The 144179-nt window shown below is 47.4% G+C and overlaps 2 protein-coding genes across 2 annotated transcripts; one reads left to right on the top strand and one right to left on the bottom strand.

Annotated features, from left to right (window-relative positions):
• The first annotated feature begins 17142 nt into the window (after positions 1-17142).
• On the top strand, positions 17143-79551 carry LOC120846793 (5'-nucleotidase-like). The gene is made up of 9 exons (XM_040218670.1): positions 17143-17382; positions 21768-21905; positions 35760-35985; positions 54582-54770; positions 54834-55034; positions 57998-58258; positions 78421-78573; positions 78720-78911; positions 79439-79551. Exons 1-9 carry the CDS (start codon positions 17143-17145, stop codon positions 79549-79551), a joined length of 1713 nt encoding a protein of 570 aa, XP_040074604.1.
• A 45026-nt stretch (positions 79552-124577) lies between these two features.
• Positions 124578-125345, bottom strand: LOC120846794. Its single transcript, XM_040218671.1, has one exon. It carries the CDS (start codon positions 125343-125345, stop codon positions 124578-124580), a length of 768 nt encoding a protein of 255 aa, XP_040074605.1.
• Positions 125346-144179: the final 18834 nt, after the last annotated feature.

Consider the following 144179-nt stretch of genomic DNA (forward strand, 5'->3'; position numbering starts at 1 on the left):
CATTTTAGCGTGGTGAAAGCATTTAATTTGTACTTTATTTTGGTTCGTCAAAATTTTACCAATTAACCGGTTAAAACAATAATCGCTATTAAATCATTAATCAATTAATCGAGAGTTAAATTTATCAATTGACCAGCCCTAAAATATTTTAGTGTCGATTAATGAGAAATGGTGGATTGTGTTATAATGATTGGAATGTACATTTTGAATGAAATTTCGTATAAAACCGGGCATCAGTTTTACGCGTGCTTAATGTAGCACGTTTAGGTTTTAATGATAGAATACTGGTCAAGATCGTTTTAAGGATACAAGAAGAAAAGAAAATGAGTGGAGACTACGGAAGTCTTGCATTTGTCCTACACTGATAATATTATAGTAGAGGAAAAGACTTCGCGTCGAGGAAAGGTGCTCAAGGTTTGCAATATGACGAACTATTTTCTTTTCTTATATTGGATTTAGTTGTGATTGCCCATGCTAAACTACAGTAAGTAATAAGTCAAATATAGTGCGTGGTAAATTCCTAGCTTTTTGGTTGTTAAAAGTAACCGTCGCCACGGGATAAAACAGCCGTAATGGCAGAAAGTTGTCTGCAAATATTACCAATATGGGCTTCCCAAGTCAAGTGTGTAGAAAAAGTATTACAGCAAGATTTTATGTTCATTCATAAGTTGTATTTCTTGATCGTCATACTTGAGAATATGATGAGAATTAACTATCTCGGTTTTCGCCCGGAAAAGCACACCTTTGGTTTTTTTGTGGGATACCTCGCATTATTCTTTTTGTGGGATTAATCGCAAAAGGGTTACTTTTAATATCCTGCAGTGCAAGTTTGTTTAGCGTTAATAAGGCCATTTCAGGTAATATACACATTGTAAAGCGGAATCGTGCATTAACAATATTATTTTAACAGCAAAAAAGTCGGATATGCGATTGAAAATTTACTTTTCTAATCCTTTAGAAATATCTGATATCGGTCTAAAGTTAACTGCGTCATTTCTGTCACCGGCTTTAAAATATCACAGTCACTTTTCTTCTTTTCATATTATCTGGGAATACGCCGGGCTTAAGATTTAAATTAAATATGAGTTACTCATGCAGCGATAAATTGTAAGTCATATTTAACTGGCTTTATTTGTATATTATCAATGTCTAAGGCTTTAGTGTTGTTAATATTCATGAAAGTCCTGAACACTTCTCATTTGTTGTGGGTTCTAAAAAAAGGCTATCAAAGGACATTTTGAGAGGTAACACGACAAACAGAAATTGATTTGACGGTACAGTATTGTTTGTGAAATGACTGCCGAAATTGTCAGCGAGCGCCATTTTTCATATTTCATGACACCTAACATTACATTTTTGGCTGACGTGTCTTTTCGATGAGGGCCCAGGACATCGTTGATCAGTTTCCATATGACGTGGGGATTTTTTCGTCTGATCTAAAAAAAAGTAATTGCGTATAATATCTTTTTAGCAGTTCTAAGTTCAAGTTGTTTTATAAAAAGAAAAACATGGTTATTTGTTTTTATGATTGCATACGAAAAAAAAAAGAATGATTGAGCTTATTTTTGATTTCTATTATTTTTATGTGTAGAGCCATGAGCCAGGGTATTGATTGTTTTTCTCCGATTAAACTCTGAAAGTTGCCCGACGTATTTTTAACGCAACAGTGTTAAGGTGGTCGTGTCGCAGAAAAGCCGGCGTCGGCGGGACCAGAAAATCCCGATTGGTCAATCGGGTCATGACGTCACGTCCACATGACCTCGCGCGAGAATTTAAAACAACCCATTACGCACACGTCAAACGTGACGTCACGCGTGGAAGGAAAGTGATTAAAACGTGACATGTAGTCGAATTAAAGGTCGCCGCATGTCTCAAATGATTTCAATTTATAAAGCAATTAATTTTCCTTAAAAAAGTGAAAAAAATTAGGCTTGATTTTATTTCACGACAATTCGGTTGAGAGCCACACGCACTACTGACTATTCCACGCAGGCATGCTTGCGTGGCTTTCGCATTCCACTCTTAAAGGCGAAGCTTAAGCGCCCTCGTATAACCTTGTGTGAGCAGAAATTTAGAGTGTGCAATATCTAGATCAGGAATGTCAAATAAAAAAATACCAGTTGCGTGGGCTACTGTAATCTTTGGTGGCTTCCGAAGCCTTATCGGATATGCACTGTACGGTAACTGGCTTGTCTGAACGATTAATTATTTTTATTTTCACTTAAGTCAAACATAAAAACAGGCAATGATCGCTGATATGTGATGTGACAGTGCCAGCCTGAGATATCAGAGTTTGAGTATTTGTAATCAGTAGATCAATACATGAACAAGTAGTCAGCGTAACGCGAGTCGGTGACTTGATCAGATTCATGAAACCGACGGAGTGGCGGGCGCTTATGAGTTCTTAGGTAATGGCAGTGTCTTCTAAGATGTATATTTTAAAATCGCCATTACAAACGAGGCGAATTATCTCTACGGACATATCCCAAATACAGTTCAAAGAAATTTATAAATTGGTAGACATTCCCTTTAGGAAGCCTCTATAGACCATTCCATTTAGCGCTCTCTGGGCGGCACCATTTTGTTCGACGGCAGCGCCCTCTCCACACATCCGGGAAGTTCAGCGGGTTCGGCGGGGTAAAATGAGAGAGAGGGCACGCGCCCGACTCCGCTAGCAGACGACAAACCGGGAAGTTGCCGTTCTCCATCTTTGGGCTGTATCGGCGGGCACTACCGAACATCGCACTCTCGCTCGTGGCTGCCGTTGTGAAGCGGTTCGCGTTCTTAGAATAGTTGTGGCTACTCCAAAATCAGCCTATAGCTATCTGTTGTTCTATTTTGCTAAATGATCAGCTAGCATATATTTTTTCCGTGACTTAAATAGCAGTTGAGTCAGCCGGCAGTACTACCCTCAACTACTGCTTGTATTGCGGCACGAGAGCACGTTTTATTTATTATTTCAGACTTCCACTCAAGGTCGCTAAAGGCCTACACCAGTACAAACTTTTTTATAGTAAAAAAGGTACAGCAACCGGATTTACTTTTCGCCAAAGAGACCGGCCAATCTGACGCAGTTTTCACTATATATTTTTTTATTTGCACGCAGGTAACAGCGCAATTGAACCCTGTGAGTCTTTTTATCTAGCATAATATTACACCACAACTCGCAAACCAAAATCTAGGCATCTGTGCTTGAAAGTTCCAAAATGACGCGATTTTGAACAGAGTTTGCACGCCAGCCGGACGCCAGCTACAGCCCACTCGGCGGAGCGGACGACATCCGGGGTGAGAGGGGAAGTGCATTTTTTTCTTTTACCCTCTCTGCTATGACCCTAATGGAACGGTGTATACTACCGATGTGACTTCGGAGTTGTTTTTCAGCATTTGTATTTTATAATCATCAGTTACTTCGCAAAATTCAGGATTCATGCCATATCTGCAATTATTTTTACCGTAAATGGCAAAGCCGCCCCCTCGCCTGTTCTCCCGGTTAACACAATAATTTATGTACCCAAAAGGTTAGTCATAGTGCTATTATATTTAAACCATGTCTCGGTCACCACTTAAAGCTCGAAAGAAAAGTAAATTGGTTTAGAAAATATGTTTTCTTATCGCATTTCTTTTAGTAGCGGAACGAGCGTTAGGGTGCAGAACAAAGCTACGTGGCTGGCAGGCTAGCCTAAGGTGAGAGGGCTGCACGGAATCGTGGTATTCTATGGCGTCAAACATACTTCCTTAAAAAATATAAAACGGGCAATACAAAAATAGCCTAATCAAACTGAAAGAGTAGACACAGGGACGGACAGAACAGCACATCTCTCCATCCCGTTCCATACTAGACTAGCTTGCCTTTATTTTGCAAAAAGTCGTCCACACATGTCATCTTCAAAAGATATGTTTGTTTTTTTCAGTCTTGCGGGCAAAACGTCACCGTTGCGCTCCCAAGCACACTTCCAGTTGGATTATTTGTCTTGGCTACAGATATTTCTAGCAATGTGTTTAAAGTGGAGACGTGTTCGTTCACGAAAACTAGAGTCCGAGACTTCATGCCAACGTCATCGCAAGTGATGTGCCGTGTCTTGGCATGCTCTAGGAAATCATCCCGCTCGGTTTTGCGCATCCATTGAACATCAACGTTCTTGGGAACAGACGATTGGTGGCGAACTTCGATATCGGTTTCCAGTTTGGGCACGTCAATGGCCACTCCCACGTTTTACACACTTTCTAGAACGCTTTCATTTTGCCGGGGGAGTCCTTTAATTTTGATGTTCCGGTTGTAGCTGGAATGTTCGCAATATACAAGCCGAATTTCACATTCTCTGGCTCCCTGATGTAGGTGCTTGCATTCTGAACGAAGTTCATTATTGTCTGCTTTAAGCTCCCTATTTTCCTTCATTACGGTGCTCAGTTGATCCCTCATACCTTCAAACGTCTTGATAGCCCATACCTGCTTTCACTTCCTCTGGTTCTTTGCGCAACTCCATTTCACTCAAGCTTTTCATATTTTCCGCGTTCCTGCCTTATGTCCCACTTAATGTCTTCACACGGTTTTGACGTTTCTTTAGCCATTTTTTCACTCGGGGTTTTATGGACACGCTCTGTTTGAGACTCAAAATACAAGAAGCAAAAAGCACACGCTATGAACGCAAAACACTTCTCGTTGTGTTAGACAGGAAAAAAAAGAGATATTACAAACTTTTTTTTTCAATTATTTGGAAAGCAGATGGCAACAGTGCTAGCTTGTGTCCCGGCGGACTGCTGCCGAACTGCGTTAAACTTTGCTCCGCGTCCTTCTTTTATAAGCCCAGATCGTAGAGGGCGCCGACTGATAGCGCTTCTTGAGTTGATGACGTGGCAATGACTTGGTAGGCCACCGGTGACAGACAGCGAAAACGTGGCGATCAAGATTGCTGCAAAGAAGATGGTGAAAATGTTAGCTTGTGTCACGTAATATTTCGACTGTGATCATATTTCGTGTGACTAAACGATACCAATCGTTTATTTTGGTTTCGTATTCAACCGGTGTTGCCCTTTATTATTTATATATGTTATACAGCCGAACCTCCCTCACTCCTGGCCTATTCGCGATAACGCAGGCCCGCGGACAGCAATCTCACGGTTCTGGCCGTCGATAACTCGTCCTAATCTTTTTTAGTGGTCACCGTACCAAGTACAGCCATATTATGGAAGTCAGAGAATGGCATTGGTAAGCTTGGACTCCGTGCAAATTCTAGCGAATGATTGTTTAACTTCTTCGTCATTACGTTGCTACATGTAGTACCTAGCATTTTAAACAATTGCCCATTGTTGAAAAAAAAAAACATTATTTATAAGATAAAAAAAAAGAAAAACGTTGAAGATCAGGTCACTGGGATCTTACCATAAATAAACAAGATCAATGTTTCATATTGCCATTTTCTCGTTGACCTACCCCGGCCTACACTCGACTGCGAAGATAGTCCAACAAGGCACAACCAGTGTTCGCCAGGGAAAGAAACAATTGCGCAGCATGTATCCGCTTACGTTGATATACGCAGTGAGCGCAGCTCTGCGAGATTTGATCCAACATCAATGACGATTCTTGCGCAGGTCCGCAATTAGAAAATATCACGTCGCTGCGTTATTCGTCGTCAGTGGAAACGTTCCAGTTTTATAATAAAATCCGCTAAACGATGAGAAAAGTCTTTGCCTAAACGATGCTGGAGCGGCGAGAAATGATTAATATTGTCAGCCACCTTTTTTTTTAAAGTCCCACGATCAATAAAATGCAGCATTAGGGAGCGATTGTTTCAATTGCTTAGAAGGCAATAAACGGTAGTTTCAGAAGTAAAAAAGCGCTGCGTAACCGAGATTTCGGGTCCGCGTAAAACAATCCCCTAGTGCACGAAATTAGTCCTCTGTCCTCCATTGGGGTGTGCCAGATGCTCGTTTAGCACTTAAAACCCCTAGATCTGAATTCACTTTTGGTCAAGATAGGAGGGGGCTCCAAGAAAAGTAGAAGGTGTTTGATGGCCTTAAGCACTTGGTGACTGTTACAAGCGTAAATAGACCGTAAAGCCAGCAGGACGTCGCTGGTTGAACAGAAACATGGCAACGTTCCTTTCAATTCTGGGTCGGTGGAAGAAGTTTTTTAATGTCTCGTGATGGTGATTGCGGTAGGGGACAACTACCGCTAGGGAGTTTGACAGTGCTACTAGCAAGATAAAGGTTGTGACAACTCTCTCCCCCCAAAACATTTCAAGCCTAAAAAAAAACAAAAAAAAAAAAACTTAGGGGAGTAGCGCTGCACTAATCTTCTGGCCCGTGCGCTACGTCGCAGCTGCTGTGTGCTGCTGGTTGTGGCAAGGGTAGTGGTACTGTTGGTCAAGAGTTTGTAAAAACTGGCAGCTGCTTCAACTGGCATCTCAGCAAAGGGATTATGCAGAACTGTAACTGGATCAGCAGTTTGGATGGTGCCCCTGTTTGTGGTTCTGGCTGATCTGTGGCAGTCTCGGGCTAAAGTTGCTCGGTGATTGCTGCGGTTGTCTTCGTCTGTCTGGGCCGCAGGCAGGAGGTGGCAGGACGTGGCCGGCAGGACGTGGCCGCAGGCTGGACAGAAACATGAGAACCTTCCTTTCGCTTCTGGGCCTAAAGAAGAAGCATTTTAATGTCTCGTGATGGTGATCGCAGTAGCGGACTACTGCCGCTAGGGATCTGGCAGCATTACTAGCCAGATGAAGATTGTGACAGTGACTTCGTTATATTTGGTGACTCCTTTTAAGAAGGAGGTTCCACTTTTCAGTATTTTTATGGGATGCATCACCAGTGGGAATAGGAGAAGTGTTATCACATCGAGGTAACCAGGATCGCGAGATACTTATGGATTACGTCCCATGAACACTAAACAAAACCGAAAGAAACATGTGTTTAGCTTGATCTTAATTAAGAAACGCTGTCTATTGACCTCTTCAAAAATCGCCTTCTGAGCGCTGCCATCTTCTTCTGTTGGGCTGTGGAACGCATTCCGAGCATGGCCTGTTGCTCTGTAATGCGATATATCAGACGCCGTGCACAGGTCTATAGCTGAATGACTCAGGATTTTCCACCCCTTGATTAAGCACTAGAAAGACATTATAGACATTTTCATCACTGTTCGCCGGGCGAAAAATGCTGAGTCACTGCGCTGTGGACGCATTCGTGGCGTCTGATATGCCGCATTACAGAATAACAGCGCATGCTCAGAATGCCCAGCAGACAGCCCAGCAGATAAAGATGGCAGCGCCCAGAAAGCGATTTTTGCAAAGGGGTATGGGAAGTATTGAACTTTCCAGCTTTATCACCTAGGCAAAGAAGGCTGAGTCACTAGGCTGTGAACGCATGCGCGGCTTCTCATATTTCGCTCAGAAGGCGTTCCACAGCCGTACAGACAAAGATGGCAGCGCCCAGAAAGCGAATCTTTGAAATATTTATTCGCTAACGGCCACATCTGCTTGCGCTGCTGCTGAGCTCGTGCTGTCGGCAAACGGCGCAGTTCTTTTGCAACGGGCACTCCGCGCCATCAATATTGCAGTTCTTAGCAGGCTGTCAATGTGAGCTTGTTCTGAGCATAAGCTCTAAACATTGCTCTCAAGTATGGCGTCCAATTAACACCTGCCATACTGTTTGATGTTCGACATTGTCATTTATGCCTTTGTCAAAGAACGTTTTCTATTGTAATGGATGAGAAATGTCTGCTGGGCATTTTCAAACACCAGAAACCAGATTCCTTTCGGTCTTTCACCGCGAACGCTGCTATGACCTAGGCCGCGTTTCGAACTCGTTACTTGGGGATCCGTAAGGCGGTACTGTTGTCTCGAAGTCTCCGAGGCCCGCCCCATGTCGACCCGTTATCTAACAAGCTGTGAAATACTTCCGCTGCGTTCGATTGTCGATTTAGAAACCGATGACAAAAATCTACCAAACCCAGACCTACATATTATATATATATTTTTTTTTGTGAGCGTGGGCGTTTGGAGAATGGTTTTTTTTTTCCTGGCTGGTGTAGATGCCCTAGCTGTCACCCTGATGACAAAAAAACAACAAAAAAACAACTTTAAATTGTACAGTAAAACCAGCACTTGGAGGTGTATGCACGGAGTTCTGCCTTGTACACCCGCATCAGGACTTCGCATGTCCTTCTGCAGTATCGCTGGTAAACAAGATGTGATCTAGGCAGACTGCAACCCGCGGGAGACCAGCCAGCCCAGTGCTCATGGTTCCCTGAAAATCCCTGGAGCAGCAGAGATGTCGCAGTGCAACCTAACTGGAAACTGATTATCTCAGAACCCGCAATAATTTGCCAATCCACAAAGTTCCGTAACGTAGCTGCCATCTCTTTCGGAATCGTATTAATGCCACTTGGAATAGACGCAGCTTGCATGCTGTTCTGATGCCCTAAGGATCACGCGGTTCTTGACGGCATCGACGATGGTCTTCCAGTCCACATTCGGCAGCCGAAGCGGCTTGACGAGGGTTAAAATCAATAGTAGGTCTCTTGGCGACCGCAGCTCAGCAATGGTGCTTTTTTGTCGACGCCAGATATCGGTTTGTTTGCTGAACAAAATAATTCACCTCAATCTACGTATTCTTCCCATAAGGAGCACTGCCAAGCTCAAACTGATGGATTCGAGCATTAAACGCGGTGCGAAAGAGCCGAAAGCGTGCAAGCACCGCATGATAAATAGCGGCCAGTCTCGTAATAAATTGTCGCCACTTTTCTGCGGAATCCCGTGGGTGCCAACTACAAATTTGTTTCGCGCCTTAAATATAGCTGCAAACTTTTTCTTGTTTGTGGTAAATTTGTTTTATGACTTACTTATGCTTCCCGGCTGTTTAAATGTAATGTTTTTTTTTTTTTCATTTGCATGTGTCCTTTAAGAAAAGCTGCGGCGGCCCAACAAAGATAGGTCAAACGTACACCAAGAATTCACATAAAGGCGTCGGACGTTGAATGACATTAATGTTTGTATAGGCCTTCCTAACGCAACGCAAGAAAAGCCAAAGGTCCCTATCAAGCGAAAAACATTAAGTTGCGAGAAACCGTTGAAGGCCGGTCGGCACGAAGGCAGGATGAATTCTGCGTCAATCGGTTTTGTGAGGATTATGAAGGTAAGTTGAGAGTTTCGAGTATTTGATTATCGTAAGCCGTAGCATTTGAAAATTGTATTTTTTCGTTGTGGTAATCCAGGGAACTAGATAATTTTGTTCATGCATTGTGCTTGAGTAATGATTTACTGTTTGATTATAGAAGCTTGGGGAGGTTCCAGATGCGTTACAGGCTCAACGCAGTCATGCACCCCGCGTGTTTACCGATATTAATTGGACAGTTCTCAATATACTCATGACACGTGGCGTCTTGAGATCACGCGAGAGGCTATGCTTTGTCATTTGAGAGCCAGCTTGGCACACTGACGATCGCGTGCTACCGTAGGTTTCGTTTGCCAGAATCCTACTCGCGCTCAGCTGCGTGACATTGCCGTGCGCACGGACGAACAAGCAACGCTCGGTCACTGAATTCTAAAAGACTCGCGTTTATTCTTAGTCGGGGCTTAACATTTATCATTTCGTCCGAGTTTCTTTTTCTCGAAGGTGCCTGTTCCTTCCAGCCCTGAGCGCGCCACACTCGAAGCTTCTTTGCCGAATTTTCGAGATAGTCACGCACACTCGATAAGGAGCTGCGCGGGGCCTTGTCCAGTCAGTCTCGCTCTCGCTTGCTGTTATGCCGCTAAATCGCCGCACGCCTTTCCTGCTGTCTCGACGCTCGTCCTTTATTTCGTTTGGCACAAGTTCGCCGATTAAACCTTTATTTTCAGTTCACTGTTCGTCCTCTCGTCACTTTCATTCGTGACAACGTTTTACACTACGTCTTCAAGGTTAGGACAGCTTCGACAGCAATGCGTTCCCTCACTGCTTCGAGAGCGCATGTCTTCGCCTTGCTTTTCACTTACACGCGATGTCGTGCAAAAATATTTCATGCGCTCACACAAGTTACTTCGGCAGTGTTTACCTGTTATGTCCTATCAGAACGAGTTCGAACGATATGATTGAAATAGTGCACCATCCGAATAATAGAAAAAAACAATGGGTTTGAGTCAGGTAAAAGCTCGATACATTGAATGCTACAGTCCGATAATAAAATCAGTTTTCACTGTCATATAGTCTCAGCTAATTTAGCACCAAAAATGCTTAAAATATTACTTGTTCGGGCAATACGCGAAAAGCGAGAAAAACTAATATCTTACTATAAGTCTGTGTCGTGCAGAATTACGATGGTCGTAGCTGCCGTCTTGTTATGTGTACATGCCGCTTCTTGTGTGACGCAGTCTGTGTGGCCGCTGTGCTTGGGTATATATTGTGATGGAAATAGACCCTTCACAGTTTTTTTTCGTGGAGTCAATAGCATCAGTCTCACTATCTTATCGGCCGCTTGCCGACGAATATATTGTTACGAAGATGTGCGGCCGGCAGCAAATGACAACGACGCGTCCACTCAATGAGATAAAAAGGATTTTAAGGAAGCCGGGTCGTGCGCGCGGAGCCTGGCGCGTGATGGTCGGGTACGCTACTGCCCCGGTGTCGTCGCCTTCGTCACACTTCCCCCTCCTTTAAAGAGGACGACCCGGCCGATGAATGAAGAAAACACGAGAGAAAACTGAAAAAAAAAACACACACGCACACATAGACATAGACGACAAGGTAAAAGACACATGAATAGATGAATGATTGCTCCCGGCCGCGTAGAATAAAATGTTAATGAACCTGCAGCCTCTCTCCACAGCATTACCGACCTCTGTGCCAGCCACAACCCCGCAACGTCACGATCCGGGCTAGAGAATTCATCTTACCACTACCAACACAAACGGGGCCGGGGACAAGGCAGGGGATCATAATCTCGCGTTCGTCTCTCGATTTTGCCCATAGCTCATCTTGTTCATGGCACTCTTCATAAAAATTATCGTGGCTCATATTCTTCAAAACTGTCTCGCAGTCACTTCGTCATTTCAGGCAGTTCACGGGGCGGGGGCTGTGCGGCGGGGCTATGGTCCGGCGCTCAGTCGGCTGGGATGGAGGACTGCTGCAACCAAGGTCCGGAGTGATAATGACGAAGAACGAAGGATGATGTACCCCGCACCCCCACCAAATGTTGCGAAGATGTGCGGCCGGCAGCAAATGACAATGACGCGTCCACTCAATGAAATAGAAAGGCATCGTCGCCTTCGTCACACTTCCAAGCAGATCGACCGGACCGGCCCTTCGCCCTTTTCTTTGATCCTGCTTTGCAGTTCTTTGAAATTGCGCGGGGCACGAGAGAGCGCCAGGTGCAAGCCCCATGCAGAGCCGAAAAGACCGAGGCGCGCTGTCAAGCGCGAACAATCGAGGTGTTTGTTAACTGTGGCAATATGATGTCAGAAGTCGGAGCAAAACTCGTGAAAATGTCATGGAGAAGCAGTGATGGAACCATTAAAGCCACCCTACACTTTCCTTCTGTTCGGAAATGTTCAGAAGAACTGGACTCTTTTTTATTAAAAAAATAGTTCGAGTTGTTCCTGTAAGCTACGCAGCCCGTGAAGCCAAGAACAGAAGCTGCATAAGCCGCTACGCTACTGACCATCGCCGGCGAGAAAGCCATCAAGGTTTTAAACAACTTCACGTTTACCGAAAATGAAGACAAGGAGGACTACCAGACTATGGTCAGAAAGTTCGAAGATGACTGCGTGGAGGAGCCGAGCGGGGTGTAAAGAACAGTACATCTTTCGAACTCGGGCGCATGCGGATGCTGAGCCGGTTGAACAGTTCATCCGCGACCCAAGACGAAAAGCCAGGTACTGCAACTTGTCGAAACTCACCGGCTCGATGATTCTTGACCAAGTCGTATACGAAACCCACAAAAGAATATTAAGGGAAAAATTGCTGACAGTGAAACGCTTGACTCTACAAAGAGCAGAGGAAACCTGCAAGGCCGCTGAAGTTGTGAAGAAACAATTGGAAGCGGTATGTATAGATAACAACACGGCAGCTATGACCATCATGATTCAGCACAATATTTTCCGCTTTCTTTAGATCAACGGAAATTTAATTAACATATATTATTAACATATAAGCCACAGATGACGCTCAAGTACATTGCTAAATATTTTGTTCAAAGTTAGTTCCGTGGCCCAGACGCCGGTGAACCGCCTTCGCTCGAGTGGATCTTCTTGGCGCCTGAGGCGTCGCGCTGGCAGTGCCTGGAGACATTTCGGCGTTCCGGTCGTCACTGACGTCACTTCTCCCGCCATTTATGTAGACATAGACTTCGCTTTCGGCAGGTGACTCTTCGTTGAAGGCCTTTAATGTCGCTAGAAGATACTGGCAATTCCGCCGTAGTATTCTTCCTTTCTTTTTTGTCACTTTGTAAGCTCTGGGAGTGGCAGTTCCAATCAGCTCAGCCTTTCGTGCCCAGGCCTGACTTCTCACTCGGACAGCTTGTCCAGGTTGCCGCGAGGAATCTCAGTATCGTGTCTCTAATTTACCAAACAATTGTTGGGTTAATTAGGGAAATGATGCTGGTAGATTGGCTGTCAGCTGGCACCATTCGGCCTAAATTGCGTAGCAAGTGCTCTAGTCAGGCTTTCCTTCTGGTTGTTAGGTTTTCATGAGGAAAACTTTGTGCATAAACTGTCTAAGACTTTCCTAATTTATACTTCGCTGTTGATTTTTGGTTTGTACGTGAAAAATTTGGCTTGAATCTGGCACTGTGGCAATTATATGGCGAGCCAGAGAAAACGCACTGAAACGCCAAGAAAAACTATTTCGGCAATAACTAGTGCTTTATACCTAAACTTTATTAGGCCCAATTTAAGTCCCTAGGACCGTCAAGCCTGCGCCAAGTTAAGCGTTCCCCTGGCGAAGCTACCAGGGTGGTGTAGCGGTTTTCGTCGGAAGGGATATGACTTAATTGGAATTCTTGGGGAGGGATAGGACCTGTTTCAAAATTACCTAACAGGCAAAATTCAAGTGATAAGATTGAGCTGTAAATAGAGCAAGCTAATTGAATTTAAACCAGGATTATAATAATATACAGTACTTGGTCTACTACACTTTATTTTAAATGTAGTTAAAGTTATCCAATTAAAACTATAAAGTAAACAAGTTGCAGATGATACAGTAATTGTATATGTATAGAGCAATTATCAAGTGGTCATAGCCGCAGTACACCAAGATACTTGCAAACTTTTAAATTGGTACTGAAATGTTGAAATAAGTGTAGACGTCCCAGAAACCCCAAAAGAATAATTTAAATTTCTAAGAAAAATATTACCTGTCGAACTACCTCAAAACGCACAAAAGAGATTGCTACAATTGCTTACAAAGACACTGACACCCCCGAAAAAAAATATTTTTGTTTTGATTGTCGATTTAATGCGCTGGCAGCGCACAACCCAAACAATATTCTACTGTAATCACGTATATCTTTAATAAAAAAAAAAAAAGAACAACTGCGTGAAGACGAAACATGAGCACGGAAGCTCAAGGCTGGAAGTAACGTGGCTACACGAAACCGCGCCTTTTTTCTCCTCTTCTCCGCCGAGTGCCGCAGGCGACAAATCGCGCGCACCGTTTAATGAGCGCTTGTTCCGCTGGATGTTCTGGACTTGAAGATCCACTGGTCTGTACCAAAAACGACAGTTCCGAGAGGTAGAGGCCCCTCGTTCGTCGCAATGTTGCTCCGTTTTACGCCGTCATCGTGTCGTCCAGACCGCGGTACGTGGCCATATTGAGAGTGACGTGGACACAAGCATCCTCTGAACTGTGCAACATTTTTCTTTTTTCAATCAACATATTTGCAGTTTTTGGAGGCCACACTAGTGGGGATCGTAATATTTTCCATTTTTAAAATTGAATGCTTGGTTTAGATGACCCAGGACTTTGCGTATATTTGGTAGACATAGTTTGAACGCTACGTGGCCATGAAAAAAAGAGTGAGAGCGACTGAAACCGACCAATTCTGGACCGGCTGTTTTCGGGCGAAACAAAAGCGGGATTTGAGTCGCAAATTATGTTCTGTGTAGTTGGGCTCTTATAGGTGATGCCTTCGGCGAGCATAAACACCCTGTCATTGTCTCTTTAAGAACGACATTAAAATTAGTAGATAACTTCAGATATCTAGGAATGTAGATTGGCAAATATCTTGGGAAATATTCGCATCAAGCTGCTTTGCAGAAAAAAAAGTTTTAGTATGCATCACATTCAGGACCGTATTCGTAGTTCAGTACTTAAACTTATCTATAAATTATTAGGAAAATATACCCTATATAACGTATAGAAATCTGCGGACACTGCGCCCAGTATTTACAACAAAAATGAAATCTACTCTCTAAGAAATGCCTGCGTGCCTACTTACCCACACAACACAAGAAGAGCCATTCTCTGCGATCTACGAAACCAGCTCAGTGAATGATGATGCAGAACATCTGTTGAGACCTCAAAATTAAGTATGCGCTGTGGCATTACGCCATGCAAGAATTTCGCTTTGCATTGATTTATGCCAAAGCAACTTAGGTAGAAAAGAAAGAATGCGGAGATACTACAAAAAATTAATGTACAAAATATGATTATATAACATGCTAATTTTACGAAACAAGAATGATGGTAATGAGGGTAAAAGTGATTTAAGAAAGCAAAGTGTAGTGTTTTAGGGTTTGACTAAAATTATTTGAAAATCGAAGTTCATGGGGGAGGCAGTTTTTAGCACTCAGAAAAGGCCCAAGGAAGTCATTGCCCGCTGACAATTTTAACTGTACAGTGCAAATCTCGTGGGCACCGAAAATAGGGTGGTGTGGTAGAAATTAGTGATCAATATTTTTCTCGTCCGTTTTCATAATTGATACACAGAATTGAGGTCTCACGAACAATATTTCAGAAGCCGCCATTCACAACTACTGTGCTTGGAAGGTGTCTTCGACTCGTGTGTTTACCGCGCCCAAAGAAGTGCTCCATCGATTTTCACCTGATGTCGTCATACAAGTGTGATGGCGTCGCCGGCCGTGATTCTGACGGTGTCACAGAAGCGGGGGTTAATGAGGCAAATGCCTCTTCGCATGGGCGTACCAAACGGCAGGGGGGGGCAAGGGGGGCGCTTGCCCCCCCCCCCCCCCTCCAGTTCTCAGAATGGGGGGCGAGGCATGTGTTTTGCCCCTCCCCCCCCTGAAACAGCCGCACTGGGCAAGGCAAGCACTGTCCGTCGGCGTCCAAGAGTTACCACGGGCACCTCCCCCCAACCTTGGGGGGGGGGGGGAGGGCGTGGGGTCTGGTTAGCCCCCCCCCCCCCTCAAAGACAAGTTGGTACGCCACTGCCTCTTCGGCTGCAGCTCGCTCTCCAGTCTACAGTCCAGGGGAGCTCCCTCAGCTAGGAGTTGAGAAGCCGCGGCGCCAACACCGACACTCGCGTTCTCTGTTTTTTTTCTTTAACTTATAAGCCCCAACGCTAAAACAGCGTCTAGAGATCTGAGGGCCTCAAGTAATAGGAAGAAGTCTTGTCTTGTTTCGGTCTTTCATGACTTTTAAGTTATTCAGCACAACAAGATGGAGTGGCGTTTCCCTCTTGCTTCCTAGCTTGCTCTGGAATAGAAGACTGCCGGAGACCGTTATCCTGGATAATGGGATGGTGCACGAATCAGTTTTGCAAGCTGTTTTTGAAGATAAATTCTGGAAAGCTTTGCGAAGCTGTTTGGAGCCTGTGACGCCCATTTACTTTGCCATATGGATCATTACATAATTGAAATGTTTATGTTATTTTTGTTGTACACTGATTATATTCGTTATATTGTTTACATGCTTTATATGATACCCCCATCTATGTATTCCTTCTGCGGGTTCTTTAGTAGTGATCAAATAAATAAATATGCAAATAAATGGCACGGACTCTGACCAAGCCTCGCCGTTGGACGTCCCTGAAATTCTGCATTCCACAAAAATAAAAGTGATCAGGAGGTTGTCGGCAAGCACTTTGACACGCGAAGAAGAGGTTCGAGTAACAGATATTATCAGCAGGAGCGAAGTTTTTTTTTGCGATCCATCTATGTGAATACAAACTTGATATGCCCAAAATACAAATATAAGCATTTGGATTAAGCTGATATTGCGGAGAGATTTGACTTGATCTCCCAGCAAGCGGAAAACCTTTCGCTTAACTTAGGAAAATTGCTCTCAAATGGCGCAGAATATAGGACATCTCTAATTTTTGGTCGAATGAAGCACTCTGAGAGTATGCATGTGTAACCGTTCACCTGGTGGCAATGACCCTGTACTAATCAACCATTCGCATCACTGGCGTGTCAGCTTTTGCACATTCCCCCGTCGTCTGCCACTTGTGAATGGAGCTAGTCTCGATTTGAAGACGTACATAATAAACTGAGCGTACCAGCTCACGTGTGAACGTGTGCGCAGATTTGTGAACGTGCACTGGAACCTCAACCTGAAGAAAACTTTGAGCTAGTTAAATGTCATTTAACTGTCTAGCAAAACCAGCTAAGACTAACCTACTGCTTTAGAGGCAGTGTTGCATGTACCCAAAGAGGTATCGTTCTTTTGTCAAGGTGTACGTTCTTTTATGATTAAAGTTGTAACATGCTGTCGCTTTCAAAGTAATTTTTGAAGGTCGTGGTAAGCCAATAAATGTGCTGAATTGTACCATACTCCAATTAGTTTTTTTTCCAAAAGATTTATTAAAAATATATTCTTAGGGTCTTTCGGTTTTTGGGAAATAATGTTTTAGGGTGTTTCAGTCTTTGGGCATTAATAATTGCAACATCCGACAGTAAGCCGTTCCGGCTTCCGTGGCGTCATTTATTGCCACTTCGGGACTACTTTTAGATGCAAGGTCGGAATAGGACGCTAAAAAGACCAGTCGGAGATGTTTTGAAGGCACCGTAAATAAATTAATGCAAACGTGTCCTTTGTCCGTTCGCTTCCTCATATAATTGAGCAAGAGGATGCAGATACTGGAGTTATGCTTACTGATCATATGTAATTGCAAGTGCCCGGCTTCTTGATATAACCACCTCCTCCAATATACTGCGAAATAGATCATTTTTTTAAGAGTTGCTTTCTAGGATATCACAAACTCTTTCCCTTGTTTTCTCTATGCAGGAGGCTGCTGAGAAGCTTGCCGTTCTAAAGAAATGGCGGTTGTTCGCAATTCTCCTGGCGTGGAATGTGAGCGTGACGTTAGGCTCGGACAACGAGCCATTTGAACTTACGATTCTGCACACAAACGACGTTCACTCGCACATTGAAGAGACCAACAAGCATGGGGGACAATGCTCGGAGAAGCAAAAGAATGAATCAAAATGTGTTGGTGGAGTCGCAAGGATTGTGGCAAAGGTATGGCTCTATCCAGCCATGTGCGTCACTTTTTTCAGGAGCGGGTTACTCTGATCTAGTATTTTTGTTCTTTAACGAAGTAACGACGTAGTTAGTTCTTTCTAGAAACGTGTCCCGTCTTTTTATTGCATTTTGATAAAGTATCATGTAATGGTACTTAGTTTGTTCTGAAATTTTATTGAATATGAAATCTTTACTCGTGACACCGAAGACACGATGCACGCCGGTTTTTGCTCCTCCTCTGTGCAAAACAACATACCGCCGATAAATGCTTTGAGGAGCCTCAACAAACGAAAGTCACTCGGTGCTAGGTCCTTTGAAAATGGCGGATCCGAACACCCACAAAACGTACAGACGACGTTTTTCAATCATGGCGGGTGCCGTATGAGATCGCGCATTGTGGTTCTGCGGCAACACACCAGAGGTCAACGAACCACTGCGTTTTGACCTCATAGCAAACTTGAAGTTGTAGGACGAAAGCGCCAAAGAAACAGGGACGAATACGAAGACAAAGATGTGGCATACTCCCAACTAAAGGTTTATTTTAAAAAAACACACACACACACATACATTTAATATTGCCTATTTCGCTGCTCGCATAGAAAGAGACGCTCTTTATCTCTCCGGTGTGTTGACAGGGAACTAACACACGTGCCCTATCCTTGCTGCCTAATGCACAATGCCTTAGAAACTTATCGGGCGGTTTTGTCTTCGTAACTGGCGAGAATTGTTCTTCTTAGTTCAGGGTTGAATAGGCACCTATCGCAGTGCACTGCCATAGTGCCCGATGGGGGCTGTCTTAATGACCATGCCTGTTCTCTTGCCCTCTCTTTAATACATATACCCGTGTGCCCGACATATGATTTTCCACAGCTCATGGGAATGTCGTACACCACAGATACGGCAAAGTCTACGAACCGCTTGTGTCCTCCTTGTGGCACAGCTTGGCACATATTGTTTATTTATATTTGAACATATACTAAACCGATTATTTGTTGCAGAAAGGAATAGCAGCACCTCAAAGTATGATGCCATATCTTTTTTTCAATTGTGGAACAGATTATGAATTATAATGCAATTAAATGCAAAGGTACAAGCGAGCGGGACAAGAATGACGAAAGTCATTCTTGTCCAGCTTGCTTGCACCTTTGCATTTAATTGCATTATAATTATAACCTTAAAATTGCAAGCTCCACCCTTGTTGGTGTTCGACTGGTGGCAGCGGATAAAACCCGTTTGCTCTACTGACGTCTGACCCCTGGTTAGCTCAGTTGGTAGAGCGCTCCACTTGTAATGGAGAGGTCCCGGGTTCGATACCCGGACCAGGCGGATTTTTTCGGTCGCTCACCAGTCACCTAGCTGTGTTTGGAGATTTATGTTTGTCCTTTGTCCCCCTTGTTCCCCTTCTGCAGGGATTACTTTCGTCATTCGAGATTATGAATGTACGGGATTATCGCCGGTCTCGTTTTTTCCTAGCTAGAGCCATTGTGTCCTCTCTTTTTTCAGCTTAGAAACAAGGGTATCCGCTACCTCGCCTAAAAAAACTGATCGGCGTATCCTCCTCGCTTAAGACAGTTCACCTGCCCCCAAAAGCTCTCTTCCGCGACATGGTGGCAAGACTCTGCCAGCGAGGCACTCATTAGGCACGATACTCTGCCCCTTTTTACAAGTTTAGAATGAGCAGAAGTGAACAGCTGGACCCCTTTCTTTGTTCGCGGTTGAAAATTCCAGCCCACATTGTCACTTCTGAGGTAAAGGCTTAAATTTAAAAGCTGCAGCCTTGCCGTTGTCATGGTTTTATGAGTGAACGCCATGTGAATTAGAGGGGGTACAGTTTGTACATCTTTGTTTATTACTATGTCAACTTTAACAGACTTCGCATCGAGCACCAAGTTATCTTCTACATAACAACAAATTGTGAAGTTCCCCATCCGTACAATGTCCATTGCTTATTGCCTTATAATACTGAGCTAAAAAAATATCGTAGTTTACAGGCGCCTTAGATTAGCCGATACAAATCCCTCACCTTTGAGCGTAAAAACTATCCCTAGAATACACGAAGGTAGATTTGAGATAGCACTCAAGCAGCTCGATGAAGAATTCCTCACCTACAGCGCTTGAATTTCTAAGCTGATATTATCATTTTATTCAATGAACTTTCTCACCGCTGGGTAAAGCTTATCATGCTGAGTGGAATGAAAAAAGGTCCTCCACGTCCATAAAAAAAGCCTCTGCCGAAGTCCTGTTGCTCGTCACCAGACGATCAATGAATGCCTCTGAATTCCTCGAAAAATGGGTCGTGCAAATCAAGACCCGAAAACTTCCTACTTAGGAAATCCCCCCTTAGGAACTCCTCCCTTTTTTCTACCACGTATCTTTCTGTTACTGTTGTCCTAAACGGGCAGTTTTCTTTGTGGGTCTTGGCACAACAAAACACACCTATGGTGAGTTTTTTGGCAGCTTGTATCTTCACAAGCTGGCTGAGCTGCAGGCTATCACATTCGGCCTTGGCCGACGCCTTGACTTCGCTGAGAGAGATCTTGTGCATTTGTTTGGAGTTTTTGATGATGGCAGTGTGGGACCTTTCACAAAGGAGCCCCTCTGGAAGGACTACGAATCCCTTCCTCTTATCAGCCGTGAGGAGCTTGAGTTGATGTTGTTTTGACCGCGAGGGTTCTCGCCAGGCAGAGCTTCGCGATGGGTATTGAAGTGGGCAGGAGGCTGAACTTCGGTCCAAGTTCGAGGACATCGGTAATTTTCCTGGGGGCCTGCACTCTTCCCAAGACGAGAACCTTATTGGGAGACGGTACACTTGCTTTTTCTTCTTTGGCAAAGAAACTCTTAGTTGTGCCCACATGAACTCCAGGGTTTGGCAAGCCAGTCGCAGATCTTCCTTGTACGCCTTCCCAGCTTCTCTTGCAAAAAGACTTGTTTGGGATCCCAAATACTGATACAGTCTCGGTTCCTTTCCACTTGCTTCTACACTTTCGATCTAAAAATTTCCAAATCCGTTTTGCATGTCCGGGTAAGGCAAGAAGCCTCTAAAGACATTCGGATGATAGTTTCCCCGACGGATGCCATGGGAGTGGTGCCGATCCCGGCAATCTGAGGTCGCAGTAAGAGTGACATCCGAGTCCCCTGATATGGATTATTCTTAGTACACGCAAAAGAACCCGTTGCAGAAGGAATAAAATGTATTCAGATTGAAAGATGGGCTAGTTCATACATCGTTGGACGGAAGTGCCGAAGAAAAATGGGACAAAGAAATAGACAAAGAAGTGGCGTACTCACAACTTAAGTTGTGAGTCCACCACGAAGTTGAAGCGGTTCTCGTGCAGTCCACAATGCAATGTTCTGCTGACGTTGAACACCTTTCAAATCAAATGTATGACCATTAGTACTTATGATCGCAGAAGGCGGTGAACATAAACTTGCCGTACGACGGAACCATTCGGAACTTTATTGAAATCTTGGTGACGAAGTATGCAGCCGCTCTTTTCATGCGGGCTTTATATCTGGCGGTGCATAGCTGATTCAAGAGTCGTCCCCTGTAACAATGCGTGAAAACAGATCTCCCTCAGCTTCATAGCGTTGGAGCAGCGTCTCGCACTCATCCACATGGCGCTCCCTAATCTTTGGCGTAATGTTGCTTGGCACGCACCTGGCGGATACTTCATGGCACTGCAGAATATCGAGAATGATGACATGCACCTATCACTTCTGATGTTTGATTTTTTTTGTAATTTTATTGATGGTGACAAGCCACTTGTCATGCAAAAGTAATCGAACGTATGGTACTGAATGAGCCGTCATCGAAGTGTTAGCCCTGCCGGAGCGAGACGTGCCAGTAGGTTGGGAGTTTCTTGCGCTAGTCGCGCACCTGTCGAAGTGGCGTAAGGGCGTAACTACAGTGCTTCTATATTTTGCGATGGATATCCGTAGGTTTTTCGCTCTCTGTACCCGCAAATTGGATTACTGAGCGCTGCTTCTCTCTCGTGCATGATCTCAAGGGGGCGTTCATTTTGACAGTTCTATTCTTACGTAATACTCTCTAGCAGGCCACTGGGCCGGAGTGCACAGCTTGAGAAGTTTATTGAAAAAATTGTGATTAAAATGAAGCAAATAAAAAAATTTAATTTTGAAACCATCGTTTTTGAATTTTTTTTTATTTTTTAAACATTTGTTTATTCTATCAAACCAATCGCCGTTGATGGCATTGTTTCACGTAAAGTGTGTTTGTCTTACTTAACGGATTATTTTGAACGAGTTTTGACAATCTTCGCTGAAAAACCCGGTATACAACAAATAAAAAAAAAGTCTTCTCATCGCCATAGTTTATCACTGAAGCTGGGTTAATCTGGAGCATTTTGTTAATCTGTCTACAGGTAAAACAACTCAAGGAGAAACACCCCGGTGCCTTGTTCATGAACTCAGGAGATTTCTACCAGGGCACTGCCTACTATACAATTCTGAAGAACGAAATGGTTTCTACAATAATGGCGGCCATGAACTACAGTTACGTGGTAAGTAAAGATGAGTGTAGCAAGTATATTTTCATTCAAGAGCCAAAAAGGATCGCGTTAAGAAATAAAAAAAATATACATTTTAATTCTTGCACATCTCAAATTAGCCTTGCAAAAGATTGTGTGTCAGCCGTTTTTTGCGTTCGCTTACAGTAATATATATATATATATATATTAAAAATTAAATTTGTTTGTTTTTCTCAATTAAGAGATTAAAAGCCGCAAGCATGATATTACCTCGTGCAGCGCAACGCAATACTGTATGTAGTGAGTCTGTCTTGACTCAGGCATGAATTGTTAAGAGTTGAGAGGAATATATCACAGCAATTATGATGGCATTACTAGATTAATTGTCTTAATTGCCCGCAGCATGCCTATTTGTGCGTTTACTCCACAATCGATGCTTAAGTATCACGCAAACTTTGGACCTTAAATAGAAATTAAGACAGTACAATAAGTATTTCTTTGGACCATAATGAATATTTTTGTACGTATTCTTTGGTTTCGTACTCCGGCCTATCGGTTTTCTATCCCCTTCTTGACGCATATTATATGAACGATATCAGTCGAAAAAAGCAGCTAGATATTATCTTTTCTCTCCTTTGACATTAATGCATTTCTCAACTTTTTTAAACATTAGACGATGCAGTGCTCGCCTATTCATTCATATTTTTGAACGTTTATTTATATATGAGCGTAAAACGATTACAATGTTGGGTATTAACGTCTTCACACTTTAGCAATACATTTATTCGTGCTTTATCTTTGTTATGCAGAACTATGTTTGCATTTAGAATAATAAATACAATATTTTAGAATATGTCCCACGTTTGGTCTCATAATAAAGTGTGGTGATATAGCTATGCATTATCTAAACATTAAGGAATGTATGAAATCAGTAAGACAACACTCGAAAATCGCATCTGCTTTATGCATTTTATTTTTTGATGAGGTTATAAAAATACAATCGCACAATAGGAATGTGTAAGTTTTGTAGCTTGTTTTTACAAAGCCGTCAAAGCTATACAAATGCTATCTGTTAAGGTGAGTTATACAGAAAATGACGCATGATATCGGGGGCTAATCGTCACCATAGGAATAAGTAAAGCAACTTTGTTAGTTAAGTGTGTAAATGAAACTAAACGTAACGTACCAACCAAGAGGATAGAAACTTGCTGGACGTCATTAAAAAGCACTGAGTCAAATATTTTCAGAAAGATTTTGATAAAGCTCGTGGAGAAGCATGGCGGTTCTCTTACGTTGTCACCGGTGCAGCAGTTGCAATGCTTGTGCTTGTTTCACAACTGCTAACTTTTGAAACCACCGCGTTTCTCACGTGTTCCACATTGTTTATATTTCACCTATTAAGATTTTGTTTTTTTCAATGATGCTAAGCATAATTTTAAATGAAATCATATTTATTTTCAATGTCTAGAAAGTTATTTAACATATTGCGGGTAATTATCAGACATGCCGACGATCCGAACCCTACATCAGGTAGCACGCCAGAGAAACACCCAACTGGGGCAAACGTGTGGCAAATCTGAGGGCCTAACTTGGTCCCAGATATGCTTTGTTCTATGGCGCTTATCAGTGCCAAAGTATATTTCTGAAGTGTAGCCCTAGTTGGGCAATACCAGGGCATGCCAAAGTTTGGCTTTTCTCGGGTCCGCCACGGGAGTGCCAAAGTAAGTGCCATAAGTGAGCCATAACTGTGAAAGTAAGCCCTAATTTTGAGATTTCGTACATGCCAACATTTCACTTTCCTCTGGCCTGCCACAGGAGTGCCTAAGTAAGTGTCATAATTCAGTCATAACTGCCAAAGTAAATATTAATTTAGGAATTCGGGGCGTGCCGAAATTTGGCTTTTCTCTGTCTAGCTACTGGAGTGCCGAAAATGTGCCAAAAGTGACTAAGAAAGCCGAGAGGCTTACCGAAGTTTGGCATTTTTCTGGTGTGCTACAAAACTGCCCTTCCACGCGCTCGAGAATGAAATTAAATTAAATAATCATTTGAAACACGACGGTCAGATGTCATCATCTCCGTTTCCATGCAATACGGCCATACATGGCAGTGTCGTGCCAGTATTTTCGCGCCGTCGTTCCGCCACCGGCCTAGTATTGGCGCAGTATCGTGCGAATAACACATGAACAAACAAAATTGTCTTTGATCGCTCCCAGAAGTTGATTAAACCACTATAATTCCATACAGCTTATTCTCGACACATTTTCAAAAGTCGAACTTCTCTGCAAAACGAAAAGAAAATTATTAAAAATAATCGACAAGGCTTTCATGCCTAGCGAAATTCGTAAATCAAACAAGATTAACTAAGGGGATTAAGATAAAGCAGGACTACTATCAGAAGCATGCTTGAAGTGTACTTACTAATAAAAGAGCAATATAATACCATGTAATTTCTAATGGATGGATAATCTGGCTCAGGCAGCGCAGAGCAACACAAACAAAAGATCGAGAAAGAAGGAGGTCTCCCATATTTAGCGAAAGTCTAGCTGTCGCCGAAGAGCAGTCTTTTTATGGAACCAAGTCTAACAAACACAGCACGCTTCAATGGACTGCAACGAAGAAAGCGGCCATTACCGAAAAGTTGGCACGAACGTATTTCGGCTGTTTACGACGAAAAACGGCGACCGCGACCGCAAAAAAAGCTACAGAACACTGAGTTGTCCATTTCGGAAACCGAACCTACGTGGCCCCTTTGCTATCTCCATAACTTGGCAGGCGGCGAAGACTGGGGCCCCAGTGATCATATCAGCGCGTCAGAGCGAGTCCCATGACAAATGTTCGTCCAAGCGTTTTTCCCTACGCGTCCTACGGAGAGAAGTCATGCGTTTCCCTCCAACCTTCTGATTGTTTAAAGCGGTCGTCACGCTCATTCATAACCACATGGAGGAGCACAATCAGGTGGGGAGTCTTAACAAAAGGCGAGGTCGTAGGGAGTTGTAGTTTGGGGGGGGGGGGGGGGGAGGGCGTGAAAGATTGTGAGAGCAAGAAGTGCCGGGCTGGTGTTGTCAAATGCTTCAAGTGAGCACTAAAAGACACAGTCTCGACTCTCCACCAGGATTTTACCTAAAACAGCTGTGCACTGAAATGTACCCCCTAGTGTGAAGCGGGCGCGGTACTGCAAAGCTACGGCCGCTTCTGCTCTTGCTATCGTCAGGCTTTGACAGTTGGGTGATTTCAGATAAGATCGACCAAAGGATGGCTAGTCGACATTTTCAAATCAACTGATGTTTTTATATGTTATTGTCTAGTGTCTGGTATGAACGAATCCAAACTTAGTTTTGACTAGAAAAAATACTTGGGGACAGGAAAAATCGTAATGCATGAGGTGGTGGACAGTTGCATTAACGCGCACTGATGGAGGGGGCACGTTTGAGAGTGAATAACTAAAGCGATAACATCAGGAGAACTCTAATACGTTTTAGGCGCAAACTATGGGTATAGCTTGCTTGTAATACAAAGTAATCATATTTATTTAAAATTTATTTATTTTTCTAAAAATTGACAAACATGCCTGCTCGAACGAGAAATGGCAAACTTTGGAGGTCTGTATCTCATGAAATAATTTAATCATTATGATATAATTTGCAGATATTATTCTACTAATATATAGCTAATATTTAAAAAATAACTAAGGTATCTGTGTGATACAATAGTTAGGATATATTTAGTCAAACATGGAAAAAAAATCAAAAAAAGAAAAATTCCGATGCAAATAAAAAAAAAAAACACCACCCTCGATTTTTTTTAAAATTTAGGTAACCTGTTATACTCTATTTCGGCATTCATTTCCATTAAAAACATGTTGCATCATTTTATTGAGAAAGAAGATACAACTCCCCAAAGTAGGGTCCTTTTTCAAAGCCTACACTTAGCAGTGTTTTATACAAGAACTGACTCTGAGTTCCAGTTTCATGAAACCAACACACATCTTTTATATATTTTTATTCAGATGAGGCCAATGATAACTAAAGAAATCGTTCACACACTTAAATTAAGGAGAAACTACTGTGTACAAAGAGGTATCATATTACGGACTAGTGATCCGAGAAAAGATCATGCAGCCATCGGCCACTAGGAACTTTGTTTACTTTATTCTCCTGCGACACTATATGCTATTCCCTCTTCCGCTCTACCTTCATCTCTCTCTCTCTCTCTCTCTCATATATATCCCTGATATATATCCAGAACAAAAACATGTTCAAGCATTCTCTTTCTGCGTGGTAGTGTTCTGTGGCTAGCAAAAATCATTTCCTCGCTAAGCTCACGATTATGGCAAAATAGTTGCCGGAAACCGCAGACGACACTCGTCGCTAGTTCTGGCAAAACGGCCGATACAATCTTTTTTTCGCATTTCCCCGCTCGCTGTCAAGGACAAGGGGGTTCGCTTCAACCAGCAAAACATGGCCGCCGACGCCTGTTTACTGAGCAGTCATGCCTGTCGCCATCTCACTCGCTGGCGTCACGGGCGATAATATCAGGCACAAAGGGGCACACCAACCGGCAGCATTATCCCCAAATACTCGAGCCTCGCGTAAATACATAGAGTGTAAACGCTGTCGCCATGTTATCGTAGTAAGACCGCCCCCACACCCCCCCCTCCCCCAACGGGGGACTGCAGTACGCGACGGCGTACGAACACAACGGCGACGATATCGACATCGCGGGCTCCGAATTTTCCCATAGTTCTACTCCACGGGCATTTCTCGAAACGCTTGATATTGTGTACGCCCGCCTGGAAGGATTTCAGGCGCGTAGTTAAGATAAGGGGGTTCTCCGCGGCAAAAGAAAGCAATTTCACAAAAGCTTAAAAGCGGCGGCGACGCGTGTGCGGTGAACGCTTGTAGTTTTGGTGTAGACAGGGTGTTTGTGTTCTCGTTGTTGACACCAGCCGGCGATAAGGCACTGCAGGCGGTAGCTCAGTACAGCAAGGGCTAATCCGAGTGACCATCAACGTAACCCCACCGCCAACCCCTCGCGAACCGGTCGCCGACATGGCTCAGGCTGTGTCATGAACCACGTGGTAGAAGCTCGGGTGCTTTCATATCAGCTCGTGGAGGGACGACAGTGCGATTCCGGAAAGTCTTTTTCGAAGGCCGCTGACCACAATTTTTTGTCTGGAGACTTTCCCTCTTTCTTCCTTTGACGTGGATCAAGCTTTGCCGACAGCCTCAGTTGTGACCTCTCTTTTCAAATGTACGTTTGCAGTGAGTGAGCTCCTCAGCCTCGGACTTGTCACTTGTGCACCCAGTAGTTCTTTCACTTGGCAATTATATGCCATCAGTTGGGGTTTAATTTCTATTATTTATGTATACATTATGAAGACGTCCTGGAGCTCCGAACGAGTGTTTTGTGCAGATTACTTTTGCAAACACAAAAAGACTATACCAAAGCAGCGGAATTTTCGAAGTGTTGGCGAGTTGGACCTAAACTCGTTGAAGCAAATTCTTCCGCCTGACTGTTCCTCCAAAGTGAGTGCGACGGACTACCTGTGCTACCATTGCTTCATGCACATCACTAAGGAGATCTCGATGCGAAGCTCAGAGCAGTGCCCTGACATATTTGTGCCAGCTGAAGAAGCAATTGAAGATCTAAATCGCAGCATACTACCTACAGATGTGTCGCCGCTGAGACAACCAAGCGTCGTAAGAAGTCGGGACAGGCCTGCCTATGTCAAGAGAAAGCAGACAGAACTGGAGCAGGTTGCTGTCAAGAATATACGCTCAAGGCTACGTATTGCGTACGACAGGGACGCACCATCGGGGTCGTCCGAACCAACATGCTCCACATGCACTGAGTGGGTGGACAACTTTCGGCAGGCCTTTGAAACCGCCACCTCTCTCCGGGAACGTTGTCAACTGCTTACACTCCTGCCGTCAACACTGACGAAGAATGAGGTTCAAAAGATGATTCCACAGGCCTCAATGTACCTCATCAGTAAATCCCGAAAACTCAAGGAAAAGCATGGCGTGTGGTATGAGCCGGATCCTTACACGAGGTGCAAGGTGAGCCCTGAGAACCTGTCTGCTGCCCTAGAGTACTTCACGAATGACGAGCTACAATGTTCGCGCCAAAGTCCCAACCAGAAGGACGTCATCTCTGTCATGCTCAACGGAGAGAAAACGTTCGTGCCAAAGCGCTTCATGACACGCTCAATACGAGAGGCCTTCCGTATATACAAAGACAAGCATCCCGATTCCGGCGTTGGGCTAACGAAATTTTATTCGTTGCGCCCTAGATGGGTCCAATATATTCCACACCAGGAAGTGTGCGTTTGTGTGCGCTGCGCCAAATATTATCTTTGTATTGCCGCTCTAGAGAACGTTACAGGCTCAACATTCAACACTGGTGAAATGAACTCGGCATTTCTGTGCGACCCAGCAACAGAACTGTGCCTTCAAGGAGACTGTGATCACTGCCCAAAAGGCCAGTTTCTTACACTCCAGGAACTTGATATCCCGGAGGATGAAGAGATTGTGCTTGCAACATGGGAGTCCGGCGACCTTGTGAAAAACACTTTAGAACCTGAGACTTTCCTAAAAGTCATCCAAGTGACGGTTGGAAGTTGGGTACTTCACAACCATATCCGGCAAACGCAAGGTAAAGCGATCTACGATGAAAAACAGTGCATGCAACGCGGGGGCATTGTCTTTCATTTTGACCTTGCTGAAAACTGGACCATCGTGCTTCCTGACGAAGTGCAAGCATATCACTGGAAAAAAAAAAGTTTCGATATTTACATGTGTAGTGACGACAAGAAAATCTACAAACAGCTTTGCCATCATCAGTGAGGACCTGTGTCACGACGCCGCTCACGCTTGCTTGGCTCTAGAAAAAGTGAAGGAGTGGGTTGAAGACAACGTTGCGGTATACTCGTACGTGACGTACGTAAGTGACGGCGCCGCCAGTCATTTCAAGAATCGCTACCAGCTTCACCAATTTGCAAAGGGCGATTGCCCACAAGCCCAGTGGTTATTTTCTGCATCTGGACATGGGAAAAATGCATGTGACGGAGTTGGCGGACTCGTGAAGCACCAGGCCACGCTGAACAACCTGAGAGAACGTTCAGTAAGCGCAATTCAGACGGCCAGGACAATGGTGAGCGTTCTATCAAAGAAACTGAAAGGCGTGCATCTTGTATATCTGGACGAAAATGAGGTTGTTCGGTATCGTGAGCAAAAAAAAGAAGAGTGGCTGACGGTGCGCGCCTTCCCTGGCATTCAGTCTTGGCACGCGCGGCGGCTCAGCAAGTTATCAACAGAAGGGACCTGTGACGTATATGTAGCACGGACAGTCGGATCTGCTTGGAAGCAACTTTATTAAATGGGTACAGCGAGAAAAACCTTAGCGTAAAGTGCCGAATTTGATTTCCCAAGGACTGCTCATTTTGAATGCAGGGACATCTTATTTATCACATTTTTCTTCACGGGGTATTTAACCTACTGTTTTTGTTGGTGGTTACTAATAATTTTTATCTGTTCACTATAAAAAAATCCCAAAATGTTATCCTCGAGCAGGATAAAATATATCGGCTTGCCACGATTCATTCATACACCGAGAGCATCGAAGCTGCTCCAGTTAGGCACTATGGCATCCGTCACCTGAAATTGTTTGTAATCGTAAATACACAGCCAACCTAAATATCTTACTATTATATCTTTGTTTTTGTGTGTGGAAGTAAAGTTATTTATTTTACTCTAGATGTAAAATATACCGGAAGGTACAACTTCACACTGCATCATCTTTTCTCAAATCATTAGTCTCTAATATGATACCACTTTGTACGCTTATGTAAAATGCTGTATATAGTTTCTCCTCCCTTTTACTGTGTGACCGATCGCTCTTTTTATCAATGACCTCATCTGAATAAATGTATATAAAAGATTTGTGCAAGTTTCATGAAACTGGAACTCAGAGTCACTTCTTGTATAAGACACCGCTAAGTGTAGGCTTTGAAAAAGGACCCTACTTTGGGGAGTTGTTTCTTCTTTCACAGTGCAATGATGCAACATGTTTTTAATAGAAATAAATGCCGAAATAGAGTATAACAGGGTACCCAAATTTTAAAAAAATCGAAGGTGGTGTTTTTTTTTATTCGCATTGGAATTTTTCTTTGTTTGATTTTTTTCCCATGTTTGCCTAAATATATTGTAACTATTGTGTCACTCAGATATCTTATTTATTTTTTCAATAATAGCCATATATTAGTAAAATAATGTCTGCAAGTTATGTAATAATGATTAAATTATTTCATGAGATACAGATTTCCAAAGTTTGCCATTTGTCGTTCGAGCAGGAATGTTTGGCAATTTTTAGAAAACTAAATAAATTTTTAATAAATATTATTACTTTATATTACAAGCAAGTTGTACCCATAGTTTGTTTGTAAAAAGTTTTAAAATTCGCCTAATTTTATTGTTTTAATTATTCACTTTCAAACTTGCCCCCTCCATCAGTGCGCGTTATTGCAACTGTCCACCTCTCCCTGCCTTACGATTTTTCTTGTCTCCAAATTTTTTTTTCTGGTCAAAACTAAGTTTGGATTCGTTTATACCAGACACTAGACAATGTAATATAAAAACATCAGTTGATTTAAAAATGTCGACCAGCCACCCTTTGGTCGATCTTATCTGAAATCACCCAGTTATCAATCTCTATGCAAGACACGCCCAGATCTCCACTTCCCTGTTTCAACGCTTCGCCAACTAATGGCAAGTGTTGAGGAGGCGTGCGCACATCAGTCTCGCGCAACGCTCCCTCAATGGCAGCAACTGCGGTAATGCCAAACCAGTCTCACGGCGCGTCCGGATATCGGTGTGTGTACCTACGCGCGAGTATAATAAACTGCCGCAACCCGCGTTTGCGAAATTACCGTTGTCTGCTCCAGCTGCGGCAAAACATTCGGCCTATATTTGTACTTGAGACGTCAAAATGCACCCAAAGTAAAATGCAGAGTAGGGAGCAGAATTAAATGTCATGTTTGCTTAATTCAGTTGCATACTACCCGCGTACCAGCAATACCTCCTTGGTCACCTACCTCAAAACACAAATAAACCATCGCCAACGGGACCTGCCCCGATTACTTAATTCTGGCCTTTGTTAAAGAATCCAGGTCCCAAAATGACAGATGCTAAAGGCTTGGTTACTCTCTAACGCCGACCGTAGCAAACGCAGCGCAGCGCAGCGCAGCGCAGTGCAGCGCAGTGCAGCGCAGTGCAGAGCAGCGCACAGATATACTGAATGGTCGCAGATGTCGAGTTCCTGCTCGCTGGCCAATCAAAGGCGCACTCAAGGTGCTACGTTTCGTTCCCTGCCCTCAACGTCGGAGTAAAACAAAGCCTTAACCGCACTACTAGACAGTAAAGTCTAACTCTTACCATAGCCTCCTCTATGATCACAAATCCTGACAGTTAGGGTGACGGAGCCATAAAGTGCCCAGTCGCAGATTTGAAGAGCGAGGGTCTGGTAGTACAAAGCATTTCTCGGGGAGTCCGGTATTCAGCGCACAGCTTTTGCAGCGGCGAGGACCCGAAACATGGTTTTCAAACCCAATGAGAGAAGAAGCGGTAGCCCGATGAACGCGAGAAGCACGAGCGGACATTCCATTGTTTCTGGACAAATGTGTTTCGGAGTCTCGCCGCAGCGGGGCGCCCGTCACATGCCTCTCGTCTGCCGCTCTACCTTTTCACTTTCGGCGGCCGCGTCTCGTGGCGATCTGCGAGGCTTTGTCAGTATAGAGGACGCTATGCTCTGACGGTTGGTGATTTGGGACAGAAGGTGCCAAACGGCCACCGAACCGTTCACACCGGAAGCCTACCTGTGCCACTTGTTGGGTGATTTAAACCCAGAGATTCCACAAGACAGCTGAACTATCGGGAAATGAAGCCTAAGTTTGGTAATTTGGCGATTTGGGCCCAAAGATGCCAGATGATAGCCGAACTCCTGTGCAGTAAGCCTAACTCTGGCACTTGCTTGGCGACTTTGGACCACAGCTGCCAGATGGTAGCCGAACTGTTAGAAGGGGAAGCCGAACTTTGCCGCTTGTTTGGCTATTTGGTCCCAAAGATTCCAGATGGCAGCCGAACTACCAGGGAGTGAAGCCTAACACTGGCACTTCTTTGGCGAATTAGGGTCATAATACCCATGCTTTTGCCAAGGAAGGTCGCATTTGGCTCTACTTCGGCTTATTTAGGCTTTGCAAGGTCTGAAACTCCCAGAAAATTGCCAACTTTCTGCCCGAAGCTCTTTCTCACCTGGGATACTATATCTTTCTGACCGTATAACTCGCCTGCACAAACCCCATTCTTGTTGTTTTTGTAAGATAATTCTAAAGCACCCAGTATAATAAAAACATCATATTTCGGTACAAGCCACTTTAATGAAAATTGCCAGATTTGCAACAAACTGAAACGTGCGCTTATAAGTGAATTTATCCTCCCGTCTCTACTATTAATCGAAAAATAAAGCTGAAAAATAGTATCGCTTTTTGGAGATGTTTTAAAGTCGTAAGGGCTGATTTGTGGAAGCCTTGAAAGTTCTGAATATTAGCTACCTTTATCCTACACCTTATTTTGAAAAGTCCACAAATGTTAAATATTTTTGATTCAGGCGAAACATCAAAAATTTAATGGCGAATTCCCCTGGTCGTTTTGGAGCGCACCGGGATCAGTTTACCAGATCCGAGATAGAGCACGCGATTCGAACGAAGTCGCTCCGCATCCGGATCCCTAGTGGGACTTGACCACAACCTCCCTGATCGGCGGATGCCTTCGTACCATTTCCCTTCCCGGGATCCCCTTTCCGCGGTCCCGGATCTCGAAGCACATGTTTTCGCAATTGAGGCGCTAACAGCCCGTGTCCAAACGAACGAGATAAGTTAGTCGTGATGAGAAAGATGTATGTCGATAAGCGATCTGCGTCAGTGTAGTCGCGTAGTTCACTTGGCTCTTCATCGGAATACCCGTGAACGGTGTCCAGGTACGTCTAGGTTTTTGGCCTCTTCTGCGGGAAGTCCGAAGAGGCAGTCGAATCCATGCGCGACACACAAGCAATCCTCGGGATCGCTGCTACTTGAGCCGCTGCTGCTGGACAGAAATGGCAAAATTACTTTCAGAAGTTTCATAATAAACATTACTAATTACTTTTTTTTTAAAAATTGCAAAAATGCGAATAATTAACATTGCAATTTACCGCAGACAAAAAGTGAACACATTATATTACCATTGCTTTCCAAAACTAATGAAATTATTTTGTCATTACTTCTTAATACCTTGAGGCACTGATTCGCGTTAATTTTATTTGCAGTATATGTACCATACCTTAGGTCTTCCTGTTTACATCGCAACAGCCTTATGCGCCTCAAAGTGAACCATACTGAACAGTCGTTTTGCTCGCGCACAACGTAACAGGTAAACGCGATGAATAGGTTCTTTTTTAGATGTGACTCAAAGACAGTCGACTTACAGGGTTCGCTCTTTATTCAATAGTGAAGGTTCTTAGTTAAAAAGTGTCATGTTTCCGTCTTTCTGATTTGCAATAAGTTATATTTTCTGTCAGTATGTTAATTAGGGTCATGGGAGCTCGTTCCTCCAAGGAGTCGCCACATGAAACCTCCATTCCGCCTCGCACTCAATCTATTCCTATTTTCCTCAGAGCACTCACTAGATGACAAAATCCCGGTCATTCCTCGCAAGAAGTATTGTTTGCAAACGAAATCCCGGTCATTCCTCGCAAGGAGTATTGTTTGCAAACACCCGAAAAGCCCAGGTCATTGCGCGTTGTAACTCAAGGGGGCTGAATGTCTTCTAGGCAGAAGCTTAGCCATTTGAGAAAAGAGATGGCGCGAGCTTCCTAAAATGCGTACTTTCCCAACAAATGGGTGGCGATATATGCTCACATTTTTCCTGCTTTCCTCGCTTCCCGTATTTTGCGACTACAAAGAGCACATTTACTTAACAAGGCCAAGGATACGCACGAAATGTTCTGGTGCCTTGACAAGGTATTTGGGATTAACTACGCAACCAAAAACCTCGGCGTGCATAAATACCCTGTCAGCGTCCCTTTAACTTGCCCTGATGTCTATTTCAAAACATTTCATCATGGAAAATGTTTTTTACTCTTATTTCTTTTAAAAGCTCGAAAACGAACTTTATAGTTTGGGGAAAGGTAACTCCAAAAGTAAAAAGTATTTTTCGAAATTATTGCCTGAAAGAAATTCATTAGATTACTCATTACCACAAAGAGAACACTTAATTACTGTAATTGCATTACAGTAATGCCTTCTCTGCCATCTCTGCTGCTGTTGGAGGAACTTGACGGCGAACTGTCATCAAGCAGCAGCAGCAGCAGCAGCAGCAGCAAAGCTGGCAGCACGTCGCGAGTGGCCAATACGAATTTTTCTGAGGCGACATGACCGGCAAGAAAAGAAGTCACACGTGTGCGCGGAGGACTGGCCAGGCTTGCTCCCGTTCGAATCCGCCGAAATCGGTGGAGCGACTTCTCTCGGATCCGAGTCAAGATCTGGAGTGGGAGCTGATACAAAACGACGCGTGGAACACGGCCATTTCGATCCCGATCGCCCAGTAAAATAGGAGCACCCTAGAAAATCTATCCCCGGACGCTCCAAAACAAACAATGGGTTCGCCATAAAATTTGCTTTAAGATAAAAAATTCAGGTTCGCTTTACATTTATTATTTCTGCAATTTCGATTTTTAGGCATCCAAGACAGAGCAAAGGGTCGTGCAGTGAAATAAGGTCCTAATCAAAGAGGTTGATAAATTCAGAATGCTTAGTTTTAAAAAGTTCACACAGTAAGGTAGCTGGCGAGCTGGTGAATGTTAACCATATTGAATAAATCTGAGTCCGGCGAGAAATGCGCATATAAGCCAAACAAACTAAAATGGACAGGACGACGTCTTAAACTGAGTGACCATGTTTGTTTAGTCCGCTTCTTTATATAGCTTACAATCAGCTACCCCCAACACAAAGGGGCAATCTCTAACCAGTTTAAGTACCGAACCTTCCAATCAGCCACCACCAACACAAAGGGGCAACCTCTAAATAGTCCAAACGGCAAACCCTCCAATAAAGAAAGTATACTATGGACGCCCTCGAGGCCGACTCACAAAAATAACTCTACAATCTCCCCCAAAATTTAACAAAATAATCAGTACCTATTTTATTTTAACTTAGATCAGCAAGAAAAACAATGCGCACTCCACCAAAAAAAAAAGAAAAAAGAAAAGAAAACAATATGAACCCCTTGCCAGCAATGAAGGGATGACACAGACTGAACCTTGAGTCAAACAGTAATCACGAGAACCCGGAACTTCGTGGAACATTATTTTCCCATATGGCCGCGCAGATATCACCAGCTAAAAGTAGACATCACCCATTGTAGCTCCTCAATTTTCAATAGTTATTTTTTCCCATTCATTGATTGGAATCGCGCTCCTGCACCAATAGTATCAATAACTGTCGCCGCTGGTACAAAAACTGGAATTAAATTTTTTATTAATGTTTTTTAGCAGTGTTCTTGCTCTTTTGTCTTGTCAATTTATTTTCTTTCTCGTAGTTCATCCTTAAAATGATGTATTTTCTTCGCTTTCTTTATTATTGTATTGATGCATTTCTTGCCTTGATCATTGGCATTAATGCATGTTTGTGCATTTCAGAGTTGTATTCTTGTATTTTTTTATTAGCTAACGTGTTAGCTAACCATGTTTATTAGCTAACCTCCGCAGTGGTTTTGGGCCCTGAGAGTAAATAAACTCGATTAAACATATATACGAAAACATTCATTTTTGTTTTATGGGCGAACGCTTTTCTTTCAGTGCCTTGGAAATCACGAATTTGATGACGGACCTGGAGGTCTCGCGCCTTTCCTGGTTAGAATGAAACAAGCAAAAATAAGTGTTGTCGGCACGAATACTGATTTTAGCAAGGAGCCTGCTCTTGAAGACAAACCGATCAAGAAAAGTGTTAAAGTAAGTGTGAAGGGAAAAACGATCGGAATCATCGGCGCTGTCCTCCCACAAACAAGATACCTCTCACGTCCAGGTGGGACCTTACTCTTTGCCGAAAAAACATTAATGTCATAATAGTATCAGCATCCTGTCAGGTAATAATGCTTGGAATGTTATGACTCAAAATACGCGGTCGAAAAGTATCTAACTTGGCAGAGGTCTTTTTCGATTCTAGGGGCCTTACTCTGGCCTAATACGGTATTGGTCCAACGCGTTAGTTAGTTTTTTGTTTTTTCTGAGGTTGTATGGATTTTTTGGGGGGCTCGCAACAGAACTGCCAAACAACCAGATTTGAGACCAAACCACCCCGTGTGATGTAAACAACAAGCCGTTATGCCTAACTGTGGCACTTGTTTGGTGATTTCGGTCAGACATGCAAACCACCATGAATGAAGCTTATCGTAGGCACTTGTTTGGCAAAATATGGTCAAGGTTGCCAAACTCTGACCAAATGAGGACAAGCAAGACTCGAGCTTGGCATCTTCGGGCTATTGCGGCTCTTAATTCCACGCCAAATGCAATCATTTGGCTCACTGTTTTGTGCTGCCTAAAACCCAAAGCTTGTTTAGGTCTTTGGTTTCTTCACCTTAAATTCTTTCAACGGATGAGGATGAAGATACTCGCTCGCCCCCAAAATTAATATCTGAATTGAAACCAAGGATCATAATATACATGTGAATCGTCACTCCCAACGTTCAACTTACTACTTTCAAATGTCTGAAAAAAAGTTTTTGTCTTTTTATTTGCAAACTTCTTGCCGTTTATCAAAGGAATCTTCAAAACTCATTTGTTTAATATAGTAAAAACATCTAGATAAACCGGAGAAGTGTGGTAAGCTGGGCGAGTTTATCTGATGACGTGCTGAATGTACAGCGCAAAAAAGGTAAAGAGAGAGGGACAAAACATGCACGACACACAAGCGCTTACTCGCAACTGAATTTATTACTCAAAAGAAAGAAGGAGAGAACGTGCTAAACGATTGTTTAGCACGTTCTCTCATTCTCTGTCTTTTCTCTGTCTTTGTCCTTTTGTGCGCTGTAGTGTTAACCATATATCAGAGATCTCTGATCAACTTACTCAATGTCCTACATAATAGTACCAAACAGAGAACATGCGTTTACTGACGAGTTAATATTAACTGTAGATGTAAACAAAATTATATAGGATTGATCATGGTGACAAAGGCTGGCAACCATGGAATGTGTTATAGCCCTTACACATTTCCGCTTTGGTCTGTGGGGCGTTTAGTGAAGGTACTTCCTGCTATATCTGCCGTTTCTGACGTTAAGAATTAGCTCGTATATGTTCTGCGGCAGTCTGCTTTGTAGAGACCTTCCCTATCCGCCAGCAAAAAAATGAGAGGTGTCTAAATTGCGCCGCCTCAATACAAAGGAAGTGTGCCGAAGATTCGCTCCCATATCTTGCAAACGCCGTGAGATGGTGCAGTATTGCCGCGCGCAGGGTCACAGACTTGTAGAAAGTTCTCGTTTATTCTTGCTGCGGACATAACTATCGTTTGTCCCTGCTTTTGTTGTTCTAGAAAGTGCTTGTTCATTCTCGCCCCGAGCGCGCTACGCTCGAACCTTCTCCGCCGAATCTTCGAGATAGTGACTCACTCTAGATAAGAGGCCGCCCGCGACCTTGTCGAGTCAGTTTCGCCCCAGCGCTCGACTCTGCTGTCTCGCCGACCTCGACGCTCGCGACGCTTTGTTATTATTTTCTATTCTCTTTTTGTTTTGGCACAAGTTCGCCACATTAAACGTTTAGTTCTTCCTGTTTATTTATTGTTATTCTGGTCACCACCCGTGACATTTTGGTGGAGGTGCGGGGTACCGCATGCCTGTGCAGCGTTCCCCTCCAAGATCCCGCAGTGCAAGTCCGGTACCAAGCCCAGTGAGAAGACCACTCCCCGCGGAACCCGAAACTCGGACCAGCCGGCGCATCAAGGGAGAGGATCCTGAATACGGTTTGCTACTGGACAAGCCCAAGCCGAAGAAGACGACGATGGCCGACCAGGCGCAGGCCCCGGCTGCTCCTGCCGTCGTATACCTGCCGGTCGCACCCAAAACTCCGACGCCGTTCCATGGAGACGCACACGAGGACATCGAGGACTGGCTGCAACACTATGAACGGGCGGCCCGCCATAACGGGTGGTCAGCCGAGCACTGCTTGCAGAACTTTTACTTTTCGATGGAAGGAACTGCGAGGCACTGGTTGGAAAACCACGAGGCTTCTTTGACGTCGTGGGAGGTGTGCAAGCAAGAATTGAAGAAGACGTTTGCCTGCCAACACCGACGTGAGAGGGCCGAAGATCTCCTGCGAACAAGGACCCAAGACCTACATGAGAGCGTCACCAGCTTCGTTGAGGATGTTCTCCGCCTGAGCGCCCGCGCCGATCCTCAGGCTACCGAGGAGAAGAAGCTGCACCACTTGATGAGAGGTGTGAAAAGTGAGATATTCGGCGGCCTCATTCGCAATCCCCCGACAAGCGTCGACGGGTTTGTCATGGAGGCGACGAATATGGAACGGGCCCTACAAGCACGCGCCAGACACTACCAGCCACACCCCGGCGTAACCACTCTGGCGACATCCGGATCCGACCTTGGCACCACCCTCCCCGGCATCCGTGAAATTATCCGTGAAGTCGTCCAGGAGGAACTCAAGAAGCTCCTGCCCGCTGCAGTACGCCCGGCCTCACTCTCCATCGCCGAGGTTGTGCGGGAAGAAGTCCAGAGAACCTTCCAGAAAGAGGCTCCCGTCGTCGTGGCAGCCCCCGAGGAGCCCACATTGACTTACGCCGCAGTGGCTCGACGGCCACCGCCTCCTCCTCGTCACACCTATGTCGCGCCGCCCCGACGTCAGTCTCCTGCGCCGCAGCACGACCGACACCACGACGACCAGGTCCAGTACGCCTGCCCGGAGCCTCGCGCACCCCGCAAGACCGACGTGTGGCGAACGCCCGACCGACGCCCTCTGTGCTTCCATTCCGAGGAAGCGGACCACACCTACCGCCGATGCCCATACCGACGACTCGGGCTTCGCGGGTTCCACCCGAACGACCCGCGACCCCGTTATGGTGAACGCCCTCGGGAGATCGACGAGTACCTGCGACGACCTCAGTCCCCCGAGCCTACGTGCCGCCGAGAGCTCCGGTCGCCGTCGCCACGACGTCCAGCTTCGCCGATGCACCGACCCCGACGTGAAAGCCTGTCGCCCCTCGCTCCTCGCCGGGGAAACTAGGCGCGGCAACCCCTGGAGGTCGAGTTGCCGAAGACGACCGACGCCAAGATCCTCCACGAACGTCGGAGGGCCCCCACTCGAACGCTACCAGAGATCGAAACCACGCCCCTGCAACGGTGTCCAATAACCTAAACGTCGTCATCGACGGCCACGACGCATCTGCGCTCGTGGACACTGGAGCAGACTACTCAGTCTTGAGTGGGAGGCTCTCCCGCCGCCTTCGGAAAGTCACGACGCCGTGGGATGGACCTCAGATACGAACCGCCGGAGGGCACCTCATCACACCGGTCGGGAGATGCAATGCTCGCGTCGAGTGAGTGAGTGAGTGAGTGATTTATTTGCACTTAAATTGGTGCGCACACGGCGGCGTGCCAGGCAAGGCAGATAGGCAAGGCAAGGCAGATAGGCAGATAGGCAGATAGGCAAGGAGATCCACGGTGAGACGTGCCCTGTCAAGTTCGTCGTTCTGCCAGACTGTTCGAGGGACGTTATCCTCGGAATGGACTTTCTCTGCGAGTATGGCGCCGTCATCGACCTCGGAGAAAACCGGCTGACGCTTCGAAAACCTGCTCCACCACAGGAGGACTCCAAAGTGACGTCATCCGCGGTACGAGTCCTCGCAAACCACGTGAACCTACCGCCGCAGTCAAGTGTTTTCGTACCCGTCGGGGTCGATGAGACTTTCTGCGGCGACGTTTTGCTCGAAGGAAGCCAGCCTCCAGTTGCTTCTAGGAAGAGGGATCGGCATCGCAAGAGGCGTCACGGAGCTCCAAGACGGACGCACTGTCGCACTCGTAACGAACTTCCGACAGGACGCCCAGCACCTTACGAGAGGCACCGCCGTGGGCCACGCCGAGGAACTCCCGGACGCAGCCGCAATCGCCGGAATATCAGAAGACCTCTCTTCGTGGCCACCTAAGACAACGCCGCCTTCGCAGTTTGACATCGACCCAACCCTGCCTACCCCACAACGACGACAACTCAGTGACCTTCTCGCCGAGTTCAATGAGTGCTTCTCCACGTCGTCAAAGGTGTGCCAAACGACCGTTGCGAAACATCGAATTGTCACTGAAGACAACGCGCTTCCTGTGCATCGGTCGCCGTACCGTGTTTCCGTGAAAGAGAGAGAAGTCATCCAGAAGCAGGTCCAAGAAATGCTCGATGACGACATTGTCCAGCCCTCAAGCAGCCCGTGGGCTTCACCGGTAGTCCTGGTGAAAAAGAAAGACGGGACTCTTCGGTTCTGCGAGGACTATCGCCGACTAAACGCCGTAACGAAAAAGGACGTCTACCCGCTGCCACGCATCGACGACACTCTGGACCGGCTGCGCCATGCCCGATACTTTTCGTCGATGGACCTGAAGAGTGGGTACTGGCAGATCGAGGTCGACGAACGGGATCGTGAGAAGACTGCCTTCGTCACGCCGGACGGTCTGTACGAATTTAAAGTGATGCCGTTCGGACTGTGCACAGCACCGGCGACGTTCCAGCGCGTAATGGACACCGTTCTTTCCGGCTTGAAATGGCAAAGCTGCCTCGTCTATCTCGACGACGCCGTGGTATTCGCAAGCGACTTCGACGAGCACCTGAGACGTTTGGAAGCCGTGCTACAGGCTATCCAGAATGCTGGACTGACACTAAAGCCGTCAAAATGTCGGTTCGCTTACGGCGAGCTCAAATTCCTGGGCCATGTCGTGAGTGCTCAGGGTGTAAGCCCTGATCCTTCCAAGACATCTGCTGTTGCAGAATTTCCCAAGCCATCAGACAAGAAAGCCGTAAGAAAATTTCTTGGACTGTGCGCTTACTACAGGCGTTTTGTTCGCGATTTTGCCAAGATTTCTGCACCACTCACGCACCTGACCAAGGACGACGTGAACTTCGAGTGGGGGGAGGAGCAAGAACAAGCGTTCAACGAACTGAGGGAAAGACTCCAGTCGCCCCCTATCCTCGGACACTTCGATCCATCAGCGGAAACGGAAGTTCACACGGACGCCAGCAACGCCGGACTCGGCGCGGTACTCGTCCAAAGACAAGACGGAGCAGAGAGGGTGATCGCTTACGCAAGCCGGGCACTGTCCAAGGCAGAGAAAAATTACTCGACGACCGACAAGGAATGTCTCGCTGTCATCTGGGCGTTAACCAAGTTCCGCCCGTACCTGTACGGGATCCCGTTTCGCATTGTCACGGACCACCACGCTCTCTGTTGGCTCGCCAACCTCAAGGACCCGTCAGGACGCCTCGCTCGCTGGAGTCTGCGACTGGAAGAATTCGACGTGGCCATTGTGCAAAGTCTGACCGCAAGCATAACGACGCCGACTGTTTGTCTAGGGCCCCAGTCGAATCTCCTCCCGAAAGCACTGACGACGACGACGACGCCCGTTTTCTCGGTGCAGTGACAGATGCCGACATGGGAGCACTTCAACGAGTCGACCCGGAACTTCGCGCCGAGATCGAACACCTCGAAGGCCAAGGAAGTTCAGTTCCGCGAGTCTTGGCCCGAGACTTGTCAAGCTTCGTTCTGCGGCGAGGTGTGCTCTTCAAGAAGAACTTCGGAACGAGCAACCCTGCTTGGCTGCTGGTTGTTCCGGCCAGCCTGCGAGAAGAAATCTTTCAAGCATGCCACGACGACCCGACGGCTGGACACCTTGGCTACAGCCGGACGCTCGCCCGGATTCGTGACAAGTAGTACTGGCCGAGACTCCCGAAAACAGTCCATCTGTACACAAGGTCGTGCCATGAGTGCCAACGACGTAAGAGGCCTCCGACGAAGCCAGCAGGACTCCTGCAGCCGATACCTGCCCCGACTAGGCCTTTCCAGCAAGTCGGAATGGATTTGCTTGGGCCGTTCCCAACATCGACGCAAGGAAATCGGTGGATTATCGTCGCGACCGATTATCTTACACGATACGCCGAGACGAAAGCCCAGCCATCGGGAACAGCCGTGGAAGTCGCCAAATTTTTCGTCGAGTCCATTCTTCTTCGACATGGCGCACCTCAAGTACTGATTACAGATCACGGGTCATCCTTCATGGCCCAGCTGACGCAAGAAGTCCTTCGTCTCAGCCACACCAGCCATCGTCGCACCACGGCGTGCCACCCGCAGACCAACGGGCTGACGGAGAGACTCAACAAAACCATCGCCGACATGATTTCCATGTACGTCGACGTAGAGCACAAGACATGGGACGAGGTGCTGCCGTACGTCACGTTTGCGTACAACACAGCGGTTCAAGAAAACACGGGAATGACACCGTTCCAACTGGTACACGGCCGGACGGTTACCACGACGCTCGATGCCATACTGCCTCACGTGCCAACCGGTGATGTCAACGACGACGCTCAACTGATCTCCAAGCGCGCGGAGGAAGCTCGTCAACTGGCAAGAGTCAAGATTCAAGACCTACAGCGAGTCGACGCACGCCGGTATAACCTTCGTCGCCGGGACGTCCACTTTCAACCCGGAGACCGGGTATGGGTTTGGACACCAATACGGCGCCGCGGTCTCAGCGAGAAACTTCTGAAACGCTACTTCGGACCCTACAGGATCATCCGACGCCTCGGCGATCTTAACTACGAAGTCCTTCCCGACGGAACGCGCCCATCTGCAAGACGTCAGCCGCGACCCGAGGTGGTGCGCGTCGTCCGGCTGAAGCCGTATTACGAACGATAGAACTTTCCACTCTCGTCGACGGGTGAACTGTGAACGGTGAACTGCGGCTCGCGATTCTGCTGCCTTTTTGTTTTGGATTTGTTTTTGTTTGTTGTTTTTTCGTTTTGTGCTGCATCGGGACGATGCACTTATTTAAAAGGGGGGGATAATGCCGCGCACAGGGTCACAGACTTGTAGAAAGTTCTCGTTTATTCTTGCTGCGGACATAACTATCGTTTATCCCTGCTTTTGTTGTTCTAGAAAGGGCTTGTTCATTCTCGCCCCGAGCGCGCTACGCTCGAACCTTCTCCCCCAAATCTTCGAGATAGTGGCTCACTCTAGATAAGAGGCCGCCCGCGACCTTGTCGAGTCGGTTTCGCCCCAGCGCTCGACTCTGCTGTCTCGCCGACCTCGACGCTCGCGACGCTTTGTTATTATTTTCTATTCTCTTTTTGTTTTGACACAAGTTCGCCACATTAAACGTTTAGTTCTTCCTGTTTATTTATTGTTATTCTGGTCACCACCCGTGACAGTATCACAGAAGTGGGAGTAACCGTCCTTATTTTCCCACGTTTTCAAGATCGCGCGACCGCGCCCGCGCGAAGGTGCTGGACTTAACGTGCAGAAGTAAACGTTGTCCTTAGATAATCTAGTCGGTAAAGATCCTGTCTCATGATACCAAAGTGATATATTTAAATCCTGTCATACACATTTTATTCGAGCCTTTCATATGGTTTGTTACGAACGTAATGCTTTTCGATCTCGATTTTTCTTGACAATAAAACGTTGCAGACTTTAACGAAAATCGGCTTATGAATCATGGCAGTAGTGTGTTGACGAAAACGGCAAGGGCGTCAATTCATTATTACAGCACTGTAACTGCGAGATTCGTGGTAACTATGCATTGTGTCTCTGACTTTCCGAAAGAAGTCACAGGAGGCTTATATATCGATATAAACACCCTTCCTCCAAAGCAGTAAAACATAGTCATATGATGCAGTCTAAATGGGCAGGAGCATAGTCCTCTATTACAAAACTTAAATCATTGCCACAGCAGTTAACCTACTTTTAAATCATTGTTTCCTGTTCGCTATAAACGTGCCTTGAAACAATTCCTAATATTGGCAAGCAAGCACGAGAGATAGAGAAACCGATTCGTTCTTTATAGAATTACACTTAAATGTTCTATCAAAGATCGTGTTTATGGGCTAAACTTCATCGAAAAGTGCAACGCTCGAGATTCACGAATGAGTGGTACACAAACTAAGGCAGCATAAGGAATGCATATCCCGTTAGTAGGCTATGTTTAAAAATCCAATGCATACAGAAGGCTACTTAGTCATAATAATTCAAATACGATTATAACTAGAAACGCAGTCAAAACCAGAGAAATTCACCAATAAATTCAGCAGGAATAGAGCCCCAGACTATGAGATCCACTGTTCAACATCTTTGCTCGAAGCCACAAGTAGCGTTAGTCCAAGAGCGCAAGAAACTAAAAGTAGGACTTTATGTCGACAGTTTACTGAGGCATTGCTTGACACTTCGTAGATTGTTCGTCCAGCATAGGTTGCCCATATATAGGCAAACTATGCTAGACGTGCAAACTATGTGTAACTCGGCTTCAGTAGGGGCCTATGTGCCACTACTAGAGCCGAGTTATACTTAGTTAGCAAGTCTACAGTCCACAGTCGGCGCTGAGTCCTACTTAGTTGAGGTTGAGGTTGAAGGAACGTCTATTGACAAAAATTGCAAAGATTCAAACTTCAAGAGTGCGTCTCCTTACGATAAGGAGGACCCTGGCTTGGCATCTTCATTCTTGCGTGCTGATGTGATGCGAAGATGAAGTGTGTGGGGTCCTCATATGGGGATCCTCCTAGGCCCCCTTCAGCAACGTAGGCCAAGTGGAACTTGAGGATGTTTGTCCTGGGTTGGTGTCGCCGGGCGGGTGTGTCCCTTCTTTGAGGCTTTCTGGTTTTTGATATCTCGAAGCACGGCTCAGGCCTCTTCTCTCTGTGCTTTTAGAGCCCGGCACTCCCAGAAAAGAACGTTGCAGTCTGAGCACCGATTCTTCGTCCTACATCACTGGCAGCATGGGTCTGGTGGCACGGCGTACGGGTTGACACTTTTGGGTTGTTCTAATTCCAATGTGTACTCAAACCTCAATGTTATCGCTCCGCCGGTGCGTATCCGGCGGAGTTGCACTGTTTGCCTCCTGCTGAATATCTTATCGAAAATTGGGTTTTCGTCCCCGGTTACTTCTTTTGCGGCTAACAGCAGTGCGTTTTTGCGTTCTTTGGCAGCCCTATGGTTCTTTTCTGCGGAGTCTTAAGAGTTGTCCGTTTTCTGTAGTATGTCGTGGGCGCCGACAGCCTTCGCAGCGGGGACAGTGATGTGACGATTGTCATCTCCTGCTGTGCGGCTTCGTGTACCTTTGAGTTTCCAGGGATGTCTTTGTGTCGCGGTGCCCATCATAGGTTGACTATAGCTCTGTTTTCGTTGTAGAGCCTCATCGCCATGTCTTATATGGAGCTCACGATCGGGCTTCCGATGGGCTTGTGTTTCTTCAGATCCTCGATCGCAGCCTGCGAGTTCGTGTACACGACGAGGTTTTAATTTTTACTTTCTAATCCGCTGAAGCTTAGTAACAAGGGTATCCGCTAATTCCCCCGAAAAACGATTGGGGTATTCACCGCCTAGGTCTACCTCTTCGTCCCTCTTTGTTCGGCGCCTCAGTCCAACGATGTACCGACTAACATATCTATAGATCGTAATAATAGAAATGCAGCTTGAGGAGTACCGATATTGTTTCCTCGTTCCTGGCCCTCCTTGGTGTCATGTTTGTAGCCTGCCTCGATTTAGTACTTCCGTCCTCTGAGAAAGGTCTTGATGAAGTTAAGTTTTCTCCCCGTCCGGCTGTGCTCCTCTATCTTGCGGACGGATGTTTCGTGCGGTATGCAGTCGAGCGCCTTCTTGATGTCGATCGACACGAGGGTCTTCAATTGCTTCTTTGTTTACTTCTTGTCAACCAGGTCTACGTGGATCCTAAGCGGGCTGTCGTGAGTGCCCAGGCTGCTTTTGAAGCCTGTCTGCGTTGGGTAAATGACATTCTTGGCGTTTGCGTTATGTTAGATTCTTGCCAACACCATTTTTTCCATGAGTTTCCCCCTGATGGCCGTGAGTGAAATGGGTCTAAACTTCTTAGGTTCGGTGGCTGATTTGCAGAGCTTGGGAATGGGTGTGACAATAGCCATCCGCTATTCGTATCGCATTTGTCCCGACTCCCAGATCTGATTGAACCATTTTAATGTTGCTCTTCACTGGCGTCCGGTGTATTTCGTAGCATGGGAACAATTCCTCTGTCTTCGCCCGGCACACTTTTTGTTTGGCACTGCTTGATCGCCACCTTCAGCTCCCGCTCGGTGAAAAGCTGGTCTTCGGGATTGAAAGTAGCGTCTATGGAGGTATTTTGTCCGTAGATGTCTTTCGTGTGTTTGTCTTTGTGTTGCGGGAAGAAGGTGTCTCGGAGATCTTGTCCAGGATATCTTCTGTCTGCTTGTTCGACAAAAGAGCAGGCACCGGGAGCGGACTCACCCACTTTTTGTTGCCAAAAATGGAGTTGAAGGTTCTCCGCACTGCCCTCCTGTTGGTGTTTTTATCGAAGCACTCGCAGTATTCCATCAGCTTTTCGAAGCCTATTTCGCTCCCTTAGGTTTTGGCTTCGTTCGTGATGCGGTTGAGCTGGTTAATTTGTCATTTTTTCTTGATTTGTCTGCATTTTGTCAACGCTTGGGGGGTGCTTTTCCCACAGCCAAAAACAGATGTTTGTTCGGCGGAGGGTAGTCTTCGGAGATCTGCCTGGGGTCCGTCGCCATTGTGGTCGCTATGGACAGCATGGTCGAGATGTTTTCGGGCCTAGGTTTTGCATTGCTCCTTAAGGTGTCCTCTGAAATTGACCCATGTGATGAAGTGGGATTGATTTTTCCGGTTGGTGGCTTCGATTCCGCCTTCTATTCGATAACTGCCGGAATGTGGTCGGTGCCCAAGCGTCGTCCAGGATACTCCACTCGAAGCTGTCTGCTACCTTTGTAGTTACCGGCGTAACGTCGATTATAGAATCTTACTGATTTCTCAATTCGATGCATCTCGCGGGCTTGTTTGTTTCATTGATCATCAGGACTTCCGCGAGTTTCATAATTTCCACGAGCTCTGACCAGCGTGTGGCTTCCCTCGCAGAGGCCCAGTCTTCAAGATGCATGTTGAGGTCTCCCCCGAAGATTATTTAGTCGTCCGGGCATTTGTTTCTTATGTAAAGGATTCACGTAAAGCCATACACCTTTGCTTGTCTGTCATACGTGGGTATAACGATTCTGATCGCAACCACCTCCTAGGTTGGAGTGCAACATTTGGTGATGTCGATCTTGATGTGGGGAAGCTTCCCTTGTACGATTATTACCACCTGGGCTTCAATGGTTCGTTGGTTTGTATACTTGTCTCCGTGCTTTATCACCGGGACGCTGTGCTGCACAAAACCGGACTAAGTTACTAGGTCCGATCTTGCCTCCTGCGGCATCAGGACGTCGAGTTCCATGGTCTTGAGTTTCTGTAGTTGCTCGTGTTTCTGCTTGTTGAGGCGGTTACCGTTCCATTGGAGGTTCTGCAACAACTTCCTGCTCTTCGGTAGTCTACTGGGCATGTTGTGCTAGGCGGGTGTTGCTCAGTAGTAGTGCTTGCTGCAGGGCGGCAAACGGCGGCGTGAGAAGCTGCATGTCCTTGCATCTGCTGTATTGAAATTTGCAACGGCTCCAGCTTTTGAATCATCGGTTACTTTTTGGCGGGAAGATCCTTAGCAAGGATTATTTCTGGCGGGAGACTCTCTCCTTGAGGTACTTGACCTTGACTGTGGGCGCTCACTGATTTCGCACTCTTTCTTAACCCTGCGTTGGTCCATTGACGCCTTGATGTGGCTTCTGATTGCGTTGCTCCTGTCTTCGCACTGCTTCTTGCCTAAAGCTCTGAGCTCATTTAGCCACTCACTCATTTCAGATTCGTCATTCGAGTGGTAGTCCTGGTGCTTCTTGATTTCGTCCGCGTATTCGTGGTTGCGGCTTGATGTCCTGGCCCTCGAACATAATTTTTCATGTTGGGCCATGCTTCTTTGTTGCTTCTCGCCGACGGGAGTCCTGCTTCTGGATCCATGGGTCGCCTCATTTGTAAACCCCTTAGTGGCGAGAACTCGTTGATTCTCATGTGATGTTCGTTCATTGCCTATTGATCGAGCGGGATCTCCTGCGCTGGCACCGGTTTCCCGCCTTTTTCACTTGCAGCATCTGATCGGTCTAAATCTTGACGGGGCAGCGCGGGTTTGTTGCCAGGTTCCCCAAGGAGTGGCAGCCGGCGCAATGCTTCCTTTCGCACATATGGCCTTCTTGTACGATGCATACGCAATCTAGACAACGAGGCTTCCTCGTGCAGGCTCTCACCTAATGGCCGAGTCTTTGGCATCTACGGCAGATCGTGGTGGTCGGTTTGTATACTGTCGCTGTGGAGATGCAGTTGTAGTAGAAAACCTTCATGGGAGTCTTTTTCCCTCGAAGGTGGCAAGAGCAAGGCCCTGCAACCAAGAGTCCTGGCGAAAAGGATCTCGCTTGTCCTGCTCTCCATTGCTGCCATTAATTCGGCCGGTTTCTCCTGGGGTTCACTTCGTGCACCACGTCCCTGCGCGTGTTGTCTGGTGGGGCTTCGTGGGCTACTGCAGTGACGGTCCTGTCCAGTGCCTTAAGTTGCTTGACCGCCACTATAGCCTGGGCATGCTCGCGGCCATGACCATCACTGAGAAGGTGTTGGTCATCTTGTTAAGTCGAAATGTTGTGGTTTCTCCATTCTCAAGATCATGCGGGTTGGTCATAAGCGTCGCGTAGAAGTTGCGCGAGACGGTGTTCGGCGGGATGCTGGAGATGTCATGCCTCTCCTAACGCGGTTTGCTCATCTTGCGACCGGGGCCGCGGCTGCGTCCAAGAGAGATTTTTATGTAACGTGACTAGCTCCATGGGTACAAGGAAGTACCTAGCGTCCCTGCCGAATGGCAGAGAAATCCGTGCCGCTTCGAGTACAAAAGTCTAATTTCGCTCGCAGAACCTGACTGCCGATGCTTTTAACTACAGTCCAATTAACCGCCCCTTTATACTTTAGGAGTGGCAGGTAAAGTTATGGCCAGGAAACGTAAATATTAGCCAAAATAAAGGAAAAATTACGCGCGATAAACGTGGTGGCAGTATATTTATATCTCCGCGCCAGCGCTGCAGACCTAAGCCTTCTGCTTCAGTCGAGAGATCAGAGCTCCAGTGCTTGTCGTCGCGGCGTGAAAGTTCCAAGTTCAAACATCGCCTGAAAAAAAAAAAATTGTATTTTTTCTTGTGGTAATTTTGTGGATTTTTTTTTATTTGACGCAACTACAGTGTGTATAAGTACAAATTAGACGCCTCCTCTTATTGAAAAGGGTCGTAGCAAGAGCATTGTATATTTGAAAACACATAACAGTGCATGTAGTTGCTGCGGGAAGAAACGTTTTTTTTTTTGGTCCCGTTTGTGTTAAAGTCATTCCGATGCTGTAATCTTGGTTTTCTTTTAATAAACATTATGAAACGATTGTATTAGCGCGTTAACTTGGCTTGACTTTTTTTTTCTTCCGGTGTGTCCATTCAACAGGTGGGACAAATAGTAAAAATCATGTAAAGCGCAGTAGTGCAAATGGATGACTTCGACGATTTATAAAAATGATCACAGTTAAAAATAAGACACACGCGCAAAATATAAAAAAATAAAACAAGTTTTTGGCGTGATTTGAACTCTGAAGTTTTACGCCGCGACGACAAGTCCCGGCGCTCCTACGTCTCCACTTTTTTTTAAATTTTTATTTAAAACTTTGTGATGCTATGTACATGTTAAAAACCACAAGTGAGGTGGCAGAGGCAGAGCACACCTCACATTCAATCTGTCCTCGGAGAGTATTGGGACCACGAACCGGTTACATCGATCCACATACAGAAGCGACTCCGGTGGGCACCATAAAAAGTCTCAGAAACTCGGCCAAGACAAACACTTTTGGAACGCCTTCCAGTCGTCATATCCTGCCCACTCTCTCGCACTGAGGACTGAAGAAACATACTGAAAGCCATAACAAAACGGCGCCAAGCAGGTTTCCCACCTACTGCCACCAGGAGGTGATCTGTCCTTGAGCGCCAGAGAGCATGGAGACCAAGGAGGGCTAGCGTCTCGAGACAGCTTCTGTTTGTGCCGTTGCCAAACTCCAAAAATTTACAGCTTTCTCATTCTGGGTAGAGCTGGACCTGAAGTGTTTGTCTTAGCTGGGCCCAGAACAATTGAGCATTTGTGCATTCAAAGGCAACATGTCTCAGGTCTTCCTCGTAGGGGCATAGCGCACAATTCGTTGACCATGGCACAAAGAAGCCCTTTTTGTCCAGCCAGGTTTTGACGGGTGAAACCTCCTTATGAAACTTAAAGAAAAAGTCCTTTGTGCCGGTCTTAACAGGGTAGAACGAAAGCCTTTTAAAAACACTGGACGATGTGTCGCGAAGGTACACGCGGTACATGGGCACGGGGGTTAGGAGCTCCAGGGCATCCCAGTACAATCTCCGATGTTTCACCTTTGCCAGGTATTCGTCCGAAAACATCGCGTGAAAGGTTTTCAATGCTCGCTCAATTTCTTTCTAGAATTGGAGCGTGCAAGCTCCCTCGGACCATTCATTAGGTACCGGCATCCACTGAGCTGTGCATTTTCCGCCATGCTTTTGAATGGCTTTCCGCAAATGCTCGTTGCGCTGACTGCGAACAAAATAAATCTCTGCACTTGGAGCTTCAATTCAACATTCACTAGACCGAGACCACCTTTCTCCCGGCACAGGAACGAATTGCTGCGCCGCATGCGCTTGAACTTAGAGTCCCATATGTACACCGCGCAGAACCGGTTCACTTTATGAACATCAATATTCTTACAAGGCATCGCTTGTGCCGCGTACCACACGGTAGGAAAAAATACCAAATTGCAGACCCTACTACGGTTAAAGAAAGACAAATATCTCCCATACCAGTCCCGTGCTTTGGCCTGCAAACTTTTCATATGGATACCTGAGTCCCCAGTCCTGAGGCACTCGGGGGCCAAACTTATGCCTAAATAGTTTGGCACTGCGCAACTCCATGAGATGCCCAGAAAGCTCTCGGGGCAAGCGTCCCTGGCTCCCAACCACCGCACCGGTCGATTTCTTTTCGTTCAGTCGAGCACCCGACACACTGCAGAAGTCCGAAACGTGCTTCAGCGCTGGTTACACCTCACTGCGTGAGGAGCACAACAGAGTTAAGTCGTCTGCGTATGCAAGTACCTTTAGCAGACTTGGCGCCCAGTTGAATCCTCTGATGGCACTGTCGTTGATGATGCGCCGGCCCAATGGTTCAAGATAGAATGAGAACAACACCGGCGACATAATGCAGCCCTGACGAACCGATGAGTGGATGGGGATAGGTTTGGTGAGGCCTCCAGCTCCCACTTCTCGACTACAGCAAAAGGCGAGTCTCAACGACGCTGGCGTAGGTATCTATAATTCACCTCTTTTATCCCGCCTGATTTTTCCTTTTGATTTGACACATATTTACCTTTCCTGTCCGTAACTTTTCCTACCACTCGTAAAGTATAAAGGGGCGGTTAATTCGACTTCAGTTTAAAGCCTCTGCGGTCAGTATCTGCGAGAGAAATTAAACTTTTGTACTCGAAGCGACACGGATTTCTCAGCCATTAGGCAGGGACGCTATGTACTTCCTGTTCCCATGGAGCTGGTCACGTGACATGAAAATCCCTCTTGGCCACAGCCGCGGCCGCGGCCGCAAGATGAGCAAACCGCCCTTGGGAACAGAAGATTATCAAGTAGCGGCCTTTGTCTAGATCGACTTGGGTGTTAATAGATGCCGTGACGCGGTAGAGTGAGCTGCCGTCGCTGCTTCGGCAGGCTTCTTCTTGCGTCTTCTGTAGTCTTGCCAGTCTCCTTCTGAGTGACCGGTGTCCTTGACCCCGTCAATGGCTTCATACTGGCCATTTTCGGAGGCGTTCATGGTCACGCCTGTCGGATTTTGAAAGGTTTCGGTGATAGCCGTGTGTTCGCAGTTCTCACTCAGTGTTCGCGACCTCTTGCTGGCCTCACTGACGTCATCATGGATAGCCGCGCTCGGGTTCTTTTTTCGTGTCGCCCTTATCGCCGGTGGGCTACCTTTATATGTCCGTGGTCCGTTTCCCTCGCTTCCACAGCATTCAACCTCGGTCGCGTCTCTGGAAATTTTTGTGCTCTCTGTATTTCCTGCGATGAATATCACCTTGAGTCGTTCAAGGTTTTTCCATGGGTAGCCATCACTTCCACTTGGCCGGCGTTATAGCTTAGTGGTACCGTGCTCATTGACAGTCTTAGGTCTCGCGGTGCCGTACTCCTACCCGGAGTTAGGCCTACAGGTTAGGCTAAGCGGATCGCATTTGGGATTTGTACAAATTCGTGACAAAATTAGATGGCCCAGTGTCCGGTATTGAAAATGTTACCTGCCTGAGGTTGTATTGTTTTTAGTGTGGCCGATCTATGGAACGATGAGTGTAGCGCAGTCCAGACAAACAGCTGCTTCCCTCAAGCCGCTCAGATGGTGATACCCAACTAGCTTCACTTCGTCACCTCCTATCTTATGGTGCAGCATACGTGCATATTTTTTTCTATACTTAGTGCAGCATACCTAATTCGCAGGCTACAGGTGCTAGCGGTTTGTACTTAGCCCAGAATACTTTGTCCACAGGAGAATGTCGGCGGCGATTCACAATTTTAGTCCAGACTACTTAGTCGATACGCGACCCTCCGTGGAAAGTCACGTTTTATCCAATATATCTAGTCCGTGGACTACCGTTGGCAGCGATTTATACTTCGTCCAGGGTACATAATCCGCGAGCAACCGTTGGAGGCGCGTTATGTGCTTACTCCGGCATGCTTTGTCCGCAGGTGACCGTCAGCTGCGGGTTATACTTGGTGGAGCATAATTTTATTTAAATCTCATCGCAGCCGACGCTACAATCCGACGGAGGCCATGAAGCAGTGCAAAAGGTGCCTAAACATGGCGCTCGTTTTGTTTTTACTTTGCAATCACGGGTTAAATGAATCACTCCAAGAAATATCACGAGCACTGCGCGTCTATTCTGCGGGATTGGTTTTGTCGGTTATATAAAAAGTACACAGATGATCAGCGCAGTGACGATGCACGTTTACCCCTCCTTGATTGACTCCATCTCATGTTGCGTTGGGTGCGGTCGAAGTTAAAGTGAAACAGAGTATACTCCAAGCCAGTGTTTAGAAACAAGCCCGCTTTGCGGACACCAGATGTGGGCACTGCGCGAGCGCAGAAACCAAATTTGGGAGGAGTGAAGCGTTTGCGCATGCGCACTACCGACAGCAGCACCCAGAGCCGTTTATACTGGGAGAGTTGGGCTTTCTTAAGGAGAATGAGACAGCCTGGCAACCACAGCAGCGTCGTCTGACAACCGGCAGATGTCTACTTCCGTCCGCCATTTCGGGGCTCTGATTCAAAGGAACTCCTTGCGATTTTTTGGGAATAAGGAAGACAAAGAAGTAACGCCATTTTTTGTTATCGCTAGATCTGCTGGGTCTAGCGGGCAACAAGCTCCGCCCCATTGACCAAACTCTCTCAGTATAAACGGCTCTGGCAGCACCACCACACCGGCGCCGCAGTGGCGCGACGTGAGTGAGTTGAGCTGGTCTATAGACTGTAGGCGCCTCTCGGCGCCGAGTGATACTTAATCTAGCACACTTAGTCATCAGGCGACGGCCGGCGCGGGCAGCTAATTAAAGACGAAGCATTGCTCCTCACGTGGGCTCACGATATCGCGTGATGATATTGTTCCAACTGATGGTGCAGCGGTCCTTTGACACCGGGACTTCAAAGAAAAGGCAATTGACAGAGTAAAGGGTGCGATAAACCTCCTCCTTTCGCAATTCCTTCAGTTACAAGGGTATCCTTATCGAAGATCACTATGATTTCAGAACCGTACACGCACCCTGCCAAGAAAAAAAACCCATGGAAAACTCTTACTTAAAACATGCTCGTGACAGACTCTAGTTCCGAATAAACTTAAGCTGGTCTTATTGATTCGGATGAACCAGGAGATCGCGAGAGTGATGTGTGTGCATCGCGTGGGAAACCGCCCAAAGCTCCAGCAACCAAGCACAGCAAATCACAACGCACGCAAAATGCAGGCTTGTCAGATTCTGTGCTTTCTGGGCTTATCAGAATGACCAAGAAAAGTTTAATGGTTGTTGAGCGTCCGAAAACATACGAGTGAACTTAAAAACGTTACATTCGGCAGATATATTTGTCGTGCAGATATGCCGGGTCTCACCTCGCGTGTTGCTTTTAAATCACGAGAATTGCAAAGCTATTTCATATTTCTGCTGAACTTATTCTATCTGACCGACTTACAGCAACCAGATTTTCTTCAACTTTATTCCACAAAGATCGTAGGAACATTTATGACCGGGCCTGATAATTGGTCAATGTTTCAAAAGTAATGTTGGATATTAATAAAATGCTTTTGGCACTGCATTAACCATACCTGATCACAACAAATGTGATCGGTTATACTTTACTAATTTTTGTTGTATTATGCATGCGTTTACCACCGACAGGGGAGAATGTAGTGTTCCAGGACGAAATTGAAAGCTTTAAATTAGAAGCTGCCACTCTCAAGAAACAGGGAGTGAACATCATCGTAGCCATTACGCACTGCGGCTATCCAAGAGACCTGGAAATTATTAAACATGTGTTAGATGTGGACGTGATTATTGGAGGACACACAAATACATTTCTTTATACCGGTAAGCTTCACCAGTTTTTTGTATACTGAAAAAATACTCTAAAATACTCTATTTGAAATTCAGGTAGCAATCATCCACCGGAAAATGTTCCCGAAGGCAACTATCCCACAGTTGTGAAGAGAATGGACGGCACTCTAGGGCTCGTAGTTCAAGCTTACTGCTACGGAAAGTTCTTAGGATTTTTACAGGCAACATTTGACAAGAATGGTAGTGTCATTGCTGGTACAGGAAACCCAATTCTTCTCAACGCATCAGTTGCGGAAGGTACGTCATGAACAATTTAGGAAGTCTTAAATATTTTCACGACTGTAGACTCAAAACAGAAGCTGAAATTACGTGATAGAAATTTAGCGATGTTGCTGGGACGACGAAATAAAAAAAGTAAAATATCCAATTTTACTGTCATTTTTTTAATGGCGTGAACTGTCTATACTGATGATCGCGCACTCAATCCATTCCCCGAAAATGACAGAAATTCGGAATTCCGGATGAATATATTTATAACCGTCCTTCTGGATTCTAGGTCGCTGCGAAGTGCAAGCTTTCTTACTTTGCCCTTATAGTTGTAAAAACCTAAGAATGTACCTAGAGATAGGGTTTTATACACTCTAGAGGCTGGTTTACAAAGACCTATTTTCTTGGGTTACGTTTCATTAGAAAAGCATAAGCACAAATTGCGAGGACATTTATGCATCATATTAACCGTGGCTACCAGTTCAATGGGATAGCCTGGCACGCAACATTCGAGAAACGAATGTTTTTGATTGCTTATACGTAACCTCAGAAAACGTGAGTAAACGGTCTTGCAGATGTCGGTATAGTGCACCTGTGTTGGAGCTGCACGCTGTTGGGGGCCACACAACAAACCATTCCAAGCGCCATTAATAAAATACCGGAGTAGACACAACAGTCTCTAACAGGAGTCCTTTCCGGCAATACATAACACTTCTTGGCACGAGGTTCGTCAACGAAAAACATCGGGCGACTGAAGGATTGCCACCCATGGCAAGCTTGAAGAGTTTGCCATCAGTAGCTTGGGACATCCTGTCCAGAGCAACTCAGTTCCTACTTCTAAGCTAACGGACAAGCTAAACATTCACGTGAGAGGGCGTTACAGCTGACACTTTGCGGAGCAAAGACTAGTGATGTCGTAGGAGCGTTGGCGGCACTGAGAGCTTCAAGAGAGGACATTCGACGAACTCGTGACGACACCGAAGAAACACTTCGATCTGCGACTATTGGAGGGGAAGTCTTGAGCAGTACAAAATTACAGCGAAGAAAACAGCTGGCGGAGAAGTCGACATCAAACTACGTCGCAGCTTTGAAAAAGCTGGCCGGAGGCTTCAATTTTGGACTTCTGGCAGCACTGCCGGTAGCAGCTACGGCTAGTCTCAGCACTCCCGGTTCCGCTCTGGAGGCACGAGAACTTATAGAGGATCGAGAATTGAACTCAACGCTGCTATCTATGCAGGTAATCTTAAGCGATTGATGTTCTTTGCGGCCCGCGAGACGAACACGTACAGCAATGGCGGTTCAGGGAAGTCAACGTAACTCTTGGGAAGGCGCAAGTCACGGAACTTCGAACGTAGACAGCCGATCAGCACCAAAAGTATTCGAAAGGAGAGAAGTCAGGTGCATACAATATTGGGAAAAGAAAGACATGCATTTAGACTGAGAGGGAATTCGGAGTGAAGAACACTTGAATCAAGATGTTATAGATGCCTGAAAAAGTTACTGCTACCTACTGCAGCTTATGCAACTCCAGATACAAAATCCGCACCAAAACGTAAATCATAAAAAAAAAAAACGATTTTATCAGAAAACAGGAAAGAAGCAAGATCCGAGTACTTCATAAAATATCAATAACGAACTGTGACCATCTGATTTCGATGACGGGCTCCTTAAAACTTCATATCTATACGATATCAATCGATCTATACTGCAAACATTAAGAAGTATACCCGCGTTCATAATCACAGCCAATATTGTTAATCAAGCGTTTGAGTTTAAATATACTTGGGAGCAGCCTGTATTCTCCCGATCGAAGATGTCTTTCGTCATCTACGAATACATAAACGGATAAAACACAGAGGACGGCGACGGAAACAAAAGTTCCTGCTAAGTTAAAGCTGTTTCCGTCCTCGTCCTCTATCTCAGTTTAAAACAGCTCGACAAGACAAGGACATAGAAAAGAATAAACAGACGACAGCGCTGACGACATGTTTTATCCTTACATGTACACGTATCAATTCACCAACACGGTCGTTTTCAATTCTTACTTTCGCCAGATACGTCCAAAAGATTTTCCGAGGCTAAACCCGGACGATGTGATGTTATGTACCTGGCCAGGTGGAGGAGTTTAAGTGGTCGGTAAGGGAAATGTACATGTACGATGCTAGTCCAAGCACTGCGTGCTACCCTTGCTTACCTGGTGACAAAAGAAAGACGATGCAGCCTATTAAAAAGAAATTGGTTAAAAGCACTTCGTATCTAGGCGAGTGGAAGGCATCACGCCGTCACCAATGAAAACGTAACAGAGGTACTAAATACTCAAAATACCGGACACCATGATTAACTAGTGCTACTGGAGCTGAAAAAAGGCGGTTCGCCACAATTTCTCAGAAAGCGGCCAGTGATGTTTGTGTCGCGGAAGCAGAGGACCCTAGAACTTTAAATGCCTAACAATATACTGTAACCTACGCATCACTTAAAGTGGGTTGTTTTCCGGCGTAATTCGTCGCGAGATAATTATCTTGCGACAAACTTTGAATTCTACTTTTCATACCTTGGTTTGCATTTCCTTCGTCGGACGACAGTATCCACAAACAAACAAATAAAAAAGTAATCTGTCTGTATAAGCGATTACCTTATCTTGATTCAAAGACATATTGATGTGTGCTTCAGGCTCTCTACTAGTGTGAGTCAATGATACCATTTTCAACAGTGCGTACCTTCTGGTAGCTGCTGCGTCAATTATCCGAGTCCGCAATTGTTTTGGTACTTACTCCGAGCATCTATGGGACAGGAGGATTACGCCAGAGTTCAGGGGTAACTTGGCTCCGCCTGTATTGTAAACAAGTGCGGCCTCGGCGTTTGGCTTGGACGTTGTTTCCATCAAAAGCTCCATGCCGGCAAAATGGCGACCGCTAATGTTGCCTGACGAAGTTTTTAAAGGGGTCTATAATTACGGTGTTTATACATACAATACATATCAATTTTTGTTGCAGATAAGAAAATGGTTGATGTCATTGAACCTTACAAAAAGAACGTCAGTGAGGTGATGAAGAAACCCGTCGGTTACTCCAAGGTGGTGCTGGAACAAGCTAATGAAGTATGCCGTCTCCGGGAGTGCAACCTTGGAAACCTCATAGCCGACGCGTACTTCGCCTTCTACGCGGATATGAACACGTCTTCTTCAGAGTATTGGTCCAACGTAAACGCCGCTTTACTCAACGGGGGCTCCATCAGAGCTCCACTTCCCCAAGGCGGTAAGTTGGAGCCTCAGTACCATACATTAGCAGCGACGATAATTACTCAATTGATAAAAAAAGTCGGATTTTATAAAGATAAATCTCTACACACTACGAATGGACAGTTTATCACACCAGTATGAGCGTGCGAATTAGATGATAACGTTGAGTGCTGCTCACCAATTAGAATACATTCACCTATAAACCGTCGAGATTTTATTAATTATTTATTGGGATGTGGAGGCTACTCAACGAGGCATGTAGTTGGGCTAAGTAATGGTACATACTGTTTGGTGGGAGTAGTGCCAAAAATACGTAGGACCAGGACTAAGAAACATACAAACCAGGCGCTGTCTGTGTGTTTCTTCCTCCCGGTCCTACGCCTTTTTTCTTGCGCTGTTACCACCAAACAGGAGGCTACTCAAATTGATAAATAATTCAAAATTATATAGTAACACCCTTCAGTTCTTGAAGAGGGGTCAAAAGGTGATTTTAATATTTCTTTTAAACAGTGTTCATCGTCTCTGCATAGACCTAGCAATGGACACAATATTTTTATACATAGCGATAAAGCTTACTATTTTGTCCAAAATAAATTTACGAAACCGAAACTGACGTTCCACTTTCTCGCCATACACCTTATCCTACTAGTTGAGCAGTCCTGTGTTAATCCACAATGTACAGTCGTAGGGATAGCTGGGACACATGGCGACGAAGTCGTTGGCTCAATGGACCTTTTCCACATACCGACGGCACCAGGCGGTGGCTGCACGAACTAAAAATCGAGGAAGTAACCTACCTGCGCTACCTATCGATAATGGGAGCTACGCTAGCAGTTTCTTCGCTCTCTGAGCAGCGGCGCCTGCCCAACGCGACTGCATCCGTGGCGTCCACCCTAACGTCGTGTTTTCCTTTCCGTCGACGTTCTTTTTTTGTGTAACACAATTATATATATATGCTGCGGTTACGTGTTCTACTCGCTGATATACAGCCTCCTTTCGAATTTCCTCGATTTTTCGTTCCGACTTCCGCCGCTTGGCATCGGGCGCTCGCGCGTGCGCAGAACGCTTCTCGGAAAAGGTCCATTTGTGTTGTAGTCACGAGCTTTTGCACCTCACAGTTCTCCCTCCGACGAACGCCGAAACGCGTCAGCATCTCCGCCAGAGCCTCTTTGAGCGTCTCGCAAGAGGCGGGACGCTAGCACGCAGTGACGCTAAACGCTTTGGTATCTTCCGACGTCGAAGTGTAGCAAACGCGGCGCAGCGCAGCGCACACAGACACTGATTGGTTGCAGATGTCGAGTTCCTGCACGACGGCCAATGAAACGAGCGCGTTCTCAGCCACGCTGCGTTCGGTGCGCTCATCGTTATCCACTAACCATGACGTAACACGCAGTCCATACTTTAGTGGCCCGAAGAGAAGAAAATATCAAGGTTCCAAATCAGGCTCATAAGGTGAATGGTGGAGGACAGCCAAATGCAGAGGTTCCGGAAGTATATCTGATGCGTGGGGGCGACGTCGGGGCTCATGTCACATCGTGTAGTTCAGCTCTCTCTCTCTCTCTATATATATATATATCTATATATATCACGGGTGGTGGGAGGGAAGGGGAGGAACAGATTTGAGTGGAAGGCACGCCCCCCTCCCTCCCCCCCCCCCCGGTTTAGAACCTGTGGGGGTAATTGCCCCCACTGCCCCCCCCCCCCCTCCCGGTTCCGGAGCCCCTGGTCGTATTAAAGTCGGCAATTGACACCTGAGTTTGATGCTGTTGCGAGGGTCGGGCATTGTCAAGCTGGAGAGAAAAAAAAGTTTTCATCGATTCCTCGTATGCCACACAAGCCGATAACGTGGCTCATTGGCAATGCACGAATTCCTATGCTGAAGCTCTAGGGCCAATTACCGGATTGTGGTGTGTCAATTTGCACGAATAAATGCACCGGTGCGCCGTCACGTGTCTGGTTTGGCGGCGGTGGCAGGATGCTTCGAGTATGACCGACCACGCAACTCCATCTCTACAGCTTTTGAAGTTTTACATATTTTAACTGAGTATCCAACTGTGCTCTTCTCGATTGTATGAGCTTTCTGCACTGCACACAAACGGTTAAGATGTTTTTCCACAGTTTTTTTTTTTATTTCCGCCGCTTGAAACTGAATTGCTTGTGACGCAAGTCAGACATGGTATGTTCACGATCTATTACAACCGCGTCGTTCGTTGAACGGCCGTAATAATATACACATGTGAGTAGAAAACACCAGTGCTGCAATTTGTAAATTTGCTTATTCTTATCTGTATCCTTGAGAGAAAACGATGTGGGGCACTACTTTGTTAGCAACCTTCGAATATAGTAACCTCTAAAAGGGGTTCACGTTTTCTGGTAACAATTTTTTTTTAATGTTTAGCGCATTTTTGCATTTAACACGCCTCAGTAATACGGGCTCTGGGCCACGCCTCAGGGCATCAAGATGAGAAACATCTTGAACACTTCCGTAGAGTATTGTCTACTATCTGATATCTAATCAATGGACACCGCAATCCCGCCGTGAATATGCCTATACTTCGTTTCACCTTAGGTGCGAGCGCGGCCGATGCTATCAGCCGAAGGGCCAATCAAACAGCGCAAAAAGCGCAGCGTCATGGCGTGATCTCTGCGCTTGATAGGACTAGCCGGCGGAGGAGCACGCACAGAGAGCAAATATCTGCTGGTGCTATCAACTATGGAGAGCACGGCATGACGTTGTACCTCTTTCGGTGTTTGATTGGCCCTTCGGCTCATAACATCGGCCGCGCTTGGACCTTAGCTGGAACGAGGTACACCATGCTTCCAACAATCACGCCGGTCTTACTTGGCTGCTTCCACATACTCTCATTCGGGACGACGGCCACTGGCCGACTACGGAGGATTAGCCATCATTTGCCGGTCAACAAAAGTGCCATGTCAGTGCCGCTGCACGTGGAAACGTTCCACTGCGCATCTGCTGAGAGCACGAAGGTGTCACATGTCAACCAAGATACCACCCGGCAGCTGCACATTAGAGCAACACCTGAGGCTACCCAGTCCTGTAGACACGGCAACCACACCGTGACTATGCTTAGAATGCTTCCAACTATCACTCAGGTCTTATGGCTCGCTCACACTTGCGAAATACGCATTCGCCGACGACTGAATTCGATCGCCGCAAAAAGATCGGGGCGTTCACATCTGTTGCCGGCTGCGGAGTGCGCGGCGGGAGCGTCTCGCAGTTTTCCGAACCGACGAGGGGGAGCTGACGAGAGGTCCCAAACCTCCTCCTTGCCCGCGCGCGTTTCGTCGACATCGTCGCCATCTCGTCAGCGGGGATCTGACGTAAGCAAGCGCCACTTCCCCCATGCGTTCTGATCGGCTTGCGGCGAAAGAAAACTTTTTTTCCGGCGTTCAAAATTGGTCTCATGCCCCGTTCACACTTGTGAACCGGCGGCCGGATCTGCGAGAATTCTGACGCCCGGCGACGAAAGCCGGCAGAATTTCCGGTGGAGACCAAGATCGCTCTGGGGACCAATTTTGAACGCCGGAAAAAGGTTTTTTCTCGCCGCTAGCAAATCAGAACGCACGGGAAAAGTGGTGCTTGCTGACCTCAGATCCCCGCTGACGAGCTGGCGGTGATGGCGACGAGACGCGCACTGCAAGGTGGAGGTTTGGGATCCCTCGTCAGCTCTCGTCTGTTCGGAAAACTGCGAGACGCTCACGCCGCGAACTCCGCAGGCCGCAACAAATGTGAACGGCCCGATCTTTTTTTCGGTGATCGAATGGTGTCGGCGGTGAGTGCTTATTTCGCAAGTGTGAACGAGCCATCCAGAGGGATCTTGCTCTCCGCCGGAAATCCTGCCTGCTGTCGTCGCCGGGCGTCAGAATTCTCGCGGATCCGGCCGCCGGTTCACAGGTGTGAACGAGGCATTACCCGGTGGCCTCTACGTTATCTCAGATGCGACGACGGCTACGGCAACTGACCGACTACGAAGAATTGGCGGTCATTTGTCGGTCGACCAAGGAGCCGCGTCACTGCCGTTGCACGTGGACAAGCTCTACTGTGCATCTGCATGGAGCACGAGGACGTCATATGACAACCATTGGGGGGGGGGGGGGGGGGGGGTTATGGGGATATTTATACAGCGTGTAGTTGGTCAGCCATTAAAGTTGTGACGAGTCACACGCTGTAGATGAGCAATTTAGCCAGTGCAGTACAATCGCTAGCCTGGGGTCTTCAACGCGCACCACGCAGTAGTGATACACGACCGCACGCGGGTACAATGCTCATCCAGATCGAAACAGGCAGGGTTGGGACTCGAACCCAGGATCCCTGGGTTCTGATATGACAACCAAGAAACCGCCCGGCAGCTGCATGTAGGAGCTTCATCAGAGCCTACCCAGTTGAGTGGACGCGGCAACCATGCCGTGACAATGCCTAACTTGCTTTAAAGATCACGTAAATCGGTGACCGTAAATACGGTTTTCCTAATGAGTGTTTGTTTCTTAGCGTTGCCGTGCCCACGCGTAGTCTTTCAGTGTGCATATTATTATCTGTCAGTGACAAACCTGTTACTGAAACTATCCGGTGATGTCGCGGAAAACCCTGGACCACTTGCAAAAGAGCTGCTAGTAGGTAATAGTTGAAACTAAGAATGACGTCATAACAAAAATCACGAAAATTCAAGAGAAACAGACCTTCTTTGAAGCTAGCAACTTAATTGTGCAAAACAAGTTCCTGGCATTCGGAAAAAAAAGAAAAAAAAATATTGGAATTCATGATGAAACCAGACACAGATTTGCAAGGTTAGAAAGTGTGTTTAGCGAACAAAATGTTTATATGAATATAATCTATGGAAGATCTAGAGAGTCGTTTACGAAGGAATAGGCTCATAATTAACGGTATCGAGGGAGAACCACGAGAGAGCGTGGATGAGCTAACGAAAATTGTGAATGATGCTTTATCGGGCACGAGCTTGAACTCGAGCTTTGTGGGACCACTTTTCAGATTGTATGCAACCTTGTATTCGACACCTAATTTGTTCCCAAATGTTTAAAAGAAATTAAAAAAAGACCTTGGGTTTCAACAGATGTCATTGAAGCGAAGATAAGGGTCGTGCCAGTAAGGTGTGTTCACGAAAGTCAGATGATACTAAAAAGACAAGTGTTAAAAAGACAGGTCCCTCGGGGCCATACCATCTATTTACCTCCATGGCTTGCATCACGTTAACAAAGCATCAACTCGATAGAAGAGTAAGACAAGGTCGAAGCTCTCGCTGTCCCATTCCATTTTTAGTCACCCCTGAAAAAGGAGTCAAGTCGACCCCGAAACGTTGGGAACTGCTTGTTTCTGAGCTTTTGGTTTGAGTTTTCTTTTTTTCTTTCGGATTAAACACTACTGTGTTCATTCACTGCATGCCGGCATGGTTTTTTAAACATGAGCCGACGGTACCGCTTTATTTTTCCTTCCTTTGCGTGGTGTGAATATGCGAATGTGCTTTCATTGTGAATTTTTAAAATTATTCATATATCTTCCAATCTGGTAACAGCCCCGTGGTAGGGCTAAGATAATCAATAAATACATAAATAACTGAAAGGCTAGAAACATTCACATTATGCACATGGAGGTGATGCTTTAGCAACAGCGTGTCGCTTTACTAGTTCCTCATCCCCTAACTCATGCGGAACACCAAAAAAGGGGTTAGCATTTTCCACTTAATTTGTTTTCGGTAACGGCCGTTTTTAACCAAGTCACCATCACTTAATTCCAATGTATATTTTTAGGGTATATTGTGTGTTACTATATAGGCATAAAATTTCACAGCTTTCTTTCCGCGGCTTAGAGTGAAACCAAACAGCCCGCTTGAGAGCGAAAGCAGCACTGGTACTTGGTTGCCATGAAGCGGGTGCAATCGTCTGACGTAACATTCCTCTCGTGGAACATAGGGCGTGCTTAGTTGGACAGGTATATTGAAGAAGGAAAGCCAGCTAATAAATATTCATGCGAAACCAAACCTTTGACAGAAAAGCCAGCTCAACCACGCTGAATTAAAAACAAAATTTTATTGCTGGCACAGTGCGGGTAGCGTTGTTGCTGTGCCTGCATCGACCTACTTACTGAAAAAAAAAAAAAAAATTAAAATTCCGTGCAACATGAAAAATTAAAAGGTTAAAACTACTCTCTTGTATGCTCGAGCGGCTGCACGGCAACAGCGGTGACATAACACTTGAATCTCTCATTGTTCGCGTAGAAACCAGCTGCAGAAAGCACCACGTCTCGCTTTTAGAGATAAACAATGGGCGCTCTTGAAATTCTGAAGATCAACACTTGCTTGCAAGTGTTGATCTTTGCAAAAAAAAAAAAAAAAAAAAAAAAGGCCAACCCGTAAAAAAAAAAAAAAAAATTGTCTTTTTTTGCAATTTTGAATTTTATAAAGTCCAATAATTAGGGTTTCTTACTTTCAAATAAATCTGAAAACTTCAGAAAGCACACCCGCGGAAGAATTTTCGTCATTTCGAGTTTATCTGATCAACCCCAAATTTTAATGTACCAACACAAAAATAAAAATGACGGTGTTTTATAATTAAGTCTGGTCAGCGCATATTGTCGAAGCTTCTGACAAAATGCCACCCCAGTTTTCTTTCAAATCTCGGATCCTTTTTTTCCCGCTTATCTCGTTAACGTTCATTCAGTACAGCAGGCAATTCAACTTGCGGGTCATGAGAAGAACATTGTACAGGATTCCAGTTTGGGCGGTACTATTTCTGATTCTTAGAGAAAGGAAGGGTTGTGTTTTCTACCAAAGAAAGTTATGAACCATATAGATTTCATAAAAGGTGAAAGAGAGGATGGGCAGTTGAAATTGCTTTACCCCTCCACCCCGCGCTTCCGCAGGGTAGGTTGATGGATAGGGTGGGATGCAATACCAGCTTCCCAGCGACTACCTCCAGGAGTTTGTTTATTTTAAGCTATCGACGTTTTTCGAATCAACACTTGCTTGCAACTGTTGTCGGGGGAGAAATTTGCACTGCCAGTGGCACTGGGGCCAACGCTGAATGAAGCTGAATAAAAATCAATTGATACAAGATCATTCTTTTGAATCAAGCACACGTTTACACCCGGATACTATTTTTTTTTTGACAACTAGGAAACACTAAATTTCGAAGAATTTTCGGGGAATTTGAAATCTAACAAAAATAACCTTTGATAAACTAAGAATTTTTGTCAAAAAATTAAGTCCGGAATGCACCCGCAGAACTTGACGAAAAATAAACTCCGAAAGCACGGCATCCCCAGGTCGGAAAGGGAGGGGGATGCTTGAACAACACCGCATAAATGACAAAGCCGTAGTGCTGACACTTTTGCGTCACCAGTAAACGTCAGTGCTCGACACTGTTTGGACACAAGTGCTGCGTCAGAGCTCAGTTTCAAGTCAAGTTTCAGCCGAAAGTTGACGGAATCGTAGTGTCCAATCTTTGCCTTCCTTTGGCCTTCGCTGATGACGCCATCTCATTCCGCACTACGGCTTTGTTATCTAGGAGGTGTTGGCTTGGAGTGTTAGGGAATGAGAAAATGGAGAGGTAGGGGATAGGGAGGAGGAGGATGAAAGGAGAACGAGAAAGGTGGGGGTAGGTGCAGAGGGAGTGGGAAGGAAAAGGAAGGCATTCGGATGTAGGCGGAGGGGGAGATGGGGGTGGGAGGGGATGGTTGGGAATTTGAGGTAGGTAGAGAGGTTGAGAGGGGTGCGGAATTGGATATTGGTGGAGAAGAGAGGGGGACGGGATGGGGAGGTATGGAATTGTAGTAGGGAGAGAGGGAGGGGAGATGGAGGAGGAGTGAGTGAGAAGTTTGTAGAGATGGAGCGGAAAAGAGGGAAGGTAGAAAATTGGAGTTAGGTCGAGAGAGAGCGAGAGAGGAAGGGAGAGGTAGGAAAGTGGAGCTAGGTGGAGAGGGAGGAAGTAGGGGAAATTGTATGTAGGTAGAAAGGAAGGAGAGAGGTAGAAGGAAGCAGGGAGAGATAGGGAACTGGAGGTGGTTGGAAGGAAAGGGGGATGGAGGGAGGGGAAGCTTTTGCGAAGCGGGAGAGTGAGTGGAGGAGAACGAGGGAGGAAGAGGTAGGAATTTGGAGATATGTGGAGACAGAGGGGGAAGAAGGGAGAGGTAGGAAATTGGAAATAGGTGGAGAGCGAGGAAGAGGGATGTTGAGGTAGGGAATTGGAATTAGAGGGAGAGGGGGAGGATCGAGGAAGGAGTAGGGAATGTGATGTAGGTGGAGAAAAGACGGAAGGATGAAGAGGTATGAAATTGCAATTAGAGAAAGAGAGAAAGAAGGACGAGGAAGCAGGAAGATTTGTGTTGGGTGGAGAGGGAGGAGGAGGGAGGGAGATGTAGGAAATTGGATTTAGGCGGACATGGAAGAGGAGGGAAGAGAGGAAGGAAACTGGAGGTAGGGGCAGCAGGATGGGAGAGAGGGAGTGTTAGGAAATTTGGGGTAGGTGAAGAGGGACAAGAAGAAAGGGAGAAATGGAAAACGAGTAAAGCGGAGATGGACAGAGGAGAGTGGAGGAGGAAAAGAGATAAGAATATTGAGCTGGGAAGAGGAAGGATGGAGGTGGGAGGGAGGGTCAGAAGTTGTGGGGAGATGGAAAAAAGGTATGGAGTTTGAGGTAGGTGGAGAGGAAGGAGGGAGAGGGAGGGAGAGTAAAGAAGGTGAATTGAGAGGGAGTGGGAGATTGAGGGAATTGGAGGTAGTAGAAGGGGAAAGGACAAGAAGAGCGAGGTAGTACACGGCAGCTAGGTGGCGAGGAAAAGAAGAAAAGGGAGAGGTAGGAAATTGGAGATGGAGTGGAGAGAAAAAGAAGGAGGAGCGAGGGAGAGGGATGAAATATGAGGTAGGCAGAAAGCGGGGAGAGGTAGAAGAGGGGACTTTATCGTTCTCTCTCGTCCTCCTTTCCCTTCCTTATCCACTAAAGGAATTGTTAGGGGGAGAGGTAGGGAATTGGGGTCCGTGGAGTGGTGATAGGGAAGGACAGGGAGTGAAGGTTCGTTTTCTTCTTAGGATTGCGTCAGGGACCCGATGACTGGGAGCGCCGATGGTGTGCGGATGTTGATGGTAAAAAAAATGACTGAGAGGACTCCATTAGTGAGAGAGAAATAAAAAGAAACGTCTATTTACAGTACAGATTGAAAGGTGGCCCGACTGACGTTCTTCCCGGCCCTCGCGCCTCTGTCTTCCTCTTCCTTCTCCTCGAGCCACAGCCGCGCCGCTCACTTTAAAGTCATTGCTCAGAGAAAAGAAAGACGAAACCGAAAATACAGCCACTGTACCGAAACCCTGCGCATGTCGCGCCTCTGGATTTGTGGCCGTCATTTACGTTGACCTTCACACCTCCCCAACAAGTATAATTTTGGGGCCTCAATGTCACAAAATTATCACACACAAAAACAAAATGTCCGCCTGTCATACACTGGTCGCTCTTGTAAGGTGATTTTGAATGTGCCCGCCAAGGCTCTAAACACCCGTTACTACCAAAAGTGCCTTAAGACTTGCTTCATATGAACTGGAACGTGCACCTAAAAAAATCTCCAAAGGCGTATGCGGAACATATGGTCTCTCTAAACCAGGCTATTTTACCAAAACCCGCAACTGCCCCGTTCAGTCATACCAACAACAAAAAAATCTCACCAACTTAAAGTATACAATCCATTTAAAAAGACACACCAAAACTTCGGTTCGCGCATGCGACGAACCAAAAACCATTGCTTGACAAAGCAGTCGCTCCTTCTCTATGCGGTCAGTGTGAACCATGTGGACCTCGCGCTCCACAAGCTGGTCCATCTCGAAGGCTCTCAGCTGCGGTACCCGGCCCTCCACCGAGAGCTCTGTGGCCTTGGCTTGTTTCTCTTTTGGGCTGGGCCAATCCTCCTCCTTGACAGGTTAGCCCTCGTCCACTTTGTCGGGGTCTCCACCCTGGGTCGGGGGTGCCTCTTCGCCAGTAGCCGCCCCCGCCACCGCTAGGTAGCCATCGTTTGCACACCCAGCACTTGCCTGTCGACCGTCGGGCTTGCGGTCCACGGCCGAGGCGGACACCACCGAGAAGATGCCCCGCAGGTTGTGACGCACTTCCTCCTTGATCCCGAACCCCTCGTCCCCGGCCGCGGAGACAACCTTGTTCACCGTGAAGCTGCCCGCCTGCAGGTCCGCGTCGGCCACCGCCACCTCCTGCGGGTACTTGGCCTCGAGATTGAACGGCTTCCTCCGGTAGAAGGTGAGCATCTTGCTGAAGGGCAGCTGGTGCCAGCGGGGAAACACCTCTGCCCGGTTGTCCTATCCCTTGCCCGGGTCGTGGCACAGCTCGATGGAGTAAAGCTGGGCGTCCACTACCGCAACATCTCGCATCTTGAAGATGGGTGACAGCAAGACACACTGCAGGGCGCAGCCCCGGTCCATCACCTCGTCCTGGTGCGGTGTGGTTGAGGGCTCCCGTTGGAACACCTTGCAAACCAGCTGCTTGACCGCCGGCACCCAGGTACCGCCCCCGACTAGCTCCACTGACTTCACGTTTGTCGGCCGCAGGCCGGCCACCATCAGCGCCCACGCCATGGTACGCTCGGCACGCGCTAGCAGCTCGGTGGACATGGTCTCGGAGGTCTCCCGTTTCAGCTTGCCCGCAACGTCCCAGTCGTTCTTCTAGCACTCGATGTTGAGCGTCAAGTCGTGAGGGTTGGCACTCATCTGCTCCGGAATCGATAATCGCCTGCACCATCCCCGGGCCGCATTTCACCTCCACTCTCCGCAAATCAGCGCGCGTACCATTCTGATTGACATTTATGTCCTGGGGTATACTCTGCAGGGATGGTGTTAAATTTGTTGAGATGTAACCCACCACGGAGTCATTCTTCAAGTCTCGGTCCCGCGCTTGTTTACTAGGACAGTCACGGGAAAAATGTCCCATACCCTTGCAATTGAAACATTTCACCCTGGATTGGTTTGACCTTGAGCCCGGCCCTACCTTATCATGCTTTTTCCCGTCAGGACTGGAGCCTCTTTTATTTTCAGACTTGCGGTTTTTCACATATGCAGAGTTGTTGCGTTGTTTGCATCGTTCTCCCTCTTCAAAACGGTCAGCCAGCGCAGCCACCTCTGCTGGTTTAAGCCATTTTCCGGTCTAATTTAGCGTTACATAGGTCTGCATGTCGACGGGCAAGGAATCTCTAATGCGGTCAGAAACCATTAATGCTAGCAAGTCCTCAAGAGAGTCGATCGAGCGACTTCGAGCATAATACTCAAAGCAGCTCACAACCCGTGTCGCAAACTGAGTCCAGGATTCTTTCTCCATTCTAGTGGCTTTGAGAAAAAGCCTCCTGTACTCAGCCGGCGACAGTTTGAGTTCCAAGAGAACTCGCTCCTTAACCGCACCGTAATCACTCGCTTCGCCGACAGGCAGGCTATTCACCAGCGCCCGCATGCGCTCCGTAAAATAAGGTCGCACGAGCGAACCCCTCAGGCGCTCAGGCACCTCATATGTCGCAGAGACATTTTCGACACCGTCGAACCAGCTTGGTACGAGCAGTTCGGACGACGGCATTTGTGTCAACACACCCTTCATGAGCCTGGAAAAGCTAAGCACCTCTTCCCTCAGGTTGCGTTCTGCGCCGCCTCCACTGGTTCTGGGTCTGTTTTCCGTACGAACTCGCTCTAGTTCAAGCTCTAGACGCACTAGCCGTTCTTTTTCTCTTACGAGCTCAAACTCTCTTTCAATTAGTGAGCTACTCGATCGGCCACCACGGTCCCCGTCCTCGTGCGTTCCCACGGTTGCCGCTGGTCTACTCTGAGGTGACGGTTCACCTCGCTCGTCGACACTGTTATCATTAGCTCCATCCCGATCCAACGAGGTAACCGGCCTACGCCGTTCCCCACTACGTAGCTCCATGGCGGGCACCAGTCAAAATAATCACCTTACCATTGAAGGTTGACAAGTCCCTATGGCAAGCACACGCAGTCTGTCGATCAAAACAGTCCGGCCCGATAACGGTGTCCGAGTCGTGTAGACACTTCGCAGGGCTGTGAATCTGCAGCCCTTCTCGAAGCCGCGTCGAAGCGAAGTCTCGGCGATCCAAGTCTTCTTCGTTAAACACGGCTGCTGAGGCCCAGGAACTTGCCGCCTCTCTTCTTGTTGAATGGAGTCGCTGTCCGCTGAATCTGCTGAGTCGTTCCAGCCGGCGGGGCCCGCTGACGCAATCCTGTCGACTGCGCCAGTGAAGGTTCGTTTTCTTCTTAGGATTGCGTCAGGGACCCGATGACTGGGAACGCCGATGGTGTGCGGATGTTGATGGTAAAAAAAGAATGACTGAGAGGACTCCATTAGTGAGAGAGAAATAAAAAGAAACGTCTATTTACAGTACAGATTGAAAGGTGGCCCGACTGACGTTCTTCCCGGCCCTCGCGCCTCTGTCTTCCTCTTCCTTCTCCTCGAGCCACAGCCGCGCCGCTCACTTTAAAGTCATTGCTCAGAGAAAAGAAAGACGAAACCGAAAATACAGCCACTGTACCGAAACCCTGCGCATGTCGCACCTCTGGATTTGTGGCCGTCATTTACGTTGACCTTCACACAGGGGTAGAGAATTGCAGGTAGGAGGATTGGGAGGGGATAAGGAGAGAGAGGAAGGAGATTGGATGAAGGTAAAAAGGGAGGCACAAGGAGAGGTAAATATCAGGAGGTAGTTGCCTACCTCTTGTTCGCACCCAATCCCTTTCCTTCCCTCTCGCACCCTCTCCACCTACCTTCAGTGTTTTTACCTGTTCCTTCCTCCTCCTCAACCCATCTCTCTCCACTGGGGAGGTATGGAATTGCAGGTAGGTGGAGACAGAAAGGGAGAAAGGGAACATAAGGGAATTGGAGGTAGGTGAAGAAAGAGGGGGATGGAGAAGTGGGGAATGGCAAATAGCTGGAATTGAAAAGGGGAAAGGAAGGGTAGGTTTGGAATTGGAGGTTGGTGGAGGACGAGAGAGGGAGAGGAATGATGCTATGGTGGGTGGAAAGGAGGTGAGGGGGATGGAAAGGGAGTTAGGGAACTAGTTGTATGGAGAGAGAGGGGAGAGGGAGGATTAAGGAGGGAGATGTAGGATATTAGATAAAGCTAGAGAGGGAAGAGGAAAGAGAAAATGGGAGGGAATAAGATGTAGGTGAGGGAGTGAGTGGAAGGAAGGATAAGGTAGGAATTGGAGGTAGGTAGAGAGACAAGGGGAGATGGATGGGAAGAGAAAATTGGTGTGTAACGTGACGTATATGTTCTCGCCACTCAATTCAGCAGAGAAACGTAATTTTTTTATAGGTCACGTGAAATCAATTTTTCCCTGTAAATTTACCGTTGAAACTGGATTTGTGCTTAGGTGATCTCAAGTTTTTACTATATTTGGGGGAAATTGGTTTATAGGTCACGTCAAGTTTTCCGATATGCTTAACCAGAATGTTAATTTAAATTTTACGTAACATGGCGCAAATCTTAGGTAACATGGCGCGAATTTAAAAAAAAAATCGGTCAGTGTGCATCTACTCGTTCCTCGTCCGTTTTTGAGCTGTTTTATTTATTGATTTTTTTTTCATAAATGCAGGACCAATACCTTTGTAGGTCGCGTGACGTTCATTTTTCCGCTTTGTGTATGTATAATCTGACGTTAAGTCCCGTGACTTCAATATCACGTGACTTCAATATCAGAGGGGGTTCCAATAAAAAGAATTCGACGCTTTAAAAAGTTGCAACACCCTGAAAATAATGACAGCATAAATCACCAGCTCGTTCAAGCCTCCGTCTGAGCGGCATCGACCAATAAGATCTGAAAGTAAAGTCCCGTACCTTTCTCCCCCAACCGTCATCAAGACTGGATCCTCGAAACGCCGCCTTAAGCACGCCAGCGCCACCAAGACCGTGTCTTAAAGCATCAGAATGAGTGCATCGCTTTAAAGCGTTCACCGTTTAAGAAGCTCTAACACTCCCAAAAAAACTTTTTTTTTTCGTGCTAGACGTTGAAATGGCATAGCAGGCGTTACAAAAAAAAATTGTTTCACTATAGAGTTGCGTAGTTTTTTTTTTATAGAAAATAGAAATACGAGGCCCAATTTAAAGTTCTCGCCAGTCCACTGTGACGTAACAGTGTACCGCAAGGTGTCGGGACGGTCAGAAGGGAGGCATCGACATACGTCACTAAAAGTGGGCTCGCCGGAAGTCACGTGAGTTTTACTCGTCGTGCTCTCCGCGACCGTGCCTAAGACTTTTTAAAACATTGTTTATTGTGCTCTTCGTACGAGCGATCGTAGAAAACGAAGTTTCAGTTCCAATATAGACGCTTTCAGCGCGCGCCAGATTGAGCCGGCATAGCCGACCTTCTCTTGTCTTACCGAGCGGCCAAGCCACTGAAACGGGCGTTGACGGGTCTCCAGAAGGGCCTATGCTGGGGAGAAGGACACAGTAACACCTAAAGTGGCAATAACCTGTCCTGCTGTGGTAACGATGAAGTGGAGCGAACGGAATGAGAAGGAACAACAACTGAAGGTCGGTTATGGCGGCGACCATGCACAGCTGCCTGAAAGCGTCTATACTTCGTTTCACCTTATGTTGTACCGCAGCGAAGGCTAGAAGCGCGAGCTCATAGCGTTGGCAGCCGCTCTTAAGTCACGAGAGCTTGTGCCGCCGAAATGTGCCCCAGAGCAAGGAGCTCGCGCTTGTAGCCTTTCCTCCGGTACATCTTATGGTGAAACAGAGTATAGCTCTTTATCGCTGCACTGTTGGTTAGCTTGCGTGCTGTAAAAGTTGAGGTCGAAGAGTCAGTGGATCGAAATTATGGAGGTCAATGATGAAAGCGTTGCGAGTACAAGCCAGAGTACGAGTGCCTGCCGTCAGTCCGATGATACAGAGCTATACTGAACACAAAACAAGCTATCAAGTTCTGAAAAAAAAAAATTTAGAACGCTCGCAGAAGTTAGGATTGCTAGCATACGACACGCCCGATCGCAGTGCTGAAGGTTCAGACACCGAGCTCGTTGAATCATCGGATACTCTCCAGGCTGAAGGTGCCTGCCGTCTAAAGAATACGAACTTTTGAGTGTACCAAGTACAAGTAAACGTCAAGCATAAAGTACGTGTTTTGTCTAGAACGGTGAGCAGAACTTGCCTACTAGGTGCACATGCAGCCGATGCGTCGTGATGCCTGAATTCAAGCCTCTTGAGTGCCGCTGCTGCAGGGAGTTGGGCAGGAAACTTACAGACCTGCAGTAGAGGTCTCACATCGAGACCTTTGAGTTTTAGTAAACTTCGCCTAGGGTTGCAATCTTCATCACTAAAGTGCATCGAGCATATCTATCGCCTACCCACGGATACTAATAGCTGTCCTGCGGGGACCACAGTCAGCCACCGGTCCATCTCTTCCATGTCTCTCGGAAATACATGCAGCGTGATCGCTTCTTCAGTTGCTGAAATACCGGGACAGTCCCTCACACAGTACCTTCTAGGCATTGTATTTGATCACGTCAATTCACTAACTCCTCTTTTTCTACCTTTACAGCAACATTAAGCGACGAAAAGCAAATAAAAAACCTTGTCTGCTTGGATCGCTCGTGGAGGTGCGGAGAATAACAAAAATTTTTAGAAAAAACATTACACGCGCTCGCGGGGGGGCACGAAAAAGGATACAACTAACGTGAATTCCGGCGACGCCTCTTTTCTGACTCCCCCGACACCTTGCGGTACACTGTTACGTTACAGTGCTCTGGCGGGAACTTGGAACCCTGCCTTGTATTTCTATTTTTTTATAAGAAAACTACGCAACTCTATAGTGAAACAATTTTTTTTTGTTATGTCCTGATATGCCATTTCAACGCCTAGCATGAAAAAAAATGTTTGGCGTGTCAGAGGCCTTTTAAGCTGAGACTAGAAGCTCCGTCTTCAGCTTTCTGGCCTTGCCTGCACAAGTGTGAACGCGCAGGCACGCGCAACCAAAGCACTGCGGAAGCCAGCGAGCTCGCGCTGAAGGCGGAGCTTCTATACTTCGTTTCAGCTTCGGTTCAGACGCAGCCGATGCTACAAGCGCGAGCATGTGGCCCAGAACAGTGCTTGCACTGCACGAGCGCGCGTGTTTGGCAGGGATGCTGATAGCCCGGAGCTCGCGCTTGTAGCTTTGGCTGCGTCTGGACCGAAGCTGAAACGAAGTATAGTCTCAGGGTAAACGCAGTATACCACGCGGCCACGCCGGACTCAAGCGCCTGCCGCTAGGCAGCGCACTCTTCGTAGACCTTCAGCGCGTTTGCCGCTCGGGGTAGGCCGGGGATCCGTTTACGATCACGTCTTGCGTCGACCTTGTCTTCTTGGCCTGCATCGATTAACATCTTCAACTTCGATTGTTTTGTAAATCACATACATTAACTGAGAAAAATATATTTAAAAAGCGATGCCACTGGTGAAACCTAGCTGCTATTTGGAACTCCAGGAAAACGGACGGAAACTAGCGGAAAAACACCGAACTGTTCAGAACAGGTTCTTTGGGGATTTCATCTCGTCCTTCGTGAATTCCACGATCGAATGTTTTTTTTGTTTTTTGTTTCTTGTAGCTGGCGCGATGGCAAGCTTCGTTGGTTCTGTCTAAAGCAACTAAAACGGTAACAACGGCACGCCACAGGGGGAACCGCGACCTCAAAATGACCTCAGAATGAAATACGCCTCGTTTTGATTATCATGTTGTGTAGGGCCAAATCTTGTTGCGCCGGCGGCTCTGTCATTACTAACGTGCCTGCATGTTGCCTAGGTCGGGGTTAAGAGCCTACAGAACCGCATTAACCAGATTCTTCTATATCAATGTTCATCAGCGCGGGGAGAAGCACAGTAGGAAGTCATTCTACTGCTTCCGCGAAGAACGCTGAGAATATCGAAGCTCACTTACGCCAATAAACCGCCACAGGTCTGAAACGTAGCGCGTAGAAATCGAGGCAAACCATCTTGTATCCCGTCCTTGCCAGCCTAATCTCGAGCTTTGTGCGTTGAGCTAGCATATGGCCATGCCGGACATGTTCTCGGCAGCCATATTTGTAGAGGTCAGCGACTCCTATAGGCTGCCGGAGCGTCGAATAATCACTGACAAGGTGAGAAGGGCGGGGAGGAGCTTCATTTGTCCCGCCTTCAACGCGAGCTTCTTACGTTGAACAAGGCTTCGGGAGAGCGCGTGCTGGAAGCCGGGCGCTCAAAATACATGGTATGCCATATTTGTTACCATAGCCACCTCTATACTCAGAAATCCTGGCAGTTCGACGCCAGAGCCATGGAGTGCCCAGTCACTGATTTGGAGCCTAAAGATCTGGTAGCACAAAAAATCAAAGAGCCGTTTCTCGGGGAACCTGGGCGTCAGCGCACAGCTTTTGCAGCCGCGAGGACTCGAAACACACTTGTTCGCTCGGGGGAAGTGTGTTTCGGCGACTCGCCGCTGCGGGGCGCCAGTCATGTAGCTCTCCTGTCATCCACTGTCTGCCGTTCCACCTTTTCCATGTCGGCGGCGTTTCTCTTGTCGATCTGCCAGGCTTTGTCAGTATACAAAAGACTATGGCCTGGCCGCTCAGTCCTTGAACCTCAGTGTCTTGGCCGCGTCTGCGCCGTGCTGTAGCCTCGTCTTTTGATCTCGATCCGAACTAAAGTTTTGACTCGTTAGAATTTGAAAACGTATTCATGCCCAGTCCGTGTGTTCTGACGTCATTCGGAACGCAGGAGTTGCTGGGTGCTCGAACTCAGTCGTCTCCCCCCCCCCCCCCCCCCCCCCCCCAAGTTCCAAGTGGCAACGACTGCGAGAGACTATCTATTATTTTTTTTTTTGTTTATCTGAGGTGGAGCGTGCCTCTACAATGCGTTGGTTTGTGTTTGACGGTCTGGAAATTGCTAAAAGACGCAACTCACCCCTGCCACTAAATGGTAAACTCTATACACAAGAAGTACCTTTCGCTCCTCTATCTATCAGATCGCCCTTCGCCCGCTGTCGCGAATTTCATAGCCGCACTGAAATTGAGATGATTGCGGCTGTTTTCTCCAGCGCATGGAGTGGTCGTGGTTTCGATTTCAAGGTCTGGTGTAAAAATGTTAGCGCCGATTTTGGCAATGAACGTTTTGTGTAGCGCTGTGCTCAGGCAAGCTGACATCGTTTACAAATGATGTCGACTGGTACACGCAATGCCTATCCAAAATGAAACTGCTAGATGCCGCACCATGACGCCACTGTCTTGTCGCATGCTTGAGAAACACATAACAATAGAGCAGAACATTCGAAAGGAAGCATTAGTCGTTTACGGAAAGAGCCTGCGAAAATCACAGAAATGAAATAGCTGTGCGATTGACAAGTCACGACGCAACGCATTTTTCAGTGGTACTTCTAAAACAGATAGCTCACTGCGGCTCTCTGAAAAGCTGGTAATTGTATTTTTACAACGGTTTTATCAGGAAAGGTGGCATGGGGGGGGCATTGACCTTTCTTCTTATTTTTTTTTGTGATCGTGATACTTTTTTTTGCACTGCGTGGATATCAGTCCTTTCTTATGGTTGGACTTTTGAGCTGAGTTACCCTTTAAGAATGTAGTCGGCGACGTATACTGATTCGTGTAATGGATGGGTTAATTGTAGTTTAGGCTGCACGCCAGATCAAGAGCTAACTTGGATCAAGCTTGACAGCAGACCTAACTAGGCCTAATATGGTTTTGCTCCAACCGTCTGAAAAGAAAAGCGCTCTTTTTCGTCCAGTAGCGTTTCGTAGTTTTGTTCATCGTTGGGGGCCTGTCCCTCTACACTTCTGGATTCACCTGTGTTGGTGTCATGTCGGCTCCAGAAGCTTCCTACCTCCAATCCCTGGCCGTATAACTCACCTGTATAGACCGCACTTCTCTACATAACATCACTTTCTTAAATAAATATGTTCAAATTGAAATTAACCACGCTTACATGTGTCTAATCGGAAAGAAAAAGACAAGGTTAGGTGCCTTCAGATCACAACAGAAACAGCACTCTAACGATGTTTCAGATGAGGGCTAATTATAGATTAATTTCGTCTGCCATTGAGACTTCAACGTAAAACCAAACTTCAAACTGCATATGGTGCGTCCATGTGAACCAACCTCCACTAAATTTTAGGAGCCTCGTCCGTGATTTAAGCCTCTAACTCGGCAAAATAAGGGCAGTACTTCTTCAAGTCACGAATGCCAAAATCAAAAACTCGGTTATATTACTTTTACCCAATTACCACGAGTCAAATTAAACTGACCCGCGTTCAATAAATAAATAATAAATAAATAAATAAATAAATAAATAAATATATAAATAAATAAATAGATAAATAAATAAATAAATATATAAATAAATAAATATATAATTAAATAAATAAATAAATAAATAAGAACCAAGAATGATTTGTTTTGGTTCGTCCCTATAAGCTACAACGAAGGAATGGCTAAAGCGTGCTGTAATAATTTTTAATGTGAAAATATTAAAATAAAAAATTCACTTTATTAAAAAGCAGAAAATAAATTTTAAAAAAAATATGGCTCAGTACTCAGGTTAACGTTTCACAGCAGAAGTTAAAAGTAATTTGTATAGGGTTTTTGTGGCATTAATTTGAACAAAATGAGGAAGGAGTGCAAGCAGAAAACCGTTCATCTTAATATTTGTGTTGTTTTTATTGTTTAAGACGTCTGAACGGTCTAAAACGTTTTTTCATGAGCATAAAACGGGTTCAATTCATGCTGGTTAGTAGGAAGTGTATGGTTGTATATGTAACCTATGATATAGGAAGGGTTGTTCATTGTTAGTTTACAGAATAAATGCACCACCTCGCAGTAACCTAGTGTTAAAAAAATGTTAGAGCATTAAACACTACTTTTTTAAAATGTATTTAAAGTGGGTGTGACCTCTGTGTTCCTTTTCATATGCAAATAATATAATTAGCTTGTACTTGTAAATTCTTCACAAGTTTCTTCTTTTGTTTTCAATTTTACACACGGTGAATGTATAGTCATATCAGTATTCAGCCAAAAATTATATAATTTGTGCCGTCGTATATTTTTGATTGTCTGCATTTTGCGTGTTCAATGGCACCAGTTATAAAGTATGGGCTGAGTTGCGAGTCATGAAAAATAGTATATATATTTTCCTTCCAGATATAACTATGGGGGACATACTTGCAAGTGCACCATTCGGTCAAGCGATTGTCACAGTGCCGCTCAGCGGATTTGCATTAAGACTTATGTTCGAACATTCCGTAGCCAACTTCAGCTACGAAAACAAGAAAGGAGAATTTCTTCAGATTTCTGGTAAGAAGCCACATTTTAAAAGCAATGCACGCAATACGGACATACAAAAATTACTACAATATATCAAAGTTCTCGTCTACTCTTTATAAGTTTAGTTGCAGATCGCGACTTATGACCATTAACAATAAAACCTTTCATTCTTCCAGGCGCCCACGTCAAGTATAACCTATCACTGTCTTCATGTAAACGTGTCACATCCCTAAAAGTACTGTGCACCAAGTGCCTTGTACCCGGTTATGAGGACGTAGTTAACGACAAAAACTATACAATCGTTACCAATAATTTTGTAGCCAAGGGTGGTGATGGATTTGCCAAAGCTGAAAACTATGGAGAAGCCGGTGAGACGTTTGTATTTTATCTTATTTTTAATGCACTTTAATGTACATTTTAAGAGGAAACGGGTGTTCACCTTATAGTTTTCGCTTGCAGCACATTAACACTTTGGGCTTCCCTTATGTCGACAGCGTTCTTTTTATGATTCAGTCTGACAAAACATCTCTAAAGACGTTTTCCTTCCCTGTATTTTTTTTACTGACATTGTTAAAGTTTGTTTCCTCCTTCTGCCCCAGTCTTGAGTTAAATATATCGTGTCTTCCTTTTTTATGCATCCTCGCGAATCGCTTATGCTTTTCTGCAGATGCAAATGAATTTTTATTAAAGTGTGTTTGAGGAAGTTACGTAGATGCGCACATATTTCTAGACTCTAGAATACAAGTTAAACAACATTTCGTTAGAGCCTGGAAAATACAAATAAACCGCCAAACGGGATTTCTTTATTTCTCTCTTTTACATTGAGTCATTTTGTGAAATTGCCCAGTGAAAGAATCACTTATTGTACCCTGAATATTTCCATTATTCTTTACAGGTCCCATTGATCTCGATGTTCTTGTTGAATACATTGGTAAAATGTCACCAATCAAGACACCAATTGAGGGACGGATTATTATCGAAGGGAACGTCACGACACCAAGCATATAACCTAAGATAAATAAAAATTATACAATCTTGGCAATTTCGTTAGAAGGAGAAATTTATAAATTATGGAGCATGCATCCTATACAATGACATATTGGTAGATGAATCACACGTAGAATCAGAAATAAATTGGCTAACTACCATTCACAATGGCAAACCCGCCCCGGCACAGATCTTCAATTTATCGAATTACTTACACTTGATCTTACTGCAGCCCTTGGGCCATCATACCAAGGAAAGGAATAGAGAAAAAAGTTCTAGAATGAACATGGCGAATATAATACAAGAAATAGTGAGGATGGAAACCGGTCCAGTCTCTTACAGTGCACATAAACATTATGAGTTACAGTGTGGTAGAGTTTCAATTTTAAGCTGGTAATCTACTCTCAAGATGGAGACTGCAAAGTCATTTGTATCGCTTCTTCTCAATTATTGTTTCGCCGTCAAAAAGGTTAAAACATACTTTTAACCTGATGTTTTACTCATCGGGTAGCCAGTAACAAAAAAAAAAATTAATTCGTCTTTCATTTTTGAAACAGTTTCACGCGGACGATTGTTGTTTCAATAGAATCTAGCACTTTGATTCGTTATGTGGACAGCAAGTAGTCTGTCCAATACTTGCGGTCACGTCAGAAATACACCGAGCTCTGATTGGCTTTGATTGAAAGGACAGTGTGTTGACCTCAATGCTAGATGAATTGTGGTCTACCACCTTGTTTTTCAACGAGACAATAAAAGTTCTGCGTCGCTTGCCGCATCGATTTTGTCTTGTGAATTAGTCGTTTTTGAATTCTACAAAATGTTTTCCGTCTAATATTTTAACCTAGCACATCAACACCAGCACTCCATATATAGGGTGTCTCATGTGAATATGACGCTGTAAAATAACCTGACGAGATGCGCAGCAACCACAAGACGCACAACGTTATCTGTTTGCTGCGCCAATCGAAAGATGGCGCCACAGGTTAACAGCCTCGCTAAGTTAGTCATCTGCGAACGTGCCCGACACTATCTGGGATAAGTTTGGTGCTCTCCCTTGTTTTACAGGAGGAAAACTATGCCTCTAAATTTAAGACGGTACGACTGAACTGTTGAGGCACATTTTGTTGAAGTTTGAGTTTTCTATTTTAAGGCCCCGCATTTTCCAGCTCGTTTCACAGCGTCGCATCCGCACGAGCCACCCCTTATATTTTGTCTTACCTAAACCAACAAGATTGTGGCTAAATGTATCTGCGGCACAAAAAAAAAGTTAATTTATCCAAAAGTTACTTTGACTCCAAGAGCAATCAAGTGGTACCATTCCCTGCCATTCCTGTGTAGTCTTCGTTCTGTATTGGGCTAAGGTAATAACGAGTGTATCAAGCTCTCCACAAATGACACCAGCATTTTGTGGAAACTATACGAGCTTCTACTTAATATCAAATGAGGAGCACTAGATGTCCCCCCCCCCCCCCCCCCTTCGATTCGAGTGTTTGTGTGAAGCTTGCTGGCTGAAGCCCAAGTAGCACGTCAGAGAAACTCCTACGTCGGCACAAGCTTGGAAATTTTAGGAGACGAATTTGAGCCTATCAGGATTTTACTCAACGGCGTTAATGTAAGATTACTTTTTTGGCATTTATATGGCTTTTCTCTGGCTCGCCATGTAATTGCCAAAGGGCTGGTTTTGAGTCATGAATGCTAACGGGCGGTAGCTTGCACCACCTAGCCTATGTCTAAAAAGACAAACATACGGTTCCTTCCGCCCTTCTAAGCCAATTTTCTCACCCTAACTATCATCAGGCAGTGTGAGATATCACCAGGCTTATCTACCTTTAAGGGATCGGCCAAAAAAAACTAAAAAGCATCAACCCCTCCTGTGGTGTACCAGTAATTTTAGGGTAATGCAGGATATATATTTATTTAACTGATAGATTACATTCGGTTGACAACGTCTTCTTCGGTCTGCGACCACGCCCAGTCTGTTCTTTCGCGCAGGCGTCACGTTCTTCACCGGGGCTCGCTCTCCCTCGCCGGCGTCTCCGGTTCCACCAGCCCGCGCGCCGTTGCCTGGACCAAAGGTCGTGTTCGCTGTGCGTGGCGAACACGCACACAATACACGGCACGCACACAATACACGGCAATAGCTCCCCCTTAAAAAAACTTCACTTTTTCACAGGCCCAGCCGCGTTGGTGGCTGGCGCGTCCGCGTTGATCTTCTGAGAAGAGGAGAGCTGCCCTCCGTGCTCTGGCCACGTGTGCCATTAAGCGGTCTGGCTGGCGAGCTTGGAGTGCCTGCCTCCGGCGTTGCAGGATCGTTCTGTGTGGTTGGAAGGTCGTCACTGGAAATCGGAGACGATGAACCGTTTCGCTGGATGATGCCGCGGGGAGGGGCGAACTTTTTTGATGTTTTTGCGCCCTTGAGGCTATCGTCTTGATTCGGAGATATTCCCTCCTCCTCCTTGGGCACATGTCGCAGCTGTTCAATGTGGCGTTTCCAGGTATTTCCGTCGTTCGTGCGAATCTCATATGTTCGATTTCCCAGAAATCGTACGATGAATCCTTTCGACCATTTCTTGCCATTCCTGTAGTCTCTTGCCCAGACCTGGTCGTTCAGATGTAGGTGTCGTTCTTTCGAGTTGCGCGAGGCGTGCTGCTTCGCCTGTTTTGATCGCACGACATCCGTTATTGATGGTCTAAGAAGATCGAACCTTGTGCGAAATTCGTCTCCTGTCATCATTTTGGCAGGAGTTGAGCCAGTTGTCGTGTGCGGGGTTGTCCGGTATGCCACCAAGAGGTTATGGCATGCCTCTTCCATGGTCAGCCCCGACTTCAGGCTTGCGTTGACAGACTTCTTGAATGTTCCCACGAAGTTTTCTGCCGCACCGTTTGTTGCGGGATAGTTCGGAGGTGAGAATGACTGCTGCACTCCGTTTCTTGTCATGAAATCCCGGAATTCGCTTGATCGGAATTGCGGGCCATTGTCTGTCACAATCCTTTCTGGCAATCCATATCTTGCAAAGAGCGTTAGAAACACTCTTATGGTGGCTGCCGAAGTCGTCGACGTCATGGGTACTACTTCGGGCCATTTTGAATATGCATCAATGATCAGCAAGAAATTCCTTCCTTGAAAGGGTCCTGCGAAGTCTGCATGCAGACGTTGCCATTTCTTTTTTGGGTATTCCCACGGGTGTATGGGAACTTTGGGTGCCTCGTTGCTCACTTCCTGGCACGGCCGACAACTTCGGACCATCGTTTCGATGTCATGATCCAAAAGCGGCCACCACACGTAGTGTCGTGCCAGTCCCTTCATCTTTGTCATTCCTGCATGACCTTGATGCAAGTCGTTCAAAACGTGTTTTCGGTACCTCGAGGGTACGATGACGCGTGTTCCCCACATTAAGCAGTCGAGCTCCACGGTTAGTTCTGTTCTGCGATGGAAGTAAGGCTTGAGGTCTTCGGAATTCACTTGTTCCGGCCATCTATCCATGGTGAGTTTCAAAACTTTAGAGAACACAGTGTCCTTTCGTGTCTCTCGGCTGATCTGCTTATGTGTCAGTGGTAATGCTTGAAACTTTTCTAGATGGAGACATTTGATTTCGTCCATTCTTTTAGTTTCTGATTTTATAGTGCCCTTGTCAGTCATTGGGAGTCTTGACAGCGTGTCTGCGACTACGTTCTTATTAGTCGACACGTACTTTAAGTCGAAGTCATACCCTGACAAGATGATTGCCCATCGCTGCATTCTTGCTGCGACCGTGCCTGGGATTCCCTTACTGGTATTGAAAATCGACACCAGCGGTTTGTGGTCCGTCCACAGCGTGAAGTAGCGTCCAAACAAATACTGCTGAAATTTCTTTACGCCCTCAACTAGGCTCAACGCTTCTTTGTCAATCTGAGAGTAGTTTCGCTCACCTTTAGAAAGCGTTCTTGACATGAAGGCGATCGGCCTCCGTTGCTTGTTGGGTAGTACGTGTTGAAGTACTGCACCAATGCCATGGCTCGATGCATCACAGTGCAGTTCCAGAGGAAGCGAAGGGTCATAGTGCACTAGCAGACTCTGCTTGGTGAGTTGCTTCTTCGCTTCGTTGGAGGCTCTCTGGCACGATCTCGACCACTCCCACCTTTTATCTTTTCGCAGCAGTTCATGTAGTGGATGTAGGATGTCGGCTGCGTTCCTGATGAACTTCCCGTAGTAATTCAGGAGTCCTAGAAATGCTCTAAGTTCTTTTTGGTCTTTGGGCGTCTTCGCTTGTAATATAGCATCCACCTTCTTGGAATTTGGGTGGATTCCTTCTTTGTCTACAACATGTCCTAGGTACTCGATGGAGTCCTGCATGAAGCAGCATTTTTCTTTTCCCAAGCGAAGGCCACTTTCCTTGAGTTTTTGCAATACGATGTCCAGGTTCCGCAGGTGATGTTGATCGTTCTTGCCAGTTACCACGATGTCATCCTGAAATGCACCTGTGTACGGCAACTTTCCAACGAGTTCTTCTATGACGCGCTGGAAAATAGCTGATGCTGGAGTTATTCCAAATGGCACTCTGTTTACCTGATAGAGCCCTTTGTGTGTGTTGATCACAGTGAGGTCTCTGGATTCTTCCGCTAAGGGGATCTGGAAGTGGGCTTGTTTACAATCCAGCTTGGTGAACTTCTCCCCATGAGCAATCTTCACAAAGAGGTCTTCAGTCTTCGGTAGTAGGTACCTATCTGGCTTCAAGGCTGGGTTGAGTGTAACCTTGTAATCCCCGCATATGCGCACTTGTCCGTTTGCCTTCATCACTGGAACGATTGGAGTCGCCCACTGACTCCTCATCACAGGAGTGATTATGTGCTCTTTCTCAAGACGATCCAGCTCCTCTTCGATCTTTTGTCGGAGGGCGTATGGAACTGACCTTGGTCTGAGAAACTTTGGTTGAGCATCATCATTCACGCAGAGTTTCACGGCGTAGTCCTTCAGTTCTCCCGGACCTTCAAAGATGGAACTGTGTTTCTGTAGCACAGCTGCGAGAGTTAAGGTTTCTGCACGCACGTTGCGCACTTCCTTCCAGTTCACTTGAAAATCCTGAAGCCATGCTGTTCCCAGTATGGGAGGTCCCCCATTCTTCACCACTTGGATTTCATGACGCTTGGCTTGCCCGTTGTACCGCATCTCCACTTGAACCATTCCCTCTGGAACGATGGGCTTGCCGGTGTATGGCTTCAGCGTTATTCCCGAAGGTTTCAACTGGATGTTTGGAAGAATTTCTTGAAACGTCTCCAGGTTGATCACAGTCCCGGGTGAGCCTGTGTCAATTTCCATCTGAAGAGGTTTGTTGCAAATCTCCACAGTTACTGTCATGGGTTCCGGGTAGCTTGAGTCGATGAAATAAAACAGAGTTTCGTCTCCCGAGCTCTGTGTAGTGACATGGTTGGTGAAGTTTGGCTTGTCCTTTTTTCTTGAGTCTTGTGGATCTCGTTTCCTGTCGCGACAGAGCAATTGGAAGTGTCCTGTTCTTCCGCATTTGTTACAAGTCTTGTTCCTTGCAAAGCAGTTTTCTGGGTCGTGATTGGTTTTGCCGCAGCGATGACATGGGGTCCTGCTTGTGCGAGATTTTCCTTTTCCTTCGCTGGCCTTTTTCGGAAGTGACGTCTTGTGTTTCCGCCCTTGCACCAAGCGATTGACATCTTGTTGGATTTTGGTCTCGCTCCTTATTTCCTTCGCATCCTTCATGGCTACCTCCATCGAAGTGGCAAGATCCACCGCTGCCTTGAATGTCAGCGTCGTTTCAGCCAGCAGCTTTTCGAGAATGTTTCCGTCCTTGATGCCGTCAATGAGCTTGTCTCGAAGGCGGTCGTTGAGGGAAACACCGAAGTTGCATTGCAGTGAAAGCTGTTTGAGCGCAGCTACGTAGTCTGCGATGGTTTCGGATTCCAGCTGCTTCCGGTGATGAAATTTGTAGCGTTCGACCGTTTCATTGGGCGTCGGGTCGATGTGGTTCTGCACTAGTTGAACAATCTTTACGTATGTCTTGGTGCTTGGTTTAGCAGGTGCTGCCAAGTTCCGTATCAGTCCGTACATTTCTCGTCCGACAATAGAGAGAAGAACATCGGCTCGCTTTGATTCCGGAATGTCGTTCGCAGAGAAGAACACTTCGATCCTTTCGATGCACGAAGACCATGATTCCGATTTCTGATCGAATTCTTCAATTTTCCCGATGCGAGGCATTTTTTAGGTTTGAGATGGGGCGTCACTCACGTTACCGCTGTCTCCTTTGTTCCGATGTCGCTCAGTTGTTTATATCCATCTTTGTTGCATAGATCCCATCCTCGTCGCCATTGTAGTGTACCAGTAATTTTAGGGTAATGCAGGATATATATTTATTTAACTGATAGATTACATTCGGTTGACAACGTCTTCTTCGGTCTGCGACCGCGCCCAGTCTGTTCTTTCGCGCAGGCGTCACGTTCTTCACCGGGGCTCGCTCTCCTTCGCCGGCGTCTCCGGTTCCACCAGCCCGCGCGCCGTTGCCTGGACCAAAGGTCGTGTTCGCTGTGCGTGGCGAACACGCACACAATACACGGCATGCACACAATACACGGCACCCCCCCCCCCCCCCTGCCTCTTCTCCCCGGCGAGGGAGTGTGGCGACAAATAGCTTATCGTCCAATCTTCTATCTCTTCGGAATCAGTTCTGGACCTCACCCAGTATTTGCATATCTTCTGTGCATTCCTCCATAATCCGCTTTACTATCTGCATAGCTAATCTGTATGTAACTAATGTTACCGTTCTTAGGCGATGTGCCTTAATGTTGGCTTTTTTTTCTTGGACTTTACTCACTTTACTTAGTTCCCAAATATCGGATACCTCTCCTCCAATATTTATTTGATTAATTATATGCCATGACTTTAAGTTGCTTCTTTTTTCTAATGCCTTCATTAGTTCCATGGGTGTGTCGTCTGGGCCTGTCGCTGTATCTGCAGGAACCTTACTTACTGCCTTATCCCATTCTCTTGTGGTCGTCTCCATTGTTACGCAATTCTGCTCCTCCTCTACACTGCTGCTGTCAGTACTATCCACTGTCTCCCTCTGGCAAGCTAGGAGAAAGCCTCTTCGAATGTCCGCCTATTATATTCCAGTGCCTCTTCCCCCTCTCTTCATCCTCCCTCCTGTGTGGTCAGGATGTGTTAGAAACCCTCTCTATCTCTGCCCTGCGCTTCAATTTGCTCCCAAATCGTTTTTGTCGCATTCCTCTCTTTATTGCATATTTTTATCATCCACTGCACTCCTGTACTTTCTATTTCGGCTTGTTATTAAAGCTGGTGTCTCCCTTTTCTCGTGTTCGAAGTTTTCCCCTTTTAATGACACTTTAGCTGGCAAGGCTCCCCTTTTCTTTGACCACCTAGGCTCTCTATACTTCGTTTCAGCTTCGGTCCAGACGCAGCCAAAGCTACAAGCGCGAGCTCCGGGCTTTCAGCATCCCTGCCAAGCACGCGCGCTCGTGCAGTGCAAGCACTGTTCTGGGCCACATGCTTGCGCTTGTAGCATCGGCTGCGTCTGGACCGAAGCCGAAACGAAGTATAGATGCCACTTGGCGCCGCAATATTGTCACGAATGAGGAGTTAATGAAACAAAGAATAACTGAGGAAACTAAACGTTTAGTGCGGCGACCTTGTGCCGAAAATAAAAAGGAAGAAGATAATAACAGAGCGTCGCGGGCGTCGAAGTCGGCGAGACAGCAGGATCGAACGCTGCGAGCCACACGCGCACGCCTTCCCTGTACAAAAGATTCGAAGTAAATAACCAAAATAAAGCGTTGACGAACGCGCGTGCAAGATACAATTTGTTTTAGATTTTTGCTTTAGAAAATTTACTACTGCTGAGGCCAGCACGTGCGGCGCGTGGAACACCAATCCCTGCATTCTCCTTGATGCTTGGGTAATAGAGCAATAGGTCTATTGATTTCGTTCGGAGCAGGAAACCTGTAGCTTTAAAACTAGTCTTGCAAGGCCTCAAAGTCGCTCCAGCTCAGATCTAAATAGAGCTGCTGCACGCAGAGTACGCTCGCTCGCGTTCGTGTCAGTTTCGGCATTGTTGAAGGCTTAAAGGGGTACTCCACCGATTTTTTGAGCTACCTCAACTAACTATATTTTCTGACTCCCCGGCCTTTACTCTCTCCGGTATGCTATTTAGAATCGCGAAATTCATAATAGGTATTGCGAAATCGGCAAATGAAAATGATGCAAAAACCAATATTCAAATATACGCGCGCTTTTCAGGGCCGTGACGTCAGTGGCAGGCAGGCTTGCCAGTTGAGCAAGCAGCCAAAAAATAGAATATGCCAATCATTTGTTCCGTGCTGGAGCGCGGGTACTGTAGCGAGCTTCCCAAGCATTCATTTGGCACCATGAAACTGCTTCGAATCAGTTTAAAACGAAATCTACAGCCCAAAGAGTGAACCCCTGCCTTCCACTGACGTCACTTTTTCATTGTTGCCAGTAGAGACTTCGAGCAAGAAAAACACGGTGAGGACCAAAACTGTAAATTCAATAACTTCGCGAAAAAACAATATTTTGACCTAATATTTGGGATACTATTTTCGCGATGTTTGTTGGTCAGTTTAGCAAAATTTCAAGCAAATCGGAGACAATGAAAAAATCGGTGGAGTAGCCCTCAAATCTTCGGCGGCAGACGGTCAATGCGCAACACAAACGCCAAAAGCAATACGAGAACGAGCGCCAAATTAGGGTTTTACGGATTGGACTGTTTTGGCTGAATACAGCCAACAACGTTTACACTGAGTATAGACTGTATTTTGTTTAAGTCGGCTTTATTTAGTTTCACCTCAACTAATTTTTGTAAAAAAAAGTACCTGCTTAGCGCGTATATTTTACGTTGTTTTTTAAAATTTTTATTTTTTGAATGTTACGCTCGTTAGCCGAATTGACGCTGCAAGCGGGAAACGCAAGCGCGATCAGCTGCGTTGCGAAACCCTTATTCTATAGGCCATCGGCGCCAACCTTGTTGCGTTTGGGTTTCCCGATTTCTTAAGGGAACCCAAACGTTGGGGGCCCTATTCTAAAACTCACTAATGCCTGGAGCTCAGCACACAATTTCTACTTTGCCGAGCCCAGCTTGCGGCTATGATGAACGTTGGCGGATAGGCAACAGGCGACGTGGCCGCTTGTTCTGGCTCCGAGTTGAGGAAATGAACGATGTTCATATGAAATACTTTACTAGGGGGAAATGCATTCTACTCCGCTCATTTGTATTAGACGGCGCGCTTACCGCGCCACTTCCTCCCCAGGCGGTCTGGGCGTGTCGCCGCGTAGGAAAAATAATGAACATCTTTTTGCTCTAAAAATGGTTAAGGAACAAGTTAACAACACATATTGAAAACAAATTGCAACGACCGAATGGCCTGCGGAGCGCCTTTCGCCCATCGGCACGAATGCATGATATCCTCGACTTCTATGGCAATAGGTGGTGCCTCCCCCCCCCCCCCCCCCCCCCCCAATTCAATACGGAAAAACCCAAGGTTGCTACTCATCCAGCCATTCAAACTGCGCCACACCTGTCCGCGCCGAGGCCGTTGTATCACCGGGGAGTAGGATGTATTCCCCCTAGTAACGTAGGGTGGTGATTTGGGCCAGTTGATGACAGTTAAACATGATGAAAAACAGCCTCAGATAAACAAAGACGAAGAACGGGTGACAAGTTTCTTTGGTTCACTTTTCTTTCAATAAACTTCAGTTGTGAGTCAGCCGTTAACCTGTCGTATTCTTTACCCGTTCTTCGTCCCTGTTTATCTGAGGTTGTTTTTCATCATGTTTTCCCCCTAGTAAAGTATTCGCTCATATTTTATAAATTTGTTTGCCGACTGCCATTGCTCTGAAAGAGAAACTAAAGCAAGTTTATTGAGTTATTAATGTTCGGGAATGGTTCTTAGTAGTATTTAGCAAAAGTAGAAAAATCGTTTTATGCCTTTTTTAGCCTTCCAATATACCGTGGTAAAGAGTTTGACAGAGGAATTTGTATAGTATATTGATATGTAGATTTGTCTTTGTCTTTCTTTTTCTGTTTGAGGGTAGGAAAGAGAGGAGAAGTATTAGTGTACGGTGGGGGCGCTGTTTGGGGGCGGCTAGAGCCACTAAATGAGCTGCGCTTAGAGTATCGGCACTCCGTTCCCCGACAATGTTGTGGGCGCCGCCATTTTGGATCGTATGCAGAGCAGACGCAACTGCCGATCGTCATGATTAAAAAGTGCGACTTCCTCAGCATTAGATTCGGTGTTATTAAGATCATGTAGTACTGCTTTGCGCTGTCGCGACCTGTTTAAACATTTGTGGAGGGCGGAAAAGCGTTTCCTTTGATTTCAGATAAAGCTTCAGGTAACTGGCAGCCATGATTTTAAGCCACAATATGGCCAAGTGTCGTTCTTCTGAAGCGTAGCTTATTTAGTGGCATTAGGGGCGGCAAAAGGCGCGAAGGCGTATTTCACGAAGCTCTGGCCTGGGATGTCCCAGAATGCAACGGGCGCAGTGTTGCATTGTAGGACGTCACAGACCTATCTACACACCAATTCAGCTATTCCGCTCAAATTAGCAGGGATGTTGAATTAGTGAAGGTTTGCGACGTCCTATATTGCAACACGCGCAGACCTTCACAATACTTCAGTTTCTCCGCTAAGTTGAGCATAGAATTGAATTGGTTTATGGGCCTATGACGTCCCATAATGCAACGCGCGCATTGTTGCATTAAGGGACACTAAGACGCCCGTTCCCCCATATAGCGGTCACGCCGACCCTAACGCCGCTGTATGCGGGAACGGGTGCCTAAGGGCTGCGCTCTTTAACTGTTCCATTACACAGTATCGAAACCCAGCAAAACTCACCAGGCATAAATCCAAGCGTCTAGAGACTTTGGCACGTTGCATTAGGGCAGAAGAATATTTAGCATAAGAGAGCTGGTTCTACCAATATGCACTATATACGATAGAGGACACTAAGAACAAGGCAAATAGGAAAGCACGAGAGTTTTAACATACGAAGTTGCACTGGCATGAAAAAGGGGACTACGAATAGTGATGTTGGTGAGGACAATGTCCGGTGAATAACATGAGGGGAAAATACGTCTATGATAGGCAGTCTTGACTCCCTTTTTTGTGGTATTTTACAGTACGAGGTTGGTGCGTGTTGGGACGCCGTTCCTCTACGCGCGCTTATTTTTGTGCGGGTAGAAGCCGTGGACAGCGGGCCGGACCTCATTGCAAGCAGGCGGCCTGCCGCTGGCCGGTCTGGAGGCCTCGGCGGGCCGGATTTGGCGCGCGGAAAGTGGTTTGTAGACCCCTGCATTAGATGACAGGTTAGGGAATATGTTCGTGCAGTACCTTGCATGCCACTGATCCTGTCGCAGAGCGCATGTTAGTTTTGACCCGTGGTGTTGGCAGCATCGGTTGCAGCCTCTGCAGTGAGTTGTGAGCTTTCGGTTGTGGCGTTCACGTCGCCACCGTTTGGTTAGGCTGCGGTGCACCTCCTATATCTGGATAAGGTGGTAGTCTGCTTCTAGCGCATCCGGAATGGTGGTAGCTGTGCGTGTGTGTCGGTCTAAAAATAATTCATGTGGTGTGTATATTTATAGAGTCGGAAGCTAGTCAGCCTGAATGTGCGTATGGTGTCTCAGTTGCAAATGAAATATTTAGTCAGTGCAGTAGAACTGCTGACCTGGGGTCTGTGGCATTCTCGCTCACCGCTTGTTCGGAGGAAGGGGCCAAGGCATGATGAAGACATGTTTATTCTTCGAGCCCGGTGTTCGGTGGCTTGCGCCGCCATGCCTGAACTGTCCTGTCTCCCCGTCACGCGCCTCGCGCCCCGTGCTTTGGCCCCGCGCTCGTTTCTCGCGCGCCGTCCGCATCGTCGCCGAAGTTCTCAGTGTTCAAAATCCCCACATCTTCCCCCCCCCCCTTCTGGATTGCCCATGTATCACAAAACCAACAGGCAGTTCATAACTCCAGACTTTTGCACCAACCCTACTTCGCGGGGCAGAACACCTCACAAATATGATTAACTTCATGTAGCCAATAACCTGGTCCACATCTTAAAATTAAGAAAAAGTGAGAATAACGAAGTATCTTTCTGCTTTCCTGCTGGTCTCTCCCCAAACGAGCATCGTCAGTAGCGCCGCTTAACTTTAAAATGTCTTCCAGCTCACACCCCGACTAGTTCGCGTGAAGAGAAAGAACGTACGTCAAAGCAGTCACTTTTGCTTTCCAATAAACACTGATATAAAATTAAGGGGAAAAGAGAGAATAACAAACGGTTTGCCTGTTTTCTGACCAGTCTCCCTCCCCCAACCGAGCATCATCACTAGCACCGCTTAACTTAAAAAGTCTTCCAGCTTGCACTACGACTAGATCGGGGGAAAAGGGAGAACAAACGCAAACACCAGCACTGTCGCTTTAAAATAAATTAAAATCCAGCGATAAGCTCTGCATTCTAGAGTCTTTCCAACCTCCTTGGCTGATGTGCCAAAAGCAATACAGGAAGAGCAAAGCGGGAGAACTGGACAGCTTAATCTCAACGCGGATAATTGACACCTCCCGTGATCGTCTCAATGTCTTCCTACTGGTTCTTGCCTCTCTCGAAGCCTCTCCTTTGCGTCTTTGATCTATTCAGCGTTGCTGTTAAGAGTGCTCCACCGAGATGGCGAAGCACAGCAGAAAGTGAACGTCCGCCGGGGCCATCATTTTGGAGATCGCGGCGCTCGCAGTCAGGGGTCCCTCGCGCAGCCGCCCGCGGACAGCTCGAAGATATTCGCTGCTTCTCTAGTGAAGTCTGGCAGGGCGTTCGACGGGCTGCACAACTGCTGCTGCTCGTAGCAGCCCGGGTACCTGGAGTAGGCCTTTCCAGCAGGGTCCCTCAGGACTTGCCTTGGCCTGGCAGCGGCATCCAAGCCGGCGTCCATCGCGGATGATGTTAATCTCGTCCATCGTGGCTATGTTTTACCGGGCCCCAGGCAAGCAGCGAGCCCCACGTTGGTGCGCCATTTGTGGCATTCTCGCTCACCGCTTGTCCGGAGGAAGGGGCCAAGGCATGATGAAGACATGTTTATTTTTCGAGCCCGGTGTTCGGTGGCTTGCGCCGCCATGCCTGAACTGTCCTGTCTCCCCGTCACGCGCCTCGCGCCCCGTGCTTTGGCCCCGCGCTCGTTTCTCGCGCGCCGTCCGCATCGTCGCCGAAGTTCTCAGTGTTCAAAATCCCCACAGGTCTTTAACGTGCATCAAGCAGTAGCAATACATGGCCGCACGCTGGTACGACGTTCATCCAAATCGAAATGGGAAGGGGTGGAGATTGAATTAGTTATCTCTGTGTTCTGCAGCGCGAACTTTCACTCAACGCGCTCTGAGCTGGTGAGTGCTAACCCTCTCGATCCACGAATCTTTTTTTTTTAACTTGGCCATTGATTTTATTTTATTTGTAAGAAGTCACGCGCAAGTGCGACACTTTTTTTTTGTCATTAGACGTTTTACCTACACACACACATTTTCTTGGTCTTGCCGTGTTTTCAGTGTCTGCATCAAAGCTGTCAGATTGTCGGGTGAAGTAGAAGAGGAAGATGCGCGGAAGGCAGGCGAGTTTGTGATATGTATTTGACGTGCCTCCCCCGTAAAGTATTTAATTTTGATATATCTGGCAAGAATGGAATAGTCACTGCTGAGCTGTTGCTCAAGGTTGTGCCAGGTGTAGGTGTCTGTGCCATGGTTTGGGGTGATGTCTGGACACGTGTCGCGTGCAACGCCGGTGCCAAGACGTCTGGGTGTCGATGGATCAGTAAGTAGAGTTGTATTTTTTTTTTTGTTGGTTCGGAATGTAAATCTTGCGGCCCTTGGGTGTGTCGCGAGGGTAGTGTGAAGCGGAGCGTTAAAATTGCTTGTAATGAATGTGGTGCAACCCTACACTGTGCAGTTTCAAACAGCGTGTCGGACTGTGCATAGTGATCTTGGGGGCGGCTATAGACATTGAATAGGTGGAGGGATTAGATGTTGCGCATGCGTGGGGCGGTGGGAAGGAGTTCAAGTAAAACACATGGACCGGCCTTGTTGTCCGAAGTGAAGTGGATCGCGTTTGACTCGGTGGCCACAAGGTGGCTCTGATTGTGATCCTTATGTGCCTCATATGTGACATAACCTGAAAGACTGAGAAGTGTGCGAAACTCCTGTAAAAGGATTGTCGTGTGAAGAAATGCGCGATTGGAGATACTGTATGGTGCTGCCTCGCTTTTTTCGTAGGCTACTGCGATTCCGCTTCTCGCCTTTTTGCGTCGTTGGTTGTATGCCCTGACATTGTCGGATCTTTGAGTTAGATTGCCTTAGGTGAACTGGACCCTCGCTCACTCAGAGGAGCTTTTTCTCTTGTCCTTTCTTGGAATATAAGCTAGTGCCGCATATTGTCACGAATGAAGAGGCAATGAAACAAATAACCGAGGAAACTAAACGTTTAATGGGGCAAACTTCTGCCCAAAAATAAAAAGGAAACAGAAGATAACAGCAGAGCCTCGCGGACCTCGAAGGCGGCGAAACAGCAAGATCGAACGCTGAGGTGAAACTGACTGGACAAGGTCGCGGCGGCCCCTTATCTAGTGTGAGTCACTATCTTGAAGATTCGGCAAAGAAGGCTCCAGCTCGGTACGAGAATAAATACGTACTTTCTAGAAGAAGAAAGCAGTAATAAACTATAGAAGTTACGTCCGCAGCAAGAATAAACGAGAACTTTCTAGAAGTCCGTGACCGAGCGTTGCTTTCTAGTCCCTGCGCGCGGCATTATCCTCCCCCCCCCCCCCCCCCTTTAAAAGCGCATAGTCCCGATTCAGCGCAAACCGAAAACACAAATTCACAACGAAAGGACAGCACAGTTCACAGTTTGACGAGAATCCAAAGTTCAACCGTTCGTAATACGGCTATAGGTGCACGACGTGGACTACTTCGGGTCGTAGTTGGCGCCGTCTTGATGGTCAAGTTCCGTCGGGAAGCACCTCGTAGTTTAAGTCCCCGAGACGGCGAAGAAACTTGTAGGGCCCAAAGTAGCGCTTGAGAAGTTTCTCGCTGAGACCTCGGCGCCGTATCCGTGTCCACACCCATTTCCGGTCTCGGGTTGAAAGTGGACGTCCCGGCGACGAAGGTTATACCGGCGTGCGTCGGCTCTCTGTTGCTCTTAAATCTTGATTCCCGTTAGTTGACGAGCTTCCTCCAAGCGTTCATAGATAAGTTTAGCGTCGTCGTTGCCATCGTCGGTTGGCACGTGAGGCAGCATGGCGTCAAGCATCGTGGTAACCGCCCGGCCGTGAACCAGTTGGAACGGCGTCATTCCCGTCGTTTCTTGAACCGCTGTGATGTACGCAAACGTAACGTACGGTAGCACCTCGTCCCAGGTCTTGTGCTCTACGTCGACGTACATGGAGATCATGTCGGCGATCGTCTCGTTGCGCCGCTCCGTTAGCCCGTTGGTCTGCGAATGATATGCGGTGGTTCGTGGATGGCTGGTGCGACTGAACCGAAGAACCTCTTGAGTCAGCTGTGCCAGGAAAGATGACACTCGATCTGTGATCAGCACTTCAGGTGCGCCATGTCGAAGGAGAATGAACTCGACAAAAAAACTTGGCGACTTCCACCGCTGTTCCCGATGGAAGGGCTTTCGCCTCGGCGTATCGTGTAAGATAATTGGTCATGACGATAATCCACTGGTTTCCTTGCGTTGATGTTGGGAACGGCCCAATTAAATTCATTCTGACCTGCTGGAAGGGCGTTGTCGGGACATAGATCGGCTGAAGGAGTGCTGCTGGATTCGTCGGAGGCATCTTACGTCGCTGACACTCATGGCACGACCGTGTGTACAGGTGGACGGTTTTCGGGAGTCTCGGCAGTAGTACTTGTCACGAATCAGGGCGAGCGTCCGGCTGTAGCGATGGTGTCCAGTCATGGGGTCGTCGTGGCCTGTTTGAAAGATTTCTTCATGTAGTCTGGCAGGAACAACCAACAGCCAGGCAGGATTGCTTGTTCCGAAGTTCTTCTTGAAGAGCACGCCTCGCCGCAGAACGAAGCCTGGAAAGTCTCGGGCCAAGGCTCGCGGAACGGAACTTCCATGACCTTCGAGGTGGCCGATCACGGCGCGAACTTACGGGTCGTCTCGTTGAAGTGCTTCCATGTCGGTATCTGTAACTGCTCCGAGAAAACGGGCGTCATCGTCGTCGTCGGTGCTGTCGGGAGGAGATTCGACTGGAGCCCTAGATGAACAGTCGGTGTCATTACGCTTGCGGCCAGACTTGCTCACAATGATTACGTCGAATTATTGCAGTCGAAGACTCCAGCGAGCCAGGCGTCCTGACGGGCCCTTGACGTCGGCGAGCCAACAGAGAGCGTGGTGTTCCGTGACAACGAGGAATGGGATCCCGTACAGGTACGGGCGGAACTTGGGTAACGCCCAAACAACACCAAGACATTCCTTGTTGGTCCTTGAGTAATTTTGCTCTACCTTGGTCAGTGCCCGGCTTGCGGAAGAGATCCCCCTCTCTGCTCCCTCTTGTGTTTGGACGAGATCCAAAGCCCAGTTTGGTATTGCTGGTGGTGTCCCTGTGAACGTTCGTTTCCACTGATGAATCGAAGTGTCCGAGGATAGGGAGCGACTGGAGTCTCTCCTTCAGTTCGTTGAACGCTTGTTCTTGCTCCTCCCCCCACTGGAAGTTCCCGTTTTCCTTCGTCAGATTGGTGAGCGGTGCAGAAATCTTGGAAAAATCGCGAATGAAACGTCTGTAGTAAGCGCAAAGCCCAAGAAATTTTCGTACAGCTTTCTTGTCTGATGGCTTCGAAAATGCGGCGACAGCGGATGTCTTTGCAGGGTCAGGGCTTACACCCTGAGCACTAACGACATGGCTCAGGAATTTGAGCTCGCCGTAAGCGAACTGACAATTTGACGGCTTGAGTGTCAGTCCAGCATTCTGGATAGCCTGTAGCACGACTCGCAGACGTCTCAGGTGCTCGACGAAGTCGCTTGCGAATAACACAACGACGTCGAGGTAGACGAGACAGTTTTGCCATTTCAAGCCTGAAATAACGGTATCCACTACGCGCTGGAATGTCGCCGGTGCTGTGTACTGTCCGAACGGCATCACTTTAAATTCGTACAGTTCGTCCGGTGTAACGAAGGTCGTTCGTCGACCTCGATCTGCCAGTACCCACTCTTTAGGTTCATCGACGAAAAATATCAGGCGTGGCGCAGGCGGTCCAGGCTGTCGTCGATACGTGGCAGCGGGTAGACGTCCTTTTTTGTTACGGCGTTCAGTCGACGATTCTCCACGCAGAACCGAAGAATCCCGTCTTTTCTTTTTTACCAGGACTACCGGTGAAGCCCACGGACTGCTTGAGGGCTGGACGATGTCCGTCGTCGAGCATTTCTTCAACTTGCTTCTGGATGATTTCTCTCTCTTTTACCGAGACACGGTACGACGACCGATGAACAGGAAGCGCGTCGTCATCGGTAACATTTCGATGCTTCGCAACCGCCCTTTGGCGTACCTTTGGCGGCGCGTACCTTTGGCGGCGTTTTCCGTGAAGCGTTCTGCGCACGCGCGAGCGCCCGATGCCAAGCGGTGGAAGTCGGCATGAAATATCGAGGAAATTTGGAGGGAGACTGTGGATCAGCGAGTAGAACACGTAATTGCAGCATATATATGATTCTGTTACACAATAAAAGAAAGTGGACGGACAGAAAAACACGACGTTTAGGAGGACGCCACATATGCCCCTCTAGTCGTGTTGGGCACGCGCCGCAGCTCATAGAGCGAAGAAACTGGTAGCGTAGCTCCCATTATGAATTGGTAGTCCTTGATTTTTAGTTCGTGCAGCCACCTCCTGGTGCCGTCGGTATGTGGAAAAGGTCAATTCCTGCGATTGCAGCTGAGTCCGGGAGTTCTTCGGCGTGACCCACGGCGGTGCCTTTCGTAAGGTGCTGAGCCTCCTGTCGGAAGTTCGTTACGAGTGCGACAGTGCGTCCGTTTTGGAGCTCCGCGATGCCTCTTGCGACGCCGATCACTCTTCCTAGGAGCAGTTGGACACTACCTTTCAGCAAAGCTTCTCCGTTGATGCCTTTGTCGGTCGCGACAGGCACAAGTACACTCGAGCGTGGTGGCAAGTTCACGTGGCCGGAGAGTACACGCACTGTAGCTGACGTGGCTGCCGTAGTTTCGTAATCCTCAAGCATTACGACAGGTTTCCACAGCCTCAACTCGTTGGCTTCCAGGTCGATGACGGCGCCGTATTCACACAAGAAGCCCATTCCGAGTATAACGTCTCTCGCACACTGTTGTAGAACGACAAACTTTACCTGACACGTCTCGCCGTGAATCTCGAAGCGAGCAGTACATCTTCCGACTGGCGTGATAAGATGTCCGCCGGCGGTCCGTATCTGTGGGCCATCTCACGGCGTAGTCACTTTCCGAAGGCGTTGGGAGAGCCTGCCACTTAGGACGGAGTAGTCTGGCCTGGTGTCGACAAGAGCCGACGCGTCGTGGCCGTCGATAACGATGTTTAGGTTATTCTTTACCGTTGCAAGAGCGTCGGTTCAGTCTCTGGTGGCGTTTGAGTGCGTCGGTCGTCCTCGGCAACTCCGCCACCAGAGTTTGCCGCGCCTAGTTTCCCTGTCGGGGAGCGAGGGTCGACAGGCTTTCATGTCGGGGTCGGTGCATCGGCGAAGCTGGACGTCGTGGCGATGGCTACCAAAACACGCGTTGAGGAGCAGGCGGGGGAGACTGAGGCCGTCGGAGGTATTCTTCGATCCCCCGCGGTCGTTCACCGTAGCGTGGACGTGGGTCCTTCGGATGGAAGCCACGCAGGCCTATTTGCCGATAAGGGTGACGGCGATAAATATGGTCGGCTTCCACGCAGTGGTGGCACGACGAGCCGTCCTCCACACGTCGGTTTTCCTGGGCGAGAGTCGTTCCGGGCGGAAGTGCTCGATTTCTCCTTCCGGACGTCGAGGATGCAACGGCATCGGAGCGTCTCGCCGGGGTGGCGCCGTGGCTTGGCTTTTAGCTTGCGGCGGTCGTCGGGTAATGGCGGCGCAGCTCAACGTCCGTTCCTCTGGCGTCGTCGTGTTGATCGGGACTTCAGATTGGAAGGCTCGGTGAACCTTCTCTCGAACATCCTTGGCGAGCGACAGTGAGGATGGGCGATCCGCAGCGGGGAGCACCTGACAGAGTTTTTCCCGGACGATGCCGCGGACGATTTCCCGAAGGTCGTCGACACCGGAGGTGTTCAGGTCCAGTCGGGAAGGTGCGACGGTTCGAGGATCAGGCACGCCGGCGAGTCAATGGTAATGGCTTGCTCGGGCCGACAGCGCGCGCTCGATGTTAGTGGCTTCAGCCACAAAACCGTCGACGGTTGTTGGGGGATTGCGGACAAGACCCCCGAAAAATTCAGCCTTCACGCCACGCATGAAGGCACGAAGCGTCTTCTCCTCGGCTTCCTCCGGATCGGCTCGGGCACATAGGCGTACGACATCCTCAACGAAGCTGGTCACGCTTTCTTTGGGGCCCTGTACCCTTGCTTGAAGAAAGTCCTCCGCTCGCTAACGACGGCGGTGGTTCGCTACAACTCGGCGGCGCAGGACTCCCACGTAGTGAAGGACGCCTCGTGGTTTTCAAACAAGTGCCTCGCAGTTCCTCAAGCGAGAAGTAGAGATTGTGTAGGCATTGCTCAGTCGTCCATCCGTTGAGGCGGGCTACACGTTCATAGTGTTACAGCCACTCTTCAATGTCCTCGTGGACCTCCCCGTGGAAAGGCGTCGGAGCCCGGTGTGCGACGGGAAGTTATACAACGGCGGCGGCGGCCGGGTCCGCGACGACTGGTTGTCCATCGTCGTCCTCCTTGACTGCTTTGTCTTGGGTGGCAAGGGTCCAATTCCGGGGGTAGGCTTTCTTGCGGCGACTTGATCAGATCTCGGTCTGGTCTTCGTTGGATCCTTGGGGGCTTGGGTTTGGACTTGCACTGCGGGACCTCGGAGGGGAGCGCTGCACGGACATGCCTTCCCCGCACCTCCACCGAAATGTCACGAATGAAGAAGTAATGAAACAAAGAATAACTGAGAAAACTAAACTTGTAATGAGGCGAACTTGTTCCCAAAAATAAAGAGGAAACAGAAGATAACAGCAGAGCGTAGCGGGCGTCGAAGTCGGCGAAACAGCAGGATCGAACGCTGAGGCGAAACTAACTTGACAAGGTCGTTGCGGCCTCTTATCTAGAGTGCGTCACTCTCTCGAAGATTCGGCAGAGAAGGCTCGAGCTCGGGACGAGAATGAACACGCACTTTCTAGAACAATAAAGCAGGAATAAATGATAGAAGTTACGTCCGTAGCAAGAATAATCCAAAACCTTCTAGAAGCCCGTGACCGAGCGTTGCTTTCTCGGCCCTGCGCGCAGCAATATGAAGCCTATTTGGCACCTGGTTGTTAGTTGTGTCATTTAATGTGTCCTGCGCAGTTAAAAAAGACTTCATTTCTTTTAGCGCAGTTCGGGCCATTCGGATTTATGAACTGCAGTTCGGGCAGTGCGGAACTTGGCTGCGTGCTGTCAGGAGTAATTCTTTGCCTTTTTTGTTTCCTGTCATCATTTTGAACATAATGGTGATGTATCGGAGTGTACCTCATAGCAGTTAACGCACTTCTATTGAGCAGAGCCGGAGAAACAAAATGAGCTGTAGGGCTAGTTGGTTAAACATTATGGGCACAAACAGCATTAATGACGAGCATTCGTAAAAGTGGACAGCACGGGCACTGACTAAACTCCTCTTCGCCTTATGTTGTACCGCATCGAAGGCTAGAAGCGCGAGCTCATAGCCTAGGAAGTTGCCCTTAATGCACGAGAGCTTGTGCCGCCGAGATGTGCCCTAGAGCAAGGAGCTCGCGCTTATAGCCTCTCCTGCGGTAGATCATGAAGTGCAATAGAGTATAGCAGCTGGCTTCTCAATACACAAGAATAAGAAAGAAAATTAAGAAAAATATTAGGTGACATAAAAAAAGCGAACGAAGAGGATGACAAAGAGCTGCGTATCTGGAATAAAAATTACATTAAATAAATATACGCTTACATAAATGTCACCATACTTTAGATAAAAAAAAAGAAACAAAAAACAATGAAAGACGTTTACAACTCCCTGTAATGCCGAATTGGAGCGCAGCTCTGGAGGAGGAGGAGGGGAGGGTACGGAGAGGACGTGTAATGATGTCATCAATGTGGCGAAAAAAAGAGGAAGAAAATCAGACTGCTAACAGAGAAAAAAGAAGGAGAGGGGGAACGAGGAGATTGAGGGCGGAGATCGGACGCATTCGGAAAAGCTTGGCTCCGGAATACACCGGCGAAGCTGTCGTACATAGGAGTCTGCCGACCTGTCCTCACCGTCAACTCTGACCGGCAAGCCTGGCTCAAGAGCAACCCGGCAGAGCCATCCCAACAACCGATTGACTGGTCACCATCGGTACGCCGGCACTCTACCACCAGCGTAAACCAGTGCCAACCTCGGCGAGTCGAACTTTGGATGTACGCCCTCTTATTTATTTGCTAATAAGTTTCCTCTTTTTTTTTTCTTTACGGGGATTTGGAAAGTAGAACAGTAAAGGTGTATCCACACGACGGACCGGGCCGCGGACCGATTGATCACGTGATGCGCGGCCCGTGGGCCACGCGGCTGCATTGAGCATCCACACGGCGGACCAAAAGAGCAGACGACAGAGTGAACGGGCCGGTCTAACCCTCGACCTCACAGCTCCGCCAAACGCGTGCAGCGAGCTGCTTCGAGGCTATTTGTAAGGAGCCAAGATGGAGGTTGAACGAAAGAGACGTTTGGCCGCGGTGGCCCTGGCGTTGACTATTGAGGACGAGGAGGACTTAACTGAATCGAAAAGGGCATGCATCTATTGTCCCACACAGCGGGGAATTGCTCCACAAGCGCGATGCAGTAGACAGCTGCATCGTCGTAACATGCCGCCATCGTCGCACAACAAAAGGTTCGTCTTTTTCGTCTTCAACAGTTGGCGCCAAAAGAACACGACTTTGGATTTGGATTCCAATTCAAACAACAAAAGTCAGCTTGTTGCCAGACTAAGCGCTTCAATTATACTAAAAACGCCGCGGTCCGCCGCCAAGGTCCGGGCGAGAAAAGCGCTTGGCATTTCTCACAAGCGCGGGCCGCGGACCGCCGGCGGACCTCGAAAAGCGGTGACGTAGGATCACGTGATGCGCGGCCCGCGGACTGAAACAGCAATTTGGTCCGTCGTGTGGATGCACCTTAACTGGGCGCAAATATATTTCTTTGATATCAAAAATCAGACGGACCTCTCAGTTTCCTTTCTTTTTACCATAAAGAACCTGACAATAACTGGCGTCCGCGACAGGACACTGATGATCATCCGTCTGGTTTTTGGTGCAACATATAAGTTATGGATTTAAAGGAGTTGATGGCCCTGGGTGAAAAGCTGGGGATCACAGGAACAGAATTACGAACATCAGTTGATCATTAACGGGCTGTGCAAAGAGAGGACAGAGTAGCCGACCGAGAAGCTCTCCGACAGAAAGTGCAACTGGAGGAAAGAACAGAAAGAACGCTCCAGCTTAAGCTTAGGTTGATTGAGACCGAGGGGTCGCCAAGTAACCGGCATGGTGCGGGCGGTGGTGAAGAACCCCAAAGAGTTACTGCGTCACAGTATCTCAGTCCCTATAAGCTAATGCCGTCGTTTGACGACCAAAGAGATGACTTGGATGCGTACCTGAAAAGATTTGAGGCTTTAGCCATGGGACAGGAGTGGCCAAGAGGAAAATGGGCCACTGCATTAAGCCTCTGCTTGGTGGGTGAGGCATTAGAGGTGTTCGGAAGGATGTCCCCGGACGACTCCTTAGATTATGAGAAAGTAAAGATGACACTTTTACAGCGGTTTCGCTTTACAACCGAAGGGTATCGCGAAAGATTCCGAGGAAGCTCTCCAAATAGCGGCGAGACAGGCAGCCAGTACGCCGCGAGGCTAGAGGGATTATTCGATCGCTGGGTGGAGATGGGCCTTCGTCCCAAAACGTACGGCGATCTGCGGGACCTTGTGATCGCCGAACAGTTCATCAACGGCTGTCATTTGAAGCTGGCTGTGTTCCTCAAGGAGCGGAGTTGCAATACACTCCCCTTGATGGCCGCGGCAGCGGATAAGTTCATGGAAGCGCACAGGCAAGACAATCTGGCTCACTTCAAGGAGGACCAAAGCCAGAGTGATAATAATTTAAAGAATGACCCGCCATGTAGCAAGCAAGAAACAAAAATCAGGTGTTTCTTGTGCGGCAGAGTTGGTCACCGAGCGACCGATTGCGTGTCCAGAACAGAACAGCGACACCTAGTATGTCAAATTTGTCAGAGACCGGGACACGATGCCGAAGCATGCTTTCAGCGGAAGAGCGGCAAAACTCAGCTCTCATGCTTTATGGTTTCTGAATCTGGAAGCACAGGATGTGAGTGTGAAGAAAGTCACTTGCATAGCGATGAAACGCACGGTGTGGAGCATACCAACGAAGTACTGGTTAGTGTGGTGTGCGATGAAAATGAGCAACAACCAAAGATACGCATGCCAGTAGAACATGGACTACTAGACCGACAACCCGCTAAGGTGTTACAAGATACTGGCTGCAACACCGTTATCATACGCAGAAAGTTGGTTGGTCCTCAGCACCTGACGGGCAAACAACGCCAAGTGGTCCTAATAGACGGGACATGCAGGTTGTTGCCAGAAGCAATCGTTAGGATAGCGTCTCCATACTTTGCTGGAGAGGTAGTCGCAGAATGTTTGGATGAGCCACTTTATGATGTAATTATTGGCAACGTTCAGGGAGCCAAGGAGGTATTATACCTCGATCCAAACGGGAGAAGTGGGGTTGAGGATGAAGCAGCAACGATCTCGCAACTGGACAGGAACACACTCGCCGCATTGAAGAGCCATGTTCCTGCTACTCCTAATCCCACACCCAGTCTCGGGATTGAAGATGTTACGAAAGGCGTTCTCGAAAGGGAACAGTTGAAAGACACGTCATTAGATATCTGCCGCGGAAGGATTTCCGACACTCACGTGACAAAAGGGGACAACACCTACAGTTTTTATTTAAGCAAGGGAGTTCTCTTCCGCAGATGCCTCCTCACAAACGGGAAGGAGTTCCGCCAAGTGGTGGTCCCCAGAACGTTGCGCCACCATATCCTCAGTCTGGCTCATGATATCGCCATGGCAGGCCACCAGGGTGTCAAGCGTACGAGTGACAGAGTCCCCGAATCATTTTATTGGCCCGGAGTCTTAGCAGATATAAAGCGGTTTGTGCGTTCGTGTGATCGGTGCCAGAGAACGATTCCTAAGGGAATGGTGTCGAAAGCACCTTTGGGGCGCATGCCCATCATTAAACACCTTTCGAACGAGCTGCCATCGACCTCATTGGACCGCTGTCGCCCACTTCTAAGAATGGTAATCGGTTCATACTCACCCTAGTGGATTTTGCGACTGGATACCCAGAGGCCCTCGCCCTGCCGTCCACTGACTCTAAGACAGTAGCGGAGGGGTTAATTGAAATTTTCTCCAGAATGGGTATACCGAGTGAGATTATTTCTGAGAAGGGTACGAGCTTTACTTCGGAGTTGGTGAATGAGGTGACGGAGCTGCTCTCGATCAAGCATTTATTGTCTACCTCTTACCGCCCCATGTGCAATGGTCTGGTCGAGAACGTTTACGGTACGCTCAGACAAACGCTGAAGAAGATGTGGGAAGAGAAACCTCAGTCTTGGGATGAATACTTGGCTCCGGTGCTCTTCGCCTACCGCGAAGCACCACAGGCGAGTATAGGTTTTTCTCCTTTTGAGTTGATTTATGGACGACGCGTACGAGGCCCATTGTCGGTCCTGAAAGAAATCTGGACGGAAGATACAATCAGCCCGGACTTGAAGACGACATATTGTTACGCCTTAGAGCTACAGAGTCGGTTAGAGCAAACAATTGAATTAGCTCACCAGAAACTGGACGAAACACAACAGAGTCAAAAGCGACATTATGACCGAAACGCGAGAGGCCGACAATTGAAAGTAGGAGATCGGGCCCTGATCTTGCTGCCTACCAGCCATAAAAAATTGCTTATGCAATGGAAAGGTCCCTTTCTCGTGGTCGAAAAGAAAAGCGAGGTCGACAACAAGTTAAATTTTGGTGATACTCACACGGTTTTTTATATAAACATGTTGAAGCGGGCACCTGCTGAATTGCCTATTCTTAAAAGCGCAGACTTCTCGAAAGAGTTTGTCCTAAGAACTGATGCCTTCGAACTCAGCTTAGGGGCCGTGCTTATGCAAGAACACGAGGGGACACTGCATCATTTAGCGTATGCCAGTAAGCGACTCCTTCCAAGAGAAGAACGTTTCTGCGATTGTGAGGGAGTGCCTGGCACTCGTATGGGCAGTGGAAAGTTTTCCTCTCTACTTTTAAGGTAGGCGTTGCGTGGTGCAAACAGACCATCAGCCGCTTTATTACTTAGACAAAGCAAAGCAGCTCAACAGTCGTTCAATCCACTGAAATTTGTTGTTGCAAAAATATTTGTTTCGAATAGGACACATTTAGCACAAAAAAAAAAAACGTAGGTTGATTACCTTGGCTTGTTTTCATTTTTTTGTACTTGGCCAAGGAACACATCATTACGAATTTTGGTGTTTTTTTTTTGTTTTGCTGGAAAAAAAAAACTTAAAAGGGGGGTTATTGTAATGATGTCATCAATGCGGCGAAAAAAAGAGGAAGAAAATCAGACTGCTAACAGAGAAAAAAGAAGGAGAGGGGGAACGAGGAGATTGAGGGCGGAGATCGGACGCATTCGGAAAAGCTTGGCTCCGGAATACACCGGCGAAGCTGTCGTACATAGGAGTCTGCCGACCTGTCCTCACCGTCAACTCTGAACGGCAAGCCTGGCTCAAGAGCAACCCGGCAGAGCCATCCCAACAACCGATTGACTGGTCACCATCGGTACGCCGGCACTCTACCACCAGCGTAAACCAGTGCCAACCTCGGCGAGTCGAACTCTGGATGTACGCCCTTTTATACGCCCTTTTATTTATTTGCTAATAAGTTTCCTCTTTTTTTTTTCTTTACGGGGATTTGGAAAGTAGAACAGTAACTGGGCGCAAATATATTTCTTTGATATCAAAAATCAGACGGACCGCTCAGTTTCCTTTCTTTTTACCATGAGAACCTGACAAGACGGAATGCTCCTCCTTTTCATCCGTGCCCTCTCCTCCTTATCTACTCTTTCCGTGCTCCTTGCCTCCTCCCCTCTTCTCCTCCGCCTCCTCCATCCTCCCTCTCCTCCTCCCCCTCCCCTCCTTTCCCCCTCCTCCACCCCCGCCTCTCTCCCGCGCGGTGCAATATGGGAAACGTTCTAAAATGCAACGCGCGCGTCATTGCGGTGCATTATGGGACGTTTCCCATAATGCACCGCGCGACTTCGCCGACGGTGACTATGACGCGTCACGCCGACGCGTTCCGGTTACGCCGACAGCGACGGCGACGCGTCACGCCGACGCGTCACGAGGACGCGTCACACCGACGCGTTACGCCGACACCGCTGAAGCCAGAAACGGGCGCCTAAGAGCTGCGCTCTAAAAATCTTTAAAATAAACTGGCCGACAGGTTGAAGAACAACGATAAAAACATAAAAAAAAATAAAGTTAATGCCTGCATAGCTTTATAAACAAAGGTTCGAAACGAGCAATTCCCTCACCGATAATGCCACGCAAGGGTCACTGCCACATGCATCTCCTTAGAATTGAATGACTGGAGCTTCATTTAGTTCTCTCGAATGCTTGCCGTGGAATCGCGTTAAAACTTGAGTGTGTGCAAACCACGAGGCGTATTTGCTTGCAGTCTCCAACGTGTATTTCCAGATGACCTCCTGGAGAAGTGCTGATGGGCAGAGTAGAGCGTGCTCTCGCAGCACGGTATTTAGGGATCTACCCGTTTGGCCAACATAGATGTTTCCACAAAAAAAACGTATCTCATAGCCAGTAAACGAAAGTTAGTATGCGTAAAGCTGGGGAGTCGCACTACAAAAGGCAGTCGGCAGACATCAGTCACCGCGATATCTGTGGTTCAAATGCCGCGTGACAAGTTTCGACTTAAGAGTCGTTGTCATGCGGCATTTGAACCACGGAGCTCATGGTGACTTGCGTTCAAAACTGTTGGCAGGCTGTCCTTTGTATGATGTAGGAGCAGTGTGACGTCGGCTTAAAGGGACACTGAACCAAACATTTCAGTGTCCATAATGAGTGGCGCACGACCTTTCAGTGAGTCAGCGGCCGCAGGTCTGTGCTATACTCTGCTTCACCTTATGATGTACCGCAGGAAAGGCTACAAGCGCGAGCGCCTTGCTCTAGGGCACACCTCGGCGGCACAAGCTCTCGTGCGTTAAGAGTAGCTTCCAGCGCTATGAGCTCGCGCTTCTATCCTTGTCTGCGGTACAACATCAGGTGAAACGGAGTATAGCAGACGTAATAAAATTGAAGTCATAATCCTTCATTCACGCTTAAGATTACAGTCAAATGTATGGGCTCCAAGCAAAAGGAGAATTAAAAGAGGTTTTTCATCTCCAGAAGTGAAATATATGTGCGCGTTAGACCAATCAATCACCTAACTTTTACACTAGACCACACCGTGGAAAATGAAAGCCTCTCTTTGTTCTTATTTTCCCCTGAGCCAACACATTTCACTTTCATCTTAAGCCTGAATGGAGGATAATGTTGTCAAATTCGGGGCGTGTGCTCGCGCACACCGGTGGCTAATGGCTCGTGGAAAGATCGTGCGCCACTTATTATGGAAACTGAAATGTTTGGTTCCGCATCCCTTTAACACGGCAGTCTTGATGTGTTTTCCTGGCTCAGATTTATTCATGGGGAAATCTTTTTAAGCTTATGAGGTGTTCAGAGCAAAGTGTGTACATCAAACCTGGAAGCAACCCTCTTTTTTTGTTAAAGATTTTTTTTGGATGCGCGGAACAACTGCTAGTCGGAGACTTTTATCCGGGTTTCTATCTCGTGCTCTTTTTTGGTTTTAGCAGACATTCTGCGACATCCAACATGATCGTTGAAGAATACCACGAGGCGATGATCATTTGTACTTATGATTTCAAGCTGTCTCTCGCCGAGTGGATTCAATACTAGTCAGCACCCGTCATGCCCACCTCTTTTAGTAGACCTCGTCCTTAGCGCCGTTTGCGTACATAACAGAAAAGGAGTATCTGTCCTCGTGGGTGCCGCTGCAGCGTTTCCACACTGGATTGCGCTTAAATGATGCCTGCCGATGTCCGTATTGGACACTGAGGTGGATTATCTTGGAATTGAAAGAATGCATGCCGGACATGACGAAAGCAAACGTAGTTTGGCAACGTCGATCAGCAGAAGATCATGATCGCTGAACGTTTTGCAGAGTCGTCGAAGACGAGATACTTTGTTTTCAGACTTTGAAATGTTGGCAATTTCCTGCTCCGTCGGCCTGGGGCTCACGTCCCTGATTACCCCTTTGGCGCAATGTCTGTGAAGAGGTTCATACACTCTGATTTTGACACCACAGCGCACTGTGAAGCGTATTGCTAACTGCGAGCCCATTTCTTCCATAGAACCAGGAATGCGTCTGCTACTCTAGAAGAGTAATGGAAATTATTATTGCATTGCACGATCGTAAAAATAGAAAATTACTGTTTAAGCTGTTTCTTTGATTGTTTTTATTGGAATTTTGTCCATAATGTTGTGGTAACTGTTGGCTAATTCGAGTTTCCTGGCACATTTTTTTTAATATATGGACTTGGAGGGAAGGCTGGAAAAAGAAAACCAACGATTTAGCTCGGCTAATTTGCGGCTTTTCCGCCTGGGGTCCGATTCTGGTCACCGCAAGAGCAAGAGCGAAATCTAATTTGCCCCTCACGTAGTGAGCGCAGACAGCGGTCATAGACGGTTCGTCTGGTAACGCGAGCAAAGAACTCGGATTGTATGCTACAAAGCGCAGGTTCTAAAGACGGGAGCAGAACGCAGTAAAACCTGAGCGCTGATATCGGCAATCCCGAGAGAAAGAACGAGCAAGAAAGCGATAGAAGTCAGGAGAAAGAAAACAGGCGAAACGTTAGGCGTGTTTGCTTTCACGCGAACACTTCAATTTTCCAAAGCGCTTGTCACCTTTACTTAGTTTTATAGAGTGCGCAATGCCGGTGTTTTCCTGCAAAGTAAGCTATACAAGAATAAAACACAGACCTTAGAGGTGATGTCCTGCCACTTCTTCGTGCATATTAAAATGTTAGGAAATCGCTTCAATAACGCCGATAACTATACCCCATACTCCGCCTTATTTGCGTATGCATCGTGTGGTGGGTACCAGGGGTATCGAAAGGATCAACTACAACTCTCTATTAAGGCGTCGCCAGCGACATGAGCCCATTGGGACCACCAAATGGAACCGCCATTATCCGTGTTTATGCAATACCACCTAGAACACAAGGCCTGCGCGTTTCCTCCTCTAAACGTCATCACAAGTAGATCCCCTCAGCGCCCCCTAGCTAGCCCGGATGAGCACCATCGTCTGCTCCATCGTCTGCAACATCGTCTGCTCCATCACCTGCTTCAGCGGTTTGTGTAGCAGATAATGAAACAAAATGCTCATGCCGAGTGCCTGCTGCTATAGCATACGATGAAGTTCGGCGTCCACGTGGAGCGTCAAATGTACGTGTGAAAATGCCTTACTGTTGTGCGAAGGACTGCAAAGCCCTTCACTGGACGCTGGTACTGGACGCCATTTTTGAGGGTGCTGTTTATACTCCGTGTACCCTTAAGCAGAGAACGCAGCCAACGCCACAAGCGCGAGAGCTTGAGGTTGATGTTTTGATGCGTTCTTCGGCAGAACGAGCGCGCGCGCTAGAAATGCACGTCTCCAAGCCAGGAGCGCGTGGTAGCTCGCGCTCTTGGCCGAGGGAGTGTTCGCATGCACGTTGCGAATGAAGTCGAAGCTTGCTATGGGCTCGCGCTCAGCAGTCGCGCACACACAGCTGTGGCCGCCAGTGAATGCGACGCCGCCCGTACACTCGTCAAGCTTCAGCCTGTTTGCAGCTTGGGGTGGGTCGGGGCTCTACTAATTATGACATCATGCGCAGGCCTTGCCGTCTTCGTGGTATTGGTTTATGCCCCGCCGTTCCGGAGCGGCCCGAATTCGTGGGACCTTTGTCTAGAGTTTATTATAATAACTCTATGAAAAAGTGCCGTTTTCTGACGAAAATAAAACGAGAAATTGGGGTACGCCGTCTGTTAACAGACCGGAATTAAAGTTAATCGTCTGTCACGAACCAAGCGCCGCGGCGGAGTGAGATCGCGAGCAGACGAAAATTGTGATCGTCTGCAAGCTCCCGATGGAAGCCATTGACTTCGTTTGCTAATCTGAAGTTTCTCTACTGCCGTACACACGCTGGCATCGCGGTGTAAATAAAGGAATACAAAAGACGAGCACAACAGAGGCCGCGATAGCTTTGTCGCAATTCGTACTTTGGTGAAACGTTCTTACCAAAGATGTCCGATTGGGAACTCGTTAAGTTGTCAAAGATATTTGATTAGTTGGTTACGCGCAAGATATGCGGCGCCACAGCGCATCAACAGCCGAGAACGCTCCGGCTCTCGCCTTGAACAAAATGAATCCCCTGGGTGTCGAACCCAATTCTTTTTTTTCCAAAAGGGTTTCACGTTTGTTAGCTTCCGTTCAGTTGGTTCAGGTCTGGTGAGAGCAAATAGTGGTACAAAACAAATTAAACAGCTGAAGTTAGAACGATTCTTTCACAATTAATAAAACTGTGCTTATTTTATTTTATTTGTATCTGTTTTACACCATTGAAGCCTTTTCATTTTCATAAAATGGCTGACAGAATTGTGAGTTTTAGATTTTAAGTTTTAGTGGTAACGAGAAATGAAATATAAAGAAAGCGTTGTATTGGTAAGTGTTCAGACTTTGGTTGCGATGTTAATGTAAGGTGCGTTTTATGGTACATTAAATAAGGGATTTCGAGCTTCGCGGTCACGAATGGTACAAAAGAGCTTGCGTAAAATACTGATATTTTCTAAAGGTCGCGGAAAGTTTCCGAGATGCCCTTTCGATCCAGATGTTAAAAACAACTCTGTGCCGATGATTAAGCCTATATTTCTGTCAGATATTGCGTACATGTCTACGCAAGAACAGCATCAATTTCGTGAGCAATGGCATTTGCTCGCAGATGTTGACTCTAGTACTTCGCAGAAAGGTCTAGCGCTACCGAAACCGCGTAAATCCGATATAATACCCTTTTTCAGTAAATTGCTGTAGCCGCTTTTTTTGTGATGCTGCTGGTCAAGCGAACATTAAATGTATTCGTAGGAGCCGTATTCTGGAATCGTGCAGTGTTGCCAATGCCTGCGTCGTTGAGTGCCCGCCACTGTAGTCACCGAAAAGAGTGAAATCGGTAGGGGGAGCGAGTAAGAAAACGTATTTATTAAAGGAATGCGGTACATCACGACTTCTTGATTATTTTGAACGCCCGGCTTTGATCCAGCAAGTGCTCGTCGTCTTTCGCGGTGCTTTGGCTAAGCGCGCACGTGCTCGCGGTGGAAGAGACGCCGGAGCTTCGTCAAAAGTGAGAAGCTTACTCCGGAGACAAAACAGCTGAATCACCCCCCCTCCCCCCCCCCCCCCCCCCCCCTGATGCTCTCACCTTGTCACTGACAGTGCAGGCTGGCGGATTCCGAAGCTTTCTCCTCAGATTCAACGGCGTTTTGGGAAACAAATTTACACAATCTTGATTATGGTGACTAAACCCTGGAATCTCAGGATGTATCCCGCACGTATCACTCACTCTTATCTTTTTCTGTTTTTTGAGCGTGTAGCACTTCTGGTGTCCTACTCATTCATGACGTTCGTTCTCTTAGAAAAAAATCATTAGAACACATTCTGCATTAAAAAAAAAGCTGTAAAAGAAAGAGATGGAAAGAGGGGAGACCCGGAGTACGGGCTGGCTCTGTGTTCCCTACCGATGCTGCACGCCAACTCAGCTCCTGAAACCCGCTGTTTTCTTCGGAGCTAGTTTCAAACTGCAGGCCTCTCTCTATCTCTATATACAAATGCAAAGGAGAAAGCCGGTAAATTCTTCGATTGTGTTTGCTACCCCCCTTTATCTAAGCTGGGTGCGTCAAATGAGAACAATTGAAGATAAACGATCAGGTTTACATCGGTTCAGCATAGTATTGTAAACTCGGACTTGAAGTCCAATAATACATCTATGCATTACACCATCACGTATAGAAGGTAAATCATAATTTTGAAACTTTTTTGGATGGATGCTTGGGCGCTTTGGGTAGTCAACGTGTAGGAAATAACGCAAAATTAAATTCACTCGCACGAAAAATACACTTACACTGTAAAAAGTTAACACCTTACCAAAGACTATTATACGCTGCACACACACACACACAAAATACATATAACCCCATTCATTCCTTGCTCAAAAGGATTAGTTTATTTCTTTCCCCTTTCATGCGGCAAACAGTACGTAGAACAAACTGTAAGATGGGTAAATGACCGATTAAGAGAACATAACAACTACATCGGAATAGCTAACTCGGGACTTCTGGGCATTCACTGACGTGACTGTGGGTGCCCCGTGGACTTAAAAAAATAGCACCGTAATTGGAGAGAACTATCACCGATTAACCCGTGAGATAATTGACGCAGCTAACTTGGTGAAAACAAGTGATACTTGTGTTATTAGTCCGTCGATTGCATTTATCGGCGTGCAATTTGATAGTTCGCTTTCGTCACAGTTACCACGTCAGCCAGATTGTTTGCACCACAGTAAGATTGCTGAAAATGAAAACTCGCATAACTTGACATTTTCTAAGTCCTGCTTGTTTGCTCCGCTTGTTTTGCTCCCTTATCAGGTCCAGATTCGAATTTGGTTCGATAGTGCGGAATTCTCATGATGAAGCACAAATAGTGTCTGTTCAAAAACACCTGGCACGCATAGCTTATGATATACATTTTGTCAGAAGACATTTTTATAATTATGAACTTCTCATCGGGGCTAAATTAGGGTTTCAAGCTTGTGGGATTTCCCTTGCTGCTACCCGTCTCGGAGAATGACACAGCACACCGGTTCAACAACACGTAAACATTTAATGACCGCTATCGCCTGCGCCGCGATCCCAACAGCCCCCGCCCATCCGCTGCGACGGCCTTTTATCAACGGCGGAGCGCCGCTCGCGTGGCCAGTTGCCCTTGGCCCCCTCGTGGTCAAGATGACCACTTATGATTGTCGGAGGGGCAGCCTGGGCCAACCACTTGGAATCGCCAGGTTGCCCACACATCTCCCCCCTTCCAAAAACGAAAACAGAGGACGTCTTAGATGGTCTTCGGGGGGGGGGGGGGGGGGGGGCTTTTTTTCTGGGTCAGCAAGGGTCTTCTCAGATGAGCGAGCACGGGTCCGACGTCAGTACTTCCGGACAGTACCGTTGCAGCTGTGGGGGGGTGGTCTGATGATGGGAGCTGCGTCGCCGGTGTCTGGCACGAGGAACTAGAAATTAAAAACAACATGAGGCCATGGCGCGGTAGGAATAAGTAGCCGCGCACACGAAAGATGCCTGCCCTACTGCGCATGCGGGAGCGCGGTCCCTTTCTCTTATCCCCCCCCCCCCCCCCAAAACACCGAAGAGGGCATGAAGATAATGCACTCAGAGCTCGTGCTACTCCCGGTCGTCTTCACCGCCGTCTCAAGTTGTACCGCGGTAGAGACGATGTGGAATCTTCCGAGAGGTGGTCCGGATAGTCGTCATCTGGAACCCGCGACACATCTACCTCCTCGGGTTCATAGAAAGCTTTTAGGTCGGCGACATGAATAGACCCGCACACTTCACCAGATTCACAATGCACCAGTTCATAAGACAGGTTGGAGAGCTTGCTACTAACACGGTAGGGGCCATCCCACATCTTTGCTAAAGAAGCCGTGAAGCCTCTAGCAGCATCACTCAGCGGATGAGTTCGCCTCAGTACCAGGAGCTTTATCCGCCAAAAGGTTCACGGGTGATATAGTATTTTTGTACAGAGTAATTCATAATGATATAGATTCCGAGCTTTTATGCAAAGTTAATTTTAATGTTTTGGCTCGTTTTAATAGGAGTGCTTGTACTTTTTACACTCAGAACTATCTAATGTCATTGCCTTTATCTAGAATACAGATATCTGTCAATAATATTGGAAATGAAAACTTAAGACATTTTAGAGCGCAGCTCTTAGGGGCCCGTTTCCGGCTTGAGCGGCGTCACCGTCACCGTCGGCGTAACCGCGAGGTCACGTGACCCCCCCCCCCCCGAGGTCACGTGATCCCCCTCAGGTCACATGACCCCCCTGAGGCCACGTGACCCCCCTGAGGCCACGTGACCCCCTGAGGCCACATGACCCCCCTGAGGTCACGTGACCCCCCTGAAGTCACGGGACCCCCTGAGGTCACGTGACCCCCCTGACGTCACACGACCCCTGCCTGAGGTCAAGTGACCCCAAGGAGTCACCAAGCTTCCGACAGTCGATGCTCGTATGATGATCGACTGTCGGACGCCATTTTGATGATCGCCATTGTGATCATCGTATGACCACAATGGCGGCTAGTTGGTTTTATGGTGCTGCTTTACTCAGGTGCGAAGTTTGCTGTCAGCTGCCACATATTGCTTCAACGGTCAGGTGTATGTTCGATGGCCTCGTTGGGCCCTTTACTAGCATTCTACAGCGATGATATATGCGACGTTGTGTACTTTGGGCGAATCGTTCCGAAGGCTGGCGGAGCTTTTAAATGATATTATAATATTTCATAGAGTAAGAACGGTAGGGCGAGTCTTTAGAACGCCCGGCCTCCAGCACGGCGGAAGGCATGCATTTTATGCCTTCCACCATGCTTTGGCTACGTGCCCACGCGCTATGTGCACAAGACGCCCAAGAACTGTCAAAGACTTGACGCTCGCTCTGGAGACTGGACAACTGAAGCTCGTCCCTGCCGCTCTCTTATTTTAAGTGACCATAACAAGCAGTCTTTTTTTATTTGCAATATAATATGTATTCGTATTCTTTATTTCGAATTACTATGAGATATAATGTGCACTTTTTATTTTAAAGCTAAAAATGTACTATTTTTAATTTCCTTTCAGTGCCGAGATGTTACCATCGCACCAAAAATGGCAAAATCACCACACCTAACACGGCTACGCATGTCTGAATATAACCATGACCAGCACAGTGAGCCAATGTAAATTTTTCTAATCATTTAAAGTTTCATGGCGAGTTGTATGATAATGCAAATGCAAACAAGCAGGAAAATCCGCACCTGCAGAAAAAAAGCTCGCAATATCAGAGAAAGTGCATAGGTTGGGTTAGTTTTACTGTAAAATTTTGAAAACGTAGTTTTTTTTTGTGGAAATAATGAGAGCAATGAACTTGAAATTGTAAACGACGGGGGGTTTCGCAGACGATCGGGTTAGTGGCGCGATTAACTTGTGCCGCCATCTCCCGACACGCGCAGGAAGCAGAGGATGCACTCTGTTGTCTGCTCGCTTTGCCTATTGGGAAGTAGCGCCGCGAGTTAATAGCATCTAAAGCCCCTCATACTGGAAATAGCGCAAAACCCTCTTTCTGTTCAAAATCTCTCGCACTACACGCACCTAACGGCTGTTGTAAAGTTGGTCTCAGCTTCGCGTTTATGCGCTTCATTTCACTACATGGCTATAGGCATGGATGGCTGCTCTCGGAATGGGTGGATAACTAATTTTAGAAAAAAGAACCCGAGACTGGGAAAAAGTCGAAGGACAACACAACACACAGTCTCAAACGCAGCAGAATTTCTTTCCACTGACGTTCGTGTTTATATAGGATTTTACTGCCCCTATAAACCAAATGAAAGGAGAAGGAAATCAAAAACACTCTTCACGCAAATGCATGACACCACAAAGAATTTGGAACAAAGCTGAAAGAAGTTGGGTCTAACCTTTATCATTGCACCCGAAAATCCAGCTAAGACAAACAAAGCACACTAGAATCCTTCTTTCCCGGAACAAACCAACCGGACCGTGGGCAAAAACCTTGAACTTCTAAACACCCAAACGAACGAAAAACAAAAAGAAAGGACACAAAAAGATAGACCGATAGGTTCAAAACAACAGGACCGTGGGCAAAACTTCGAACAACAAAACAAAACATCAAAACGAAGACAAAGCAAAAAATGGACACAAAAAGCTGGACGCCTATGGCTAACAAAAGACCATGCTGACATAGAGGTTGGCGGGTGACCTTGCTCGAAACAAAACAAGGCGATCAGATTTGTAGAAATATTCTTAACTCCGTATCTGAACTTAACTACATTAGCCTGATTAACAGGGTAACTAGGTTAGGCTATGAATAACCAAATTGGGCTAGCTATTTGATAGATTTGTCGTCGAAACTTGGCGTTTGGCTATGAGGCTACGTTCGGCTATCTTGGGGCTATGTCCAATTTTTGCGGGATTTCCGCGAAAGTGTCATTTTTCCCTCTGCATACAGGCCCGTGAGGCAGGACCCCGAAGGGGGAGGGGGGGGGGGGGGAGGGGGGTTGCGTGGAGACAAAACACAGGGAGGCTTTGTTGTACGCTGTCGAGGTCATAAGACCTCGAGTTCGCACAAATTTGAGGGGAATGGTAATTCATGCTGGACGCAATAGCGACGTTTATTTCCGGGTCATATATGCAGAAGCACCTCACACGAATCCTTGTCACCGTTCACGGCTACGACTGACAAGACTATACTCTTCGTGAAATGGCGCAAGTTTTTAATAGCATGCATCAAAAGCGTCTTGACATGACTTCCGTCAAACATGCAGCTTTTGAGCGATTTGCGACTACTGCAGCCGAGCAGCATTTTCACCTTTTATAGACGCTTTACAGCAACTTTTCATGGGCGCCGCCATCTTGATATCACGTGACCCTTCCGCCATAGCCGCCCTTCAGTTTCTCGCCAGTACGCCGTGTTTTCTGCTGCGGCCTCCACCAGCGGAGTTTTATTTTCCAGTTTGTTTGCTTTGCACCTTTATATTATGTAGTTCTTATATGTTTTTTGTATAGTTCGTGCATCCGGTTAATCATTTGAAGTCGTATTTGAGTCAGTCGAGTGCATTTTTGTTAATCAAATGGCATCGAACTGGGAGTGGGTCGACGACACAAGATTGTGGCCTGCGATTCAGAGACCACGTGAGTTCATGCTATTTTATACCCGTTTCCCGGTAATAAATCTCGCTTAAAGGCCTGAATCCATGGAGGTAATCTGTGACGGACCCCCAGCCATCAACGCCTGGTGGCTCGATCGCTTTGCGCTCGACGTCAACTACTGCTGTTTTTACGCCGCGCGCAGGGCGCCGCAGTGCAAATTTTGTCCCTTGTTCCGAGCACCACGGCCGCTTGATTGATCACGGTGGAATCATAATCGAGTGGCCGCGGCGGCAGATTGGCTCCAAGGAATCTGGCTTTTACACCAGTGTGACTTCTCCGGATGTCAATTTGACCCCGGGGCAGTCGATCGCGGTCGTGTTCCTCGCTGCATGTGCGCGCTTTGGACAGCCTGATGATGAATGATTGCCAGAAAACGAGAACAATCTACATTCGTGACCGCGGTAGGACTCTTAGAAAATTTCTTCAGAGACGAAACCGTATGTAAAAAACTTAATTTTCGCAAAAACCTAATTTTTGCGATTTCCATAAATCGCTTACAATTCGTGAAAAATAGGTCCCGCGAAACAATTCTGGTAAAATGTAAACACATTGGAAGCTACATTGAGATTCCACCGCCTCGCGAATATCCGCACCCACGAATAATTTTAAAACTTGAGCTTTGCCCTAAGTCGTTTCAATTGCATGTTCGCGGCTGTTTTTAATCGCGCTCTGTAGAGGAAGAAGGCCGTTACTGTTGCCCCTGAAGGGCTCTAAGAGTCCTTCCAAAAGGCAGAACAGCACCGCAGTATTCACTGATTGTAGAACACTGTTAACACTGTCTATTTTCACTTATCAAATTAACACATTGTTATATTTATTTCAGTTGTTTACGACTACATGGTGACGAGGCCAGACATAGACGGAAGACCTGTTGAAAATTACAGGGGGTTTGCTGAAGCCACCAATCTGTTGGACTCCGGCCATGTTGACGTCGTCTTGTGTGCGCGGAACGGTTCTGAGTGTCGGCTAAAGGCCAGCGTAAGATCATCACAGACGACATCAAGATCGTACGACGTCAGTGTCTGCTTCAAGGGAGGAGACCTCCAGAATGTGTCGTGCACATGCACAGCAGCTTTGGGAGAGACGTGTTCTCATGTCGGAGCACTGCTACTGAAGGTAGTTGACGCGACAGGCAGAGGGATGACCGGAAGTGCCTGCACTGATGCAAAATGCACTTGGAATGCATCAACCAAACAGAATGTGACACCGGAGACTGTTGAAAAGGTGTATGGTCACAAAACCAAAGTGTCGAAGGTGGTCAAGTTTTCCACTCACTCAGATCTGCAGCAACACTTCCGTGGTACAGCGCTAAACATGGGAAAGCTAGAAGGAACACTTCTTTTCGCTGTGGTGAACCCTTCAGACGTGACACCACGTCAGCTTGGAGCAGCAAACGGTATGTGATAAGGGCATGCATTGTTTCGTCAGCACATATGTTTCAATTACACAGATATTTGACAGGAATATGTGCACAGGATTAAATTAACATGTTTACTAGGTGTGTGCCAATATTCAAGATCCGAATTTGGATTGAATTATGGTTGACCCAAGAATATGATACGATTTTCAGTTTCGTAGTACTTGAGTTTTCAAATGGTTTGACACATCGGACGCTGCTAGGCAAAATCCGAGTTTATTTAAGAACGCACTCTGTGTGGTGACCTAGTCCTTGCAGGCCTTGGCTGGATATAAATCAAGCCTGCATTGAAGTCTTGACCAGCTATCCATTCAGGTAAAAAGTAGTTTGCTTGTTTTATTTATCGGACGAAGCGGTCTTCCTCGAGCTCCTTCGAAGTGCTCGACGAAAACCTGCAAACCATGTTATGTTTGTTATGCAAGTCGGAGGTATTTGTTTTTAATCATGAATCCCGGCTTTTGGAACATTTTTGCAAACCATGTAGGTCGCCATTTTTAATTCAAATACCTTGCATCACTTACCACCAGCTGTTTGAGCTGGTCCATAATAGGACAGTTACTGAAACATGATTCGCTACAGTAAATGAATGTGCTTCGTCATCTTGTCCGCTAACCCATCGTTTCTCGCTGTGTCTATAGACCGACACACGGCGTGGCCCTGTTTTCCAACACGGCTGGAAAGCCGCGCATGCGCAGAAGCTATGTGGGCAGAAGTGGCCAGGCTCCGTGTTTTTGCCATTTCATTGTGTGGCATGCGATCGTTGTTGACTTTGTACGGACGCTTCTAGATTTATTTGTGCGTCATTTTTCCTGCCAACATATGTCGTATGTTATGCCCCACTATTTGAGCTCGCTACCCGAGCCTGAAAGGCAGCGGTATAGAGTCAGCCTGTGCATGGACGGCGTTGCCTGATTCGTGCGCCATTATCAAGATCTGCTGGAGGTCGACGTGAAGTTGCAGCCACCGACGTCGATGGCTCACGTCTTCGTTTATTTAATTTTTTTTTCGCCAAGTCAGTTTACGGCCGACGCGGTGCAGGTGTACGGGTCTCTAGGTAATTCCAGCCGCTTTCTGCACTGCCGGCCGTATCAGCACGGTGGATCAGCAGACTGTGGGTCAGCGGAACGTATTTATTAATTGATTAAGTACATACAGCGTCCTTCGAGTCAAGGTATGGTATTTTGCTTACCCTCATGACCACAAGGCACGACAAGCAGTAACTCTTTTTTCTTTTTGCCGCTCATCTCCTTCTGCTTGGTAGCACGGGCGTAGTGAGCCACCGACGAGCACTTGGCCGGTGCTTTGTGCGGAAAAACCGTGGCAGCAAAGTCCGGGTGGTCTCAATCAGACGATGGTTTCCCTGCACATAAGCAAGCCTCGGGACGGAGATTGAAATGGAAGCCACCCTTGCCTTCAAGAAAGTGCTTGCCGCACAAACGGTCGTCCTCGCAAGGCGACCATTCTTTTCGATCCACGGATATCACCCAACTTCTGCGCCTTTCAGAGCACGCTGGGTACTTGTGGAAACTCGCTCCGCTACTTTTGCTGTACTTTTCGGTGCAATTAACGGCTACACAGCTGAAATGCTATGACACCCATGCAAAACGTGTGCCCTTCTGTCCTCACCTCCAGGCTCTGGCGCGATCATAGTGCCACCGCAGCTTCGTGAGGTCAAGCCCGCGTGTCGGTCTATACCGTGTTGCAGGTTAGGAAAAGCAGGACAACTCCTCCCGCGAAGCCCTCCAGTTTTGCAAACTCTGGGGAGGAGGCAAAGAAGGACTCACATCCTCGCCAGTGTGGAGGGCTTAACAGGAGGAGCCCGTTCTGCTTTTCTTAAAGGGCAAGTCCGCTCAATTTAAAAAATTTTGGGTTAATGAATGATTTCCCATTAAAAATCCCTAGTAAAAGAAACTACGTCATTTGCTTCACAAAAAAGTGGACACGAGCAGAAACCGAAACTTCGATTACGTCTGGCATCATTGGCCTCGGGTCACCAAGAAAATGGCTATCACGTGGTACAAGATGTCACATGATCCTTTGCGCAACGTCGAGTGGGATTGGGGCGGGCGTGTGCCAGGCGTAAGTGTCGTCTGCACCACAGTCTTCACCACGTTTTGGTGTCTACGACATTCGACGACGTCTGCACAACTGCGGCGTTAGTCTGCGCACATGGTGTCGGTGATGTGGACGAAACTCCGAGACAATAATCACAAACGGTGAGACGACGACGGCGGTTGTGAAGCGGGAGACTGTAGGACGATGGTGGATGGTCATGGTCCCACCAAACCGTTGTTTGGGAGCTGTTGCTTTTGCCATTTCTTTAATGGTTGTGTCCACCGAATGCTTCCGGCAGCATGAGTTTTCTCGCTAGACTTTCATGGTGTAGTGCCTGCAGCTGATGTGGGGATCTGTTCATGCTGTGCCAAAAGAACAAGAAAGGAGGCCGTGTCAAAATTAAATCATTGCTGTGCTGGTTATGAGACAATGTTGTCCTTGTCCCCTTATATCAAGGTTTTTTGTACTGCACTCTAAAAAAGCCCGTGCGTCTACTTTCCTGCACAAAACTCTGAGAGCCAATCACCACAGCTTAGGGAGGCAGCTCAGCGAATGACGATACCGAAACGCATGTTTAGACCAAAAAACGCTGTCCAAGTTGTGACATTAGGCAATGCAAAACGTCAGGCTTGCATTGCTTAATGTCACAACTCGGGCTGCGTTTTTTGGTCTAAACATGTGTTTCGGCATCGGCATTCGCTGAGCTGCCTCCCTAAGTTGCGGTGATTGGTCCTCCGAGTGTTGTGCGGGAAAGTAGACGCACGGGCTTCTTCTAAAGTGTATGATTGGTCACCAGCTTGCCTGCGTCTCCACTCTAATTTCTTTGTTATTGGCATCATTATCAATGTTCATGAAACACAGATGCATGGCGAGTGGCTCCATAGATGACAGAACTCAATAGGGTTGACCGAGGACATATATGGCCCTCATAAGCCCGTGCTTATCATGCACTAAATTGACTTGTATTGAATAGTTTATGAAAACACTGTGAGCTAATGAAGGAATCCCACCACTTCCTCTTCCAGATACCAGTCCTCCACGGCCTGCATCTGCTCCCATATTAACTGACCTCCTGAGGACAACAGACAAGGATGATTTCGACAGCTTCGTTGATGACCTCAGAGAAATATTCACAGATGATATAATTGATAGCGTGGAGAAGAGTACTCGAGCGCAGTCATCCTCTCGCGACTGGTACTTGCACAGGAGAGCCAGAGTGACAAGCACAGTGTGCCACTCCTTTAAAACAAGAGCTAAGGACATAGACGATGAGCCAAGGCCGCATGGCATGAGAGGCCTTCTTAGTGCTATTTCGTGCATGAGCACCGTTCAGACCCCAGCCATGAAAGAAGGGAAGGACAAGGAACCAAAGGCCATTGCCCTCTACATGTCTCTCTTGACAGCTGATGGACACTGCCCTGTGCTTGAGAAGAGGGGATTTGTCATTTGGAAGGATTTTCCAGTGATGGGGTGCTCACCAGATGGTGTTGTGAGTTTTGACTGTGAGTGTTGTACAGAAAAACTAGTTCTGCTCGAGGTTAAGTGTCCAGCCAACCTAAAAAACTCATTTTCTGGGTGTCGACCGAAACCACTGTATATGACACAGGTCCAGGTGGCAATGGGTATTTTAAACATTTCATCATGCGACTTTTTTGTTTACAGATCATTAACCGAGTGGAGACAAGTGACTGTTGAGTTCGATCCAAAGTACTTCAACACATGTGTCCATTCTGTACACAAATTGTACTCTGAATACCTCTTTCTTTCCCTTCGAAGCGACTTGCAATCTATGGGCCGACCTTTCACTGCTTAAGCATACTCATGTTGAACATTACCTAGATTTATGACTTTTTATCGATATGTTGCTGTTGAATCTTCTCTTTATTTGCTTTCGGGGTCTACTGCTTATCGAGGTGTCGTCCTGTGGCAAGGAGGGGTGTAGTGTGGGTATTGATGTCGCTGACCTGCAATAAGGCAGAGCTAGCCTCCTTTTTAGGCGGGCCTTGGTGAGCTTGGTGAACGCCGAGAGTAAGAAACGGTCACTGGCCCTCTTTAGTCCAAAGTGTGATGTTGTCAGCATAGATGGTTGAACCTAGGACTTCTCTTCATCTGAGTATTGCAGGTAGCCTGGCATTAACCATGTTGAACAAGGTGAGGATATGGCTGCCCATGTGGTACACCTCGACCATTTGCTGTGCCTGGACCCAACGTCGGTCCCACCCTTACTACGAACGTGTTTTTTTTTTGACAAATTGTTCCTGTGAAATTACTTGTAAGCCTTGTCAGCTGTGGCATCTATCCAGGGACATGTCTGCCATTAGGAATGTTTATGCTAAGTCACCTTTCAACCTGTTCTTTCTCCCTTGCACTTCCTTCAGCTGCATTTTAGTGCAGTCAGCATGCGAAATGTGACAGATGAAATGTGCTCATCCTTGTAAATGCAAATAAAAGTATACCTGATTTGCATTTGTATATAGTATTCCTGTAGACTCATCTGGTTTTATTTAGCAATAAAAAAGCAATACACCGTTTAAACAATGCTAAAAATAAACACTGTCTGCCAATTTTCTTAAATAAAGCACAATTGTAAGTGAGCCCGCCTAGCTTTCAAAGCAGCTTTGTAGCACGTGCACATATCAAGCAGCCTCTTTCGAATACGAGATGATGTATTTCAAAGCCATAAAACAAATGCTAAAGGAAAGTGGGCAATAATGAGCTTACAAATCACATCTGAACTGCTTTATTAGACAGAATCTTTTCTCAGAATAAAAGTGAAGATATATACATATATACACAAAACAACAGGGGAAACATTTTGCAAAATATGTCTTTTCAGCTGCACCCACACTTTGGGAAGCACTGGCATATTGTCCAAAAACAGTACACAATAAATGCATCGAAGGCTCCAAGGATGAGACCATAGCTTGGAGACTGCACCTATTTCACAAGTACCCATGTGATTAAGGCATTACTGGATGCCATGGCTTATGCATTGTATCGTTACTGTGTGCTCTCTTTAGAACATAGTGCAACATGCTTAAAGGGCAACTCTGCTCAAGCTGATCCACTGAAAAAAACAGATTACTTCAATGGTGTCAGTTAAAGTTGTTGTTGTTGTTGTTCCTCCCGGTGGTGTGGGAGGCAGGTTCCGCTCCGAAGGTCTGGAGCGTGGTGACACGAACGTCACTGAGTGACAGGTCGACTCACTGATTGAATAGAACTATGTGCATTTATTTACACTCTAGTTACAAGTCCCAACTTGGGAAACCATCCTTCCTCGTCTAAAGTTTCGACCCCCGTCCCCAATTTCTCTCCATCAAATCCCAAGTCCGAATCCCTCAAAATCCTCTCCGCGCTCTTTTTGTAGGCCCGTAGGGGCCTCCTTTCCCCTCAGGAACCGACCAATCTCTTCGAATTCCGCCACTCACACGTGGTACACTGTTCTCCAATGGTCGGCGAGCTGTCATCCTGTCGCCCCAACTGCCAAACCTAAATTCCTTGTAGTGTTGTTCTCTGCAAATTTCCCAGTCTGACTGGTGCCAACCGCTAAATTATTGCATCGGGCAAAAAGGTCAATTTTACACTAAGCGGCAAAACCCTCTGCATACACACACATTTGGTTATAAGCCACAAGCATCTTCCAACGCGGGCTCTTTCGGTCCGGGTCCAAGCAGACTCCCGAAACCCGGGACGCTTCTTAACGACCGCGGGGGACGGCTCCCGCATTCCAACCGCTCTGGCCCCGCCGACACAAACATAGAAAGCTTAAAAAAAAAGAAATGCCGACTGAACTCTGGAAAGTTCTAACAAAAGAAAACACGTTCATAAATAAGCATGATTTCTATATACCCAAATAAATGCATAGTTCTATTCAATCAGTGAGTCGACTTGTCACTCAGCGACGTTCGTGTCACCACGCTCCAGACCTTCGGAGCAGAACCTGCCTCCCACACCACCGGGAGGAACAACAACAACTTTAACTGTGTCCTAAAGGCCAGAATTAAAATATGCAATTATGTGCAACAGAACTAAACTTGTGTGCCTCTTGAGCCCTGGCAGCTGCTCAATGCCATAGCTGTCGCGGCACTACAGTTGCAGTTATAACTACCTCAACGAGTAAAACATTTTTTGCCTCAAATATAATTTACGCAAGATGAGAAAGCCACAGTTGCTGATGAAAAATTGCCGATTACCAGGACATGTATCAAATCAAACAGAGTTGCCCTTTATCATGTTTCACTCATCTGTTTCTGCACCCTGTGGCTCCTTAATCAGAGCAGGCTGCAGGTTGCAGAGCCCAGCAACAGTAACAAGAATGTCGTCAATTTTGTTTTGCTTTGCTAAATATGACGAGGGCACATGGTTCAGTATGCGAAAGCATTTCATCCGACGGATTGACCTTTCCACATGTATTCGCAACTTGGCCAGTCTACGAGACACCACCACGTCGCGTGCTGCCAGCTGCTTCCCCTTCGTGAATGAGGGCAGAGCGAGTTCTACCCCGATCGGCAGAATGTCGGTGATGGTAAAACCCCTGTCTGCCAGGACTTCGTCTCCATACTCCAGATAGTCGAGGAGTCCGGAGTTGGCCGTTATGTAGCGGTCACTGGCGCGCCCACCGTAGGCCTTAGAAATAAACATAACAAATCCATTCGGTGCCACTGCGTGGAGCACCTGGACGGTGTTGTGGCTCTTATAAAAGCTAAACATCTTTCCCCTCCTCAGGAGGTTCTGTGGCCGGTCTGAAAAAATTTCAAAACAGTCAATGATGCACGTCGTGCGAGGCATATCCCTAAAAACATCAGGCAGTGACATTCTGATTGTCTCAGTGGACAACCAAAACATCAGGTATTTCCTCGTAAGCTGTGCCAGGTGTGGGATCCAAAACGAAAAAATACGGCTGACGGAAGCAGTGGAAATCTGAAAACAAAATGCCAAGTCTGCAATTAGCAACCCCATGCGAAGCCGCATCAATGTCAGTAGAATCTGGTCCTCAACAGACATGACAAATGAGGCTTTAGCGAGAGATGTCGCCAGTGTCACATACTCATAAAAAACAGGCTTCGATAACCCAGTAAAAAAGCGAAACTGACTATCAGGGATCGCCTCGTGCATTGTTGAAGTCGTTTGACTGGCCCCTTCCGTGACTTTCGGTGGCATGGCCACAACTGTCGAGCTGTAGCTATGATCAGGGGCAGTTTTCTCATACTGTACTCCTTGCTCTTTAGTTTTTTTCTTCTTACAGTCGCACCCGCAGTTGGAGCACACGGTCTCTGTGTGGCGAAGCACGCTGTAGGTCAGCGATGATGCAGCAGGTTGGGGTCTGTGGCAATGCTTGCGTCCTCCGGGTCAGCTGGCAGTTGTGTATCAGGGGACACAATGCCATCTTGGTTCACTGCGAGACTGGACGAAGGTCCTGCAGTGGGTTGAGTGCCTTGAGACGGATAATTCACCTTCCTCCTGCCCTTGTGCAGCACCCTCTGGACAGAAAATTACAGACAGTCAGAAAAACACACATTTATTGCTGTATGACACAACACCAGGTAGTTTGGTGGAGAATGTTATGCCTACCTTGTTTTCCTTTCCAAGGTGTTGAGTTGGATAGGGGTTCATAAGAGTTGGCCTTCCATCGGGGAAGTGGATGGAGCAGACCTGAAACAAAAATAAACAAACTGATTACAGATGCACATGAGAGGCAATGCTTGCATTAAGTCAATCTTTATTTTTTCCTTCAATAAAAATAGTGAATACATGTTCCATCTGCAACAATCCTCCTAAAATCATTCAGGTATGCATTTAGTGGTTTGAAATCCCAACTGAATATACAGGATTCAAATGTAAAGCACGAGTTGTGAAAGCTGCAATCCGTGTGAATAGTGCTACATTGCCTTGGACCTCCAGGCATACCTCGGCAAACCTCACTCATGAGGGCCCTCACTCCCTCACTCATTCTCATCTTCACAGGTGAGGTGAGGGTGAGTGAGTTTCTTAACCAGGAAAATTCATGAGTGAGGGTGAGTGAGGGCCGTGGGGGCTGTGAGTGTCGTGAGGGCCATGAGTGCGTAAGGGGCGTGAGGGCTATGAGGGCGGTAAGTGCGTGAGGGGTGTGAGGGCCATGAGTGGCGTGAGGGCAGTGAGTGAGTGAGTGGCATGAGGACCATGAGTGTGCGAGGGCGGTGTGTGAGGGGTATGAGGGTGTGAGGGGCGTGAGGCCACTTTCAGACGGAGCAACTTGTTGTTCCCTAGCTTTCCCTAGATCGATACAAATTGCTGAGATCGGGTCCGGCTCGAAACAAGCGAGCAACTCGGAGCAATTTGAAGACGTTTGAAGCGGCTGCATCCTATCAGGGACGCAATATTTTCATGTGACACTGCGTGTTGGTGACGATGTCAACAAAAGACTTGGTTCTGGTTTGAAAAGCAATCGTTTTTGGAACTAAACTGTTTCAGAAAGATGTATTAGTATTCTCAACGAGATTTAAATGCATAAAAACATGTTTATAGCGTGTAATTGTGTGTCTAAATAGTGCAAGAAAAATAAAATTTCATGGTGATGATGGCAAATTGCAGCAATTGGTTGCTGCGTGTAAACGCGGGCGGCCCGTGTTGCAACGTCAAGTTTCTGGGCGAAATTGCCCCGTCTGAAGCAGGCCTCAGTGGCGTGAGGGCGGTGAGTGCATGCGGCCCATAAGGGCGTGAGGGCCGTGAGGGCGGCAAGGGGCCTGAGGAGAATGAGGGCGTGAGGGGAATGAGGGCGGTGAGTGCGTGGAAAGGTATGAGTGCCCGAGGGCGGTGAGTGGCGTGAGGGGTAGAGTGCGTGAGGGCGGTGAGGGGCGTGAGTGGAATGAGTGTGTGAGGGTGGTGAGTGCGTGAGGACGGTGAGTGGGTGGGGGGTATGAGGCCGGTGAGGGCCGTGAGGGTGACTGCAAGGATGAGGGTGAGTGAGGGGCTGAAGCTGAGTGTAGCTGTGAGGGTGAGGGTGATTGAGGGCAACCTAAAATGCCGACCTCTGCCTCCAGGTGGGTAGCAAAGTATGAAGACATCATTGCTGCAATGGGTTAGTTTAGCGTCGCACAAAGTTATATGAGCATGTTTGCATGAAATGCAGTGTCAGTGAGGTGATTACATTGTTCGAGTCATTTTAAAGCACATTTTGAAGCAATAAAAACTTTCTGAAAAACAAACATTTCACTTTCATTTATTTCGATGAGAATCAAATACATCATGTGTTGATACTGTACACTTCTTTGCCTTCCCACTTGTGTGCAGCTACTTGTAGTATGCAGTGCAAAGGACAATTAAACTAGAAAGGTCGATTAATTATGGTCATTAATGACATTTTACATGTAGAATTTGATGGGTACGTAAAATCAGCATGTGTTTGGCAAATATGCCTTAAAAAAGAAACAGCTGATCAAATTAAAATTACTCCCAAGCTTTCACCTACCTGCAAAGTTAGCCTAGTTTTTTTTTTTAATATTTTGTTGACTTTCTCAAACAGTGGGAACCAACCTACTAAAGCCTCCTTTATTAAATCTCGAATTTAAAAACAAAACACGACATGATGCAGGCCATATCAGCATTCGCCAAAGTATGCTTTTTTTTCCCATACCGACGCGCGCTTGTGCCCATCATCCCGCTCTGGAGGAGTTTTCCCTCACGAGACTACCCTGCTCGAAGCGAGATGCGCTGAACCGCGATGTCTACCCCGCGAGCACGGCGAGCACCGCCGGTGAAGGTCCTCTGCAATGACGCCAACGAGAGAAAAAAAAAATAAAAAAAATGAGCGAGGGATCAAGTGTTCGTGCTAAGGCAGACAAGCAGCGTCTTACGTGCTGCAATAATCTTTACAAATGCGCGTAAAGCACGTACCAGACTAGGCATAGCGTCCGCGATCACGCGACGCAGCAGGTACCGGCGGTACCGGCGGAGTTCGCGGCGTAGACATTGCCGGTTCTGCGCATCTCGCTTCGAGCAGGGCACATTGTCCGCGATCACGCGACGCAGCCGTACTTTCGATGTAACGGTACTTACCACTGCGCTTTTCCCAGGATTAAAGTTTTTTCTCTCCATGTTCGCCAACCACTGACGACGGCGTTCTTCGTTCTTTACGCTGGGGAACCGGTGTAGCGAAAATGGCACCAAACACGGACAGTCCATGTGCGCTAGCGGGGCATGTTTGGTGCACACAGCGTGATTCCATGCACTCATATCTCCACTGCAGTTTTTGCAGCCTACAACCGAGCAGGTCTTGCCTGCCGGCCGCTGTTTACGCGTTCCATCGCCGTCCCCCATCGCAAGCTAACGGTCGCAAACGATGTACTCCGTAGCAGGCGCGATCAGATCTGAAGGGCAGCTATGGCGGCCTGGTTCAGCGCCCGCTGGTGGCGGCTCGAGTAACTGACTGCTGTAAAGCGTCTATACTGATGTCATCTGTCTCAAACATGGAATGATACCACATGCCTCTCCCGCCGAATATAAAGAGTTGTTATGAGGAGTGCGTAACAGCATTTAGGATGAACGTTGAAGCTGCGAAAAACAGTGCAGGAGCGAGAAGGTTTGCGCTGTTGTCACAAGTCGTCATCTCTCTCCTGACCCTTCCAATGTCAAATGTGGCTGCGGAGCGTGTCTTCAGTCAGGTGTCTCTGACGAAAACAAACTTCCGCAACAGGATGTCTCAAGAAACCCTGGAGAGAATCCTTAATCTGAAGTTTTTTTCTTTGTGAGAAAAGAATGTTACAGTCATTTTAAGCCTTCCGAGAAATATTTCGCTCGGTTCATCTCTAGGCATTGTACGGAGCTAGCACGAGTGGGACAAGTGCTTTCTGATAATATTGTTCATAGCATGAGGCTGTCAAGACGTGTTCAACTAAGCTCTTTGTTATATTACTTGAAATAAAAATGTTTGTTTTCAAAGTAGCTTCTTCTGAGATTTCTACATTGGGGGCACATTTTAAAATAAAGAAAAATTCGGTAGGGCATGATTATCAACAGAAAAAAACGCTCACAAAATATTCATTAGAACAATTTGCGATTGGTTTCTTTTCAATAGCCCTGTTTCCTACTATCACCTTGGTAGCTCCTTTTTTACTTGATGTTAGTTGTCAACAAAACCTTTGTGGCGAATATTTAATAAAGTTTTGCATCTTAACATTAAAGAAGGAGAATTTCGATGCCTTTATTCTTGCTTTAAGTTCCGTACCTAGCGTCAGTATTTTGTACTCTAGTAACCCAATTCTTTTCCAACGCGCTTTTGTTCTACACCTGGTTAAGCGCCTTTTTTGATGGATTATGTCCCTAGTAACTCAATGACTATTTGGATTGCGCTTTTTTACTTTTATGAATGCACTCTAGTACAGTCCTTGTAAAATTAAGCCGCAGCTCGTCCACTCCAATCAGGGGGTTCCTAGCAAGGTCCTCAAATGTATCTTAGTTAAAGCTTTGTTGATCAATAATTAATTAGACATTAGCTTCCTTAAATCTTCTTCATTAAGATATTTCCGTTTTCTTAAGTTAGAGCCTCCAACGATAGTTCGAAGTGTACCATACTCTGATCTGAAATTCCCTTGTAAACCTTGAAATCGTATCTGTGACGTGAGAGGATCTGACTGAGGAATTTCAAATCTATTAGGGACCGTGATTCCCCTTGTACCCTAGTATGCTTTTTAACAACCTGTGTCAAGTTGTGTGAGAAGGCCAAATCCAGAAATTCTTCAGAGCACGACACTTCACTGTCCCCAGTTCCTAGTGTTGCCCAGCCTGTCCCATCGACATTGATATCTCCCATCAAAATAATTTTCTTAAAGCTTACTTTTAGGAAAAAAAAAACTGATTCAACTTCTTAAAATATTCAATACGCATTTGTGGTGAGGCGATACACTGCACCTACTATTAATTCACTGTTTTTCAACATGGTCCTTCACCAAACATTATCAAAACCTGGAGCACCTTCCATTTTGGGAGCGATCAGGGACGATATGACTATTAGGGCAACACCTCCTTCTCTACTTCCTTTGTCTTTTTGAAAAATATTATAACTAGGGGGAACTATCTTATTGTCTAGCACTCATGAATCAAGCCAGGTCTCAGCAATAGCTACTATGCTGGGGTCATGATCCGTTAAGATGTGTTCTAGCTGAAGCGTTTTTTTTTTTGGCAATGCTTCGAGCAATAAGGTTGATCTGTAGGAGGTTTTTTGTTTCTTGTGAAGTAGGTTCACGTCATTGTTCAGAATGCGGTACATTGCGCGGTACATTGGGCGCAAAAAGTTAAACTCTCTGGTCAATATCGGAGTCCCATCTGTACGTTAGTTCATTGATTTTTAGCTTGTCGTGCTATAGGAACACCTTGTCTACATTTCGTTTATTTGCAGCTGCAATCTCTCATAGCTTCCCACTGATAACTCTTACGTTTTTTTCGAAAAGTCCTCATTAACAAAAATGTGAGTCCCTTTAAGATTTTTGGCATTTCTAAGTATGTTTTTCTTATTATTACTTCCAATGATATGACTGGCATTGGCTTTCTGCTAAGAAGTCTTCCAAGTTGGTGAACCCTTTCGACAGGCGTAATTTCAACAGTCATTTGTTTAAAAAAAAACATCTTCAACTACTTTTTTTTCAAGTCACACTCCGTTTCCTTCCCGGATTCTGCCGCTCTATGGATTATAAATTTGTTTTTTCTATTTCTGTTCTCTAAGTCATCGATTTGTTCTTGTGTCACCTTCTTTTGTGTAACATCAAGCGTCGTGACCATATTAGTTATCTTTGAATTAAACGCTTCAATCGCTTCTAATCTTTTATCAAAACTGTTTTGACTTGCAACTATTGATGATAAATTAACTTCCATCTTTTCTGTGGCATTCCAGTATCTGCTACATTGTACTTGTGTCTGGGCCAGGGTTTTGTTCGACATCCCCGCACCTTATCAGCACAGGTGCCCCCCGAGAACAATGAGCAGTGGCAGCGAAAAACAATTTCACACGCCTTGGGCAAGGCAACAGCAGTAGACAACGATCGTCTCAGCGATACGAGCAGACACAAAAACCTACACATACCTGCACGCAAGGAAAGAGCCATCTGTGAGACATCGCTTCTGCTGTCACCCTGACCACTGGCCATCGGTCCGTTGGTTTGTTCTTTTATAGTTTCGAATGCTGAAGTAGTAGTGCCTCCGCATCATGGTAATACAGTTAATACCCAACCCTTAGTTTAGATACGGAGTTAAGAAGATTTCTACAAATCTGATCGCCTTGTTTTGTTTTGAGCAAGGTCACCCACCAACCTATGTGTCGGCTTGCTCTTTTGTTGGCCATGGCCGTCTATCTTTTTGCGTCCTTTTTTGCATTGGTGTTCAAGGTTTTACCCACGGTCCTGCTATTTTGTCCCTTACCGTCTATACTTTTGTGTGCGTTTTTTGTTCGTTTGGGTGTTTAGAAGCTCGAGGTTTTTGCAACGATCCTGCTGGTTTGTTCCGGGAAAGGGGGTTCTAGTGTTCTTTGTTTGTTTTAATCGGATGTTCGGGTGAATTGATTGAGGTTCAACCCAATTTCTTTCGGCCTTGTGCCAAGTCCTTTATGGACCTATGCGTTTGTGTAGAGAGTGTTCGAACTTTATTTATCTTTTCTTTTGGTTTGAGGGGACAATGAAACTCTCTATAAGCACGAAATTCTGTGGAATAAAATTCACCTATGCTTCAGAGTCTCTCTGTTGTGTTGTCCTTCGTCTTTTCCCCAGTCTCGGGGGTTTGTCTAAAATTATGTTAAACCTTCTCCAGCTCGTTTTGCGCCCTAACATTTTGTTGAATAACTAATATTATTTACTCCCTTTGTATCTGGCGGTAGCTTGCGCAACATAGTTTGCCGTAACCAACTATAATTTTGAGTTGAGGTAGGAATCGAATTCTCTAATGCACGCGTAAATTCTGAATTCCAAAGAAGATCATGCATAATATGCAATATAAAATGAAAAGCACCGCACTCAACAGGGAAACCAACGGAAGAACCGAACGAAAATTTGTTTAACGCACAAATATTTATTGCAACCCCACTGACACCGTAACAAAAATAACTGTTTTGCAGGCGTCCGTAAAAATGTGTGCTCAATTACACCGTAAGGATGAGCATAGGAGGAGCAACGAGAGCGAGCTTGACGCTTCAAGGGTTTGCACGAACTTGTAATGCACATCAGGTCATGAAGTGAACCCGTTGTTTAAGACAACACGTTCGTGTTTGCAGCGTCTACTCGGTCGAATTTATGGGAAACAGAAAATAGCTTTTTGGCGACGCAGCTGACATTCTAGAGACATCTGAAATACTCCACATGCTGTAACCATCTCACCTTGGCCACAAAAAAGAACGTCAAGAAATCCACGCGATGACCGCAAAAGCACGTCGCATCCTTTTTCCGCCACCTTGGCTGCCGTTATGGCGTGGCTGGCGCGACTGCCAAATCGTGCGTCTTGCCAAAGCCCCAGTCGGAGTCACTGTAATATTGTCACGGGTGGTGACCAATAAACAAGAAATGAACAGGAAGATATAAACGTCTAATGTGGCGAACTTGTGCCAAAATAAAAAGGTAGAAAAGATAATAACAGAGCGTCGCGGGCGTCGAAGTCGGCGTGGCAGCAGAGTCGAACGCTGGGGCGAAACTGACTCCGGCTTGCCACGCGGAGCCGCTTTTGTACACGCGTTGGCTTCTGGAGGATTCGACGTAGAAGGTTCGACGCGTAGAACGTTCTAAACTCGAATCAGCTAGACGGTTCTCGAATTCACCGGAACGTCACATTACAGTGTCAACAAAATGCGTAGCCGCGGCCAGGAATCGAACCCTGGCCCTTCGCGTGGGAGCCAAGCGCGATAACCGTTCGGCTATGGCCGCGCTGCCTACTTCGCGCGCGGCATTACTCCTTCCTTAAAAAGTGCATCGCCCCGATGCAACACAAAACAAAACAAAGCACATAAAAACAACGGAAAACTAAAGGGTTATTTGAAACACATAAGATCCTCAGTCCTATTGAGCGTAGTACGGCTTCAGGCGCACGACGTGGACGACTTCGGGTCGTGGTGGGCGGCGTGATGATGTTCTTGTTCCGTCGGGCATCACCTCGTAGTTCAGCTCGCCGAGGCGACGAAGTACCTTGTATGGTCCAAAGTACCGTTTCAGCAGTTCCTAACTGAGGCCGCGGCGACGGATGGGCGTCCACACCCACACCCTGTCTCCGGGCTGGAAGTGAACGTCCCTGCGACAAAGGTTGTAGCGGCCCGCGTCGACGCGTTGCTGGTCTTGAATCATGAGTCGGGCGAGCTGGCGGACTTCTTCGGCGCGTTGAGCAACCACCTGGGCGTCGTCGCTCTGATTATCAGATGGCTCATGGGGCAGCATTGCGTCCAGCATGGTCGTCACCTTTCGACCATGTACCAGCTGGAAAGGGGTGAATCCAGTGGTCTCCTGAACCGCCGTATTGTAGGCGAACGTGACGTAGGGCAGCACCTCGTTCCACGTCTTGTGCTCAACGTCGACGTACATATAGATCATGTCGGCGATTATCTTGCTCAGTCTTTCCGTCAGCCCTTTGGTCTGCGGGTGGTACGCAGTTGTATGACGGTGGCTGGTGTGACTGAGTCGGAGGATTTCTTGGGTCAGCTGTGCCATGAACGATGATCCGCGATCTGTAATCAAAACTTCTGGAGCGCCGTGCCGGAGGACGATGGACTCGATGAAAAACGTGGCGACTTCAACGGCCGTGCCTGCTGGAAGGGCTTTCGTCTCGGCGTACCGTGTGAGATAATCGGTGGCGACGATAATCCAGCGGTTTCCCGACATTGACGGCGGGAAAGGGCTAAGTAAATCCATTCCGATCTGCTGGAACGGCATAGACGGGGAGAAATCGGGTGCAGAAGTCCTGATGGTTTCGTCGGCGGTTTCTTGCGTCGCTGACACTTGTGGCATGATCGAATGTATAGGTGAACGGTCCTCGGTAGCCTCGGCCAGTAGTACTTTTCTCGAATCCTGGCGAGCGTCCTGCTGTAGCCAAGGTGTCCAGCCGTTGGGTCGTCATGGCATCCTTGGAACATTTCATCTCGAAGGCTGGCAGGAACAACCAACAGCCATGCTGTGTTGTTGTGGACGAAGTTTTCCTTGTACAGCACCCCTTGCCGCATGGAGAATGTATGCAGGATTCTTAGGAAAGCACGTTGAACCGAACTCGCTTGTCCCTCTAAGTGCTCGATGAGCGCTCGCAGTTCAGGGTCGTCTCGCTGGAGTGTTGTCTGGTCGCTGACGTCCAAAGCGCCAAGGAAACACTTATCGTCGTCGTCTTCGATAGAAGCAGGTCCGGCCTCGACAGGAGCTCTTGACAGGCAGTCGGCGTCATTGTGCTTCCGGCCGGACTTGTACACAACGGTCATGTCGAACTCCTGCAGTCGTAGGTTCCACCGGGCGAGGCGTCCGGAGGGGTCTTTCAGATTCGCGAGCCAGCAGAGCGAGTGGTGGTCCGTGACCACGCGAAGAAGACTTCCATACAGATATGGGCGAAACTTTGTTATTGCCCAGACGAGAGCAAGGCACTCCTTTTTAGTTGTAGAGTAGTTCCTCTCCGCCTTAGACAGCATCCGACTCGCATATGCGATGACTCGCTCTGCCCCGTCCTGCCTTTGAACTGGCACCGCGCCAAGTCCGGTGTTACTGGCGTCCGTGTGGATCTCTGTATTAGCGAACTGGTCGAAATGGCCAAGAATCGAAGGCGTCTGCAGTCTTCTTTTCAGCTCATCCAATGACCGCTGGTGTTCGTCTGTCCATTCGAACTTTACGGCGTCCTTCGTGAGGTGCGTCAGCGGTGCGGACAGCTCGGCGAAGTCCCGAACAAATCGTCTGTAGTAGGCACAAAGACCGAGGAATCTTCTCACGGCCTTCTTGTCAGACGGCGGCGTAAATGCAGCTACGGCGCGGGTCTTCTCGGGGTCGGGGAGAACACCTTTGTTGCTCACGACGTGGCCAAGGAACTTAAGTTCACCATAGGCGAATCGACACTTTTTCGGCTTAAGTGACAGGCCGGCGGTCTTAATGGCTTGAAGCACGGTTCGAAGTCGTTTCAGGTGCTCGTCGAAATCTCGTGAAAATACCACGACGTCGCCGAGGTAGACGAGGCAGCTCTGCCATTTCAGACCTGCCAGCACGGTGTCCATGACACGCTGGAAGGTGGCTGGCGCTGTACAAAGCCCGAACGGCATCACTTTGAATTCGTACAGTCCGTCGGGAGTGACGAAGGCAGTTTTCTCCCGGTCGCGTTCGTCGACTTCAATCTGCCAGTAGCCACTCTTCAGATCCATCGACGAAAACTATCGGGAGTGGCGCAGTCAGTCTAACGTATCGTCGATGCGGGGGAGCGGATAGACGTCCTTCTTCGTCACAGCGTTCACTCGACGATAGTCCACGCAGAACCGCAGGGTTCCGACCTTCTTCTTTACAAGGACGACTGGGGACGCCCATGGACTTCTTGAGGGTTGAATGATGTCGTCGTCGAGCATTTCTTGGACTTGATCCTGAATCACCGTCCTTTCCTTTAAGGAGACTCGATACGGCGACTGATGGACAGGGAGCGTGTCGTCCTCGGTAATAACGCGATGTTTCGCCATTGGTGTTTGGCGAACTTTCGACGACGTGGAAAAACAGTCACTGTATTCGGCGAGGAGATCAACCAGTTGCCGGGGCTTAGGAGCTGGGAGCTCGGGGTTGATGTCGATAGGCGGCGGCGGCGTGCTGTTCTGTTGTGACGACGAGGTTTCTTCGGAGACTCCGGTGACCACGGCTGGCGCTTGAAACTCCTCAATGTGGCCCACAGTGGTACCCTTCGTTAGGTGCTGCGGCTCCTCTCGGAAGTTTGTCACAAGAACAGTTGTACGTCCTTCTTGGAGATCCGTTACGCCTCGTGCGACGCCAATTCCTTTCTCAAGGAGCAGTTGGACGCTGCCTTCCAGAAGAGCTTCCCCGTGCATGGCTGCGTCGGTTATGACGGTGACGAAAACACTCGACCGCGGCGGTAAGTTCACATGGTCGGCGATAACTCGGATCGCGGTTGACGTCGTGTTGGTCTCCACCGGCGGTAAAACAGGCTTTCGCAACGTCAGCTGGTTTGTCCCGAGGTCGATGACGGCGCCATACTCGCAGAGAAAGTCCATTCCGAGGATAACGTCCCTCGAACAGTCTTGCAGAACGACGAACTTCACAGGGCACGTCTCACCGTGGATCTCGACGCGAGCAGTGCATCTCCCGACTGGTGTGATGAGGTGCCCTCCGGCGGTTCGTATTTGTGGTCCATCCCACGGCGTGGTGACTTTTCGAAGGCGGCGGGAGAGTCTCCCACTCAAGACCGAGTAGTCTGCTCCGGTGTCCACGAGCGCTGATGCGTCGTGGCCGTCAATGACGACGTTTAGGTTATTGGACATCGCTGCAGGGGCGTCGTTTCGGTCTCTGGTAGCGTTCGCGTGGGGCCCCTCCGACGTTGGTGGAGGATCTTGGCGTCGGTCGTCTTCGGCAACTCCACCTCCAGGGGTTACCGCGCCTAGTTTCCGCGGCGTGGAGCGAGGGGCGACAGTCTTTCACGTCGGGGTCGGTGCATCGGCGAAGCTGGACGTCGTGGTGAAGGCGACCGGAACTCTCGGCGGGACGTAGGCTCGGGAGACTGAGGTCGTCGCAGGTACTCGTCGATTTCCCGAGGTCGTTCACCATAACGGGGTCGCGGGTCGTTCGGGTGGAACCCGCGCAGCCCGAGTCGACGGTATGTGCATCGGCGGTAGGTGTGGTCTGCTTCCCCGCAGTGGAAGCACAGAGGGCGTCGGTCGGGCGTTCGCCACACATCGGTCTTCCGGGGTGCACGGGGCTCCTGACTGGCGTACTGGAGCTGGTCGTCGCGGCGTCGGTCGTGCTGCGGCGCAGGAGAGTGACGTCGGGGCGGCGCAATATAGGCTCGAGGAGGAGGCGGTGGCCGTCGGGCCACTGCGGCGTAAGTCAACGTGGGCTCCTCAGTGGCTGCCACGGCGACGGGAGCCTCTGGTAGGATGGCTCTCTGAACTTCTTCCCGCACAACCTCGGCGATGGAGAGAGTCGCTGGTCGGTTTGCAACTGGCAGCAACCGGCGGATTTCCTCCCGGACGACCTCCCGGATGATTTCGCGGATGTCCGTACCAGGAGCGTTTTCGCCGCTAAGCCGAGGGGTTGCAGTCACGCTTGAATGCCGCTGGTAGTGGGAAGCGCGCGCTTGGAGGGCGCGCTCGATGTTTGTTGCCTCGGTGACGAAGGCGTCGGCGGTTGCCGGCGGGTTGCGGAGGAGGCCTCCGAAAATGTCGTCTCTCACCCCGCGCATGAGAATTCGTAGTTTCTTCTCTTGTACAGGACAGGTACAAACCGGAGGACTTCCGAAGCTGATGTGAGGGGGAAGGAATGTAGCAGCGTGGCGCTGCAAGTCACGGCGCACCACGGCGCATCGGCTGTGCGCACCCCGGTCACGGATGCCACGTGACAAGCGCCTATAAGTATAGCACGGTCAATAAAGAAGCCCTCTTTGCCCGTTGGAATGTCGTCTGCTCAAGTTATCACAGGTAGTCCGAGGGTCGGCGCGGGCACTCAGGCGCAGAACGTCCTCTACGAAGCCGGTGAAGCTCTCGTTGGGGCCCTGGGTTCTGGTTCGCAGTAGGTCCTCGGCTCTCTCTCGGCGGTGGTGGTTGCTGAACGTAGCCTTGAGATCGGTCTTGAAAATGTCCCACGACGTCAAAGAAGACTCATGATTCTCGTACCAGTGCACTCTTTAAAACAAAGGAGTCCAAAGGGAGTCACTGCTTCCATGACTCTCTTTGACACTTCACGACTCTCTTAGAGAGTTCATTTTTCGTGCGACTCTGTTTTGACTCTTCCCCTTTTCAACGGGAGTCACAGGTCAGCAGCATTTGCCCTACCGAAAAAAAACAGTATGAATGCTGCTTCGCGGCGTCCAGCCGGCAACCCAAGCCCCGCTGTTTCCCTATGCACCTCTAGAAAGGGAGTCCGACACCATTTAGTTCAAAACTTTGTCGACATTTGTTTTTCAATAATAATTGTGCAAAAAAAATTAAAAAGGAAAGGAAAAAAGAAATAATGCACTAAGTTTCGTCGACATTCATTTTTCTCAAAAATAATTGTAAAAAAAAAAAAAGAAAGAGCATGTTTTTTTTTTTTTTGCATTGAACCTGGGTTCGAGCGGGCATCTTTCCACATAGCTATTTTTTTTATTGTAAAAGGACGGCTATTTACATGGGTAAAAAAACTGCACAGAACAAATTCAGAGCGTCTCAGTAGTAGGGCAACCTAGCACATTCATAACTCCCAACAGCCGAACTCTGGCATTTGCAGTCGTGTACCTACATAAGGGAACTTGGATGGCCTCCACGCCTAAGCGTTTTTAGCAATTTGCAATTGCGACTTCCACACCGTCCAGCACTCTAGGTCAGGCTGTAGCGTGGCCTCTAGCAGAGAGTCAACATACACGAAGCCGTCAATGAAGTGGCGCCATGCTGGCTTGCCCCCCTCCACCACATGCAAATGATTGGTCCTCGAGCTCCATACTGCCTGCAGCCCAAGCAGGGCAAGGACTTCCCAGGCTCTGCTGTTCGGACCTGACCCGAACTCTAAGAATTTCACTTTTTTCCAGGTCATATACATGTCTATCCGCAGCACAGCTCTAAGTTCGGCCCAAAACAACTCTGCATTTGTACAATACAGAAAAACGTGTTCAAGGGTTTCTGGCAACGGGCACAGCGCGCAGTTCTGAGACCAAGGTAGAAAAAAACCTTTCTTCGCCGACCAAGTCTCCACGGGTAACACCTCCCAATGAAGACGTACAAAAAAATTCTTTGTCCCTACTCTCACTGGATACCGCCGAAGACGATGGAAGACATTGGACTTAATGACACCTCCGGCACTCATACGGTACAAAGGAGGAGGAGTCAGGGAATCAAGCGTATCCCAGTACAATTTTTTCTTTTTCACCTTTTGAAGATACTCCCTTGAATACCTTCTTTCGAAGAACTCTATTGCGGCCGCTATTTCTTTAAAACTTTAGCACCCGGGACCGGGCAGATACTGATACATCCTCTATCCATGATCTCAAGAAGGATCCTCCAAGATCTCTGAAGGATGACAAAATAAGGCAATTCTTCTGATCCCTAAAGAACAGGAAACGCTGAACCAAAAGTTTCAGTTCAACATTCACCAAACCGATCCCGCCCTTTTTTTGGCTTAAAAAAAGGTTGTTGCGTCGCATGCGTTCAAAGTTAGACTCCCAGACAAAGGTCGCGAATAGGCGTTGAACTTTAGCAATGTCAAGGGACGCACACGGTATTACCTGCGCTGTGTACCACGCGGTCGGAAAAAGAACAGAGTTACAGACATAGGCCCGATGCATCAACGAGGTGTGCCTACCATAACAGTCTATCGTTTTAGATCGCAAGCGGAGCAAGTCCATACCGCCACGGCCCGTACTTAGCTGCTCAACATCTATGCACACACCCAGATACTTTGATACACTCGATGTCCATGGGATGCCAAGAAAGTTCTCGGGCTCAGAGTCCCAGTGGCCCAGCCAGGCACCCGCAGATTTGTCCGGGTTCATTTCTGCACCCGAGGCTGCGCAGAAATCACTTATGTGCTGCACAACTTCCTGCACTTGAGTTGCCGACGAACACACCACTGCCACATCGTCTGCATACGCCAGGACTTTAACCGACCCTGACGACAAGGTCAGTCCCTTGATGTTCGCATGACTGATAATGATCCTGCAGAGTGGCTCAAGGTAGAGCGCGAACAAGATCGGCGACAGCGGGCAGCCTTGTCTCACCGATCTGCTCACAGCAATGGGAGCTGTCTTGTTCCCGTTTACGAGCAGGCGGGTTGAGATGTCACTGTAGCATAGCTTCACGTACTGGAGTAAACGCGCGCCAATCCCGCAGGCCTCCAAGAGCGAGAAGAGAAACGAGTGGTACACTCTGTCGAATGCCTTGCAGAGGTCGACCTGCAGCACAGCCAGCGGGCACTGTAGCACCTGCGCAGTCTCGCACACTATGCGCATTGCGTGCAGGTTTGTGGCGATCGTTCTTCCTTTGATGCCGTATGTCTGGTGGTCGCCGATGATGCTGCGAAGCCCGGACTCCAGCCGCTTAGCAAGAATCTTTTCCAAGATCTTATAGTCGCTGGTCAACAAGCTGATCGGTCGAAAGTGACCTACCCCCATCGGGCCCACGACGTGCTTCTTTGGGATGAGGACGGTGACCGCCTGACGCATCGACGGCGGCAACAACCCTCTGCGCAGGATGTCGGCGAAGACATCCCGGAGGATTGGGGCCAGTTGCTCCGCAACTAGTCTTGTAAAATAGGCTGCCAAGGCCGTCCACACCAGGCGACTTGCGAGGGGCCAGCTCCTTGATGGCTCTCTTGACTTCGTCCACATCAATCTTTTTGTTGATTTGTTCTCTTAGCTCCTCCGATACTCGGGGCATCGGTCCTCCGTATTCCCCACTAAGGCTCTCGTTCTCGGCCGCTGTGAGCAGCGTAGTGTATGCTTTCACAAAAGCGGCCTCAATGTCCTCTTGCCGCGTCACCACGTCCCGGCCTACATGTAGCTTGACAATTCGGTTACGGCCCGCATGCTGTCTTTCCCGTGTTTTAAAAATCTTCCGGGGCTCTTCGTCTCTTTCCAGGGTGAGCGTTCTGCTGCGAATCATTGCGCCCTTGTATTCTTGCTCCAGGAGCTCGAGGATTCGGCCCTTGCACTCTCGAATGTCGTCCGTGAAGACTCCAGGCGTCTTGTTCTCTTCAACGATTAGAGTGCGAAGGGTCTGCGCCAAGGAGCGCTTTTTAGCCTTCTTGCAAGCCGCTCTCTCCTGGCTGAACCGATAGGCAGCCAGTTTGACATCTTGCTTCAGTTCCTCCAACATAACCGCATCTACGACTTTCCCGTCGCTTTTCTTCCTAATAATCTCTTCTAGCTCGGCTCGCAGCACCTCATCCTTGAGAAGACTTTCATTTAACTTCCATCCGCTCCACCACGACGACGGGTTCTTCGGACGGGCGGCCATCCCCACGGCGACCGTCACAAGGGCATGATCCGAGAAAGCCAGCGGTTGAACGTCGTATGCCGAGCTTATGCAACAAGCTCAAGTACCTCTCCTGCTCGGATATTTTCGAAGATTCGTTGTGCGCAGACCTTGAAAGACTGTGAGCAGGTGATCGCCAATGTGTACGCGAGTACAAGAACGCGTTTCCCGAAGAAGTCGGCCGTGAAGTCCTGGAGACGGTCAGTAACAACACCGGAGTGTGCGCCCATACTGTCGCGAAGTACAAGGCGCAGTGTCTATCTGGCGAGCTGGCGTCCCCGAAGCGAAGACCTCGCCATGTAGAAGTTTCGAGCACGGGGACTGTCAAGCATGCCGAATTCACACACAACACCATTCGCCTGAAGGTGCATCGCAAGTACCCCGTGAGGGGGATTCCTACCCTTGACAGCTATTTCAAAATAAACTGTTCGGGCCACAACTATTGTCGATTAGCGTCCTATTATAAATTTTGGGGCAAGGCTGCTATCAGTGAGATTCCTCATTCCACGCTGCACGAAAGAAAAATATAACTCAATGCTGGGGGCAAATAACACTTGCAAAGCGGCAGAGCAGATGGTAGAAATGTGGCCTTTCGGCGACTTATAAATAAAAAAGCAAGAAGGAGGAATTGAAATATGCAGTTCGGCAATGCGCACAATCTTGCACAAAAAAAAATGTATAAAAAAGAAAAAAAAAAACAAGAAAACTGCGCGTCTAGCGGGTTTGAACCACTGCCGCCGAGACGTCGGTATTGCCAGCGCAGCGCTACCACTCGTCCACGAAACGCGCCCAGGAACACATTTTGTTTTCTGTATTTTCATGCGCACCACTTCAGTACCTTTGACAGCTTTGCACGCTATGTATGAAAATGGTTATAAGTGCCCCTTTTGAAAACCACACCACCACTTTGCGAGTTGAAGCAACGCCGGAGGCTGACGTCTCGCAGCGCCGCCTGTTGAATAACCATTCGAAGAGTTTGCACACTGTGAAGGTAAGAGCGCTCACACCGAAGAGCTCTCTTTACAACGCCTACACACACAGAGAGAGATTTTTAAGAGCCACTGATCATAGCAATCGTATTTCAAAGACGCCGCGTTGTCGTATATATATATTGTTTTTCACCAGCTAGGTCCTGTAGGGATGAGACCAAGGCCAAGGCTGGGGGATTCATCGCCGGAAACGTAAAGGAACCAAGCAAACGACGTGAGGCTCGCGGGCTCGGTTCGTGGGAGCCGACGACGTCCAAGCCACGATCCGAGCAGCCCTCCTTGCTTCCGAGAAGACTGTATATTCTTTCCGGCGGGCACACAATACTCCGACAGCATGCTTGCGGCTGATGTGGATTGCAGGAGATGGCTAACAGGGCGACGAATGCACAGAAAATAGGTTGATCACGACACCGCACGCAACGATTGTCGCCGCCATGTTGAAATAAACCCAAGCTGAGACAGGCCAAGCTACAGTTTAGTACACAACGAAGCTGAGCCAGGCCAAGGTTCAGTTTAGTAAACAACCAACATACTTTATTACAAAGAATTAGATAAACGTTAAAACAAATTTTTTTTTACGTTTAAAAGTTCTAATGTATTTCGACTAAAACAGAAACATTCACGTTGCGTCAAATGAGTTTCGTCGTAACCAGCGGACGTCGCCGCGTCGCCATCGCCACCGTAACCAAAATCAAAAACAAAGCAAGCTTCAAACTTTCGGTCGGTTTCAGCTTCAGGCCTTTAGGCTTTAAAAAAAAAAACACCGAAGAACGTTCTCCGAAAAACAAAAAGTGTTCCAGGTGCCGCCGTGCCCATGGGGCCATGGAACCAGCTGTGGGTTTGAGTCTACTTGGTGAGTACTCGCCTATTCGCTTGACTTTTTCAGTGCTTTCTTTTCGGGGCGTTTGTGAAGTGTCCTTGTGTGTGTGTGCAGGAAGCGTGAAGGCGAACGCGGCGAACGTGTGGGGCTCCTTGTAGCACACGTGCTTTGCGCATGGGATGACCTTCGAGCTTTTCCCAAGGAAGTCCCGCAACCGACCTGTCACTGAGCGAGCAGTCAGATTGCGGGAACGCACACAGAGGCGAAGGTCCGACCAAAGCCGGAGGGGGGGGGGACGGGACTCCGTAAGTGTATCGGGAGCTTTATCTCGTGGATCGGTGGACAAGACGAGTTCTACAAATCGGGTTGCGCCTTGGTACCACCTAACTAGGCGGTGTGTTTCGCGGAACTCATGAGTGCTAAAGGTATCCATTACGTGCTGGCGCTCGTATTTGCACCCCGTTTACTTTCACTGCGGGTGTTCAAATTCAGGTTCGATTCTTTGCATTGATGATGTTGCTTGCGAGGAGTTCTTTTTTGACTAGGGCACGAACTTTTTATACAAAATGCTGTATATGTTGCACTTATTTTCTAGCCCTCTGGCTGTAGTTTATTGTGAAGGTTGTGGGAAAAAACGCGCATTAAGTAATTACAAAAAAAAAAAATATATATATATATATATATATATATATATATATATATATATATATATATATATATATATATATATATATATATATAAATAAATAATGTAGTGTCGAGAACCGTCCGATGGCACTCTTGCAGAACGTTCACGTGCCGTGCAATGGCACTCCACTAGCGTCTTCAAGTGCCGTCCGAATGTCTATGTAAAGCGAATTGTCAAAACGAGTTTTGCGAAGTTGTAACGTAGCTTAATGGAATGTGTAGCG

The sequence above is a fragment of the Ixodes scapularis genome, unplaced genomic scaffold, assembly GCF_016920785.2.
Source record: "Ixodes scapularis isolate PalLabHiFi unplaced genomic scaffold, ASM1692078v2 PGA_scaffold11__112_contigs__length_91849675, whole genome shotgun sequence".
Lineage (NCBI taxonomy): Eukaryota > Metazoa > Arthropoda > Arachnida > Ixodida > Ixodidae > Ixodes > Ixodes scapularis.

Bases quoted from the DNA above. Each gene is read 5' to 3' on its own strand.
- LOC120846793 (XM_040218670.1), top strand. From the start codon at position 17,143: ATGCAGGAGGCTGCTGAGAAGCTTGCCGTTCTAAAGAAATGGCGGTTG. The intron at 55,035-57,997 runs GTACGTCATGAA...TTTTTGTTGCAG, and splicing joins CAACGCATCAGTTGCGGAAG to ATAAGAAAATGGTTGATGTC. The intron at 78,912-79,438 runs GTGAGACGTTTG...TATTCTTTACAG, and splicing joins TGAAAACTATGGAGAAGCCG to GTCCCATTGATCTCGATGTT.
- LOC120846794 (XM_040218671.1), bottom strand. From the start codon at position 125,345: ATGTCTGTTGAGGACCAGATTCTACTGACATTGATGCGGCTTCGCATG.